Genomic DNA, 142,551 nt, shown 5'->3' with positions numbered 1-142,551 from the left:
GTGACTAGGTGGGTAGCAGAATACTTGTCAGAATATGGGGGGTTCATCTTTAGAGAACTGTTTTCGGTATGAGGGCCGATGCCCAGCCCCCTGGGGTTCTTAGTGAGTGAATGGTTGAAGGGTCTGGAAACTGACTTTTGAATTTGTCACCAGCTGTGTGAGCTTGGGTGAGTCGTGCACTCTTTCCAAGCCTCTGCTTTCTCATCTGTAAGAAGGAGATAATTCTAGTAGTGCTGACAGCTGATCCTGCTCCCGCTGGTCTCTGCAGCAGGCATTATACCGGTCAGGGGCAGCCGTGGGACTCCAGACGTTCACCAGACATCTGACCACCACCAACGTTAAGCGGGGGATCCACCAGGACCCAAGGGACCCCTGGGCACCCTGGGCCCGGTGTAGGCTTTTATGCAATGCGAGTTCTTTTCGTGGCCTCATTCTTTGCTGCACAAATACCTCCTGGACTCCTCCCCAGTGCGGCCTCAAGGACAGACCAAGTGTTTGCTCTTCCCCGCTAACTGCAATTTACCTCATTTGCATGCAGCTTTTTCATTCTAATTCCCTGAACCAAGGCTGGCAGCGTTGCCAGGGCAACTGAGAGCAGGGCTGGCTCCCTCCCTCCCTGGCTGTCTGGGAGACCACAGTATCCCTTGGCACCCCCAGAGGGTAAACCAATCTGCAGTTTCCTCTGCTCATTTTGTCTGTTTGTCCCGGGGTCTTGGTAATCTTTGCAACCCCCAGACTCACTGGGTTTGTCCTGGTTGACTTGGGCTTGTGCATCCCTCCTCTGATGCGGTGAACCCCATTCTCTTTTTTTTTTTTTTTTTTTTTTTGAGATCGTTTCGCTCTTGTTGCCCAGGCTGTAGTGCAATGGCATGATCTCGGCTCACCACAACCTCCATCTCCCGGATTCAAGCTATTCTCCTGCCTCAGCCTTCTGAATAGCTGGGATTACAGGCATGCACCACCATGCCTGGCTGATTTTTTGTATTTTTAGTAGAGATGGGGTTTCTCCATGTTGGGCAGGCTGGCCTCGAACTCCTGACCTCAGGTGATCCACCTGCCTCAGCCTCTCAAAGTGCTGGGATTACAGGTGTGAGCCACCGCACCCAGCTGAACCCCATTCTTATCAATACTGCTCCCCTCAGCTGGGCCGCCTCTGGGGTTCTTGTGATGCTAAAAGAGATGATGTGTGCGCCTCTCTTAATCCCCAGGCGTGATTATAGCTGTCACCTGTCTGGTGCTCCACCCGGCCCACGTGGGGGTCTGGGGTCCTGATACAGGATCCACATTTGTTGGATAGCCCACTTTGTTGATTGCACTTCCCTGCGGTAGTGGCTCAGCTCACCTCTCCCCCTCTCCCCTCTTCCAGCCACCAGCACCATTTCCTTGGACACTGCAAGCACGTTTTCCCGCTTCATCCCCCTGCTTCCTCTCATCCCCCTGCTTCCTCTCTTGAAAACATTTTTATTTAATTTAATTAATCGGCCGGGCGCGATGGCTCAAGCCTGTAATCCCAGCACTTTGGGAGGCCGAGACGGGCGGATCACAAGGTCAGGAGATCGAGACCATCCTGGCTAACACGGTGAAACCCCGTCTCTACTAAAAAATACAAAAACCTAGCCGGGTGAGGTGGCGGGCGTCTGTAGTCCCAGCTACTCGGGAGGCTGAGGCAGGAGAATGGCGTGAACCCGGGAGGCGGAGCTTGCAGTGAGCTGAGATCCGGCCACTGCACTCCAGTCTGGGCGACAAAGCGAGACTCTGTCTCAACAACAACAACAACAAAAATTTAATTAATCTATTTATTTATTTATTTTTGAGATGGAGTCTTGCTCTGTCGCCCAGGCTGGAGCGCAATGGTGCGATCTCGGCTCACTGCAACCTCTGCCTCCCAGTTTCAACTTATTCTCCTGCCTCAGCCTCCCAAGCAGCTGGGATTACAGGCTCCCGCCACCACGCCCGGCTAATTTTTTGTATTTTTAGTAGAGACGGGGTTTCGCCATGTTAGCCAGGCTGGTTTCTAACTCCTGACCTCAAGTGATCCAGCCGCCTCGGCCTCCCAAAGTGCTAGGATGACAGGCGTGAGCCACCACACCTGGCCGAAAACATTTTTAAAATGGGAACCTCAGGTGTATCTATTGAAGTACGGCTCATGACAGCCCTGGGCTGCTGACACTTGCTGCTGGAGGAGCCAATGGAGGGATGTGAGGCCCTCACCACGTTCACATCCCACCGCCTAGTTCACAGCTTAATGTGGACAACTGGCGAGCAAGGGCAAGGACAAAGCAACGTCAACAAGCCCATACATCATCCTCCAGCTGCTCGGGGCCACGCTTCTCCCTATAGCTACTAAGTAGCCCATATGGCTTAATTTTCCCGGCAGAGCCTTCAGAAGTGGTGGGGATATGCGGTGAGATTAACAGTGCATGGACGGGAAGGAGATAATTCGTGAGAGGACTGCTGTGAGGTCACACCTTCCTGGCTAGCCAAGCTACTGTGGGCTGCCTGACAGTGGCCTTGGGGGCTTCCCCAGAATATCTGCGTGGTCCCCGACTTCTGGGGAGAGAGGGGGTGATGGCAGGGGGTAGGCAGGGAGGGGGCGGGGACGGCAGGGGGTGGGCAGAGAGGACAGCCCTTACAATAATGGTTTATGTATGTGACAACTGCTACCTTGAAAGGTGGCCCTTCAAAAAGCTGACCTCATGAACACTTTGGGGAGGTATTTAAACAAGGAAGGACTGTAATTACTGCCACAACATGATTGCCACAAATCTGTTTTGCTAAAGTGAGCTTTTTACCTTCTCATCTTCCTCGAGTGGCTCCCGGCACACTCGGAGGTTCATTCTGGTGAGGCAAAGGGACAGTCACCCAACAAGGCAGTGTTCCCATCACGTGCATTGGGAACTGCCAGAGTTTCTGGAAATATTTTACAGACATGATCATCCGCCTCTCTGCAGAACCCTCATTGATTTGTTATACCCCATTTCATTAGAGGTTTGGGGGTTGGTTTTATGCAGTCCCAGGAAAGGAATTCCAAGGTGACACCCACCCAGCATAAGCAAAGACCAGTGCCACCCCCTTGCGTTGAAATCCACGTGGCCCTTGTGCTGCAGATAAATGAGCTGTGGCAGGAGAGCCCACGGCAGTGGAAAAACACAGCACAGATGTGGCCTTGACCTCTGCCTGTCAGCAAGCCTGGGGCTGTACAGGGTTTTACAGCTTTACATTTCAAAATGGTTTTTTTGTTTGTTTGTTTGAAATGGACTCTCGCTCTGTGGCCCAGGCTGGAGTGCAGTGGCACAATCTCGGCTCACTGTAACCTCCACCCACTGGGGTCAAGCGATTCTCCTGCTTCAGCCTCCCAAGTAGCTGGGACTACAGGCATATGCCAACAGGCCCAGCTAATTTTTTGTGTGTTTTTAGTAGAGACAGGGTTTCACTGTGTTAGCCAGGATGGTCTCCATCTCCTGATCTCATGATCTGCCCGCCTCGGCCTCCCAAAGTGCTGAGATTACAGGCGTGAGTCACCACACCTGGCCTCAAAATCTTAAGCAATTGTTTTCAACACCATTAGTGATTATGCATTTTTGTGGTTTGGCTTGTTTTTTCCCCTGTTTACACCTCCACCCTAAGTCAAGAGGCCTGAGCTTCACCCAGACCTGGGTCAGGATCCAGAGCTCCCTTAGTGCAGCCAGGCCTGGGCCTCCATTTCCTCATTTGTCAAATAGAAAATTTAAAAAACAGGCCGGGCGCAGTGGCTCACACCTGTAATCCCAGTGCTTTGGGAGGCCAAGGCAGGTGGGATCACCTGAGGTCAGGAGTTCGAGACCAGCCTGGCCAACATGGCAAAACCCCGTCTCTACTAAAAATACAAAAATTAACTGGGTGTGGTGGCACATGCCTGTGATCTCAGCTACTTGGGAGGCTGAGCTAGGAGAATCGGTTGAACCTGGGAGGTAGAGTTCGCAGTGAGCTGAGATCGTGCCACTGTGCTCCAGCCTGGGAGATAGAGTGAGACTCCATCTTAAATAAATAAATAAATAATATAAATAAATAATAAATAAATAAAATACAAATAATTCTTACTCTGAAGGAATCAAAACCAGTTGTGATGACAGGACTTCACCCAACCACCACAGGGTGAATTTGGCTAAAGCACTCTAACATGAACAGGGTTTTGTCCTGAGCTTCTCAGAAATGAGACCCAGCCCCTACCCAACACATCAATCCCTCAACTCTAGTAACCTCTAGACTTCATTACCTGGTGGCCGCGTCCTCCCTCCCTCGTCTCACTTTAGAGCGAGGTGGGCGTGTCACGGAAGGGGCATTTCTCCCATGTGTGTGCCATCCTGGAGCCTGGTAACCTTTGCCAAAGATGACTCAGGTAAACGTGTTATCAAGCTGAGCCGCCAGTTACCTGCAGTGACGCAGCCAGTACAGCCATGCCAGGTCTCCAACTCTGCTCACCCACACAGCTCCCAGAAACTTCCCCAGCTTGTCTCTACCGGAATCGGGATGGAAGGGAGCCACGGCTGGCTTAGCCCCTCTCAGAGCAGAAAGAGGAAACTTCTGAAAAGAAGATGGGGGCTGGGGGAGGACACCAATCAGCACGGACAAGTAAGTACTCAGTGCCAGGTGCCCACGTGGCCAGGAACAAAACAGATGTGCCTGTGCCTTATAAAGGAGGCAACACAGGTTACAAAAATAACAAGATGCATTATACGATTACAAAGTATAGGCCTGGCGTGGTGGCTCACACCTGTAATCTCAGCACTTTGGGAGGCTAAGGCAGGTGGATCACCTGAAGTCAGGAGTTCGAGACCAACCTGGCCAACATGGTGAAACCTCGTCTCTACTAAAAACACAAACATTAGCCAGGCATGGTGGCAGGCTCCTGTAATCCCAGCTACTTGGGAGGCTGTGGCAGGAGAATCGCTCAAACCCGTGAGGTGGAGGTTTCGGTGAGGTGAGGGCAGTCATTGCTCTCCAGCCTGGACAAAAAGAGCAAAACTCCGTCTTGAAAAATATTAAATAAATAAATAAAATATGGTAAGTTCTAGAAAGAAAACAAATGAACAGGAATGATAAAAGGTTATCAAGAGGACCTGATTTAAACTGGGGAGGGGTGAAGATGGACAACTGTAACAGGAGCATTTACACTGAGACCTGCAGGAGTGGGACCTGGCCGATGAACAGGGCAAGGACAAGCATCTCAGCCGAAGGAGAAGCACAGATGACTCCAATGTGGGAAAGAGTTTGCAGTGTCTTAGAAACGGAAAAGGGGCCAACATAGCTAAAATATTGCGAGCAAGGGGGAGAGTGGTTTGATACTATTATTTCATGTAAATAAAGATAAAATCTTTAATAAGGCTGCCATGTGGGGAGCCTACCTTGGTTCCCCACAAGGTAGTTGGGAACCGGAAACCCATTCCACTTTTAAAACCTTGCTCGAGGCTGGGCACAGTGGCTCACACCTGTAACCCTAGCATTTTGGGAGGCTGACATGGGTGGATCACAAGGTCAGGAGTTCGAGACCAGCCTGGCCAACATGGTGAAACCCTGTCCCTACTAGAAATACAAAAATTAGGTGGACGTGGTGGTGCATGCCTGTAATCCCAGCTACTCAGTGGGGCTGAAGCAGGAGAATCGCTTGAACCTGGGAGGCGGAGGTTGCAGTGAACCAGGATCACACGGCTGTGCTGCAGCCTAGGGGAGAGAGTAAGACTCTGTCCCCCCCAAAAAACAAAACAAAACAAAAACAAAAACAAAAACAAAAACTTGCTCAGTTGAGACTGACTTGGATTTGAATCCTGACCTGGCTGCTACGAGAATGTAGCTTAATTCTTAGAACTTTGGTCCCCTGCCTGTCCAGTGGAGCTGTTGCCTCAGAGGATGGGGCTCTGGGTGGAGTGAGAAAAAGTGTGGGATGTGCCCATTGTGGTGTCAGGCACAGGGCAGGCTCTCATTAAATGGGAGCTGCTGTCCTTGTTCCAGATGTCACTTCCACTCTCAACTTGGGCCCCTGTGTTCACGGTGAAAGGGGCAGAGCTGCACCTGCCTCTCCCCGCGGTGCTTCTCAGCTTGCTCAGAACCTGGGTGAGGGAAGACGGTATGATTTTTTTTAGGACCTTTTGGAAACCCGCACCAAGAAAACAAGCAGAGGGTGTGTGGCCTCTCCCTTCTGCTCCTCATCGAGGGGAGGGACCGAATGGAGAAAATGGAAAGAAAGGTATTTTTAAGGGCATGCGTAAATGCTTTACAAACGATGCTGTGTGCTTGTTTGGGCAGCACGTATCCTAAAATTGGAATGACACATGGAAGGCGGCACAGCCCCCAAGAGTGACATGCAAATTGGTGAAACATTTCACATTTTTGGAATCCAGGAGATGACAGAATAACATCTTTAAATTGCTGAAAGAAAAAAACCAAACAAACTGGCCAACCTTTTGGAGGAGATATTCTTCAGAAATGAAGCATAAACAAAAATGTCTCCAAACGAAAGCTAAGAAAATTCATCACCAGCAGCTCCACCTCCAAGAAACCCCAGAGCCAGTTCTTTGGGCTGAAGGAAAGGGACCCCCAGTGGAAGCCTCAAACTGCAGGAAGGAATGAAAAACGCAGAAAATGGGAAATATTGGATGAATATACAAAAATGTTAGCTACGTAAGGTAAAAATAAAGGAGTAAATGCTACAATGCCTATCAATGGTGTCAGGGTGGGAGAGGAACAATGGAACCATGGAACGTTTACCAAAATAGACCATATGCCAGGCCTAGAGCAAGTCTCAACAGATTTCCAAGGGCTGAAATCACATAAGAGTGTGTTCTCTGACCATAGTGCAATTAAACAAGAAATTAATAACAGAAAGATAATTGGAGAATCCCCAAGTGTTTGGAAATTAAGCAACATACTTCTCAATAACCTGTGGGTCAGAGAAGAAATCGCAATGGAAATTAGGAAGTACCTTGAACTGAGTGATAATAAATAAACATTGAAACTTGTGGGAAGTGGCTAACAAGTGCTTTAGTGGAGAGTTTTAGCTTCAAATGCATGTATTAGAAAATATTGGCCGGGCGCGACGGCTCACGCCTGTAATCCCAGCACTTTGGGAGGCTGAGGCAAGTGGATCACGAGGTCAGGAGATCGAGACCATCCTGGCTAACACGGTGAAACCCCATCTCTACTAAAAATACAAAAAATAAGCCGGGCGTGTTGGCGGGCGCCTGTAGTCCCAGCTACTCGGGAGGCTGAGGAAGGAGAATGGTGTGAACCTGGGAGGCGGAGCTTGCAATGAGCCAAGATCGCGCCACTGCACTCCAGCCTGGGCGACAGAGCAAGACTCCATCTAAAAAAATAAAATAAAATAAGAAAATAAGAAGGTTGAAAATCAATGATCTGAGCTTCTGTCTCATAAAACTAAAAAAATAAAAACCCCCAAACAGTAAATTAAACCTAAAGAAAGTGAAAGGTAGCAAAGACTTGGAACCAACCCAAATGTCCATTAGTCATAGACTGGATTAAGAAAATGTGGCACATATACACCATGGAATACTATGCAGCCATAAAAAAGGATGAATTCATGTCCTTTGCAGGGACATGTATGAAGCTGGAAACCATCATTCTCAGCAAACTATCACAAGGACAGAAAACCAAACACCACATGTTCTCACTCATAGGTGGGAATTGAACAATGAGAACACTTGGACACAGGGCAGTGAACATCACACAGTGGGGCCTGTCAGGGGGTGGGGGACTGGGGGAGGGATAGCATTAGGAGAAATACCTAATGTAAATGATGAGTTGATGGGTGCAGCAAACCAACATAGCACATGTATACCTATGTATCAAACCTGCACATTGTGCACATGTACCCTAGAACTTAAGGTATAATAATAAGAAAACAGAAGAAAGTGAAAGAAAGAATATAATCAAGACAGGAGTAGAAATTAATAAATTAATTGGGAGCAATAGAGAAAATAAAGCCCAGGTAGGTGTTTGAAAAGATTAATAAAAGATTAATAAAACGGACAGGATCGGGTGCAGTGGCTCATGCCTGTAATCCCAACACTTTGGGAGGCCAAGGTAGGAGGTTCACTTGACCCAAGGAATTTGACATCATCCTAGGCAACATAATGAGACTCCATCTCTACAAAAAAAAAAAAAAAAAAAAGCTGGGCATGGCAGTGGATGCCTGTATTCCCAGCTACTTGGGAGGCTTAGATGGGAGAATAACTTGAGCCCAGGAGGTTGAGGCTGCAGTGAACGGCGATCACACTGTTAGAGGACCTTTGGGGTGTTAATTTCTGGCCAGAAACCTCTGTGGTCATGGCGTCTTTGGCTGAGTTCTTGTCCTGCATCCAGGAAGAATGAGGTACACAGACAAATGAAGGATGAATAAGATAAAGATGAGCTTTACTGAGTGTTAAAACAGTCCAGAGGAGACCCACAGGGGGTAGCTCCTCTCTGTAGGCAGATCATTGAGTGTTCCATTCTCAGCAGAGAGGAGGCCCTGGAGAGGGTCCTCTGACCATTCTCTACCCTGTTCTGGCTGAGCCCAGGGCTTTTATGGACCTCAGAGGGGAGGAAGTGCATGCCAATTGGTCAATGGATGGCCATGGGTGGGCCCAAAAGAGGCACCTGAGTCCCCATTGTGGTCTGCGGGGCTGATAGCCTGGCCTCCAGCCTTCAGGCTCTCCTCAGCCTGAAGGTGGGGCCTTACTGGGGACCCGTCTGCTCCTACCCAGTAATCTGTCTGCCTCCCACTGCCATTCATAGCCCCAGGGCTTGGCCCCAACCCCATTCCAAGAACAGAGTGGGTACTGGAGCAAGAGAAGCCAGACAGTGAGAGCAGACACCCTGAAGCCAGCAGGGATGGGGTGGGGGCCTCTCCTGGGCCCTCGAGGGTGCAGGCTGCAGATACACCCAGGTCCTGCACCTGGGAGGGTGGCTGCAGAGGCACCTGGGGAGCTCCCGCCCCAACTCAGAAGGGGCAGGGCTCCCACTGGCTCCATGGAGTGTGCAGCCCCAGCCATGCCTCCCTGCTGCAGTTGGCATGATGGCAGCAGCCACTATCAACACCACTGCATGGCAGCCTGGGTGACAGAGCAAGACTTTTGTCTCGAAAATAAAATATAATAAAATAGACAATTCCATCAATACTGACCAAGGGGAAAAAAAACAGGAAAAAACTCAGATTTTTTTTCATTCTAATACCAGAAATAAAAAGAGGCCATCACTCTGGTAGAGCCTAATGATACTGTAAATGTAACAAGAGGATATTAAAAACAATTTTGTGCCAATAAAAGTGAAAACCTAGATGAAATGGAAATGTTCTTTAAAAACTACAATTTAGCGGCTGGGCACGGTGGCTCACGCCTGTAATCCCAGCACTTTGGGAGGCCGAGGCGGGCGGATCACCTGAAGTCAGGAGTTCGAGACCAGCCTGACCAACATGGAGAAACTCCATCTCTACTAAAAATACAAAATTGGCCAGGTGTGGTGGCACATGCCTGTAATCCCAGCTACCCAGGAAGCTGAGGCAGGAGAATCGCTTGAACTCAGGAGGTGGAGGTTGGAGGTGGCAGTGAGTCAAGATCATGCCATTGCATCCAACCTGGGCAACAAGAGCAAAACTTCGTCTCAAAAAAAAAAAAACCCTACAATTTAGCAAAATCCAAATAATCCTCTACTGTTAAAAACAATTAAATCTGTAATTTAAGCCCTCTCACAAAGAAAATCCCAGACTCAGGTGGTTTCACTGGTAATTTTCCAAACATTTAAGAAATAATACTGATCTTATACAAACTCAGAAATAGAACACAGGAAATAAAAAAAGAACACCTCCCAACTCATTTTATGAGGCCAGAAAAATTCTGATATTATAGCTGGGCACAAATCTTACAATAAGAGAAATTTACAGACTTACATGGTTTGGCTGTGTCCCCACCCAAATTTCATCTTGAATTGTAATCCAAATTGTGATCCCCATGTGTCAAGGGAGGACCTGGTGGGAGGTGATTGGATAATGAAGCGATTTTCCCCCATGCTGTTCTCATGATGGTAAGCGAGTTCTCATGAGATCTGATTGTTTGATGAGTGTCTGACACTTCCCCCTTCGCTCTCTCTCCTGCCGCCTTGTAAAGAAGGTACGTGCTTCTCCTTTGCCTTCTGCCATGACTGTAAGTTCCCTGAGGCCTCCTCAGCCTGCTGACCTGTGAGTCAATTAAACCTCTTTCCTTTATAAATTACCCAGTCTCAGGTAGTGTTTTTATAGCAGTGTGAGAATGGACTAATACACAGACTCATATCTGTCATGAATATAGATGAAAGATTCTAAATAAAACGTTAGTAAATCAAATCCAGAGATATATTAAAAAGATAATACCTCAAGACCAAGTAGAGCTTATTCCAGAAATACAAAGTGGATTTAACATTTGAAAAAAAATCAATGTAATTTTCCATAATAACAGAATAAAGGAGAAATATCACATGATCATGCCCTTTGATGCAAAAAAAATTTGATAAAATTCAACACTTGTTCATGATAAAAACTCTCTGACAATTAAGAATACATTTTTAAAGGAACTTCTTTAATCTGATAAGGAGTATATATTTTTAAAAACCCTATTGTTAACATAAATGCAACTATTGAGCACTTTCTTCTTGTCAGCCATGATCACCACTTTGGCTCAACCTGGTACTGGAGGTCCTGGCCAGTGCAATAAGGCAAGAAAAAGAAAAAGGCATGAAGATTGGAAAGGAAAAAGGTAAAACTGCTTTTGTTTTCTGATGACATAACTGTATAGATAGGAAATCCAAAAAAGTCTATAAACTATTAGAATTAATAAATTTAGCAAGGCCACTAGATAAAATATTAACATACAAAATTAAGTTTGTTTCTATATACTAGCAACAAACAACTAGAAAACAAAATTAAAGACAATTTACAATAGCATGAAAATATAAATAGCTAGGAATAAATCTTTTGAAAGATATGTAAGACCTCCACTTAAAACTACAAAACATTTCTAAGAGAGATTAAAGAAGACCTAGATAAGGTCAGGAGCAGTGGCTCATACCTGTAATCCTAGTGCTTTAAGAGGCCAAGGTGGGAGGATCACTTGAGGCCAAGAGTTTGAGACCAGCCTGGGCAACATAGAGAGAGTTCAAATCTACAAAAAACTAAAAAACTAGTCAAGCACTATGGCATGTAGCTATACTCAGAGCTACTCAGGAGGCTAAGATGGGATGCTTGCCCAAACTCGGGAGTTTGAAATTACAGTGAGCTCTGATCACACCACTGCACTCCATCCTGGGCAACAGGGTAAGACTCTGTCTCTAAAAAAAAAAAAAAAAGGCCAGGCATGGTGGCTCATGCCTGTAATCCCCAACTTTCAAGGCCAAGGTGGGCAGATCATGAGGTCAGGAGTTTGAGACCAGCCTGGCCAATATTGTAAAACCCTGTCTCTACTAAAAACACAAAAATTAGTTGGGCATGGTGGTGCATGCCTGTAGTCCCAGCTACTCGGGAGGCTGAGGCAGAAGAATCGCTTGAGCCCGGGAGGCAGAGATTGCAGTGGGCCAAGATCGCACCACTGCACTACAGCCTGCACGACAGAGCAAGAGTCAGTCTCAAAAAAAAAAAAAAAAAGAAAAGAAAGAAAAAAGAAAAAACCTAGATAAATGGAGAGATAGATCACATTTATGAATTGAAAGTCTCAATGTTGTTGTTATGTCAATCTCCTAAGTCGATCTATAGATTCAATATTGTAGTAAATTGCCTCAGCATTCTTTTTTTTTTTTTTTTTTTTTTTTGAGACAGGGTCTCACTCTGTCCCCCAGCTGCAGTGGCATGATCACTACAGTTTCGACCTCCTGGGCTCAGGTGATCCTCCCGCCTCAGCCTTGTAGATAGCTAGGACTGCATGCGCTCCACCACACCTGGCTCATTTTTGTATATTTTTGTAGAGATGGAGTTTTGCCATATTGCCTAGGCTGATCTTGAACTCCTGGGCTCAAGCGATCCACCTGCCTTGGCCTCCCAAAGTTCTGGGATTGGATTACAGGTGTGAGCCATTGCACCCAGCCTCAGCATTCATTTTGAATATAGGCTTAGCTTTCTCATACCAGAAACAGGGCTTGGTCAGCCTTGACATAATTTCCTGTTCTTCATCTCCTCCCAGTTCCTCAAGATGGTCAATCCAGATTGTCTGCCTTACATTACCACCTCCCGGGGACTCCATTCCCAAGGGACAGTTGGATACAACCCACTGGACTTGCCTTAAAGGTCCCCACCTTCTCAGGGACTGTGTTGGTCTATGCAGCAGTGACCCTTTCTCAGTCACAGGGCGACCCTATGCCCTCATGCATCCCCTAAACCCCCCAGTGGAAATCCTGCTTGGGTAACGACCTGGATTCCAAACAAGGCTTTATAAAGTCCGAAGGTCTCTCTCGCTCTCTCTCCACCCCCCACCACCTGCTGGTTGAGCTCCCTGCCATCTCCAGACTTTCCCTGGTTCCTTGCGGAGGGGAGGCCCCCCTTCTCTGTGGACCTGGGCTGATAAACTGCTTCTGTTATTTCATGTGTTCTGTTGTGCTGTGTCTCCTGTGGCCCACCTGACCAACGCACCCAGACCTAACTCTCTCCTGGCCAGGGCTCTTTCAGGGAGTGTCTGTCTTGGTGGAAATAAACTGGACTTAGGTCCAACAAGAGCCACAGGGCATCTGCCAGGGTAAACGAGTTTCCTGTGAGAGGGACACCTGGTCACAGTCAGACACTGAGGCATCAGACTGTCCGTCGGGATGAAGAAGGATCCCTGAGAGATGCATGTGACACCCACAGCCACCTGCCCTTGCACTCTGTCAGGGCAGGGCTAGAGTTCATAGCCCCTCTGTAAACTGGGAGCCACCCTATGAGCAAATTAGAGGAAAATACAACAGACGTCATCTCAGTCACAATCCCAGCGGTGCTTTTGTAATGGATATTGACAAACAGATTTATACAGCATCGCAAACAACCTAGCAGAATAGGCAGAACAGTTTTGAAGAACGAAGTTGGAAGGCTTATTCTTCTAGATATCAAGACCTACTATAAAGCAACCCTAATTAAGCAAAGGTAATTAAACAGTGTGATATTGGTATGAGAATGGACATATAGGCCATAAGATAGAATCAAGGGTTCAGAAACAGACCCACACATAGATGGCTATGTAACTAACAATAAAGTTACCTGAGCAAGTTAGCAGAGAAGAGGATGGTCTTGTCAAAAAATGACGCCGAATTGGATATCCATGTGGAAAAAAATGAATCTTGGCCCCTACCCCAAGTTATGCACAAATTTTAATTCAAGATGACCTATATTAATGTAAAAGGTAAAATAATAAAGCTTCTAGAAAAAATATAATATCTTCATGACATTGAGATAAGGCAAAGATTTATTAAACAGGACACAAAAATCATTAACCCAAAGATTAGTGATTAAGATTGATACACTAGACTTGATCAACATTAAGAACTTCTGCCTGGGCACAGTGGTTCATGCCTGTAATCCCAGCACTTTGGGAGGCCAAGACTGGCGGATCACGAGGTCAGGAGATGGAGACCATCCTGGCTAACACAGTGAAACCCCGTCTCTACTAAAAAATACAAAAAACTAGCTGGGTGAGGTGGCGGGTGCCTGTAGTCCCAGCTACTCGGGAGGCTGAGGCAGGAGAACGGGATAAACCCGGGAGGCGGAGCTTGCAGTGAGCGGAGAATTGGCCACCGCACTCCAGCCTGGGCGACAGAGCGAGACTCCGTCTCAAAAAAATAAATACATACATACATACATACATACATACATACATAAAACAAATAAATAAATAAATAGAACAGATGCTGTCTCAAAAACAAACCAAAAAAAACCCCTAAAACTAAGACCCAAGTATAGAAATCACGTTTTAAAGAAATTTCATAGCAAAAAAAAAAAAAAAAAAAAAACAAGAAAAACAAGCTTTCTATGAGGTTGAACCTCTCAGCTGCAGTCTCAGTGGGCTCCTGTGCAGTGGAATGCCCTGCTGTCTGTGCCGTTGCCCTGCACAAGGGCCATGGGGAGCTGACGCCTGCAGCTGCTCTTCCCTTCACTCTCTAAGCAAGCAATAAACCAAGGCCAAAGAGGACTCCTTGCCCCTGTACTGCTGGTTCCGCCAGCCACTGGCCTCACCTTGCCTCATGCTTGACAGTTCTTTTTTTCTTTTTTTCTGGATGGAGTTTCACTCTTTTGCCCAGGCTGGAGTGTAGTGGCATGATCTTGGCTCACTGCAACCTCAGCCTTCCGGTTTCAAGCGATTCTCCTGCCTCAGCCTCCCAAGCAGTTGGGATTACAGGCACCCGATTAATTTTTGTATTTTTAGTAGAAACTAATTTTTGTATTTTTAGTAGAGACAGGGTTTCGCCATGTTGGCCAGGCTGGTCTCAAACTCCTAACCTTAAGCGATTCGCCCGCCTCAGCCACCTAAAGTGCTGGGATTACAGGCGTGAGCTGCCGCGCACGGCCATGCTTGACAGTTCTTATGCATGAAGTGGATTGTTCATATTCCAAAAGAAAAGGAGAGGCTAAGCCAGGGGACTGGCACTGGCTACGTGCTAACTGGTACTGAACGCTGCGGTAAGCACATACATGTCACTGAGTTTACTTGCCACAGATTTGCCTTTACTTATCCTGGATTGTGATCACTTTCCATCTCCATACTGCTTCACTGGCTTCATTATCATCGCTGCTGGTTTTGGGGTCATGGCCTGCCATCCAGCAGAGACTAGATGGGCAGAACACCCAGGCCACGTCCTTAGAAACTGGCCCTTCGGTCTCTGCAGGATGCCAGCCAGCCCAGTTCTCAGAAGGAGACAGAGATCATTGAACCTTCGAGGCTCCTTTCTCCATGAATGGAGGGAAGTACAGAACTGTTCCGAACGGGCAGGATGGTGTCTGGAGTTTTGTTACCAAAACGGACAGGACTGTATTTTTCACCGTAGGCTGAAGGGGAGGAGGATGGCGGAAGGTGACTAAGCATCACCGAGGCCTTACCAGGTCTCGGGTACCATGCTAGGCGCTTCCACCAGCGCTGCCACCGTATCCGTCTCAGAGAGGCTCAAGAGCTCGCCCCCACCACGCAGCTTGTCAGTAGCAGAACTGGACTCCAATCCAGGCCATTCTGGCTCCCCAGTCCGAGTTCTTCCCACCACTGTGCTTCGGCCGGAAATGTGCATCACTATTGTTAGATCCGGTTGCCAAGGAAACGGTGTCTCTGCCCTGCATCAGGCTGGCCACAGTCACCTCCTGTTCAGGAGGCAGCCCACAGACCCACCGAGTCAGGCACCAGCCAATGGGCGGGCCTGGCCTCTGTCCACCTCTGTCCACAACTGTGCTGTTTCTGGCTCTGAGGGCCCCTGAGCCCGGGAAAAACAACAGCAAGTCCGCATGGGGTCCTGACCAGATGAAATCTCCCACTTTGCCTCCTCTGTCACCAGCCACAGCTACGCGGCGGGCGCACCGTCATGCAGCAGCCACTCTTCCTGTTTTCCTCCTTCCCCAGAGAAGGATTGCTTCTTTTTCCTTTCTTCCATGCCCCTGTATTCTAATGGTAGCTCCCTCCCCCAGTGGTTGACAAGCACAATTGTGGCTGATGATATAATATGACTAATAATGGGGAAGCCGTGTGAATACCCAGAGGCCAAAGAGAAAATAAAACAGCGATGACAGTCGCTGCTACATTTACGGTATTTCTTTCCACCGAGGCCTGTGGGCTAGCCGCCGCTGGCGCAGGGACGGGTCACGAGTTGTTGCTAGCAATAGGCTGCCTCCTGCTGTTGCACGAGCGATCTCACCTCCTGCTCTGGGACAGGAGTTTGTTCGCTCATCAAATTACAGCAGGCTTGTGCCGGCTGCAGCTGATAGCCGGGCAGCATTTGCACTCTGGGCACCTCCTGGGAGAAGCCTGGAACGCGATTCACTTCAGTAGGAAGGGAGATAGATGAAAACCTGGAAGCTGCGACAGGAGCCCTCTACTGAGAAAAAGAAATTGCAGAAATCGGCCTAGGGCAACTTTCCGTAAGACAGAGGTTTTACAATGTTCATTTTCAGGTGTTTCTTTTTTCTTTTTCTTTTTTTTGTTTTTTTGTTTTTTTGAGACAGAGTCTTGTTCTGTTGCCCCGGCTGGCGTGCAGTGGCGTTATCTCGGCTCATGCAATGCCCCCCTCCTGGGTTCAAGCGATTCTCCTGCCTCAGCCTCCCATGTAGCTGGGACTACAGGTGCCTGCCACCACGCCAGTCTAATTTTTGTTTTAGTGGAGAGGGGGTTTCACCATGTTGGTCAGGCTGGTTTCGAACTCCTGACCTCAGGTGATCCTCCAACCTCGGCCTCCCAAAGTGCTGGGATTACAGGTGTGAGCCACCTCATCCAGACTTTTTAAAAAAATTTTTAAACATTTTTCATTGTGGTAAAATATACATAAGATAAAATTGACCATTTTAATCATCTTTGAGCAAATAATTCAGTTCATTCATACCGTGGTACAGCCTTCACCACCCTTCACCTCCAGAACTTTTCTCATTTCCCCTAAATCCCCATTAAATGTCAGCTCTCCATCCCCCTCGCCCCAGGCCCTGGCACCCACCATTCTATGAATGCGTCCTGTCTCTATGAATTTGACTCCTCTAGGTTCCTCATCTGAGTGGAATCATATAGTGTTTGTCCTTTTGTGACTTAGACTCTTATTTTACTGAGCACAATGTCCTCAATGTTCATCCGTCTTGTGGTCTGTGTCTGAATTTCCTTCCTTTTTATGGCTGAATGATATTCCATGGTATGAACAGACCACATTTTGGGTTTGTTTGTTTTTTTGTCTTTTTTTGAGATGGAATCTCATTCCGTCACCCACGCTGGAGTGCAATGGCGCGATCTCGGCCCATTGTAGCCTCTGCCTCCCGGGGTTCAAGCGATTCCCCTGCCTCAGCCTCCCAAGTAGCTGGAATTACAGGTGCATACTACCATGCCTGGCTAATTTTTGTATTTTTAGTAGAGATGGGGTTTCACCATGTTGCCCAGGCTGATCTCGAACTCCTGATCTCAAGTGATCCACCCGCCTCGGCCTCCCAAAGTGCTGGGATTACAGGCGAGAGTCACCATGCCAGGCCTGGTTTTGTGTTTTTTTGAAACAGGGTCTTGCTCTGTTGCCCAGGCTGGAGTGCAGTGGCGTGATCTCTGCTCACTGCAACCTCTCACTCCCCAGGCTCAAGTGGTCCTCCCACCGCAGTTTTTGAGACTCTATCTCAAAAAATAAATAAATAAATAAAAGTCAGATAGGGTATATTCAATTGGGTATTAAATTTAGATTTGATGTTTTTAAAAAAAGAAACAAAAAATAAATAAATTTAGATTTGAGCTTCCCAGCAGCCAAAGTGAAAAGGGATACTTTGATTCTTAGGATTCTAAAAGCGTAGGTGGCTTCTATTAAAGTTAGTCAAGTTAAATTATGGCCAGCTTCATTGGACCCTGCTTCTAGAATTCATTTCTCTTATGAAATTGAAACCAGCTTTGTCTTCTTTGTCTTAAACAGTTTGGTACATTGAGAGAAAACTAAGAAAATACAAATGATGAAACCAAAATGTAATTCAGTAAATTTGCAATAAACAGTGAAAGAAACTTGCTTTTACTGGACCTGAAAGACCCCATGCCAGACTTCATGTTGTCCTGCTGGTGAGTCCCATAATCACCACCGTGTCTCATTCATCACTGTATCTCTGGGCCTAACTCTGTGCCTGGGTTATAGGAGACATGCCAAAAAAATTTTATTTTTTAAAAAAAGGAGAGTGAGGTGACATTTACTGAGAACTCACAAAGGCACATGCCTGGGAAAGGAAGAGAAGAACTGGAACAGATATTTTCTGAGCTTCTCTTCCGGACCATGCATCATGCCCACGTCTTATAGTCACCATCTTGCTTCATACTCCCCAAATTCCTACAAGGTAGTAATTATTAGGCTCACTTTTCGGATGAGCAAACTGATACAGATGAAAAAACTCTTTGGGAGGATCTTGAAAGAGTTGGGAAAACGTGCTAGACATGGGGTTTGGTCCTACCAGGAGTAAGCGAGGAAAGGGCTCTTTCCCCAGGGAGTTAATATCAGACTTGCCCCCTCTGGAATATTGGGAATGGCCTCCTCGGCTAAGTTGATCCAGTGTGTTCATGCCAAGCCCTTCCTAGGCCTTGTGTCCATGCCTGGTGGCTTAGTTATTGTTGTGCTGTTGTTTTTATTTCATGCATATTTTATTTTTTAATTTTACTTCATGCATACAGGGATTTGCATGTCATAAATGTTCAATAGAGATTCACCAAGTTGAACTGAATGTTGTTTGCAGGGAGGAAGGATTGGCTCCACAGTGTCAGAGTTCATCGAGACCTTAAACCAAAGGTAGCCTCTTTCTGCTTGTCGTGGAAAGAGCATAGGAGGCCAGAGGGTAAGAAACAGCTTGGCGGTGTCCTACTCTGGGGGAGTTTCTTCATTTCTGAGGCTCACGTTTGTCCTCTGCAAAATGGTAGTAATGATCTCGACCTGGCAGTGTTGTTTGGAGCTGGTGAAGGTCAAGTTGCTGCTGTTTCTCTAACGAAGGTCATCCTCGTCCAGTTGGAAGTGTCCACTCTGTCACCTAGGCTGAAGTGCAGTAGCAAGATCTCGGCTAATTACAACCTCTGCCTCCCGGGTTCAAGCGATTCTCCTGCCTCAGCCTCCTGAGTAGCTGGGACTACAGGCATGTGCCACCATGCCTGGCTAATTGTTGTATTTTTAGTAGAGACGAGGTTTCACCATGTTGGCCAGACTGGTCTTGAACTCCTGATCTCAGGTGATCTGCCCGCCTCGGCCTCCCAAAGTGCTGGGATTAGAGGAGTGAGCCACAGCACCCGGCCAGAAGTGTCCTTTCTTTTTAATGTCTATTAGAAATAGGCTGTGCTTCTACCTCTGCGCTCCGTGTGCCTGTCTCCTCTTACCCCTACCCCACTCCTACCATGCCTCTCACTGAACACCCAAGGTACCCTTTCCCCAGGGTGTTAGCCCACCAAGCTGGGCCTCACATCCAGCTGCGAAGAGCACCGAAAGTTCTCTGTGCCATGATGAGCTGGCATTGGTCTCACTGTCGTATGACAAACAGGAAAGCTAGCAGGAAAGCCACAGACCGACCTAGTAAGCTTTCTCGTGTTACCCTAGGTTAGTCATCACTGCCAAGTTTTTGTGGCACAGAAAGAAAAAAATAAGCCCCCTCTTAACCCCGTGGAACTGAAGAAGCCTGGAATGTGGAGAATGCCCAGTCCTCCTAAATCCCAATTGGAATAATTATGCTGGAATAGATTTCTTCTTGTTCACCCAAAACACTGACGTTCTCAACAGTAAGTCACAATCAGCACAGGCCAGAGCGGATTCCCCCCGACCTCAATGCCATTAGCATTCGGTCCCGGGATACCAAAGGCTTTCTCTGCTGGGATCTGGGTCTGGGGGCTGAGGTGCTCAAGTTTCCAGGGCGATGCTTCTGGAAGGGTTTTACCAGTTTCTAATACCGAAGGCTCAGGGGAAGCAATTTCAACTGGGGGCCTTTCTAATCTAGGGAGACAATGGAGAAATAGTTTCTTGTGTGCAAAGCCACTCTTCACACTGGGGCGGGCTCTGCTCCCTAGAGCAAGAATTAAACACCTGCTGTGTACACACAGGAAAGGATGTTCAAGGAAGTGCTTTCTGGGGAATCTGAAGATTTCTCCCCAGATCTGTCTGACTTTGCCTGCAAGGAGTGCAGAAAAGGCTGTTGCCTTTTAGGAATGATCAGGAACACTCTGCTCCACTGGCTGACTTGAATAACCCACCCTCAAAGGAGCAGGAACCAGGACAAGGTGGCCAGGGCATGGGACTCAGAGAGCTACAGTCTCATGTGACAATAAAATGTCAGGTTCAAAGTGGTTGGCTCATGTTGCTGTCATATTTGGCTCTGCTAACTGTGTAGATTTCCCATGTAGGATGTTAGGACTTGACTGTTACCTTACCCCACCGAGGACTTCAGCAGGGGCATTCAGTGGACATGTCTGCTGTGACATTTCAATAGCTTCTGGGTCCAGCCAACCCCTTCTTCCTCAGCCTAGTTCTGTGACCTTGTGCCCTCTGCCACTCCCCTATTCTTAGCGTCACAAGGGGCACCCACCTCTTCCCCCCTCCCAGAGCCCCCTCCCCCACCTCCCACTCCTGTCTGTCCCGCATTTTTTTTTTTTTTTTTTTTTGAGACAGAGTCTAGTTCTGTCATCCAGACTGGAGTGCACGGGCGCGATCTTGGCTCACTGCAAACTCCACCTCTCAGGTTCAAGCAATTCTCCTGCCTCAGCCTCCTGAGTAGCTGGGATTACAGGCACCCACCATCTCACCTGGCTAATTTTTGTATTTTTTTAGTAGAGACGGGGTTTCACCATGTTGGCCAGGTTGATCTTGAACCCCTGACCTCAGGTGATCCTTCCGCCTCGGTTTCCCAAAGTGCTGGGATTACAGGCGTGAGCTACCATGCCCGGCCAGTTCTCTGCAGACACCATCTGGGTGTCCGACACTTCAATTCAATTCTGACGCTGGCCACCCAGAGTTAACACAGGCCCCAGAGGATATGAGCTCCGTCCTGCAAGACTGTCCCTACTTCAGATGTCAGTTGCAAGGATTGGGTGCTCAGGTTACCCACGCTTCCGTCTGACCTGGCTACACATCGGGGGTCCCCAGAACCCCTCCTCAGGTTTGGCAATTGGCTAAAATGGCTCACAGAACTCAGGGAAACACTTTAGTTGCACGTATAGGTTTATTGTAAAGGGCATTATTGATGAACAGGCAGACGAAGAGGCACACAAGGCGAGCTCTGGTAGGGCCCCGAGCACAGGAGCTTCTGTCCCCATGGAGAAGGAACCCAGAAAGAGACCAAATAGAAGTATATGTTTCTTATTATGTCACATAGCCACACCATGAGGTTGGTGCAGGAGCCCTTGGAGGATCTGAGGCCAAAAGGGCCTCCATCAGATCGGAGTTTGGGAAAAGTAACCTGGCAGCCTAGGGGAGGACTGGACAGAGTGGGGAGGACAGAGGGGAACTGATTCACCACAGGGAGGGCGCAAAGTGAGTGAATGAATGAGTGAACCAATGAATGAACAAGATGGAATTGGTATCAGGAAGGAATGAGACCAGATGGTATCAGATAGTATCAGGGAGCAGAGACCAATGGGCCCAGTTTGTATACGGTCTTACCAACTAGATCAAGGAGGTAGGATCAACGGTGCTTTCCTCTAAAGAAGCACATTTCTGGCCAGGCGCGGTGGCTCACGCCTGTAACCCCAACACTTTGGGAGGCCAAGGTGGGTGGATCACTTGAGGTCAGGAGTTCAAGACCAGCCTAGCCAACATGGTGAAAACCCATCTCTACTAAAAATACAAAAATTAGCCAGGCATGGTGGGGGGTGCCTGCAATCCAAACTACACGGGAGGCTGAGGCAGAGAAAATCGTTTGAACCCACAGGAGGCAGAGATTTCAGTGAGCTGAGATCACACCACTGCACTCCAGCCTGGGCGACAGAGCGAGACCCCGTCTCAAAAAAGAAAAAGAAGAAGAAAGAAGAAGAAGAAAAAGAAGAAGAAGAAGAAGAAGAAGAAGAAGAAGAAGAAGAAGAAGAAGAAGAGGAGGAGGAGGAGGAAGAGGAGGAGGAGGAGGAGGAGGAGGAAGAGGAGGAGGAGGAGGAGGAGGAGGAAGAAAATTTCCAGGAAGAAGCAGGCTATGGAGATCAAGGCAGGCAAAGGACAGAATTTAGGATAGTGCATCAACTGGGTCCAGCCAGGAAGACACACATGTTTATCTCCTGCAGCATCAAAAACCACCCAGGAGACAGCTCAGTGGACCCTAGCAGTGGATTCTACATGTCTGCAGAAAATGAGCAGAAAACAAGCCAGAATTACAGCTATCTGCAGAGAGACTACATCCAGGAGGTCTGACGACTCAAAGTAATCACTGCAGTCTGACTTCTACCACTGACAGCCTTCCCATACATAATTTAAATGCGTAATTATAATACCATTGCTTAGTTAATGGACACCAATTCGTGCAGGAGCTGCCACAAACAGTAATAAACCAGCTGTGTTAGAAATGGATCACTTATCAGTGCGTGCCCAAGCCTCCTAATGCCTCATGATGTTTAATAATTAAATTGTGACACCCTTGAACCTGCAGCTGACACCATGGATCACAGTGGAATTCTCCAGATGGAACGCAGCCACACCTCGGCTTCCGTGCTGTGCGCTGCCACTGAGGACGCTCGATACCATCGAAGCCGTCAGATAGAGGCGGGTTATTTCCCTGTGCCCTGCACCTCCCTTCTGGCAAGTCCCCGGGAAGCAGTGGCCACAGATGAGCTGCTGCTCTCTTAAAGACTGAGATCAGGCCAGGTGCGGTGGCTCACGCCTGTAATCCCAGCACTTTGGGAGGCTGAGGTGGGTAGATCACCCGAGGTTGGGAGTTAGAGACCAGCCTGGCCAACATGACGAAATCCCGTCTCTACTAAAAAATACAAAAAATATTAGCTGGGTGTGGCAGTACGCACCTGTAATCCCAGCTACTTGGGAGGCTGAGGCACAAGAATCGCTTGAACCCAGGAGGAAGAGGTTGCAGTGAGCCGAGATTAAGCCACTGCACTCCAGCCTGGGTGACAGAGCAAGACTCCATATAAAAACAACAAAACAACACACAGATCAGGTGGCCGGGCATGGTGTCTCACACCTGTGAGGCTGAGGTGGGAGGATCGCTTGAGGCCAGGAGTTTAGGACTAGCCTGGACAACATAGTGAGACACTGTCTCTACACAAAATATAAATAAATAGATAGATAGATGATAGATAGATAGATAGATAGATAGATAGATAGATAGATAGATAGATAGACAGACTAAAGTAATAGTCACAGATCCACTATCTTGGGGGAGGAAAGACATTCACACAGAGAATCGCTGATAGTGAGACACTGTCTCTACACAAAATATAAATAAATAGATAGATAGATGATAGATAGATAGATAGATAGATAGATAGATAGATAGATAGATAGACAGACTAAAGTAATAGTCACAGATCCACTATCTTGGGGGAGGAAAGACATTCACACAGAGAATCGCTGATACATACTAGACTACACAGAGATAACCACAGCAGGTGGCACCGTAAGTTCTGCAGTGATGGGAGGACAGGGTCATTTCAGGAGATGAGACCGGCAACCTCGTGGGAGAAGATGGCCCTGAGCTGGGCATGGCAGAGGGGCTGAGGAGGAAGCGTACATGTGTATGTGTGTGTGGTGTGTGCACACGTGCACACCTGTGAGTGTGTGTGAGAGAATGTGTGTGTTGGGGATGATTACCGAAGCCTTCCTGGCACATAGTAGGTCTTTTTTTCCACAAACAGTAATGTGATTATTGGGAGTAATGGTGACTGTCACCGTGCTTCTCACAGGCCATATTTCAAAAGGTCGACGGTGGCTCCGTTTCTTCTCTGAGACTTCAAAAGTCCTTCGAGAGTGAGTTCCCGTCTCATTCCATGTCCAGAATGAAGACAGATGGCCTCTTGGCACCCATCTCTTTGGCATGAATGATGTGGGGAAACATGAATGGAAATGGGGAGCTGTTGCTGGCACCTGGAAGTCGTCTTGTCCGGATGGAGCCAAGTCACATGGAAGCGCCTCCAGTTATTCTTTATACATTCTTCTGAGGTTTCACTGCTTGTCCGCACAAGACTTTAATAAAATGTGGCATCTAACTGAATAAAGACTATCCTTTTGGGTGTGTGTGTGTCATGACAGTACTATTTATGGAGGACCTCCTATGTAGAAGTTCTTGCACTGTTTTACGTAATCATCCCCTTTCATCCTAACGATCACTCCTGTGAAGTATGTGTCCTTATTTTCATTTCATTGTAGAGAAAACCAAGGCTCTGAGACATTAAGCAACGTGCCCAAGGCCACACAGCTAGTAAGTGGCTGGGTTTGAACACAAGCCTACAAAACACGCAGTTTCTTATTTGTATTTATTATCTCATCATACTGTCATTTCTTCAAAATGCAACTCAATCTCATAAAATGTCGGTGGCAGAATCTAGGTGGAAGGTGCCCTGGTAGTCATGGTAAAATTCTTTCGACTCAGCTGTATATTTGAAAATTTCCATATTACAATATTAGGGGAAAAAATAACTTGATTTCCAGGTGTTTTTTCACCTGGACAAACTTGAGAACTTTGGAAAAGCTGGCTTCCCTCCTCGAGTTCTAGTTGGCTGTGTTGGCTGGGTGGGTCCTGGCACCCTCCACTCAACATCCACCTGCATATTAAAATGGGTCCTACTAGGACCCTGGGTGGCCCAGGCGCTTCTGACACATGCCACAGACTTCCTCTGTACAGTAGAATAGATTTCCTTTGGGAATTTAAAAAAAAAAAAAAACACCAGGAGTTTTCTGGTCGAATACCACTCTAGGAGACCTTCTGGAATTTTCCTTCCAAGTTTCTTCTACCAGATCAGCAAGAAGGATTCAACTTGGTGTCTCTGTGTGTTTGCTGTCTCATGCTGCTTATAAACTGCTTTGCCTTTAGCAATTCCCCTCAGTTATCTTGTTCTAAGGCTACCATTAAGAAGGAATCACTGTTGTGGAGGAACTCAGAGGCACCTCCAGCTCCCCTTAGCTGGTGCCTTAATGCCGCTGATGCTAGGCTCTGACAGTAATTACTTTGCAAGTATAATGAGATACTTATGGGTCCATCAGGTGCCCAACCCATAGCATGATATGAAATATGAAGAGTTAGGCTGGTGGGTAATTTACACAACTGTCTACCAAGTCTCTCCAGGATGATTAAGAAAAGGAAATGCCGGATTGAAAAGATGCCAAGCTTCCAGAGCACATTCATGTGGCTCAATTGACAGTGACAACCATTATCGTCATCACCATCATTGCTGCTTTTAACGGTTAATGACAAAAAGCCCTCACACACGAATGCAGCACTTTGCAATGCACAAAACCCTCTTGCACTCATGCTCTCCAGCGCTCCTCACTGCCATCTGGGAATCTCCACTTTGCAGATGGAGAAACTGAAGCTCAGACGATGGCAGGGACTCGCCCTGCTAGCCCTGCCGAGAGAGGTCTGCTTTTGCCTCCCTGATTCTGAATCAGATAGGGTCAGAACTTCTTTCTTCCCCTGGGCTCCTCAACCTGGCGCCCTCACCGCCCACTTGCGGGCCCCTCCTGCCCTCTTCCGCTGCAGACGGACACTGAGGCAGGGCTCTGATTGGACAGCTTGGATCATGTGCTCATTCAAGAGCCAATCAGCAGCAGGGGGCTTGGCTCGGCATTTGCCGTCCTCAGGGCAGCTGCCTTATTATTATTTTTTTTATTATTTTGAGACAGAGTCTCACTCCTGTGCCGAGGCTGGAGTGGATCTCAGCTCAATGCAACCTCCACCTCCTGGTTTCATGTGATTCTCCTGCCTCAGCTTCTCGAATAGCTGGGACTACAGGCACCCGCCACCATGCCCAGCTAATTTTTGTATTTTTAATAGAGAGGGGGTTTCACCATGTTGGCCAGGCTGGTCTCGAACTCCTGACCTCAGGTGATCCACCCGCCTTGGCCTCCCAAAGTGCTGGGGTTACAGGTGTGAGCCACCGTGCCTGGCCTGCCCTAGTTCCTATTGGGAGTATGGGAAACTCTTTTTCCAAAGCAGCTTGCACCTTGGTCTTCGCACCCCGCCCTACTGAAGAAGGCTCCCAGAAACCAACTTTGCTGAGCCCAGAATGGCCTGGCTCTGGCAGATTTGCCCCCAAGACTGCAAGTGGGTGGCAGCGCTCCCCCAACACCATGTCCCTTTCTGTTTCCTGCCCCTTGCCCTGAGGCTTCCTTCCATTCCTGCAGTCAGTTCCCAGCCCTACTTCCGTGCCAGGACCCCAATTCCCTAATTCCCTGGCACGAAGAGCTGCGTGGATGTTCCCTGCACTGGTCTTGTCCCCAGATGTGGCTCCTTGGACCATCCAGCCCCACACCCGGCCTCTTCTTTCTCACCAGCTGCAGCGGCCAAAAGGCTCCAGCAGGCCTTGTACCTGGTTGGCCCAGGCTTGGCTTTGATGGACCAGTGACCCAAATAAGTGACCTTGGAGAGGTCTTCCCAAAGGTGGCGGAGACCATGTTCTTGAAAGTTGGGAGTGGTGTTGGCTTGAGTGTGGGGCTGAGATCTCACCAGTGCTAGGGTCCAGGCTGTGAAATGAGGCATAGGATGAGAGAGGTTCTGAGCCACAAATGGGGTCCATACCTAAGAGGATGGGAGCAACCCAGGGAAGGATTTGGAGGAGAGGCATGTGTGGAAACAGAGCCTGGATGCTGAGTCCCTGGAGGTCAGAGTGGGCCCTGGGGCACTGGGAGCTCCTGGCCCCGCCACTGATGCCAATTGGGGTGTCAGTCTCCCAGTAAATTCAGTCTGTCCACATCTATTGCTGACACAGGGTTTAGAGAGGGCTCAAATTCAGATAGAATTTGAATTCCCTCTTTGTCTCTCAAATGTGTGAATTTTGGCAACCGAGTTCCTCTCTCTCTGAGCCCAGTTTGCCCATCTCAATATTGTGTGTGATCATACCAACCTCACTGGGCCACCAGGAGGAATGAGTGAAGCACCTCATGCCAGATGCCTGGCCCCGGCCTGTGTCTGGCAGGGACTCACGGCTGCTGAAGGGTCATTACTTCCCCCCAGGGATTTCTAGAGAGGATCAGGATGCCACGAAGGATGCTACTGGAAGCAAGTCACACAGAAGCCAGAGCCCTGGGCTTGCCTAGCAGCACTGGACATGGGGCAGGGAACGAACCTGAGCCGCACTTCTCAGAGGGTGGGCATGGTGTTGAAAACGATGTGTGTAGGAAGCTGGGCCCCGCCCCAGAACCTTGAGGGGCAGGAGGAGCATTGAGACATCCTTGGGTGGGGTGAGGCAGGGGGGCGGGAGGGGGGAAGATGTCCAATCCCTTAGCTGGTGGCAGACTCCTGAGCTGGCAGAGAGCCCTCTTCTTGAAAGACTGTCATGCACAGGCCATCAGGAGGATCACAAAGTTGTTTATTTCCCCACCTATAAGAAAAGATGGATGATGCAGAGTGCCGAGAAATCCCAGCCATTCCCCTGGTGAACGTACTGGAGCCCCACACGAGCCTAACAGGCTGCGTCTTTAGCAAGGGATTTTCCTCTATTTCAACAGAACTGCAATTTCCCTTCCAAGTGCTCCCCGCGGCATTCGGTCACGCTGCTTCTGGGGAGAATGTATCGTCCACTTCTGTGCTATTCTACAGCAGCCATGTCCTTAGAACACAGAAAATCTGATTGGCCAAAAAAAAAAAAAAAAAGTACCAAAATGTCAAATTTCATACAATCAGGGCAAGAATTGGTCTTCTTTTGGCATTTGGACTGGCTGCCCCCTAAAAAATGTTTTTCTTTCCTTGGCCCTTAGCAAGGCCCAGCCCAGAGGCAGAGAAAGGGGGCGACACTTAGCCTTTGCATTAAAAAATGAACAAGGTTTTCAACCAAACAGTTGAGCAGTTGGACTCATTTTTTAAACACCAAAAATACGTCAGATGGACTTACTCATCTGGCTCAGCTTAATACATATTGGCCTAATGCTACAAACAAATGCCTAACATTAAACAAGTCTGAGAGTACAAACAAGCACAGGCCACAGTCACTGGCAGCAATGATTTGGCCTGGAGGTGCACCCGTGGCTGTGATGCAGACCAGCCCTCAGAACCAGTACTCAGAGACGAAGATGTGGACGTTGACAACATTTCGGTGGGAGACCACGCCCCCGACCACATAGTTCATCTCCAGCTTCAGGATGGCATGAAATGGGCCCACGATGGGCCGTACCTGGCGCACAACACCTGCGGAGAGAGCAGAAGGTGTGCCGGAAGTTAGAAGGCACTGCAGCAATGTAGAGATCTGGGAAATGGTTTCCCTCAAGGAGTTTCAGAGCTAGAAGGGGGCTTAGACCTCGTGGAGCCCCATTCTGTGCCAGATGCTTGAGTCCCCTGAATAACATCCCCTTCCAAGTGGTCACTTCAGGCTCTGCTCCCGCCTGCAGGGACTGGTGAAAGTGAACTCACTACTTGCTAAGACAGCCTTTCCATCACGCACTGCCCAACCCGGAGGAAAGCTGTGGGTGTGGGCTTGGAAACTGGATGGCTCTGGGGTCAATGCCAGCTTCTGAGCCCAGGTTTTCTGCTCTACCACCATTTACCTGACAGGTGTTTTTTTGTCTGTTTTGTTTTGTTTTGTTTTTGCGACGGAGTTTTACTCTTCTTGCCCAGGCTGGAGTGCAGTGGCGCAATCTCGGCTCACCGCAACTGCCACCTCCTGAGTTCAAGCCATTCTCCTGCCTCAGTCTCCCGAGTAGCTGGGATGACAGGCATGCACCACCATGCCTGGCTAATTTTGTATTTTTAGTAGAGACAGGGTTTCTCCATGTTGGTCAGGCTAGTCTCAAACTCCTGACCTCAGGTGATCCACCCGCTTCGGCCTCCCAAAGTGCTGGGATTACAGACATGAGCCACCACACCCGGCCTACCTGACAGGTTTTAAGGGAGCCTAGAAAAGGGCCTAGCATGGAGTGAGTGCCTGACAGAAATCTTTCTCCCTCCTTCCAACCCACTGTGCCCAGTTCTGACCCCTGAGAAGAAACGAAGCAGGTATATCCTCTCCCCTAGGACATCTGAGGATTGCAGTGGGCCTTGCATCCTTCTGCAAGCAGAGAATTCCCAGTTCCCCATGGGACATGCCTCTGGACCCCCTGCTGTGCATGCCTCTGTGGAGGGTGACACCTGAGCTCACTGTTCAGTGTTTGTGATAACATGGAAGCAAGAAGTGGCTGGAGTAACAGAAGATCAGAGCAGCAGTGGAGTCCCCAGGGCAGTCAAAAGGAGGATAGGTGGTGGAGGGAGACTGGTATCAGTTCTGGGGAAACAGCTGGGGGTCACAGGGAGCTCTGCCTGTACCAGGGTAGGGACCAGACAAACACCATGGCCAAAGGACAGGGCACAGACAAAGCTCAGCCACGCCAGGGAGGAAGAGGAGCAACCCCAGGCATTCTGCAGATTCCAGGGGAGCAAGAGAGTGGGTGCCACAAATCTTCCCCAGCCTGGGCCTGCCATCTCCATGGCCCCCGGCCAGGCCTGGCTGGCACTGCCTTCCCTCTGCAGGGCACCCACAGGCTCACAGAGACTCTCCCATACTCTGTACGGGGTGAGAGTATGGGACAGTCTTCACTGCACTGTGGAGAGGCTGAGGCCCTTTTGAGGCCAAGGTTCCCCGGCAAGTCAATGGTGCCATGCCCCTGTGCTCCTGCACTGCACGATCCAGATGCCCAGCATCTGCCAAGGCATCAGCTCCAGCTGCGCAGGGCAGCCTTCCCGCCAGAGCAGAGTGCTCAGCAGATCCCCTTCGCATGCACACATGTGCTCAACAGGCGCTGGGACAGTTCCCAGGGTTCCAGACATCACGAACAGGATGCTGGCTTCAAAGCTGCTGGAAGATCTAGGATGAAAAGTACGCGCCATTCTCTGATGAAGGGTTTGCACTGTCCAGCGGGGGTGGAAATGGAGGTGGGGAGGGCTGGGGAGTCAGGACAGGTTTCTTGGAGAAGACTCCCCTTTTGCAGAGGAAGCTGCACAAGCCAAGGCTGCAGGCTGCTCCCCAGTGTCTGCGGCCAAACAGGCAGACCTACGGGTGCTGACATTTGTGAATGAACCGCCAAGGCCCCTTCTCTGTTCCACATGTTCTGACAGTAGGATTTGTCGAAAGTGGTGTGAAGGGTGCGGATGTGGGGTAACTACCTAACAACTGGTTCTCTGATCATACCATAGGCCAATTTCTATGGCCAATTTCAGGTACCACGTGGCATCACTGAAAGTGGACTCGTGGAGAGATGTGCACAAGCAGCTGTCCAGAGCTGGTGTGAGCGGTGTGAACCGGTGTGAGCTGGCTCTGAGACACCTGCTTGGATGCTCTGTGAAGAGCAAATATGGAGCCTACAGCTTCACAACCACACGTTGAGAAATAGCTACCGGCTGTTTGCCACAAACGGCTGATTCCAGGCTGGATTCCGCGAACAGTTCCTCTGCAGGCTTAGGAAACGTGCACGGGGACAGCCTATCTCCAGCTCTTGGTGCCCAGGACACAGCAAAGGTTCAGGGGAGAACTGAGAGGTCAGGAAGGCCTTCGGTACGAGCGGCTGGTTCCTGGTCGGGAACATAAGTTCACGCTCAGAAGGAGAATCTGAGCGCAACGTTCCCTCTTTCGCTCTCTGGGCTTATGTTTCAAAAGTGAAAGGCCCAGCAGCCGGGGTGGAATTTCAGGCTGTTCCCTAAGCAAACACGGGCTTTAGCTCCGATGGAGAGATAAGCGCAGGCTTCTGCAGGCTGTCAGCACCCTTGCTTTGCCTGCTACGCGGTGATGACATGGCAGCTTTGTCCTGCTTGAAAGCCCATGAACATCTTCAGCTCCCGGCAAAAGACGCGGACTTGTCACCACCCAGGGCTTGCCAGCAGGCCCTGGTGACCGGGTCGCTCCCGCCCGCCCCTCCCTGCGCTCGGTCTGCCCACCAGGGACAGTGTGCGCTCACGGGGCTGAACCCAAACACACCCCCGTGGATCCCCTATATGTCATATTTTTCTCTCCCCAGGCCTGAGGCCACCAATGGCACCCCCGCCGCCACAGTGACCTGCCAACTTCACTGGTTCTAGGCGCAGAGATGGTTCTTACCACCTTTCCTGGCATTCAGAGGTTTGGGGCTTGAAGGAGAAGGGCGAGAGGCTGGGTGAGCCTGTGAATCACTGTAGGGAGGAATGGCAGGCGCCGCCACAAACTACAGTCAGATACGTCTTTGTTTCAGCTGGGTGCGGTGGCTCACGCTTGTAATCCCAGCACTTTGGGAGGCTTAGGCAGGCAGATCACGAGCCCATGAGTTCGAGACTAGCCTGGGCAACGTGGCAAAACCCCGTTTCTACAAAAAATACAAAAATTAGCCAGGCATGGTGGTATGTGCTTGTAGTACCAGCTACTCAGGAGGCTGAGGTGGCAGGATTGTTTGAGCCCGGGAAGGTCAAGGTTGCAATGAGCCAAGATTGTGCCACTGCATTCTAGCCTGGGTGACAGAGCAAGACCCTGTCTCAAAAAAAAAGGGATCTGTTTCTGTTATTATTATATTTCTGTATATTATGTAGTTTCATATATAACTATTATACATATAAAACATATATTATAAAACACTAATATATTATTTAAAATATAAAGTATGTCAAATTTATGTAAATGTATTTTAAATAGTTTAAAGTGTATTTTACAAATTTATGTATAAATTTATATAATTATTATAAATTTATTTTAATAATATTAATAAATTTATAATAATTATAAATTATTTATAAATTATTTATAATAATTATAAATTATTTATAAATTATTTATAATAATTATAAATTATTTATAAATTATTTATAATAATTATAAATTATTTATAAATTATTTATAATAATTATAAATTATTTATAAATTATTTATAATTTATAATTATTTATAAATTATATAAATTATAAATTATATAAATTATAAATTAATTATAAATTATATAAATTAATTATAAATTATTTATAATTATTTATAAAAATAAATTTAATAATTATAAATTATTGTATTTACATATAAATACACTTATGTGTAAATATAATTATATATAATATCTATATTTATTCATATAAAATATGTTTATATTTACTCTAAAATTTATATATAAAATATAAACATGATAAAATATGTAATAATACCATATTATTATGTTGATATATGAATACATGTATCTTAAATGTCTATATTTAAATACAGCTTCCTGGCTGCATGTGGGATCGTTAATATTATCAGCAGGTCTGATGCACAGAGGGTCTGCGCACACGATGTGTGCCTGGCACTGGCTAAATAAGAACGTAGAGAAACCGAAGCTCTGTCCTCAGGGGTCAGTCTGGGACAGAGAAAGAAAGAAGAAAGTGCTCATGCAGTGAGCTCCATGTGGGACGGGGACCTGCCACAGACGTTCTAAATAGGCCCTTTGAGACCTGCAGGATACAAACTGAGCTGGCTCCGTGGTAGGACCCCAGATGGGTTATTTGACCTTCCTGAGTCTCAATTTCCTCTTCTGTGAACAGGGATTAAAAACAGCAACCTTTGGCCAGGCGTAGTGGCTCATGCCTGTAATCCCAGCACTTTGGGAGGCCAAGGCGGGCGGATCACAAAGTCAAGAGATCGAGACCATCCTGGCTAACACAGAGAAACCCCGTCTCTACTAAAAATACAAAAAATTAGCCGGGCGTGGTGGCACATGCCTGTAATCCCAGCTACTTGGGAGGCTGAGGCTGGAGAATCACTTGAATCCAGGAGGTGGAGCTTGCAGTGAGCTGAGATGGCGCCATTGCACTCCAGCCCGCGCAACAGAGCGAGACTCTGTCTCAAAAAAAAAAAAAAAAAAAATCTAGCAACCTTCAAAATCAGAAACAAATCAAACTCGATGTCATCCTTTTTCTCTCCACTGAGAAATGACGACTGGCTATCAAAAAGCATTGCAATATTTAAAGTGATCTGACTCCCAGTCAAAGCGTGGCTGAATTCTTAGAAACATACAGCAGGTGTTAAGTATTTCTCTTGGACTGATTTATGAGAGGGAAGCCCTGAACGTATAGAAAATGCTTGTCCCTAAATACATCGCACCAGGGTACTTCATGAGGTTTTAGTCTCTACAATGGCTGAAGACCGGAGCTCCAAGCTGATTGTAAACAGCTGCGTGGTGAAACAAGAACCATGAAAGGAAGCGCTAGGGAAAAGGGTGCTGCGCAGGGGAAGGGAGGCACTAGGCTGAATCACTGTTGGTCAGATTCGGGGCCTGGATTTTCTCAGGTTCTTTGCATTTAACAAGTTATTACGGTAGAACAAATAGGAATGCTGCGAGGGTCAAACAACAGACTGTACGGGTGCACACAGCGGGCACTCAAGGAAAGTGCACCCCTTCCTGCCCTTCCCAGATCCGCTTCTCTATCCCTCCCCTCTGACCTGAAGTCCACATTGCATCTCCCAGTCTGTGCACAACCCCACTCAACCCAGGACCCCCTTTCCCAGGCCATGCCCTATCGGTGGACCTGCCCACACTCTTCCAGCCTAGCCACATTTTCCTAGCCTTTGGTTTGGGGAACAGGTTTCCTCCATCCCCAGGCTAGTTCGAGCATGACTTACACCTCCTTGCCCTCACCTCGACTGAACCCAGGCCAGTGGCCAGAGAGGACTTCATGAAGGAGGACTTAAACAGTTCAGCTGGTCCTCAGTGCCTGACACATAATAGATGCCAAATAAATGTCTGCAGAATCTTTCTGATACCACTTTTATTCATAGCTTCCTAACCACCCATCAACCCATCCATCCACTCACCTATCCATCTATCCATCCATCTTCCCACCCACTCACCAATCCATCCACTCACCTACCCATGGATCCAACCATCCATCCATTCACCCACCCCTCAACCCATCTGTCCATCCACCCACTCATCCATCCATCTATCCACCCACTCATCAACCCAACCATCCACTCACCCATCCATTTATCCATCCATCCATCCATCCATCCATCCATCCATCTATCCATTCATCCATCTATCCATCCATCCATCCATTCATCCATCTATCCATTCACCCACCCATCAACCCAACCATCCACTCACCCATCCATCCATCCACCCATCTATCCATCCATTCATCCATCCATCCACCCACCCAACCATCCACTCACCCATCCATCTACCCATCCATCTATCCATTCACCCACTCATCAACCCAACCATCCATCCATCCATCTATCCACCAATCCGTCCACTCACCTACCCATGGATCCAACCATCCATCCATTCACCCACCCCTCAACCCATCTGTCCATCCACCCACTTGCCCACCCATGAATCCATCCACCCATCCATTAAAGGCTACCCACCCATGGATCCACCCATCCATCCATTAGAGACTACTCTGCATAGAAGAGCTTTAAACAGGAAGCTTTAAATTGGGTTTTGAGGAATAAATCGGAGTCAACGAAGCAGGAAGGACATGTGCAAAGCCCCAAAATATGAAGGTTCAGGCCAGTTCTGGGAACAGTATCAATCTTGGGGAGAGGCAGGCAGATGAAGCTGAGCCATGTGCCTCATCTGGTGCGGGACTGCCCCAGGACCTCACTTTGTCAGTCTCAGAGAACCAAGTAACTGGGTCATCTCCTGGCTGCCTCCCCATCACCAATTCTATACCACTGTTCTTTCAGAACCATCACCAACTTCTCTATCACAGGAGGCAAGGGAAGGAGGAAGAAGTAGCAAGGAACACTCACTGCCCATATGCAGCATCGCAAACGTGAGAGAGCTGCCACCAGGGGCCCAGTTCCATCTATCCATTTGATCCTACAGACTCTGCTTTGCCATGTCTCATGTGCCAGACACTGGGACCAGCTGGACTGCTTCATAGAAGTCTTCATAGAAGTCTTCTCTGGGTCCCCTGTGTCACCTGGCACCTGGTCTCTTTCCGCTACAACACTGCATCTGCTTACTGCAGGGGATGCTCACAGCCCGCCTGCCTGTTCAGGGATAGCGTCAGCTCATTTCTGCCCCACCAACCCCGTGGCCTTCTGCCACGATCGCATTGTAAGATGACGGCAGCAGAAGAAGAAAAGAGAGTGAAGGAAGAAGGAGGAAGGAAGATCAGTCCCTGAAGCCTCACAATCTAGGAACGAAGGCAACACTTTGTCCTGAAGGAAAGGGGAGCCACTGGAGGCTCCAGGCGAGAGCTGTGTCGTTGGAAGGACCACCCCAGCAGTAAAAGGCGGGACAAAGAGGTGCATTTTCATCACGCCTGGCTTGTCTGTCTTACCTGCAGGGGTGTTTGCCTCCCACCTTTCCGAAGCCCCAGAAAGAAAAAAAGGCCACGGTGCTGAGTTCAATTGTGTTAATCTTCCAAATCCTCATCCCTGGCATTTCTGCTTCAGGTCTCAGACGCTGCTGGTATCCCTTGGCGTGTCTGTGCCTCTTAAAGATATAATTAAGCAGTTTTTTTTCCCCCGTTGAAAAATGTAGGTCCCCTCGGGCGCTTCACTTTCATGTCTTGGCTCTGCTTTGTAAGTTGCAGCTGATGTGCTGGGGATCCAGGATCCTGAACACGAAATGCTTAGGTCCAGTGAGGAGACCTTCGCTGCCTCTTGGGCTCTGTGGTCCACATTCTCTGCCCCATCTGGAAGGCATCTTTCAGCTCTGCTATTTGACGTTGCACTTGATTGCCTCTCCATTGTTTGAAATGATGAAAGTCAGTGGCGGCGGGGTGGGGTGGGGGGCGGTGTCTCTCTGCCTGAGTCCCATATCTCTGACTTTAGACACTGGTCTATAAACAGACCTAGAGTTACAGCCTCGAGTTCCTAGGTGGCTCTGCACTGACCAGCTGTGTGACCTTGTGCAAGTCATCTTCCCTTCTAAAGTACAGCCTCCAACATGAGGCTTGTGATTCTAGCTGACAAAGTGTAATGGAGTGTACAGGGCTGTCAAAGAACATTTTAGCAAACGAGATGATGAATCAAGAGACGGTACAATATCTCATACCAGTGGAAATTAACTGTGGCCACCATGTGGGGCCAGCCATGAGCAGAAAGGAAGGGAAGTGTAGGGCTATGTGGACAAGGTGCTGGAACAGAGAGGCCAGGAGCTCCGAGGAGACCCAAGCAGGCTTGCCCATCACAAGCACCATGGGCAACCGTGGTGCAAACAGTCACCAGGCCTCAGTAATTCACCCCAAGAGGCTCCACAGTTCCTGCAGGCGAGGATGAGCAGCATAGACCAACGGCAAAGAGGAAACGTTGAGAACACGTGGTGCCAGGCCTGTCATCCCAGCACTTTGGAAGGCCAAGGAGGGTAGATCATCTGAGGTCAGGAGTTCGAGACCAGCCTGGCCAACATGGCAAAACCCTGTCGCTAAGTAGCTGGGCATGGTGGTGAGCGCCTATAATCCCAGCTTCTCGGGAGGATGAGGCAGGAGAATCACCTGAACATGGGAGGTAGAGGTTGCAGTGAGCCAAGATCGCACCACTGCACTCCAGCCTGGGTGACTGAGCGAGATTCTGTCTCAAAAAAGAAAAAAAAAAAAAAAAAAAAAAACCATGTGGAAATACTGTCAGCACTCACAAAGCCACCAACTAGAGTGTGGATGGGCTGGAAAGAGGCCACACAGCAGGGGACATGGGAGGAGACAGAGAGACCCTACGTGCCCACAGCCGCATTCAGCCCCCATCGCAGTTAGTGATGAGACACGGTCGCCCTCCTTTTCCTGGGGAGAAAAATGAGTCTCTACGGGTAGCACCTTCCAGATCACGGAGCAAACAGGCCACAGGTTTCTGTCCGGCTGGGACTGACCTTAGAGCCCAGATCTTCCCATCCCACTGTATCTCCTTCCTCCTATCTGCAAAATGACGTGCAGGACACTTCCTGACTGTACTGCCCTTAGCAGAGTTGTAAACACACGGCAAAAACAGCAGAAAGCAATTAGAGAGAATTGTATCAGGAGCTGGTGGTGTAGTCGAAACCTGGTCTTCTCTGCTTGCCTGAGAAACGCTGTAAAAGCGGGGAAGCAAGGGGGACAGGTGTCCGGGCTGCATATTTAAAATACCAAGTGTCAGTCAACATGTCTCAGCAAAACTCATCATCCGTATTTCTTGATTGTTATAAATGTGCTCCTTCCGCAGGTCTCCCGTGAGCTACATCAGACAGTTTGGAGGGGACAGCTGCAGGTAGCTGAAAGAAAGACACAGCTCCCAGGGTGCAGCTTTCCCCTCGGGGAGAAATATGAAGGGAAATGTCAGCTTTGGACTAAAGCTCTTCAGCCTTCGCCTGTGACGTGGGAGCTAACATTTCTGCAGTGCTTCGTCATCACAGAGCTCGCTCACATCGACTGTCTCTCCCCTCATCGCAAACGCAGGCGGCGGGGGCCCACAGGGGAGAAAATCTGGCTCTGTGTGGTTACGTGAGTTGCTGACAATCACACAGCCAGCAAGCAGTAAACCAGAACTGGAGCCCAGGCCCTGGGCCACTGCCCCTTCCACCAAGCTCTGTGGCCTTGCCAAAGGGAGACAAGGTCTGGGAGAGTTCTGGAAGGATCTGCTGTCTGAGGCACCTCCTTTTAGGAGAAATGAACATGGGACTGAGACAAGAGGGATAAGAAAGCATTTCCCCTCCCTCTGTGTGTCTCCTGCGCCAACCTCAGCCTCCATCCACCTACTTGCTGGGTGGGGTCCTCCTGGGCCCCAGACCCAAACTTGTCAGTCCACTCCAATCTCTGCAGACGCCTCTCCCAGACGGACAATTCAAACCCAAGCACACCGAACACTGACCCACGCTCCTCCCCTAAACCCACTTCCCTTCCTCCCCTACCCCCACCCTCCTGGCAGCTACCCCCAAGCCAAGAACTTGGAGTCGCCCTTGACAGGCCCCTTGCTCCCATCCCTCAGGTTAAACCATCACTGAGGCCAATGGATTCTATTCTCAAAGGTCTCCAGACTCTCCTTCCTTCTCTCCCCACAACCCCGCCCGGCCTTAGTTCCGGCCTCATCGCATCTACCTGAATACGTGTACCACCTTCATTTTCACCCCTCCCATGCCCCTTCCCACCGTGCTCAGAGCCAGGAGGCAAATCCAACCATGGGGCCCGCTGTGGCTCTGCAGGGGGCTCTTCTCACCCTCCACCCTACCCCCACCCGGGCTCACAGCAGGTGAGACGCACCTTGCTGAGGCCCATGGCCCTGTCCAGCCCCGCTCTCAGCACACTGCCCCAGCCACACTGAATCCCTCACAATCCCCCAAGGTGAGGGGGCCACGAAGGGCAGGATGAGTTCAAGTCTTGCCAACTTGACTCAAAGACCTGGGCACACCAGAGGGGCCAAGTCCTGCCCTCTGCCTTCCGGGAGTGAAGGCTACTCTGCCTCCTTCTACAGACACAATGAGGGTCTGGAGGAAGGGAGGGGAAGACAGGCCTGCCTGGCGGGCAGCCCTTGAGTGCAGAGAGGGGGTCCTGAGCCCCACACCTGCAAGTCAGAGCAGAGCCCTCTCTTCTCTATTTATCTGACAAGCACAGAGCGCTTGCTGTGGGTGGTTGCAGCATTGGGTGCTGGGGTTACCAACATCGCCCGGCCCTGGTCTGGCTCTTCACGGGCTCTCAGCCGCTGGGAGAGCAGGCACAGGGGATTGGGGCCACAGAGGCTGATAAAGGTAAGCAAAGCTCCTTTGGGAGAGCTTCAGAGAAATACGCACCCCAAATCAGGTACTGGTGCTCACGGAAGCTTCCCCAAGGGGTTAACCTTGAACTGACTTTGAAGAACGAGGTGCCCAGCAAGGAAAAGGTGGTGGGAGGGTGCTCTGTGGGGAGGGTGGAGAGACACGAGGCAGCTTGGTGCTCTCAGTTTCCCTGAGCAGATGAGTAAAGGAGGGAGGGCGAGGGGAGAGGCTGAGGAGAGGGGCAAGCCAGCCATGCCCCTTCTCTCTCCTGGGGCCATGGGAGCTACTGCTGGAGTTCAGCAAGGAGGGGACAGGTGAGGTTGGTGGAGAACCATCACTTTCTTCTCCTTTTCTCCTGAGAGGCCCCATGAATGAGCCAATTCAGGACAGAAAGGGGCCCCCTGCTGCAGGGCCACGGCGCAGAGTCCCCCCAGGCTGGAGCAAGGCCATGTCCTCAATGTCCCTTTTCCAGGCTGTCATCCCAGAGGCTCGCAAATCTTCAGAAAGATGACTGTCTGCACTGCCACAGACTGAACACTGATGGTACACCTACGCTATGGACCATGCTCCACGTTGTCAGGATGCAGAGGCGACAGCTGAGATTTCAGGACCGGGTCAGGCCTCACAGAGTAGAACTCTGCCCTCTCCGAGGTTGCTGGGGAAAGTCATGACAGCAGGAACCCCACAGAGTCCCAACACGATGTGCACATTCCTAAGTCATGTCACCTGAGCCTGGAAGCTCCTGTGTGCCTCAGTTTCCTCATCTGGAAAATGGGGACAATGATCTACAGGATTGCTATGAGGAGCAAATTATATATATACACACATACATGCCCAGAAGGGTGCCTGGCACACCACAAGGGCCACACAGGCTTTGCTGTTAATTGAAGGACTGTGATAGCTGGGGTTCTAGCCTTGGCCACAGACGGAACGTTCCTAGCAGAGTCCGCCTGGAAACACCTGACATCCGCCCCACCCCCACCCTGCCCTGTGCTGGCTGGGTAATGGCAGGCACTGAGGTCCTTTCACAGATTTAAAGACAGTCAGGAAAGATAGTCAGGAGAGGCCGTCAAAAGATTCATACCATCATCATTCTTGTTTTTTTTTTTTTTTTTTTTTTTGCTAATTTTGCACAACATGCCTTTACTGCTGTTTGGCTAAAACATTTCATTTTTTAAAAAGAATAATTTATGAATGTGCCCAGTGATATTAAAAGCTTTTCAGAAGGTGCAGACCAGCAGCCTAAGAGGGTCACAAATCATTCCTGTGGGAGGCTCTGGAGACTAAGAGGCTGTTCCCAGCTCCTTTTAACCCCTTGGTGACTCTGGAAGTCAGCAGGTGTGTGGGATCCTGCGGCCAGTGATGGGCACCTGCCGGGGGCTGGGTTGGGGTGACCCCAATGGGTGCATCTGTCCTGTGTGTGTAAGAAACAAGGACAAACAGGGTAACAAGAGGGCAGCCTTGCATGAATGAACCCCTGGAGGCTCTTCCGTCCAGGAATTGTTCGGTGGAATCGAAAGTCAAGCAGAAAAACTCCCAGTGCCACAACTGCTGGTGTTTCCCTGTTTACAACACCCCTCCCCCGGCACAAGCACGGCAGACTTTCTAGAAGGAGTTCCCCAGCCACGGCCACTCTGGCGCTCTGCCATTCCCTCTGCCCGGAGCCCTCTTCCTCCAGATCTCTGTATGGGCCACTTCCTCAACTCCTGAGTCTTTGACAAATGTCACTGACCACCAGATTTAAAGCTGTACCGCCATGCTGCACCCCGCCTCCCCATCCCCTTCCCCTGCTCTGCACAGCCCTCACTGCCATCTGACCGTGTATATATTACGCTTGTTTCTCATCTGCTCCTACCCTCTGGAATAAAAAGTGTATGAGGTAGGCATTCATGTCTGCCTTAGTCACTGCTGCATTCCTCAGAGCAGGGCCTGCCCCCAGGGATACACACATTACTCGTTGGGAGAATGAATATGAGGAGAGTTGCAAAAGGGGTTCATCCAGGGCCGCAGGAGCACAAAAGAAGGAGCTGCACACTCTGCATGTGGAGGGCATCCAAGAGGAGGTGACAGCTGACATGGGCTTTGAGGGATGAATAGGAGTTCACCAAGAGGAGAAGGAAGTGAATGTCATGGCTACAGTCCAGGAGAGGGGAGAGGCCATGGAATATTTGGGATCTGAGGCATGGGCTGGAGTGGCTGAAGCAGAGTGGAGGGAAGAGGAAGGAGTAAGATGCAAGTGGCTCTGCAGAGCCAGAGGGCCAGTGGGCGGATCCGGGTGCTTCTCTCCAGCCTGGAGCCCAGGCACCCCTGAGCGCTGAGCCCCCAGGGGTAAGCCCCACTCTAAGAGATGCAGCAGTAACCACAACTGGCAGACAAGCACAAATTCCCTACCTTGTACACTTTTTATTCTGGAGGGTAGGAGCAGGCGAGGGAGATGGGAAGCTCTGGGCTGAGGACATCTCTCTGGCCAGGCAGCAGGGATGGATGTGAAAAGTGGGGCTTAGAACACAGCAGTCACAGCAACACAGGCTGTGGGTATGGGAGTGGGTCCACGCCTTCCAGCACCAGGAACCAGTGGCCAGGCACATTTCGCTGTGATACGCACGCGGATTACGAGAAGGGAGATAATCTAGTCAGGCTCTGTGATGTGCTCGTGAATCTCACATCCCGGTGACGACATCTGGGAGGCGGGATACCTGCAGGTCTGAGAAGCAGCCCACATGCCTCGCAGGAGTCCCCCAGAAGCTTACAAGAGCAGCAGCACATCAAGGTCCCAGAATAGGGACCTCTGTCCCTGCACTGTCCCTAGACCCTGTCCACATGGCCTGGCCCAGCCCTGCCTACTGGCTCCCGATGCTGTGGTTGGCCTGATGTCACCCACCATCAGGCATCACTGGGACACCATCCTGCCTGGGCCCTTGGGCTGACTGCAGGGTGAGCGGATGCCACCCTTGCCCCACTCCGGGCCCTCCTCTACTCCTTCCGAAACACCTGCTTATCCCCCACCACCTTTCACCTGCCCAGCGTGCAGCCCTGTCTTCCCGCCCCTGATGGCTCAGGCATGTGTCCGTGGGGACCAAGCAGGCACAGGGGATGGAAATTCTCAGATGCCCGCCAGGTGCTAAGTCTTCCAGCCCAAACCTTGATGAGCACCACTGCCTTTGTGCAAGGCAGGTGTCTCAAGTTTGGCTTCCTTCCACCCTCCCGCTGGGGCCATGATGGTCCCGTCCAGGGTGACACTGCAGATGTGGAGCTGTGTCATCTCCCAACCTCTTTGGCTGCATCGTCTCACCTGAGCTGCACCAAAAAGGCCTGTAGAGAGGGGTGTAGCTGACCCCTGGGGGTTCAGCGGAGCAAGATGGCCCCCTCTCCCCACCACGCTGTCTCCTCCTGCAGGGGCGGCCATGGCAGGGGGTGCTGGGCAGGTTGTACCCCACCAACCCTTCCTAGCCAGGTCCTGGGCTGGAAAACCAATCAGGGGTGTGGAGTGCGGCACTCATGTGGACAGAGCGTCTCCTGGGGCTGAGGCCTAGAGCTCTGAATGAATGCTGTCCGTGTCACTGCAGGTCCAGCCCAGGCCGTCCGGGAGCCACCCACAGCAGGGAGGTTTCCGGGACTGGTCCCTGGGTCCCCCTGTGTGTCTCACTGAGGTAGGCTCAAAAGCAGAGGCTGTGCTCCATTCAACACAACCAAGCCCTCTGAGGAGTCTGGCCTGAGCCCAGGAGCTGCTGCGGGGACGGTCACTAGCTTCGTGACGGGGGTGACTTCTGAGAGTTTTGGTATCTAGGGAATTGGGGGTTGATAACCTCAAGGAGGGATAACAGCAGCTGTTTCAGAGGGGCTATGCGCAGTCGTGCAGGGCACGGGGCCTGATGCCCCAGAGCCCACCTCCGCTCCATGGGGTCACGACATAGGGAGCAGAAAAGGTGTGTGTTCTCCCTCCATCTCCCAGTCTCTGAGAGACCCTCCTCCCCATGCCCTTCACCTCCTGGAACCCTTGGCGACACCCCCAGCTCAAGATGGGGTCAGGCCGCAGCTGACCCCAGCCCGGAGGAGGCCGGGCCCGGCATCCTGGGAAAGAACTTGGCTGCCGGCCAGGGTGTGGCCCCCGGGGTGACAGGGCTGTGCCTCCCAGAAAAGAGAAAGCGCCTAATCCCTGGGATTTGCCGTGAAAGCCAGGACAGGGCAATCACTCATCGTCAGGCAGGGACGGCTGCGCTGTTGTTTTTAGGTGGAATTTCTGAATCTCATTTGTAATGTGTACTGATCCCGGGCCAAACTCTCCACATGGGTTGCAGGATGCGGTCAGCAGCGCACATTTAACCCCTTAAGAGGTAATAATTTTAACGAGGTGATCTGGGCCCTGCTGGCTGGGACACTGGATGGTCTCAAGCCTTGACTGAGGCCTTGCCTGGCCAGGGGGAGAGGTGCAGCTAGGTAGATATCTTCTTTCACAAGCCCTTGTACTGCGGCTGTTGCATACAGTTGAGCAGGTTGTGCGCTACAAATAGACTCACCGGTGAATGGTGCTCCCTAGGTTTTGCAGTGCACAACACATTCAACTGTACATAGCAGCCCTGCCACATACCACTTCTCTCTCCCTCTGAGACATGAACAGGGATGACACCCACTCCTAAACCACAAGCACTTTCAGCTGTGGGAACTCTGGCAGGATGCTATGGATGCTGGTGGGGAGCTTCTCAAAAGCAGGATGCGAAGTCGGGATGTAGATTTGTTCTCCAGTACCCAGTGCAGGGCCTGGCATGGAACAGTACCCCAGGATGTTCTTGTTGAATGAATATGATAATTCAAGGATGATAGGACTTGGGAGGCCTGCTTGCTGACCTGCTTCCGGCCAGGCCAGCCTCACCAGCCCAGGCCGTGAGATCTGCCTATTAAATAGGTCCTGGGCAGTTGGAGCCACTTTGGGCTGGACGGTCCTGGCCCTGTCCCATGATCCTTGCTCTGGCCTGTCGTCCCCTAAGGAGGCTCCGGGCTCCCACCAGTCCTCCAGTTCCAAACTGCTTCCTCCCAGCGGCTCACTTATCCTCCAGACTAGACCACTCTTATGTTAAAATAGGTACAAACATCAGTCCTTACTACCCTGCAAGGCAAATATTATCATGGCGATTTTACTGAGAAGAAAGCTGAGGCTCAGACAGGTTATGAAACTTGCCTAAAGTCACAAAGCCGGAAACAGAGAACAAAGCCGCAAGCCCAGGGCAGTCTGCCGCGGCCACACCGACTCAATCACGCTTTGCCTAAAAGGGGTCACCCAAGCCATTGCTATTTTTCAAATGGTAAACTTGAAATTGGGTAATAATCCTTATACACCCACAGATGGAATTTAAAATGCGATTTCCAAACATAAACCGTGGTAGCTCCCTTCAAGCGGGGGTGTGAGTGCTGCAGGAGCGTGTTGACACGCTGGCCAAACTCAGAGGCTCCCACGACCCAGCACAGACAATGCGGGAAAGCGGCTGTCAAGTTCACTTTCACGGAAAAGCCTGGGTGTCGTGCCGGCTTCTCATTCTACGTCGCCTCGGCATGCATTCTGAATATGCGTTTAACTCTCACACCAGAGCAGGGTTCAGTCACCCTTGCTACGGGTTCCAGTTCTCCACCTCCTCCCAGTTCCTCAAGGTGGCTGACCCAGATGACTGCCTTACACCACCACCTCCTGGGGGCCCCTGCCTTATGGGACAGCTAGATACAACCCAAAGACCCTCGCACCTACCCCGACGGTACAGGTCTATGCAGCAGTGACTCCCATCCGCCACCGCATGACCTCAGGAAACTCCTGCCTGCTCCAAGCCCCCCAGTTGGAATTCCTCACGGGAAACCCGCCTGGATAACACCCTGGACCCCAGTAAAGGCTTTGGTCCCACAGGTCTCTCTCTGTCTCTCTCTCTCATTCTCTCTTTCTCATGCTGCAGGCGCTTCCCCTTCCCACTGGCCCTGCAAGGGGTGCTCCCCACCTCTCTAGGCCCTGAGAGTAACAAGCTGCTTCTGTTACTTCCTGTGTTGATCGCGCTGTCTTCTCTGCGTCTCACCTGACTGGCACACCAAAACCCAGCTTCCTTCCTGATCAGGGCTAGAATGTACAGCCACTCTCAAGACAGACAGCAAGGCCAAATTAGGAAGAACTGATATTTACAAAACATTTAGGTTTCCATCAGTATTTACATCCTGTGCACCCACGGTGTGCCAGGCACTGCTGGGAGCTTTCACATACGTCGTTTCATCTGATTCCATTAATGAGATGCAGAGTCTCCAATGAGGGCATTTCCTTCCTAAATGTAATATAGGTGACCATGTCTAAGGTGAGCAGCTGGTCATCCACCCTTCAACCGTGTGGCCTTCATCGCTGCCACGCTGCTTGGCCGGCCTTGCCGCTCCCAGGAGCTGAGGACCCAAACCCTTCAGCTTCTCTGAGGAACCCTGCAGCAGCTGAGCCCTTAGAGCTGCCTGGGGGGCTGAGAGGCTGGGGGGACGACACAGAGCTGACTTAAGGACCTGCTTGGGAAGTGCAGCTCCAACTCGCTGGCTGTGGGGCCCTGGGCCAGCGCTTCCTTTTTTCTTACATAAATGGCGATGCCTGCCCCGGGTGGCTGTCCCCCAAGGCTGCTCAAGGATCTAACAGCATACGGTGCTTGTGAAGGGCCTCTGGGCACACGATGGGTGGACGTACAGGGAGGCACCAGGTGATTCCAAAGCAAAACTGCCAGCAATGTCTCCAAATACTGTCCCTGGGCCCGGGGTAGCCTTGAGCTGAGGACACAAGGTCTGGTCTTGATACTACAGGACTGTCCTTTCTGCAAGCCAGAGAGTATAAAACACCTCAGAGATCAAACCCTGTGCAAACGCACTCACCACTCACACGCACCCACCCACCCACAAACACACACACTCCACACCCAGCCACACATGCACTAAGTCACACCAGAGGGCTTGCCCAGAAGCAAGTGTGCAGAGTGCAGTAGGTCTGGATGGCTTCTAAGACGTGTAGGTTGTCATTAAAGCCCATTCCCAGCCGTGAAGCTCCTGCCCCAGCCTAGAAACAGCCTCCCTAAATTGCAGCCAACCCCAGCATCTATCTGCACGGGGTGTGGCTGTGGCTGTCACTGGGGAATCATTGAGGCTGGGAGGGGTCCTGGAAAGGAGGCAGGTCTGGCGGTCCCAGGGAGCAGCCTTGTGAGTCGCCTGTGTGACCAAGGACGAGTAGGCCCTCGGCAGGTAAAGAGCCGGAGAGAAACCCTCCAGGACCCCGCTATTCCGCAGAATGGTGACATCTGAACCTCATCTTTTGACTGCCTGGACATACAGGGAGGTCTTTCCTCATCAAGGACTGGCCAAGGACCCAAGACCCCATGGCCGGGAGCACTGGGACTGTGTAAAAGGAGGTGCTTCACTACTTATCCTCTATGGCTGGGACTCAGACTCAACCACTGCTGACATGCCAGCCAGTGTAGATACCAGCTGATATAGACCAGAATCAGGGCTTAACATAGGCCATGGGGATGGGGAGTCCCGGAGCTGGACAGTTCAGGTCTAAGCCCTATCCTCGAACACTTCCTGGCCGGGAGATCCTGGGGACTTAGCTCCTCCAGCCTCAGTCTTCTTACCTGCTGAGCGGGTACAACCTCAACCGCAACCTCAAGCTGCAGGAGGCCCGGCGGGTTAAATAAAGCAGCAGGATCTGGAAGCTCCATGGGCAGCACAAACCTCCCAGGGGACAGCACAGACCTCCCGTGGCTCCCACGGCCCCCAGGACAGCATCCACCAAGGCCGGGCCCTGCAGCCCCTTTCAGCCTCCCCTCGACCCTCCCTGTACCCTGGATGCTCCAGTAGCCCCAAACTGCATGCTGTGCCTTCCCTTCCCGGCTCCCTGCCTCTCGTCATGCTGTTCATGGGCCAGCCACAGACATGGCTGTGAGTTTGGGTGTCCCACTTGTCTGGCTCACTCCTCGGCCTCAAGACCCAGAACGTGTGTGACCTCTTCCAGGAAGCCTCCCCTGACTGCCCCACAGTCATGTCCATGTGACAGGAGGGGCTGGCCTGCAAAAAACTACAGACAACTCTGTAGCTGCCTGCAACCTGGTAGGCCCAAGGGTCAGGAGGTCCACGTGCAAAATGCATCCGTAGGCCAAAGAATTACTTCACCTGCAGGCCCTCTAGTGCCTCCTGGCACTGGCAGGATGTTAACAGAAATGTGGCCACAACCAAGCCTCATGGCACACAGATTTCCCGCCCTGGAGAAAGAGCGAGGGCGTTTTTGCAGGCCAGGCCCTCCTATCACACAGCCATGACCCCAGAGCAGTCAGGGGGGGCTTCTTGGAAGTGATCACACACATGCTGGGTCTTGAGGGTGAGTGGAGTGAGCCAGACACTCACGTGGCTGGCCTGAGAGTTCAAAGGAAGTGGAGATCTGGAGGCTGGAGGGGAGGTCTGAGGCTCAGACAGCAGCCACAGCCCAGGGGTCCGGGGATCCCGGGTTGCCCCGAGTTGCCTTTCTGTCTCATCCGCACACTGATGATACACAGCACGCCCCTGCTGCAGCCAGGGCTCCCCTATTAGTCATCACTCAGGAGATATTACCTGAAAGCTCTCTTCCCAGAGCACCCCGGATTACAGGCTACAGAGCTGAGAATGAATCCAGAGCCGGATAAGGAGGCTTTGTAGTGGCCTGAGAATCCCTGGGGCATTAATGGAGCATTTTTGCACAGGACGAAAACGCATTCTTCATCTTTCTTTTGACAGCCGGTTAAAGAGGAATGCAAGGGGGCTTTACAAAGACAGCGGCGTGGGCTCTGCTGCCGGCTCCTCGATCCCCGCCGAGAACGGGTCTTTCAAGGCTACATTAGAGGAAGACCCGGCCCTTGCAGGCTCTTAGTGGACTCGGGGCATTTCTCCCTCTTCTGTTACTTTGGGAGGACTGAACATGGTGAGTCCCGGGGGCCTGTGCACTGATTGTTTTTCTGGGACATCCAAACTCACAGCAACTTTGCCCACAACAGCACCAGTCAACCCTGGGCACCTGCTCTTTGGTGGGGGCGGGGGTGCGGTGTCTGGGGAAGACTGGGCTCCAGGCCCGTTCCGGCCCCAGCTTTGAGTGGCCTCGGGCAAGTCTCTTGCCCTCTCTGGCCCTCGCTCTCTCCTTTGTTAGAGGAGATAATCCCACCACGTCACGGGGTCCTGGCGATGATGAAACCCTGGCTCCTGGTCATCGCGGGTGCTCACTAAGTGTCCCTCCCTCACGTGCAAGGACACTCAGCTCAGTCCTCGCCTCCTCCAGGAAGCCCTCCTGATCCGGTGCCCAGTGTCCACACAGGGCATGGCCTAGAGCAGACAAGTGTTCAGCAAGCACCGTGAGTAGGCGGCGTTCCCTGCCGTGCGCTGCAGGCAGCACAGAGCTGCACGGGGCTTCCCAGGAGGCTCAAGAGCCTCCCACGCTCCCCTCAGGAGCAGCAGCCCTGGAAGCCGCTTTCCTCCTCTCCACCACCATCAAGAGTTTCTGTCTAAGTCACTGCTTGAAATCAGAACCGCACTGCTAAAAACAAGTCTGAAAACACCCCAGGCCCTGCGGTTTTTCAGTTGCACAGTCTCAGGCGGTCATTTAACTCAGCTCCCTCCTTTGCCCAAGGGAGACAATCATGACCCGTCGCTGGCAGTGTCTGTGAGGACTGGGGAATGCGGGGGTGAGGGTGCCCAGCAACGGTAAGGAGCCGGTGAGGTTTCAACCCCACATTTCCAGGGCTTCTTCAGGCTGGGCTCGAGTCCAACAGCGGAACCATCTATTGCCAGGTGGACAGGCCAGGAGCCATGTGCCGGGATGGCTGCCCCTAGGGACCAGGAAGCTCCTAGGACGTATGGAAGTTATTCTGGGCAGAAGAGGAGGGAGAAGGAAGTAGGGATATGGAAGCTCAGGGAAGAGATCCCAGACGGAGAAATAAGATCAGCGCAGTGGGGACAGAGACAGGAGCCAGCCAGCAACGCAGCCTACGTCCCAATACGCAGGGCTTGCCCCGCTAGTCTCAGTCCTCCACCTGAGATGACATGGGCACCAGGTCAACTCCAGGAGCCCAGCCAGGTGGGGCATCCTGCACACAGACCGAGGCATGGAAGAGGCAGGGGCCTCCCCAGCACACAGGGCTACAGGCACGACAATACCAAGGGCCAGGCTGGGGCCCTCCCTCACGCAGCCCCAGCCCGGAATTCCAAAGACCAGGGCACCCGTGACCAACTGTGCTGGGGGAAGCCACTGGGTCCTTGTGGCCTCATCCACATTCCGTTCCCAGAAGCTCGCTGCAGGGACAGTGCCTGCGATCATCTCTCACACCCTGGCACTCTGTTCCATTGCCCACTGTGTCCCTGATTCACTGTGAGAAGACTGGAAGCCCACTCGCCCTTCCGGGCCTCGGTTTCCCCTCCTACAGAAGAAGGAGTTGGAAGAGATGGTCTCTAGGAGCCTCCAGGCTCTGACATGCCAGGATTTTCTGCCCCAGTGGATGGGAAGCTGAGAAACAGACACTCCCAGGTTGTTTCTGTCTGGAGCAGATGCAGCCAGAGAAAGGCACTGGTGGGCACTGGTTCCAGGCCCAGCAGCTGCCCAACCTCTTGGCCTGGATCACCCCAGGAAGGATGTAGGTGGGAACTAAAGACGCAAAACTTGCCAGGAGACTTCCCCTGAGAGAGCCTCCACAGGCCGTCAAGGCCTGTCTCTCTGTGCATGCCTATTTTGACATCACATGTTGATGATCTGATATGGGGTGGCTTCTCCCTGCTGCTGAGATGCAAAGCCCACAGGGGCTACGTGGTATTTATCCCTCTCTGTATCTGCAAGGCTCAGCCCAGGGTCAGGCGCAGGCAGGGGCTCAGGAAGAGTTCAGAAATGGAAAGAATGAGGGAGTGAACTGGAAGGTCCTAGGATTCCACACTCCCATGTTCCAAGATCTGGAAATCACCTGAGGGCTGGGCCATGTCCCAGCCACACCTGCAGGCCCAGCATCAAGCACAGGGCTGGCCCCTTTGGGCCGGGGGGTGGCTGTGGGCCAGTGTCAGGGTGCATATTCCACCCAGCCAGTAGGGTAGGACGAACCCCTGATCCAACCTCCTCCTGCCTGCCCTCCTGCACAGGGTCCTGGAGGGCCCTCAAGGCTCTCTTCATCTAAACTCTCATTTCACAATGGGGGAAACTGAGGCCCAGAGTGGGGAGTGACTCAAGGGCAAGCAGCAAGTTTCACAACAGCCGATAACCGAACCATGTGCCTTCCCCTTGGAATCACGTGAGGGCTAATGCACCATTAATTGAAATTAACTAATTATTCCTGCTGCCAGTTAGCGCAGGAGGAGGCTGGCGTGGGGAGCCCCTCCAGTGACTCAGTCATGTTTACAACATGCAAACCCATTTAAAAGCTTGTAAAGGTGCTATAAATGGCTCTTTGGCAAGAGGGGAATAACGATTCCCTTTCTCCAGCTGCCGGTTTTAACAACCGTCACGGTTTGGCCGGCAAGGGCTGAGCTTCCAAGGTCCAACAGCGCCACCTGGAGGCCGCGCCCCCAAACGCTCTGCGCAGTGCGCACTGCACGGTCGCCGGCTCTGGTTAGGGCCTCCCGGAATCCAGCGCCTAAGGGACTATGAAGCCCACTCCTCTCAGTTCACAATGGGGAAACTGAGGCCCAGGGGAGGGCAGGGACTGTCCATCCATTGCTCAGCTGCTTTGAAAGTGTTCAGAGTATAAATCTAAGTCCAAAATGGCAGATGCCACCGTTTTCATTTCCCATGACTGTAAATCTTTTCAAATGTGACGGTTCGGGAGAGGGGCTGTGAATGACAGAAACAAGTGTGCGGAGTGGAGTGGGCCTGGATATTTTTTCGCATGAGTACGTTGTCATTAAAGCCCATTCCTAGCTAGGGAGGGCCCTGCCCCAGCCTGTAAACAACTTCCCCAGCCTGCATCCATCAACAGGACTTCCACAGTCCCCTCATGCCCCAGCCTCCCTTCCCGCTCCCCAAACACCGGATCTCCAGGGAGAAAGAGCAGTGAGTTCCCCGTTCCGATGGGCTGTGCACACAGAGTGGCCTTGGTCCTCTTACCAACTGATGCCTGGGGAGGGGACGACTACTGCTCAAGGCCACATGGTGAGTCTGGCTAGTTCCAAGGCTGAGAGACCAGAGCTCAGGTCCTCTGATTCCTACTTTGCTATCCCTCCCATTGCACCCCAAGAATGACAATCCTCTTAGCTCCCACTGACCGCGGGACTGTGCCAGTCCCAGGACAAGCGCTTTACTTGGGTGGTATCATTTGAAATTCATGGCTGTGAGAAGCAGAGCTCTCTGGAACCCATCCATTTTATAGGCAGGGAGACTGAGACCCAGAGGGGTCACCTAGAGAGCGGGTGGCACAGCTAGGGTGGGATCCCAGGCAGGAGCCCCCACTCTGGCCGTTCCTCCGGCTGAGACCGATTGGGAGCTGTGGTGGCCTCGGCTCTGGGCCCTGAAGGTTGGGTGGGCTTGGATCTGGGGAGGGGACTCAGATGGGAGTTGGGCTGGGCCAGAGAGGTTTGGGGGTGGACGGGGAGGGGTGCCTGGATAGAGCTGATATTCCCGGCCACTCACCCACGGTCATGCCGTCCATGTAGCGCTTGATGATGTCAAAGGAGTCCCGCAGGTTCCCTTCCATTATGTCAAAGATGATGTTAGCCTGGCTGGCAGGCTGCGGTGGCGTGATGGCCCGGAGGAAGATGATCTCTGCAGAGGCACAGCATGGAGAAGGGCTCAGCACAGCTGGCCCCAGCCCCAGTCCCAGTAACTCCGCCCCAGGAACTTGCCCTCAGGGAATGAAGACCTAACCCAGGGCCCTTTCATGAGGCAAATTCAATGAAGCCAGAGATCCCCCGTGCGGGGAGGGTGGAGGGGGTCTGGACCTTCCTATATCATAGACTATCCCTGTTTTATCGAGGTGGAAACTGAGAGATTTTGGATCTTCCTTGGGGAAACAGAGCTAATCAGAGGCAGGGCTGGTGAGAAGTCATCAGTCACTGTGAATATTCATGAAGGTGGGGGCCAGAGGAGGGAAGCGAGTGGGGGGACAGAGGGAGAGAGCAGGAAGGCCAGAGGAGTGGGCCCCTCTCCCATCTATAGTGCTGCGGGTCAGGGGGCCACCGCTCAGGGTGGCCTGGGCTCTCTGGGGGGTGCGTCCATCTCCCAGATCAGACAGTGAGGCAGGGCAGCCCCAGCTCTGGGCTGTCTGGGGGGAGTCCTCTCTGTGGGCCTCAGTTTCCTCACCCTGTAAGGTGAGGAAGGAAGCCAGCGGGGATCCACTAAAGGTCCTTTCAGCACTTAGGGTCAGGGTCTGGATTTCCTGGGCCCGAGATGCTAACAGGTGTCCCAACGGCACTCAGCTCCCTGCGATAACGAACACTCAGATCGGGGCTGGCCCGAGAGGCCACAAAACCAGCCACTGGGGATTTGGGAAGGATTTGTATGTGGTTTGGTGAAACCCCATCATTTTGCAAAAGGCAAATACCAGTTAGTTATTTTCTCTGACCCAAGTCTGTGCCACCCCGTGGCGATTCAGTGCCGTTCCTTTTCGGGAGGGGCAAGCCTGGGGGGCTGGGACTGGGGACCGCTCCTTGGGCAACCACGTGCTGGGGGAGCCTCTCCTCCCCCATCCCCCACTGCATGGTTGTGTCATGGTGTAAACACCGGTGTCCTCACGGCTGGCTCCGTTGTATGCCTCCCCTGAGAGGGTAGGAGGACCCCTTCTTATCACCATGTCCCCAGAGCCTGACGCAGAGGGGCTCCGTCCACAGCTGCTGAATGAACTCATCATGGCAAACTTCTCTACAGGCCAGGGATGGGGACTCCCTAGAGGGCGGGGATGGCTGGGGACCAGGCACACGGGCAGCACAGCCCGAAAGCGAGGTGAACAGGGCAGTGCTCCATCCATAGCCCTCTGCCAGGCTTAGGAGCACGCAGCCCTGGCCCTGCTCCAGAGAAACGGTGCACTGATGGCAGGCTACACAACATGTCTACACTGCATGCCAGGAGCTTCCCAGAGAGCCAGGCCAGGGTGTGGGAGCACTGACTGCGTTACACCTGAGCTTCCTGCTTCCAGTCAGGCCCCTCCAGTTCACCTGGCCCTGGGTCAACAGGATGATGTTTCTATATGCAAACCTCACCCACTGCAACCTTCCGATAGTTCCCCCAAGCCTGGGGGTTGAAGGCCCAACTCCAATTTTAGCCTCCTGTTTATCCTTCCAGCCCACCTCCTGCCAAGCCTCTACCACTCCAGCAGGAAACCTTGGCTGAGTTCCTCAAACGCCCACACTGTCCCCCATACCTCCAGACCCTTCTGGCCACGTCCTGCTCCACTGGGCACCCTCCTTTCCCCTTCTCCCCCTTTCACTCGAATACCTCACCACCCAGGACCCAGCCTGGCCGTCACTCCTCCGGGAGGAGGCCCTCCCTGATTCTCCAGTGCTGGTCACAGAATCAGCGCTTAATGGCTCGCTGCAGAACAACTGTGACCCACAACAAAGACCCCTGAAAGGAGAGCTGAGAAGAGGCATTTAGAGAGCGGAGAAGGGGCCAACAAATGCTGCCGTGCCGGTGGGTGCAGGCAGCGGGGGGCGATGCACAGACGCAAAGAAAGTTCTGCATTTCAAAGCTCGGGCCACGTCTTACAAAGAATGGCTCCTGTAGGCCAAGCCCTCAGCTGAAGCCGAGGGGGGCCCTAGGGGGCCCTGGGACCCCCAGGCCCATTCCACTCACCTTCAGGGCGGGTGAACTCGCGGAAGGTGGGCAGCGAGATGACGGTGTGGGAGATGGTGTGCACGGGGTCGAACACGCACGTGACATCGTTGGGGCGGCAGGACTTGATGCAGCGGACCGTGTCTGTCTTCTCTTGTTGGAGCCTGAGGGGAACCACAGCACACGAGGCTGAGGGGGAAGCTGGGACAGCAGCTCCTACAGGGGCCGAGGTCCAGAGAGGAGGGGCAGGTGGCCAGGCCAGGGGCATCTGTCCCAGAGACAGCTCTGTCAGAGAATGACAGTGGTCTCTGCAGCCTGGCTGCACTGTGCGGAGGCTTCGTGGCCCTTCCTGCAAACTGGAGCGGGACCTAAATGCCAGAAACACCCTCTGGCTTCCGTGGGCCCTGGCGGAGAAGCACAGCTCGGGAATTTGTCAGCTGCACGAACTGAGCATCAATAGCCACAACCGCAAAATAGAGTCACAGGTTCACTTGCCCAACAAATATGTTTTGAGTGCCAGGCGCCAGGTGCTAGGGACAGCAAAGTGAACAAGGGACACATGGTCCCGCCTTCTCAGAGCCCACAGTGAGGCTGGGCAGCAGGGTAATAAACGAAGGAGCAGACAGCGTCAAGCATGGTGCCCAGCACAGGAAAGTCGATTCCACATCACCAGGCGATGGGGAGGCAGAAGAGGCTAAAGTCTCAGAGGTCTGGGTTCCAGCTACTGTGCTAGATAGATTTTTAAAACCTCTTGATCATAAAATAAAACGCGGATACAAAATTACACAAAACGAAAGTATAGTTTAACGAGTTATTATAAGGCAAACGCCTTTATAATGACCACCCAGGTCAAGAAAGAGAACTTGGCCAGCCACCAAAGGCCCCACGACTGCCAGACAGAGCTCAACTCCTCCTGCTTCCCAAAAGTGACCCCTAGCCTGAGTCCCACGGCAGTCCCCTACCTGGGTTTCTTTATAGTTTTCTCACATAAGCGTGCATCTCTAGACACAGTCATTCAGACTTCTCCATCAACAAGTTTTTGCTCTGCCTTTTAAGTCCATTTTAATCTACAGGTTTCTTCTCCATTCCTTTATTTATTTATTTATTTATTTATTTATTTATTTATTTATGACGGAGTTTTACTCTTGTTGCCCGGGCTGAAGTACAGTGGCTCAATCTTGGCTCACCGCAACCTCCACCTCCTGGGTTCAAGCAATTCTCCTGCCTCAGCCTCCCAAGTAACTGGGATTACAGGCATGTGCCATCATGCCTGGCTAATTTTTTGTATTTAGTAGAGATGGGGTTTCACCATGTTGGTCGGGCTGGTCTTGAACTCCTGACCTCAGGTGACCCACCCGCCTTGGCCTCCCAAAGTTTTGGGATTACAGGCATGAGCCACCGTGCCCAGCCTCCTTTATTTTCCATACAACTTATCTATTAAAGAACCTGAAGAATTTGAGCTGTTGCGTCCTACAGGCTGGACTTTGTTGATTGCATCCTCATGGTGCAGTTCAGTGTGGTCCTCTGTCCCCTGGATTTCCTGGACATTGGCAGCCGAATCCAGAGTCCTGATTCCACGCAGGCCCAGTCCCTTTTGGCAAGATGGTAGGTGGTAGTGTGTCTTCAGTGAGAGCCACACAGTGACTGGCTGCCTGTCTGTGAGGACAGCATCTACTGATGCTCAAGGCTTATGCCCACTGATTCATCAAGGATTGCAAAATGCTGATAGTCTGGTTCTACCATTTCATTTCCATTTATTAGCTGGAATACTCCTGTAAAGAGATGCTTCCCTTCATGTGCTATTGTGATTTTTTTTTTTTTTTTTTGAGATGGAGTCTCGCTCTGTCGCCCAGGCTAGAGTGCTGTGGTGTAATCTCCGCTTACTGCAACCTCCTCCTCCCAGGTTCAGGCGATTCTCCTGCCTCAGCCTCCTGAGTAGCTGGGACTACAGGCACACTCCACCACGCCCAGCTAATATTTGTATTTTTAGTAGAGATAGGGTTTCACCATGCTGGTCAGGCTAGTCTCGAGCTCCTGATGTTGTGATCTGCCCACCTCGGCCTCCCAAAGTGCTGAGATTATAGGTGTGAGCCATAGCGCCCGGCCTGTTTTTGTTTTTAGTGAGAAATGGCTTATCAAGATCACAGTCTGGTTACTAGGGAGGCTCAGTGCTAGGGGGTTGGTCATTGTTTCTAGACCTCTTCAGTGGACATTTAAAAAAATAATATACACAATATACAAGAGTTCATACTGATATTCAATTCAAAATAAGCACCATATGGTTTTTAATTAATCTCTTCTGTATTACAAAGGCATATTCTTTCTTCCACATCAGAATCCTGGTCCTCAAGGACATAGAGTATTCCATCATTATCCCACATTACCTCCACAGTAGTCTCAGGATGACCATTCTAAAGCTACCATGACTAACATAATTATTGAAAATAATTTTTGATATACTCTCCCTATTCAGCTCAGAGTTTAAAAAAAATGTGCTATGTCTACATTGACTGAGTTATCCAGTAATTCATACTATACTCTTTTCCTTATAACACTCATTTAGCTGTAGTTTTAGAAGTAACTGAAAGTTTAATGCTTGCATGGCCATAATAGTTTGTGCTCTTTGTACATGAAAGTCAGTTTTGCTAGGTATAAAATTCTGGCCTTACCTTTTCTTGAGTGTCCTTAATATGTTATTTATTTTATTTTAGCATAAAGTGTTGCTGTCAAAGAGTCTAATGAGAACATATTTTTTTTCCCTTGTAAGTCACTTACTGTTTTTGTTTAAATGTTCATAGTTTATTTTTCCCTCCTCTTCTTTCTTTCTTTTTGCTTTTTTTTTTTTTTTCTGAGACTCTTGTTGCCCAGGTTGGAATGCAGTGGCGTGATCTCGGCTCCCTGCAACCTCTGCCTCCCAGGTTTAAGCAATTCTCCTGCCTCAGCCTCCTGAGCAGCTGAGATTACAGATGTGTACCACCATGCTAATTTTTTGTATTTTTACTAGATACTGGTTTTCACCATGTTGGTCAAGCTGGTTTCGAACTCCTGACCTTGTGATCTGCCCACCTTGGCCCCTAAAGTGTTGTGATTACAGGCTTGAACCACCACACCTGGCCCTCCTCCTTTTCTTTAAAGTACAATAATTACACAAGAATGTGTCTTGGTGTTGGTTGTTCTTGTCGATAGTCTCAGGTGTGCTATATGTTTTCTCAATGTGAAATTTCAAATCTCTTTTTTAATTTATGGGAAATTTCTTTGAGATCATTTACAGTACTTTCCCCCATGGATTCAGCTTCTTCTGCAGGGAGTCCTATTATCTAAATGTCAGATCTTCTTATAGATTTTGAATATTTGTTACTTTTTCTTCAAGCTTTTCATCTCTTGTTATTTCTCCCTTGATTTTTAAAAATTTTGGCCTTTTCAACTTATATTTATCTGTTTATTCACTTTTGTGTTCCGTCTAGTTTAGTATTTACACCTAAAATGTTTAACTTTTTGTTCCTTTGGTCTATTACTTTATTTCTCAGTTTTCTTCTAATTCTGACTCAATTTTTCTTTTTTTTTTTTTCTTTTTTTTGAGACAGAGTCTTGCTCTGTCACCCAGGCCGGAGGACAGTGGCATAATCTTGGCTCACTGCAACCTCCGCCTCCCGGGTTCAAGTGATTCTCCTGCCTCAGCCTCCTGAGTAGCTGGGATTACAGGCACCTGCCAAACCATGCCTGACTAATTTTTGTATTTTTAGTAGAGACAGGGTTTCACCGTGTTGGCCAGGGTGGTCTCGAACTCCTGACCTCAGGTGATCCACCTGCCTCAGCCTCCCAAAGTGCCAGGATTACAGGTGTGAGCCACCGCACCCGGCCCCATTTTTCTTCTATGTTTTGTTTATTTTCTTAACACTTTTGGTTTCTTTCAAGATAGAATATTAGAATTTTCATTTAGTCTGGGCATGTCTTTCTGGTGTACTTTCATTACCCAGAGGGATATCATTCTGTCTCTTATTCTCTTTTTTGCTTATAATAGCTGTGCATTTGTTTGCTATACAACAGACTGTGTGGCTTAACCAACAGAAATGGATTGTCTCATGGTTCTGGAGGCTGAAAGTCCAAGATCAAGGTGTTGGCAGGTTTGGTTCCTTCTGAGGCCTCTCTCCTTGGTTTGTAGAAGTCTGACTTCTTACTGTGTCCTCCTCACATGGTCTTCCCTCTGTGCATGACTGTGTTCTAATCTCTTCTTCTTCTTCTTCTCTTTTTTTTTTTTTTTTTTTGAGACAGAGTCTTGCCCTGTCACCCAAGCTGGAGTGCAGTGGCATGATCTCAGCTCACTGCAACCTCCGCCTCCCAGGTTCAAGCGATTCTGCTGCCTCAGCCTCCCGAGTAGCTGGGATTACAGGCACCTGCCACCATGCTCAGCTAATTTTTGTATTCTTAGTAGAGAGGCGGTTTCACCACGTGGGCCAGGCTGCTCTCGAACTCTCGACTTTGTGATCCACCCAGCTCGGCCTCCCAAAGTGCTGAGATTACAGGTGTGAGCCACCACATCCGGCCCCTAATCTCTTCTTATAAGAACTCTTGTTGTACTGGATTAGGGCCCATTCATATGATCTCACTTTTACCTTAATTACCTTGTTGAACGTGACCACATTTGGAGATAGGGACTTTAGAGGTATTAGGGATTAGGAATTCAACATATGAATTTGGGGGGGACACAATTCAGCCACTAACACTTTGCACTGGTGTCATGGTTTGCATTATGTCCTTCCAAGAAAGATGGCAAAGTTCCATCCCCAGTACCTCAGAATGTAACCTTATTGGGAACTAGTCATTGAAGATATAATTAGTTAAGATGAGGTCACACTGGAGTAGGGTGGGCCCCTGATCCAAGATGACCGATATCCTTACAAGAAGAGGGCTATGTGATGACAAAGACACACAAGATCATGTGATGACAAACGCAGAGATTGCAGCAATGTGGCTGCAAGCCAAGGAACACCAATGATTTACCAAAAAACCTCCAGGAGCTGGGACAAGTCATGCTCCTACAGGAGCACTCTCCTACAGAAGAGGCATTCCCCTACAGAAGGAGCACTCCCCTACAGAAGGAGCATTCCTCACCAGAAGAGGCATTCCCCCGGTGGTTTCAGAGGAAGTGCAGCCCTGCTGACATCTTGATTTTGGACTTCTGGCCTCCAGAACCACAAAATGATACATTTCTATTATTTTAAGCCACCCAGTCTATGGTACTTTGTTATAGAAACTCATCCATGGAATTTGAACTTGATGCTTTTGGGTTGATCCTCTTTAGAGGAAATTAGTTTCCCTGGAATTTGGGAGAGAGTTTCATTCACAGTTATCTTCCTGACTTTGCAGAGCTCACCTCCTGACATTCTTCCACATTTACCTGGCCCTTCTCTTCCCACAATGGTCTCTTTCCTACACAAGTTCTGTTCCATTTCCAGCAGTCTCTCCCTCGACCTTAGGGGGAGCTGTGGTGGCAAACATTCAAAAGCTTCAAAGAGTGAGCCTGCGCCAGCCCCTCCCTCCCTCCCACTGGCTCTGTGCACACTCTGGCCCCTGGAGTGAGCAAAACGCCCCCCAGTTTCAGCTGCTGTTCCCTCAAAGCGCCTAGTGCACTGTCTGAGGATACCTGTTGATTATTTTGGGGTTCTGCCACTGTTTTTTCCTGCACAGATGCCAAAGTCATGCAGGTGGGCCTGAACAGTAAACCTTGTTTAGTTGTAAATATTTTCCATGGAGGTTTATTTTCCTATCTAGTTCTCTGGGCGTTTTTTGGTTGGGATCCAGAGAACTTCAGAAATAATGCATCAGCATCTTTCCAGAGTCTCTATGCTACACGTTTTGCATATCTTTTTTTTTGAGACGAAGTCTCGCTCTATCGCCTAGGCTGGAGTGTGGTGGCACAATCTCGGCTTACTGGAATCTCCGTGTCCCAGGTTCAAGCAATTCTTCTGCCTCAGCCTCCTGAGTACCTGAGATTACAGGTGTGTGCCACCATGCCTGGCTAATTTTCGTATTTTTAGTAAAGACAGGGTTTCATCATGTTCACCAGGCTGGTCTCAAACTCCCAACCTTCAGTGATCTGCCTGTCTTGGCCTCCCAAAGTGCTGGGATTACAGGCATGAGCCACTGCGCCTGGCCCATTTTGCATATCTTATTTCATTGCAGCCTCACAGCCCTTTCCTCCTTACCACACTGCCTCCTCTAGCTAGTAAGATATCCTGTTCTGGGTTTGGGAATGGCAGAGCGGGCTCTGTGAGATGGGGCTAGAGCAACAGTCTCATTCATTCCAGGGATGCTGCCTCTCCCCAGCATTTGCTACAGTGCAGGACAGGGGTTCAGAGCACAGATCCCAGCCCAGGTTGCCTGCGTTCGAATCCCAGCCCCACTGGATACCAGCCATGGAACTTTGGGCAAGTTCCTTCACCTTTCTGTGCCTTCCTGTCCTCCCTGTGGAATGGGGATATTAACAGTGCTTGCCTCCCTAGGCTGCTGTGAGGAATAAACGAATTACGTGCTTGGAACAGCACCTGTCTCATGGTCAGCACTATAGCTGTTGGAGTTGTTATTATTATCATTACAACTAAAATCACTCTTATTACTGTCTTTTCTCCTCAGGAGCTTGATTTACTAGTGACACAGCCAGGAAAGCACAGGTCTAGGAATCAAAAGTGATGTCAGTTCCACATGTGACCTTGGATCCCTCTAAACCCTCTGAATCTTCATCCCCGTTTCAATGAAGAGCTACACGAGCACCCAGTTGCCTTCCAATGAATGAAGAAACCCACATTCACACTTACGGAGTGCCTACTCTGTATCAGGCGCTGCCTGCTGGATTATTTCAGGCCATCTTCAAAATCAACCATGAGGTGGGCCTTGAGGCTCTGAAAGGCTGACCGACGTATCCAGGGTCACAGAACTAGCAAATGGCAAGACGGAAATTCAACCTCCTGCTCTTATTTTGCTTTTCCTGCACGGTGTCCTCTCTCAGCAGCATGAGCTGGGAACATGGCTAAGGAGCCCCAAGGAGCTGCGGGACAGGGGTGAGCACTCAGGCCATTCAGCGGTCACTCCCACGGTGCGCTCAGGCACACACACAAACCTCGGTGGGGTCCCAAAATGCAACAGGACCCCTCAGGAGGCAGGGAGTTCCACCCACACAGGAGAGCCCCTCAGTGGGAATGTTGCAAAGGAGCTTCTGGAAGGGAGGAGCCACAGGAAGCCGTGGAGGGTCACTGGGTGGCCTCCAAAGCTCCTGAGAGGTTCCCCTCACCTCTTCACATTCCCACGCACATGAAGGCAAAGGTGTTCCTTCCGGCCTGAGTGATCCGGCCCATGACAAATGGATGACTGAATAGGACAAGAACCCCTGCTGTGGCTTGCTGGCTAAACAGAGGAGACCATTTTTATTTATTTATTTATTTTTGAGACAGAGTCTCACTCTTGTTGCCCAGGCTGGTGTGCAACAGTCCAATCTCGGCTCACTGCAATCTCTGCCTCCTGGGCTCAAGCGACTCTCCTGCCTCAGCCTCCCGAGTAGCTGGGATTACAGGCACTCGCCACCATACCCAGCTAATTTTTGTATTTTTAGTAGAGACGGGGTTTCTCCATGTTGGCCAGGCTGGTCTCAAACTCCTGACCTCAGGTGATCTGCCCGCCTCGGCCTCCCAAAGTGCTGGGATTACAGGCGTGAGCCACCGCACCCGGCCGAGGAGAAGATATTTGAACTAAGCCTTAAAAATGCTATCCATCCATCCATCCATCCATCCATCCATCCATCCATCCATCGGTCTGTCCATCCATCCATCCATCCATCCATCCACCCACCCACCCACCCACCCATCCATCCATCCATCCATCCATCCATCCATCCATCCATCCATCCATCCATCGGTCTGTCCATCCATCCATCCATCCATCCATCCATCCATCCATCCATCCACCCATCCATCCATCCATCGGTCTGTCCATCCATCCATCCACCCACGTTTATTCAGATGTTTACTGAGCTCCTTCTTCAGGCCAAACACTGTAAAGTTGCAGAGAATACAGAAATTAACCAGACACAATCCCCGCCTTCAAAGAGCCCGTCTAGAGGGGATGTTAAGAAACAGCCACAACACAATGGGGTAAATGCTCTGACGGAGGAGCCCGGGGCCAGGGGAGCTCAGGCTAACTGCATTGAGGAGGTCACTTCCGAGCCAAGTCTGCAAGGAGAATGGCAGTCCCCGAGCCGAGTCTGCAAGGAGAATGGCAGTCTTCAGGAGAACAGCATGGCACATGCTGAAGCCACAAGAAGGCAGATTCAGGGAAGCGCAAACCCCCCCGTGGGGCCAGGGCACAAGCACATGGATGAGCTGGAGCGGGGCAGGTGCAGCTCAAAGGGTGGGCAGAGGCCAGATCAGGCCAGGCCTCCCATGCCATTCCAAGGAGGCTATGCTTCATCTGCTAGGAAAAGACAACCACGGAAGGTTCTAAGGAAGATCAGACCATCGTAACCAGACTGGTCCTTCAGAGAGGCTCCTGGACTGCATCTTGGAGAATGCGTACTAGAATATGGGAGACTCGAGGCTGGTGCAGACCAGGCATGATCAGAGAGAGGGCCGGGAGACAAAGTGGCGAGGGCCACGGGGAAAAGGGCTCGTGCTCCCATGGCACAATCACAGCTGCCTCAGCACAAGGTGTGGGGCTGTCTGTCCAGGTCCATCTTCCTCACTAGGCATCAAGGTGGGCATCCCCCAATCCCTGCTTCCATAGAAGAACCCTGCGGTCCTCTTTACTTGACCCCGCTGGGGTGTCTGCCTTCCCCACTTGGATTTCTGCCTGGAGACGGTGTAAGCACAGTGTCACAGCCACAGAAATGCTAGTGACATAAGCCAGGGCTGGCAGAGTCATCTGTTCCCTGGACAGACATTGACAGAGCACCTTCGGCACGTCAGATGTTTTGCAAGGAGCTGGGAACACCGCACTGAATGAGACAGACCTGGTCCCTGCCTTCACAGGGCCTTCTGGAAGGTGGGGAAGACAAACGTGAAACGCAAGTCAACAGGAACCGCAGCCTGTCACAAGCACCACGAAAGAAAGGGGTCATGAGAACGACGGACAGAGAAAACAGAAGCCAGGGTGGCAGCGAAGGCCTCTCTGAGGAAGGCACATGAGCTTAAGCAACATTCAGGCCAAGGGTGCAAAGCACGGGCCAGGAGCCCGAGGCAGCAGAGCTTGCAGCATGGCTCAAGGGACGTGGGCAAGGACAGAACAAGTTAAGACCAGGCTGGAGATTGCATGCAAGGACTAAATTAGGCACGGCCTTCAGACATCTTAAGGATCTGGAGGCCTTAACCCAAATGGTAAGGAAGCCAGGAACGGTTTTAGGCAGAGGCTAAAAGATCATTCCAGCTGCAAAGCAAAGAATGAGCTGTAGGGGAGGTGAATGGACGCTGGGAGCAGCAGAGGCGGAGAGGTAACTGGCTTGGCTGGACCATGATGGAGGAGACGGAGGGAGGAAGGGTTGGTTAAGGCCCTCAGTGGAGGTATTGTGGCAGAATGCAACAGCCAGATCTGTGGAGTCAGTAAACCAGGGCTCGGATACCAGCTGTGTAATCTTGGGCAAATCACTTGCCCTCTCTGAGTCTCCATGAGGACGGCCACTTGCCTGGTAGGACTGGTGTAAGGGCCTTTGGAGGGTCCTGTGAGCACCACACGTATTGTGTGGTCCTTTGCCTCCCCCGGCACAGGGCCAGCATTCTCAGTGGGCGCAAACAACTTCACCGAGGCAAGAGCTGCATCCTAGAAGCCACAACCGCATTCCGTGTTTCTGCACTGCAGATTTGGGCTTCTGAAGATCAAGACAAACAGAACACGAGGCTTGAATCTCAGGAGAGAGCTTTCTTGTCTCAGTGAAACGCTCACCTCCGGGGATACAGCAGAGAACCGGGCAGGGGCCAGCAGACCCGCTTCCTCGACCTAGCGTGGCCACAGCAGGTCAAGCAGCCTTGGCCAACCCTTCCCCTTCTCTCTGGGCCTCAGTTTCCACATCTGTAAAATGAGAGGGGACTGTGCTCAGCAATCTGAGGGCCCTTCTCCACCACCACCTTTATTCTTTGGGTTCAACACAAATGAAGATGAGTTAACACATGTGAAATGATGTGCCCGGCCCGGCCTCCCTGTCAGTACAGACAGTGGGCTCTGTGAACAGGGACCCCCGAGTACACACCCGCTAATGGGGAGCACTCCCCTCGGGGGTACCAGGCGGCGGCCAGTGCCCAGCTCACCCCCAGGTAACAAGCGGCACAGACTCCCAACCATGCCAAATAAAACCAAGGCACGCGAGGCTCACTGTGTGGGACGCTTGCTAAGACTTTATTAACGCCCCGGAGGGCAGGGTTAGGAAAGCAACAGGAGGGAGACCCCGCGACGCGAAGCGAGTGCTCAGAGCTCTGCAGACACAAAGATGAAAAGCTTGGCCACAAAGGAGCTGACGGTGCCGTGGCGATAGAGATCCATCTTGACGGTCAGGAGCAAGTCCCTGGGCTCGGGGACAGGCTTGGTGAGGGCCACCACCCCGCTGTGGGGGCTCACCTTCCGGGTGGTGAAAAAGCCCTCCTCATTGCCGCCGGTGATGGCCAGCTGCATGCTGTCCCCGGGGACAGCACTGGAGGGGCCCATGCGGAAAACCACCGCGGGCGCTTGGATGTTGGTGGGGAAAGAGAGGTGGTAGTAGGTTATTCTCAGAGGCAGCTTGGAGCACTCCCGATTCTCATGGCAAGGCAAGCGCTCACAGCGGCTGCAAGAAAAGTGGGCAGAGAGACAAGAAGAGGGTTAGGGCCGGTCCAGCAAGCGGAGAAACGGCAGAGCGCAGGGATGCGGGGCTGGCAGGCGGGGCCTCCCGCCGCCCCTCTGGCTGATTCAGCCAACACGAAGGGCGCCCCTCACTCACCTGCGGGAGGCGCTGTGGACCTCCAGGCTGCTGATTCAGGCACTAGCCTCTTCCAACACCGTCTGGGGCACTGGGTGGCTGGGAGACCAAGGGCTGTGCCCGGAGTGAGGTGCGTCCCCTCCTCACTGGCAGAGCCCCACCCCACGGACACTCCACAGGCACACCTTTGCCCTTCCCAGGCCCTCACCCAGGCAGTGGCCAGGGCTACACAGGGATCTTGGGTGGGTCTCGGAGGTGACCCGTGAAATGACTCTCTGCCACTAGCAAACAGAGCTGCTGCCGTTTACCAAGTGCTCAGCTTTTCCTCACCACATACTCTCTAGTGTGATCACTGCCACTACACCATGACAGTGGCTTCGGTGACATTTTTCACATGAAGACACTGAGGCTCAGACAGAATGTGGCCTTCCCACTTCCCAAGGTCACAAAGTGAGTGAGGGAGCCATATCTATGCTCAGCCAGTGAGGTCGGCTCCCAGTTTCCTGTCACTAAGCCCTTGTGTTCCAGGCCAGTACCTCTGGGTCCATAGGGCCAGTTCAGGGCTTGGATTGGAAATGGGGACAGATCCCAACTTCCTGCAATAGAAAGAGAGACAGGTCCTAACTTTCTGGGTGGAGACAGGGGTGGGTCCTAACTTCCTGCAGTGGAGACGGGTCCTGTGATGGTTAATACGGAGTGTCAACTTGATTGAATTGAAGGATACAAAGTATTGATCCTGGGTGTGTCTGTGAAGGTGTTGCCAAAAGACAGTTACATTTGAGTCAGTGGGCTGGGAAAGGCAGACCCACCCTCAATCTGGGTGGGCACCAACTAATCAGCTACCAGTACAGCTACGGCACAAGCAGGCAGAAAAATGTGAAAAGAGAGACTGGCCTAGCCTCCCAGCCTACATCTTTCTCCCGTGCTGGATGCTTCCCGCCCTCGAACATCAGACTCCAAGTTCTTCAGTTTTGGGACTCGGACTGGCTCTCCTTGCTCCTCAGCCTTCAGATGGTCTATTGTGGGACTTTGTGATCATGTGAGTTAATGCTTAATAAACTCCCCTTTATATATACGAATTCCATTAGTTCCATCCCTCTAGAGAACCCTAACTACTACAGATGTGGGTACCAGGAGTAGTTCTAGAGGAACAGAATATTAAAGATGGAGTTCTTTCATTGGTTTTGGGGTTTCTGGAGTTGGCTGGTTAACGATTAGACCCAAAAATGCTAAGGACTCTACTTCTAATAGTATGGAGAACACTGATAGTCCTTGGCATGAACTGTTTAGAAAGTTACGCAAAATAAATGCATTTGAAACTCCTGATTCATCGCTCATGAGAGGCAAGTTTAGTGACTCTATACATAATACTTTTGATCATATGTGGAGAACCAAGGAACTTAATGAAGCTAGTTGTTTGCTCCTAAGTTCAGTGGACAAAGTGATGAAGGAAAATGATGAACTCAGGGATTCTATCTCCCGGCTTCAGAAGCAGATACTGAGCTTCAAATCTGCTAAGATTGCCCTGAGTGAGAGTCTTATCTCCCGTAGAGGAAGAGCTGAAATTGTGGGAAAACAGACACCAGCTCTTATCATGCGAGTGGCTGATCTGCAATGAAAGATGCATGCACAGCCTCGCCAGGTGTCTACTGTTAGAGTAAGGGCACTGATTGGAAAAGAATGGAACTCTGCAACTTGGAATGGGGACGTGTCGGAGGAGCCAGATGAAGCTAGGGACACTGAGTCTGTAAACTCTGATGAACCTTTTTTGCCAGAAGAAATAGCTTAACAGCTTCCCCATCCCCAGTAGTGGCAATATCCCCTCCCCTACCCATCAGCCTTTCCACTTTTGTCCTAGAAGATAAACCCTGCTGCCTGAGGCAACAGTGATGGCCTCCTGTGAGGCAGTTGCCAGGGAAGATAATGTTGATTCTCCTCAGGAGCCACCCCTAACACCCCCGTTTGCCTCTAGACATATAACTAGACTAAAGTTGTGGTGGGCCGCTAGAGATGAGGTTGAGAGTGTGACCCATGAGGCAGTGAGCTACACTCAAAAAGAACTGCTTGAGTTTTCTAATTTATAGAAACAAAAATCTGGAGAACGGGCATGAGAATGGATAGTAAGGGTGTTGGAGAATGGTGGAAGGAACATAGCACTGGATCAGGCTGAATTTACTGACTTAGGCCCACTAAGCAGGGACTCTGCATTTAATGTTGCAACTCAGGGAGTTTAAAAAGGTTCTAACAGTTTATTTGCTTGTTTAGCAGAAATATGGATGAAGAGATGGCCCACTGTGAGCGAGCTGGAAATGCCTGGCCTCTTCCTTGGTTTAATGTAGAGGAAGGGATCCAAAGACTTAGGGAGATTGGGATGGTGGAGTGGATTAGTCACTTTAGACCTACTCATCCAAGCTGGGAGGGTCCAGAAGATATACCCTTGACCAATGCCTTTCAAAATAGATTTGTGAAGGCAGCACCTGCATCTTTGAAGAGTCCTGTAATTGCTCTTCTTTGTATGTCAGATCTAACAGTGGGAACCGCAGTCACTCAACTACAAAATTTAAATACAATGGAAATAATTGGATCCTGAGGTGGCAGTGGCCAAGTGGTAGCACTCAACCGTCAAAGGCAAGGTGGGTGTAGTTACTGTAATGGACAGCAGAGGCAAAGCGGCAATTGGAATAGTCTGACTCATGTAGAGCTCTGGCATTGGCTAATTAATCACAGTGTTCCTAGAAGTGAAATTGATAGGAAGCCTACTGCATTCCTACTTGATTTGTATAAGCAGAAAACTTCTAGGTCACATGGACAAAAGACTAATTTGAATTATAAAAACAGAGAATCATGGCCCCTCAATTTCCAGACTTGAACCAGTTTACAGACCCAAAACCCCTTAAATGAAGGGGAGGCCGGGTCCCCTTGAGGAAGGACCCCACTACATTACCAACAATTTATGCAGTGAATCTTTCTCCCATCTTTCCCCAAAGAGACCTCCAGCCTTTTACCAGAGTAACTGTGCACTGGGGAAAGGGAAATGATCAGACATTTAGGGGAATACTGGACAGTCTCTGAGCTGACGTTGATTCCAGAGGACTCAAAACGTCATCGTGGCCCTCCAGTTAAATAGGGGCTTAAGGAGGTCAGGTAATTAATGGAGTTTTAGCTCAGGTCTGACTTACAGGGGGTTCCTGGACCCATCCTGTGGTCAATTCCCCAGTGCCAGAATGCAAAATTGGCACAGACATACTTAGCAGCTGGCAGAACCCCCACACTGGCTCCCTGACTGGTAGGGTGAGGGCTTTTATGGTTGGAAAAGCCAAATAGAAGCCATGAGAGCTACCTCTACCTAGAAAAACAATAAATCAAAAACAATATTGCATCCCTGGAGGGACTGAGGAGATTAGTGTCACCATCAAAAACTTGAAAGACTCAGGGGTGCTGTGATTCCCACCACATCCCCATTCAACTCTCCCATTTGGCCTGTGCAGAAGACAGATGGATCTTGGTGAATGGCAGTGGATTATCGTTAAGCTTAGCCAAGTGGTGACTCCAATTGCAGCTGCTATACCAGATGTGGTTTCCTTGCTTGAGCAAATTACCACATCTCTTGGTACCTGGTATGCAGCCACTGACTTGGCAAATGCATTTTTCTCCATTCCTGTTCCAAGGCCCACCAGAAGCAATTTGTCTTCAGCTGGCAAGACCAGCAATATACCTTCACAGTCGTACCTCAGGGGTGTATCAACTCTCTGGCTTTGTGTCATAATCTTATTCATGTCATAATCTTATTCAGAGAGACCTTGATCGCATTTTGCTTCTGCAAGATATCACGCTGGTCCATTAAAATTGGTGGCATTATGCTGATTGGTTCCAGTGAGTGAGAAGTAGCAAACACACTGGACTTACTGGTGAGACATTGGCATGCCAGAGGATGAAAAATAAATCCGATAATAAAATTCAGGGACCTTCTACCTCAGTAAAATTTCTAAGGGTCCAGTGGTTTGGGGCCTGTTGAGATATTCCTTCTAAGGTGAAGGATAAGTTGCTGCATTTGGCCCCCACTACAACCAAGACACAACGCCTAGTGAGCCTATTTCGATTTTGGAGGCAACACATTCCTCATTTGAGTATTACTCCAGCCCATTTATCAAGTGACCTGAAAGGCTGCCAGTTTTGAGTGGGGTCCAGAACAGGAGAAGGCTCTGCAACAGGTCCAGGCTGCTGTGCAAGCTGCTCTGCCACTTGGGCCATATGATCCAGCAGATCCAATGTTGCTTGAGGTGTCAGTGGCAGGCAAGGATGCTGTCTGCAGCCTTTGGCAGGCCCCCATAGGTGAATCACAGTGGAGGTCTCTAGGCTTTCAGAGCAAGGCCCTGTCACCTTCTGCAGATAACTACTCTCCTTTCGAGAGACAGCTCTTGGCCTATTACTGGGCCTTGGTGGAAACTGAATGTTTGACTCTGGGTCATCAAGTCACCATGTGACCTGAACTGCCCATCATGAACTGGGTGCTTTCTACCCATCTAGCCATAAAGTTGGTCATGCACAGCAGCATTCCATCATCAAATGGAAGTGGTATATATGTGATCGGGCTTGAGCAGGTCTTGAAGGCACAAGTTAAGTTACATGAGGAAGTGGCTCAAATGCCCATGGTCTCCACTCCTGCCAACTTGCCTTCTGTCCTCCATCCTGCACAGATGGCCTCATGCAGAGTTCCCAATGATCAGCTGACAGAGGAAGGGAAGACTAGGGCCTGGTTCACAGATGATTCTGCACGATATGCTTGCACCACTCAAAAGTGGACAGCTGCAGCACTACAGCCCCTTTCTAGGACATCCCTGAAGGACAGTGGCAAAGGGAAATCTTTCCAGTGGGCAGAACTTCAAGCAATGCACCTGGCTGTGCACTTTGCATGGAAGGAGAAATGACCACATGTGCGATTATATACTGATTCATGGGCTGTGGCCAATGGTTTGGCTGGATGGTCAGAGACTTGGAAGAAGCATGATTGGAAAATTGGTGACAACGAAATTTGGGGAAGAGGTATGTGGATAGACCTCTTTTGAGTCAAAAACTGTGAAGATATTTGTATCACATGAAAGTGCTCACTATATCACTTAAAAGTGCCCAGCAGAGGAGGATTTTAATAAGCAAGTGGACAGGATGATTCGTTCTGTGGACACCACTCAGCTTCTTTCCCCAGCCACCCCCGTCATTGCCCAGTGGGCCCATGAATGAAGTGGCCATGGTGGCAGGGATGGAGGTTATGCATGGGGCTCAGCAACATGGACTTCCACTCACCAAGGCTGACCTGGATATGGCCACTGCTGAGGGCCCAATCTGCTAGCAACAGAGACCAACACTGAGCCCTCGATATGGCACCATTCCTCGAGGTGATCAGCCAGCTACCTGGTGGCAGGTTGATTTTATTGGACCTCTTCCATCATGGAAAGGGCAGAGGTTTGTCCTCACTGGAATACATATTTACTCTGGATATGGGTTTGCCTATCCTGCACACAATGCTTCTGCCAAGACTACCATCCGTGGGTTCACGGAATGCAAGCACTCACTTTACGGCTAAAGAGGTACGGCAGTGGGCTCATGCTCACAGAATTCACTGGTTTTACCATGTTGCCCATTGTCTTGAAACAGCAGATTGATAGAACGGTGGAATGGCCTTTTGAAGTCACAATTACAATGCCAACTAGGTGACAGTACTTTGCAGGGCTGGGGCAAAGTTCTCCAGAAGGCCATGTATGCTCTGAATCAGCATCCAATATATGACACTGTTTCTTCCATAGCCAGGATTCACAGGTCCAGGAATCCAAGGGTGGAAATGGAAGTGGCACCACTCATCATCACCCCTAGTGATCCACTAGCAAAATTTTTTCTTCCTATTCCTGCAACATTACGTTCTGCTGGCCTAGAGGTCTTAGTTTCAGAGGTCTTAGCTGCCACTAGGAGACACAACAATGATTCCATTAAACTGGAAGTTAAGATTGCCCCCTGGACACTTTGGGCTCCTCCTACCTTTAAGTCAACAGGTTAAGAAGGGAGTTACAGTGTTGGCTGGGGTGACTGACTCAGACTATCAAGATGAAATCAGTCTACTACTCCATAATGAAGATAAGTTAGAGTATGCAAGAACACAGGAGATCCATTAGGGCATCTCTTAGTATTACCATGCCCTGTGATTAAGGTCAATGGGAAACTACAATAGCCCAATCCAGGCAGGACTACAAATGACCCAGACCCTTTAGGAATGAAGGTCTGGGTCACTCCACCAGGAAAAAAACCGCGATATGCCAAGGTGCTTGCTGAAGGCAAAGAAATACAGAATGGGTAGTAGAAGAAGGTAGTCATCAATACCAGCTAAGACCCATGTGACCAGTTGCAGAAACGAGGGCTGTAATTGTCATGAGTATTTCCTCCTTCTTTTGTTAAAAGCATGGCCAGGCGCTGTGGCTCATGCCTGTGATCCCAGCACTTTGGGAGGCCGAGGTGGGCGGATCACTTCAGGTCAGGAGCTCGAGACCAGCCTGACCAACATGATGAAACCTCGTCTCTACTTAAAATAGAAAAATTAGCTGGGTGTGGTGGCACACACCTGTAATCTCAGCTACTCAGGAGGCTGAGGCGGGAGAATCACTTGAACTTGGGAGGCGGAGGTTGTAGTGAGACAAAATCACACCACCACACTTTAGCCTAGGCAACGGAGGGAGACTCTGTCTCAACAAACAAACAAACAAACAAAAAACAAACAAAAATGTTTGTGCATGTATACACTTGTACTAACAAAAATGTCTTCATTTTATTTCCTTTCTCCTTTATCAAGTGACATAAGATTTACTGAATTCACATCAGCATTTAAATATCGTTAACTTTATATAATAGTATTTAGGTTGGGGATTGGTGAGTTTCTGGTTGTACGAAGGATAGTTGTGTTATGTTAGGCATAATTATGACCTTATTATTGTCTTTATTTGAAGATTTTATATGATCTCAGGAGATGTGCATGGGTTCAAGTTGACAAGGGGTGGACTTGTGATGGTTAACACTGAGTGTCAACTTGATTGGATTGAAGGATACAAAGTATTGATCCTAGGTGTTTCTGTGAGGGTGTTGCCAAAAAAGATTCACATTTGAGTCAGTGGGCTGAGAAAGGCAGATTCATCCTTAATCTGGGTGGGCACCAACTAATCAGCTACCAGCACGACTACAGCATAAGCAGGCAGAAAAACGTGAAAAGAGAGACTGGCCTAGCCTCCCAGCCTACATCTTTCTCCCGTGCTGGATGCTTCCTGCCCTCAAACATCAGACTCATTTCTCTTCATTTTTAGGACTCAGACTGCTCTCCTTGCTCCCAGCCTGGAGATGGCCTATTGTGGGACCTTGTGATCATGTGAGTTAGTACTTAATAAACTCCCCTTTGTATATATAATGGAATATACATATATATGTATATATGAATATACATGTACTATATATATACACACACACACTAGGAGTTTCTGTGCTGGTTCCTTCTGGACAAAGAACAGGGCCTGGGGCACCTGCTATGTGCTTAGCAAATGACTAATGCACATATAATACATATATATACACATATACACACGTATATATATACACGTATATATAATATATCTAATATATATATTATATATACATGTGTATGTATATATGTGTGTATATATGGATATATATGGATATATATGTGTATATATGTGTGTATATATATAATGGAATATACGTATATACACACATATATACGTATATTCCATTAGTTCTGTCCCTCTAGAGAACCCTAAATAGTACAGGTCCAAACTTCTTGCGGTAGAGACAGAGACGGGTCCCAACCTCCTGTGATGGAGACAGGGACAGGTTCCAACCTCCTGGGGTGGAGATGGGGATGGGTCCTAACTTCCTTCGGTGGAGACGGGGACGGGTCTTAACTTCCTGTATAGGATGAGCACAGATTCCAACTTCCTGTTACAGATTCTAACTTCCTGTGACAGGATGAAGATAGGTATTATCTTCCTGCTACAGGATAGTAACAAGTTCTAATTTCTTGTCACAAGATGGGACAGGGGTCGTCTCCTGTGTCCTGAACTCCTGGCCCATCACACTCTGAAGGTGGCTGCCTTAAGAAGCAGGGCCCAGGTGCAGAGCCCCAGAGGACCTGGCCCAGGTGCTCCAGGAAGTCCCGCCATCTGGGCTGTGTCTGGATTCTGCAGTCAGGAGCATCCTCTCGTCCTGGCTTTCCATCACATCTCCCTTTTGGCTTTTTAAGTTTCTGTGTCTCGTGCTGGGTTACTTGGACTTGCTTGAGGCATTTATTGAGACTGTCTCCTTTTACCTCCTCTTTCCAGGTTTTTCGGGACTGACAGGAGGCCTTGCATTTACTTGGCTAATGACCATTCCAAGCTCTTAGAAAGGACTGGCCTGGGAGTCAGGGGCACTGAAGGGGGAGCCCTGCCTGGGAGGGGCCCAAAGCAGAGGCAGGAAAGAAGGTAGGCACGGGTGCTGCTGGTGGCAGCCTGCCCCAGAGATGCCCAGGTCCAGGCCAAACAGGAGTGCTCCAGGTGATCTGAGAGCTCTTCCCCAGGGGGGCCTCTGAGGAGCTGCGACCGAAGCGTCCATGAACTGGGGGAGGAGCATGGGACCCGTGAACTGTGCTTCCGGTTGCAGGTGAACCGTACTCGCTCCTGCCACTGTCTCCCATCGTCCTCCCGCTCTACTGGCGGGAAGACAGATGCCCAGTGAGGACACAGAACTTGCTCATGGCTCCATGGTGTGTAGTAAGGGGCAGGCTTGGCTTTCAAAGTCAGCCTGTCTTACTTCAAAGCTTTTACACACACAGTGTACACGCACAGGCACACGCACACACACACACACACGCGCACGCGCACACACCCCAGCAGCTTTGGGACCAGCCTGGATGAGGCTGATCAGCAGGTGGCGCTAGAGTCGCCCTGGTGGGATTTCAGCTTCCCTGCGTCTCTCAGCAGGGCCGGTACTAATCAGGGGTGGGGTTTTGTTTTGCCACAGGGAAGCGTTCAGCCAGCACGCCGGAGGAAAGCAATGGGAGGAAAGCAATGGGAGGTGTGCGTGATGTTCTGGTGCAGCTCACGCCGTCATCACACACAGCGAGCTGGTCACTCCTCCCTGGAGGCTCCCCCTCCAACCCCACACAGTCATTCCTCAGAGCACCCCAAAACCTTCTCTACACTAGGAGTTTCTGGGCTGGCTCCTTCTGGACAAGAACAGGGCCTGGGGCACCTGCTATGTGCTTAGCAAATGACTAATGCACAAAAATAAACACGTCCTTGATTTTCCTGGTTAAGTCCTGGCTTCAATGATCCTACTTCACTCTACTCAAACTTAATAAAACACCAGAAACATAACTATCTGGCAAACTGCCTGTCAGACTGGGAACGGCCCAAAAATCCCTTTTAGCCAGTGTGTCGAGGTCAGGGACGGGCTGTCATCACTGAATCTATTACAGAGCTGGGCACAGGCGAGCCCGTCCCGTCCCCGCCTGCCATGCAGGCCCTGGTTTCCAGACATGTCCCCTCAGCAGGCCACGCATCCTGGGCCATGTCATGTGTTAGAGAACAGTGTGCTCCAACTTGCCAGTTCAACATATTTGACCCTAACACCCCAAGCTCTGTGGAGATGATCCTAAGCCACCACGCACCAGAGAGAAAAGGCCATCTAGGCCCCCTCCTTCTCCTGGGAGGCACAGCAGTTCTGGCCACCCCAGGTGCTTGTGGACATCCCTGCCGGAATTTTCGTGACTTTCACATGCTCGTCGTCCGGGAGACAAGCCCCAGAACTGGCCAAGGCAGGGGGGCCATCGACGGCTCTATCTCCGCCACCGTCACCGTGTTACACCCTCAGGCCCACAGCTGTTCACTCACGTCCCATTCCCAAGAAGCGGCAACCAAGGCCACCCGGCTTTGCTCCAGCTTTCTAGACCACAGGTCATCAGGGGCCAGCCCCACTGAGGGGATAAAGAGGATGTGTCCGGCCCCATCAAAGGCTGTGGGACAGCTTTGCACACTTCCTCCTGCGGGCAGGAGGGAATTGTATGGGGAGGACTGTAACAGCTTGGTCCTGTCCACAAGGCCGAGCCCTGTGGTTTGCGGCCCAGCTTCCTGGGTCATGCTCCAGTTACCAGCCCTCGGCCTCCAGGATGTTCCCCAGATGGAAGCCGTGTGACTGGAGAGAGAGAGAAAGCCGCAGAAGCGGACTCTGCAGTCCTGTCTGTCAAGGCTCCCGAGTGAGGCAGTCTTGCTGAGTTGTTAACCACAGAAGCGCTGGCCACAGATCCCTCCTCAATATGGCTCTTTTAGATTTTAAAAATTGCTTTCTGAAGTTTAGATGAAAAAACGCTTTAAGAAGTTTGGGTTTTTGATGAGCAGGAAAAGGGGCTGTAAAATACAAAACTCCAGTCTGAGGGGTTAGCAGTGCTGAGCGGCCGTGGCCCCTCCTTGCTATCAACCCTGGGAGTCCAAAGGCTGGAACAAGCCAGGCGCCCGGCAGGTCAGTCCCTTACTACACAGCACACAGGGCCCAGGTTTCAGGCTGAACTCCCCATTTCACCACGCGTGTCCATACTCCCGCCCCTTCTGCCTGATTCGATTCCCCTTCCACCTTCATGCCGGCATGGCCCACTCCAGACAGCCCCCTGCCCACCCTCACACCCAGCCACGTCGGGGCCCCTCCTCCCTCTTAGCGCATGCTCCAAAGGCCGAGCCAGTGCGGGGACAAAGGCCTTTGTGGACTCACTGTCTACCCAGGTGCCTGCACACAGTAGGTCCAGGAAGAAATGACTTTCTCCAGCACTGAGGGGTGGCAGAGGCTTCCACAGCCAACATGAGGGGTGGAGCTGGGTTCTGCCGATTTCAGCCATGACCTTAGCAGACATGGCCAACCTGCCCACCCTCGGGCTTAGAAGGCGCCAGGGCCCCTGTGCAGGGCAGCCTCCTCCTCGTCAAAAGGTGGTTTCATGACTGTGTGCAAGCTAGAAATCGAGGTCACAACCACAGCCAGCCTCCTGGAATCCTCAAGCCCAGGCACTGACAAAGGCTGGGGAGAGAGTGAACTTACAATGACAGACGGCTGCACAGCCTCCAGCTGAGGCCATGGAACTTTCTTAATGGCTCAGAGAAGCACTGTCACTGCCTGCCAGGCTGTTGCATAACCATGAGCTCTTCAGGATGCTACAGACTTGCAAACCCAGTTTTGGGGCAGCTTTTTCCTAACCCAAGCTCAGGAAGGAAACAAGATGTTGGGTTTTCAAGCAGACAGAAACCCATGCTGGGAAACAGCAGATCAGGGAAGCGGCCGGGCCAGCCAACGGGCCATCCCAATGCCAGGAAGAATATGGAGGGCTGCCAGGGACAACGGGGCCGCTCGGTGACCCAGAAGTCTTGCTATGCCATGAGCCAGGGCAGCTGCCCCTCGGGTCAGGCGGTGAACACTACCACTGACCCTCAGGTGGTGGGGGCAGCTGGCCAAGAACCCAAGGCAGGCTGAAGGTCAAGAGGCCAAGGCCTGGGAAACGGCTGGCTGCCTGCACTGCACACTAAGAGTGCTGGGGGAGGTCACAAGTCCACAGTCCTGAGATCTGTCCCAGCGTGGAGCTTTTCCTGAAGCAACTGACAGTAGCACTAAATGAGACTTGACGAATACAATTACGGGTAAGGGGGATAGGAAGTGGGAACCGTGGTCTCAAGTGGACGCCGTGATGGCCTAGGAGTGAGTGAGCTTACAAAGACATAGGGGCACGCAGCCCCCCGTTTAGGATCTGGAATCTTTGATGCTGTTCCCACAGTCACCAGGCTGGATGAATTCTGGCTTTCAGGGAGGCACCTAACAACAATGTCCAACAAGTCACATCGGCTCCCTGACTTTGGACTGACATGGAGACACTGTTACCTACGCATCTGAGTCAGAGCACGTTCTGACATCTGCATGTTACAGATGAGAAAACCGAGGCCCAGAGAGCTTGCCCAAGGCTCCACCTAGGAAAACAGAGGGCTGTGGTTTCTGCCTGGTTCTGTGCACAGCCTTGGCCTGAAAGCATGACTATAGACCCCAGGTTCATTTGCAGTTACTCCTTTGACTTTCTGAGACCAGTGTCACTAGCATTTAGAGGCTTGAGGGCCAGGGATCAGGTGAGTGCCCTGTGTCCCTCATGGGAGGACACTGAGGTCACAGCCTGATAACCCATCCACCCGGGAGCTGGGTCACCAGGAAGGCCAACACAGACAGACGATGGCATGGTCCAGATGACTTACGTGGCTGCGGAGCGGCGATAGTTCTCAGGGCACTCGAAGACCAGGCAGCGGAAGCCGCCCTGGATGTTGAAGCAGGTCTCATTGATGGAGCAGTTGTGGATGCCAGTCACACACTCATCAATGTCTGCAAGAGACCCCCACAGCAGCACAATGAAGGCAGAGGCTGCAGGAGCCATCCCCATCTGGACACGGAGGAGCCCAGGCCTCCCATCAACTAGGGTTAGGGGTGGCGATCAGGCCATCCACGCCCTCCACTGGCTGATCTTCAGAGCAGTGTCCTGTGCCAGTTCTTACATTTATAGGATATCTACATTTATAGAGTGTTAACTTATCATTTGCAATCCATGGAGGGAGTGTGACAATGGTAAAAGTAAACACTGCATGACGGGTCCTGGGAGTGCCTCGCAAGGCAGGATAACTCACTGAATCCTCCTAAGAACTCAATGAGGCAGATACTGTTATGATCCTCATTTTATGAGGAGCTCACAGAGCTTTAGAGACCTGCCCGAGGTTACATATTTTATAAATGTCAGAGCCGAGCTTTGAACCCAGGCGGGCTGGTGCCAGAGTCCATGCACTAACCACCCAGGGCCTCTCTGTGGCTCCCAAGCCACAGCACCCTTACCCGAGGTGTGACTCAACCTCTAAGGAGAAAAGGGCAGGAGCTGCTAGCTCCACACAACAATGAGAAAAACAGGCTTCGAGGGATCATACGTCTTGCCCTGTATGATGGGGTTGGTGGCTGTTCAGGGGGGACTGGAACCACCAGGACTGGGACTCCTGAGATGGGGCCTGGGGCACCACACCAAGAGGCCCCTGGAGATGGGTGAGCAGCCCAATCCCCACAGACTCTGGAGCAGCCAAACAGCGGGGCTCAGGGGCTGTCACCAGCCCTGGGAGACGTCCATTAAGAGGTGCCAAATGCCTGAGCATCGGTGGCAAAGACAACACTCCCCAGCCTCAAAGGCCCGGCTCAGGAATGTGTTTACGCTGAGTCTGGGCAGGACCCCAGGCTGCGGTGAGGGAGCCTGGCCAGGAGAAAAGTCATTTGCTCCGTCAGAAATGCAGACACAACCGGGCTCAGGCCCGGGGCAAGCGGAAGGGGCCTCCCAGGAAACACCGCAGCTCCTGTCTGCCTTTCATCAAAGTCACCCACCTTCCTCATGACCAGAAGCTACATCTGTGGGACCCAGGAGGCTTCTGGAGCCCCAGGATCCACAGCCCTGTGTGGGGCTCCCGAGGCACTGGCTGGACAGCCCCACCTCCATGACTCAGCTTCTGGGCCCAGCGTGTACACTGGGGATCACACGCTCACAAACACCCACTCAGCACCCGCTGTCAGTGACTGAATGGATGGTCGTCGGATGGCTTTGGGTGGCACACACAGCCCCCTAGAGCGTTCATAAAATGGGGGCTGAATGCAGAACCAATGCCACTGGCCCCCATCACTTAGTCCATGCTGGAGCTGACCCACAGTCATGAGTGTCCCTGGGCCATCCCACACCAGGCCACACCATCCCCTGGCCTGGACTGCTTCCTCCCTGGTGGGCATCTTCCTAAAGAACTCTGTTCCAGCCTTTTAGGGGCTGCTGAGGAGAGCATAGGAGGGCTCAAGTGTTCCTGCCGGATGCAGCCGTCATGGGGCTCAGACAACCCAGAGGACAAGTATGCTGGGGCCTGGGTGTGGGAGACCAGGGTGCTGCAGACCCCAGGACACCCCTTGGATGGTGGGAGGGCCTCCTTTTCCTGAATGCATCTGTGCTGTGGCCCTTGGGTTGGGGAAGTACAGCCCCCGAGCCCGGCCTCAGCCCCACCACACTGCAGAGCCCTAAGCACAGCATGAGGGACGCCAGGGCATTCCGCCTGCTCACCTTGGCAGTTGCGGCCGTTGGGGGCCAGCCTGTAGCCAGACGAGGGGCAGCTGCACTGGAAGCTCCCAGGGATGTTGATGCAGCGGTAGGAGCAGATGTGGCCCCCGGTGGGCAGGGCACACTCGTCGATGTCTGCAACGGCAAAGCCCACCTCAGCCTCAGTGTCCTGGCACCTGGCCATGGCTGCTGGCCACGCTACATTGCCCTGGGGGCTGCACTGGGGCCCGGGAGGGCAGCAGCATGGGACAAGCTGAAGACAAGAAGCCTTAGAGACCATCATGCTCAGAGAGGCGATGGGACTAGCCTAGGGTCACACAGCAAGTTCATGGTGTGAAGTATGCATGTGGCGGGTAGGGGGAAACATGGACCGCAGTTCCACAATAAGAAACACAGCTCAGCTGGGCGCACTGGCTCAGGCCTGGAATCCCAACACTGTGGGAGGCTGAGGCAGGAGGATTACTTGAGCCCAGGAGTTCGAGATCAGCCTCGGCAACAAAGTGAGACCCTGTCTCTACAAAAAATCAAAAAAATTAGCCAAGCATACTGGTGCATGCCTGTGGGCCCAGCTACTCAAGGAGGCAGAGCTGGGAGGATTGCTTGATCCCAGAAGATGGAGGCTGCAGTGAGCTGTATTTGTACCACTGCCCTCCAACCTGAGTGACAGCTGTCTCTGTCTCAAAAACAAACAAGCAAACAAAATATACACACACCTTACACACGAAAACGGTAATCATCATAATTGCCCTTAATTGCCCATAATTGCTATCATCTGGTTTAATCCTCCAATGATCTGGTGAGGCTGGAGTTAATCCCCATGTTACAGACGAAGAGTTAGAGCTCTGAGTCAGGGATACAGGTGGTCCGTGAGACCTCCCCTACCTCTCGGCCACACACCACCACCAAGCTCTGAGATGTGCAGCCCAAGGTCCCAGGGCACATCGCAATCACCACCATGCACATTATTAAACAACAAGTCAGGAGTGGTTTGCTGCCTTCCCACCCTCATGCTTAAGGATGGGAAAAGTATATTAGAATTTCAGTTGGGGGCCGGGCCCGGTGGCTCATGCCTGTAATCCCAGCAATTTGGAAGGCTGAAGCAAGAGGATCACTTGAGCCAAGGAGTTCGAGACCAGCCTGGGCAACACGGCAAGACCCCGTCTCTAATTTTTAAAAAATAAAAAAAATCAGCCAGGCGTGGTGGTGTACGCCTATGGTCCCAACTACTTGGGAGGCTGAGGTGGGAGGATCACTTGAACCCGGGAAGCTGAGGCTGCAGTGAGCAGTGATTGCACCATATCACTCCAGCCTGGGTAACAGAGCAATACCCCATCTCAAAAAAAAAAAAAAAAAAAAAAATCTCAGTTGGAGGGAAAACAGCAAACCACCCACTAGCCTCCAAGGGTGGACATGGAAGGTTTGCCAGGTGACGAAATCCCAGCTGGCTCTTCCCGTGGATTTGAAAGTCAGAGGCCGTGCTGCTGTGTCATGGCGGGTGTCATGGCGGATATCATGTCAAAGGCCACAGGTGGTTTTCCCCCTCAGCAAGCAGGGGCGTCCGCACCTTCACAGGTGACTCCGTCCACATCACTGAGCTGGTAGCCCCGCCGGCAGTAACACTGGTAGGAACCGTAGACGTTGGCACACTCCTGGCTACACGGGCTGCTGCTGCATTCATTGATGTCTGAAATACAAAGCGAGGGTCACTGCTCAGAGCGACATCACATGTCCCTGCCTCCACAGCAGCCCTCAGGGTCAGTGAACAGAAAACCTCCTCTCCACCTCCCTCAGGTTAACACACTCGGAGAGGCGGAGGTCCTGGGGTGTGTGGCCGAGGGAGAGGTGTCATCACTGGTGACTCCAGACCCTCCCTCCCTGCCCCTGCCTGCTTTGACCACACCTTCTCCTGTCAGGACGGCAGCTATAGCCTCCAGCCTCAGCCCCTGGAAGCCAGCCCCCACCTGGCTGCCAGAGTCCATTCTAGTCCTCAAATGGAAATCTGATCCTGTGCTCCTCACTTCACCTCCAAGATGGCATCCTACACAGATGACGGCACTCAAGGAACGCCTCAGCCATCCAGCCCATACCCCAGTACTCCTCATACTCCAATGCACAGAACTCACTGGGCCACCCAGCAACTCTGAACTACTGCTCAACTGTCCCCTTTACCTAGAGCAGAGGTCAGCGAACCACAGTCCATGGGCCAAATTTGTCCCAACACTTGTTTTTATAAATAAAGTTTTATTAGAACACAGCCAGGCCAGGCATGGTGGCTCATGCCTGTAATCCCAGTACTTTGGGAGGCCAAGGCGGGTGGATCACAAGGTCAGGGGTTCAAGACCAGCCTGGCCAGCATGGTGAAACCCCGTCTCCACTAAAAATACAAGAATTAGCTGGGCATGGTGGCACGTGCCTGTAGTCACAGCTTCTTGGGAGGCTGAGGCAGAAGAATTGCTTGAACCGGGAGGCAGAAGTTGCAGTGAGCCAAGATATACCACTGCACTCCAGCCTGAGTGACAGAGAGAGACTCCGTCTCAAAATAATAATAATAAAAAAATAAAGAATACAGCCAGATTAATTTTTTTTTTTTTTTTTTGAGACAGAGTCTCTGTTGCCCAGGCTTGAGTGCAGTAGCTCAATCTCAGCTCACTGCAATCTCCACCTCTGGGAGCCCACTATCCACTAACGTGGATACGAATTCACGCAACTCTCCCACCTCAGCCTCCTGAGTAGCTAGGGGATTACAGGCATCCGCCACCATGCCCAGCTAATTTTTGTATTTTTAGTAGACACGGGGTTTCACGATGTTGGTCATGCTGGTCTCGAACTCCTGACCTCAAGTGATCTGCCTGTGTCGGCCTCCCAAAGTGCTGGGATTACAGGTGTGAGCCACTGCACCCTGCCACACTCATTCTTTTACCATGGTCCTCTGGCCCCTTCTCTGCTACCACAGCAGAGTTGAGCGGTTGCAACCGAGATTGTGGCTGGAAAAGCCTTAAATCTGTGGCTGTCAGAGAACGTCCAATAGCCTTCCAGCCCGTGTTTCATCTCGGTGGCCCCCACACACCAGACCTGGCCTCCACCTGCCCAGTGGGGTCTCTCATCCCCCACTAGAGACACTCCCCAGTGCAGGACCTAGTTCTCACTACACACCCGCGGCAGGTGCTTAACACATGGTTAGTAAGGTCACGTGGCAAGGCTGGCCAGGCCCTGGTTCTGTGTCCACAATATTGTCCACTAATGTGGATATGAATGCCCACTTTTCAGTAATTTACGAGTGACTAGAGGAAGCACAAGCCAGGAATCCCACTACTTCTACTAAATAATAATAAAGCCAGCAGCCTCCACACTGCCAGCTCTTCATCCTGTGCTCAGCCCTGCGATAAGCTCTTCACATGCGTAATCTCGTTTCATCCTCACAACCCCCTATGGGGTTGGTCCTACTATGCCCATTTTACAGATGAGCACACCAAGGCCCAGAAAGACTGAGTTACCTCTTCAAGGCCATAGAAATGGCAGAAGTGAGGTTTGAACACAAGCCTGAGAGACTCAACTCGTGAATCTTGTTCCTTGTCCATACACATTCTTGTGAACTAATCCCAGGACCCCCTCACACCGTCCATCCTCCGATTGAAGAATTATGCACACCACAACTTACCCTGGCGTATCTAACCCCTGTGACCATCTCATCACGAAAGAAAATTCTCATGGCAGAATTTTAGGACCTGCCACGTTTGAGTCAGGCTACAGAAGCCGTCCTCTGGGTCAGTGCACCGCACTCAACAGGGTGTCATGGGCAATGTGGACAATTGTCGAGGGCCGTCCAAAGCTCTCAGTGTCTGCTCAGCTCAGAACCTAATCCCTGCATAAGACACGACATCTGCCAAGCACCTAGTATGTGCCAGGCCTTGGGCTGACAGGCTGTTCATGTGACCTTCCCATCAGCCCAGGAGGTGTTATCTGAGAACCACAAGACTGTTGGCAAGAACAACTTTGTCCAACCCCCACATACCAAGAGACTTGACCCAACTTCAGCATGGCTGCCACTGGCCTAAGACCACGTACCCAGGATGCAGACCCAGCCCCCATGGCATGCCTGCCTGAGAAAGATCAATGCTGCCAAAAGAATTTTCTCTTGGTTCCAGCCCAAACCTGACTACAGGCGCTGACCTCCATTTTCCTTAGAAGCATCTACTTTAGAAAAACTTGCAAATGTAAATGGTTTCTCTGTCCCTTTGAGATGTGCAACCCAGAAGTGTCTTTCTCGAAGGCTGGGGACGAGACTGGGGAATGTCGGCATCGGGAAGGCCAGGGTGCTTCTCCCTGTCTCTGTCGGAAGGGAAAGCCTAACTCCAATAAGAAGTTAGAGGCAGGCCGGGCACGGTGGCTCACGCCTGTAATCCCAGCACTTTGGGAGGCCGAGACGGGTGGATCACGAGGTCAGGAGATCGAGACCATCCTGGCTAACACGGTGAAACCCCGTCTCTACTAAAAATACAAAAAAAAAAAAATTAGCCGGGCATGGTGGCGGGCACCTGTAGTCCCAGCTACACGGGAGGCTGAGGCAGGAGAATGGCGTGAACCCGGGGGGCGGAGCTTGCAGTGAGCCGAGATTGTACCGCTGCACTCCAGCCTGGGCAACAGAGCAAGACTCCATCTCAAAAAAAAAAAAAAAAAAAAAAGTTAGAGGTAGGTTGGGTGCGGTGGCCCATGCCTGTAATCCCAGCACTTTGAGAGGCTGAGGCAGGTGGATTACGTGAGGTCAGGAGTTCGAGACTAGCCTGGCCAACATGGTAAAACCCCGTCTCTACTAAAAATACAAAAATTAGCCAGGTGCGATGGCGGGCACCTGTAATCCCAGCTACTCGGGAGGCTGAGGCAGGAGAATTGCTTGAACCCGGGAGGCGGAAGTCGCAGTGAGCCGAGATCGTGCCACTGCACTCCAGCCTGGGTGACAGAACAAGACTCCATCTCAAAAAAAAAAAGAAGTTTGAGGCAGGTGCCCTAATCAGTGACCCATGCCCTAAGGACCTCAGTACTTCCTCTCACGGCTCATTTACAAAGCCTCCCTCCTTTTGTTTGCGTGACTTGAGATCAATGGACACAGAGGCCTCTCTCCCCTAGGCAGCATCTGATTAAAATCCGCACACAGTCTTTGTGCAAAACAAGTGTCCAGTTTTCGCTGCTCTTTCAAACATCAACCCCTCTCCCCTGTGAGGACATGGAGGCAGGGAGAGGTTGGGCATAACCAAGGCCCTGTGACTGGTGGGTCTCATGCTCCAAGCCCCACAATCCTAGCCACATCCCACATGGCCTCTGCCGCAGCCTGTGAACCCTGACACGGCCTCGGAGGGCGGATGTCATCAGGAGACATCGGGCTGGCAGGCGGGCAGTCCCCTCTGATGAACAATATTTTACAGGCACTTCCCCTGCTAACATGTCACTTAACACGTGCTGGGGAAACCAAGGCAGACCTGCTCCAAACGGGGCTGCAGGAAAACAGTGGCTTCCCCAGGAGGAAGCTGACGTGGCGGAAGTGAGTGGACGGGGCCCCAGCCTCACCTTCACACGACCTGCCGTCTACAGAGAGCCGGAAGCCCACGGAACAGCTGCAGACGTAGGAGCCCAGCGTGTTCTCGCACTTGTGGCCACAAAGGCGCCCGGGATAGCGCTGGCACTCGTTGACATCTGAAAGTGAGGGGTGGGTCAGCTCAGGGCAATGTCCAACACAGTGGCGCCACATTCCACCCTCCTAACAAGGTCAGCTCATGTCCTTTGTCCTCCACCTCCTCCAGCCTCCTTTCTTTCTTTTTCTTCATCTTTGAGACAGAGTCTCACTCTATCTCCCAGGCTGGAGTGCAGTGGCACGATCTCGGCTCACTGCAACCTCCGCCTCCCAGTTCAAGTGATTCTCCTGCCTCAGCCTCCCAAGTAGCTGGGATTACAAGTGCAGGCTACCACGCCCAGCTAATTTTTGTATTTTTTATAGAGACGGGGTTTCACCATGTTGGCCAGGCTGGATTCAAACTCCTGACCTCAAGTGATCCGCCCACCTTAGCCTCCCAAAGTGCTGGGATTACAGGCACGAGCCACCACGCCCGGCCTCCAGCCTCATTTCTCACACAAGGAATGTAAAGTGACTTGTCTCAAGCACGCAGGAAGTCAGTGGGAGAGCCGGGACTGCCGCGGTGTGCCTGCCCGCCGGGCGAGCCTTGTGCTCCTTCCGCGGCAGCACAGCTGATCTTGTGCCCTCCTGCCAGTCCTCCTCCCCAGGGCCCACAGGAGGGTCTGTCAGGATCTAGCAAAGTGCTTGCTTTGGGGGAGTGGGGTGGCAGCTGCTAGGCTTCCCTGGGCACCTAGGTTTGGTGACAGCAGGCACTGGCTGGATAGGACCTGACCCCACTCCTGGTCAACTTTTCCCCTCACTGCCCTGGGCTAAAGGCACACTCCAGCTCCGGTGGCTCTGCAGCTCAGCGGTGAACCTCCAGGAAATCACTGACGCTGCCCGCATGTGTAGACCTGGCTCAACAGCACTTGGAGGTCCTGGGTCGAGCAGAACCCCTTTCTACAGGTGGGGAGCAAGCTCACATACAGGGGGCTGTGCCACGGGCCGCCCGGCTGGGCAGCAGCACAGCTGAGGCTAGAATGGGGTCTCCTGACTCAGGGTCTTCTCTTGGGGTCTGTCTGCACTTGGGATTATCTGAGATGAGGATCAGACCACATCGCTCGAGATGCCACAGAATGTGTCCCTGGTGCCACGTGGCCGGGTTCCCCCAAGGCCTGTGGGCCCCCCACGCACCCACACACATCCTGCTGATGCCGTCAAAATAGTAACCCGTCTTGCACTCGCAGCGGAAACTTCCGGGAGAGTTCACACAGCGGTGCCCCCTCCCACAGGGCTCGGCAGGTGGTGCGCACTCGTCCACATCTTGCAAAGGAGAAAGAAAGCCATGATGAAAACCTTTAGTTTGGGTTTTTTCCCCCCAAGATGATCAGAAAGGAAAGCAAGAAACGAGCACATGGAAACGGGCATTCCATTTCAACTCGACTTCACAGAGCACCTAATGTGTGCGAGTCCCAGACTGTGGAGACAGCTGACCCAGAGGCAGCCCTACCTGGCTGGCAGGCCAGGAACCCAGAGAGACACTGAAGAAGTGTCCTGGGGATTATGTGAGGAAGGCTCCTTCTCTGGCAGGATCTAGGCAGGCTGGGTGCCCTGGATCCAAAGGAACGTAGGAGCAGGTGGGCAGAGGGAATGACGTAAGAGCAAACACCCACACAGAGAGGAAAGGACAGTGCTTGTGTGGCGAGTGGCAGGACCCACACTGCCTGAATTACAAGGTTTGTGGAATTGGCCCAGCTCTAGGGGACTGGACAGTAAGCAGAGGCATCTGTCCTTTGTCACCAGTGGGGAGCTGATGGAGTTGTAAACAGGATGGGGTGAGAGAGCTTTGGGCTCAGGACAAGCTGGACAAGGTTGAGGCAGTAGATGGGCTGGTGTTCTACTGCACCAGTCCAGGCAAGACAATGAAGCCCCATGCTTGGGAATTGACAATGGGATGGATGGGCTGATAGAAACGGCTTTGCTTTGGGGATCAACTTTCTGCTTCCAGAGAAGGGAGGGTGTGTGCTGGAAGCAGACAGGAAAGTGGATTTCAGATTTGGCTTCTTAATACCAACCAACACAGCGAGTTCCCTCCTCGTTGAGATGGTAGCCACGGCCACAGTTGGGCACGTTCTTCTGGCACGTGTAGGAGCCCTCCGTATTGATGCATGTATGCCCGGTAGGGCACGGGGCACTGATACTCAAACACTCATTGATATCTACGGCGGGAAAAGACAGAGACCACGTGGTTAAACCTGGAGGGTGTCCCAGAACCCAAAAACTGGATCTCCAAAGACATTCCCCTTCCCACCTCTTTGCAAAACCACAAATGGAGGGGCTCAACCCCCTCACCCTGGACCACACAGCCGTCTCCCAACTGGCTCCCAAATTCTATCACTGCACACTGCCTCAAACACCACCTCTCTGGGCCTTCTTCCTGTCCCTAAATCTCCAGCACCTCCACCGTTCGCTGTGCCAAATCGGGACCTGCCTGCCTGGCTTTTCCTGCATTCACCTACTCCACACACTGGGCAAGGTGTTAAGGAGACAGGTGATCGTCCACGTGGTGCCAGCAACTCTGGCTCCCAGCGAGGCTCTAGGCCCCCCCTAATGACTGGGCTTCACAGGGCCTATGCTGACCCAGGCCCACCCGGGAGGTGCCATGGCTCCGAGCTCACTGCATGGCAATCTCCTTCCTTGAGTGGACATACCTCTGACATGAGGACCGTAGGGCATTTATCTCTGATGACATACAATGAGCAAGTGTGAACCCGTGAATGGTCCAGGAGGACCATGCCACACATGGATTCCCTCCTTCTGCTCAAATTCGGAGGAAGAATGCACAGATTGCACTTCTTGAGAGAGGGAGTGGAAAAGGACCTCAGTGTCTAAACATCACCTTGGAGAACCTTGCTAAGACACTTACAAAGCATCTGGGGCCGGGGGACAAAGAGAGGGAGTGATGGTAGAAGACCCCTGAGCATAAGTCAGAAAGGAGGACAGCTGTACCCCTCTCCCTGCCAGCCAAGTCCACCCTCCTCAGTCAAATGAGTCCATCTTCGCATTGACCATGCAGCAATTTACAGTTTACAAAAGCTTTTATATCCATTACTGCTCTCGAGCACCACAGCCAGCCTGCAAGTGAGGTGATGCCGGTATCACTATCATTACTGCCTGCGCTTTATAAACAGGAAACCAAGGTCCAGAGACTGAATGGGTGGAGTCAGGAGCCAAACAGGACCTAGGTCTAGAACCAGGATCTCCTGCTTTCCAGCTCCCTTAAATCAGTGGCCAGCAAATGATGGCCCTTGGTTCAAATCTGGCTTACACCTACTTTTGTAAATGAAGTTTTATTAGCGTGCAACCAGGCCCACTGTCTTACACATTGCTCAGGGCTGCTTTTACACTGCAACTGGCAGAGTCGAGTGGTTGCTACAGAGACTGAAGTTGTTATTTACCATCTAGCCCCTCTAGAGAAACAGCTGGGTGGCCCCTGCCCTGTAACATGAATAAATGCAGCGTTTAGCAGAGTGGTGGCTGCCTTCCCCCAGGTGCTGCAGGCTCCTCACTCAGACTGCATTCCCCAAACTCTGTTCCCCAGAACAACAGTGTCCCTCAGAACATCGTGTGCTCCACAGGGGTAAGACCTGGCTATCAATGAATGAATGAGTGAATGAATGAATGAATGAATGGGAATGAATAAACAGAGAGAAAATCAATGTAAAACATCGGTTGAGTTTGGGAACATGGCGCCCGATCTTTCCCTCTCAGGGATTCACATGGGAAAAGCCCAAGCTGCCAAGGTCCCTGTTCACTTGCTTCCCTACGTGCTTCCTAGATTCAGCGGAACCCCTTCCTGCCCCAGGACATGCCGACATCCCAGGCACAGGTCAGCCGGGGCATGTGGGAAGTCCTGGCCCATTCCCTCCTCCCCACTCAAGAAGAAAGGAAGAGGTCGGGGGTGGTGGCTTATGCCTGTAATCCCAGCACTTTGGGAGGCAGAGGGGTGGATCACCTGAGGTCAAGAGCTCAAGACCAACCTGGCCAACATGGCGAAACCCCATCTCTACTAAAAATACAGAAATCAGCCAGGCATGTTGGTGGGCGCCTGTAATCCCAGCTACTTGGGAGGCTGAGGCAGGAGAATCGCTTGAACCCAGAAGAGAGGAGGTTGCAGTGAGCCAAGATTGTGCTACTGCACGCCAGCCTGGGTGACAGAGCGAGACTGTCTCAAAAAAAAAAAAAAAAAAAAAAAAAGAGAAGAAGGAAGAGGAGGAGGGGGAGGGAAGGAGGGGAGGGGAGGAGGAGAGGAGGAGGAGGAAGAGAAAGGAAGACAGCAGCAGCAGGAAAGGATTCGAAGAAAAAGAGCAAAGAAAACCCAACAAAACCATGCTGGTCTCAAAGCCCTCAGTGACCCAACCTTAAGGTCCTAGAAAATTCTCCATGTATGATAGGGGCAGAGACCTCTGCTTCCTGGAACCCTGACCCACCCCTTGTGCTAGCTCTGCAGGAAGAGCTCTTCTGCTACAGGCAGGAGGCTCAGAGGGGCTCTTGGGATCCCAGGATGGTTCTCGGAGCTCTAGGAAGATGGATTCTGGCTACACAAGGGAATCGGCGCTTCCCACCATGGACCGTGCTATTCCTGGGTGAGGGAGCGGGTACCACGGGCAGAGGCGTGGGAGCAGAGGACCCAGGGTGCGTGCTGGGGGACCAGGACCTGACATAGAACCTTTCAGCCCTCTCCCAGACGGCCTGAAACTATCTTCTATCTTGACGTATTTCCTCGTTAGAAAGAAATATTTCTGCTGATGCAGTCGTTTTTTAAGAGAAACGTTTTTTAAGAGTCGTTTTTTTAACATAAAGGTGTTGACATGAAATGATTTCTAAGTACCCTGTCAAGAGGGGAAAAAAGCAAGTGACAGAACAGTCGGGTCCCATTTTCATTTAAAAAAAAAAAAAAAAAAGTGTCCAGGGAACAGAGCCCATAAGGGCTCACGGACTCTGCCAAGAGGCAGGCAGGATCGCGGGGGAGGAGCGTTTACTTCCTACACTTAGGTTTGGTTTTGTTTGCTGATTTGTACATCAAGACGCACATAATTTTTGAAATAAACAGAGATCTTTTAAAACAACGAATCCTGAGCTTGACTGCAAGGATTGAGAGTACATGAAAAGGGGAACCCCACCCCCATCCCGGCATCCCACGCTGAGGGGACCCTGAGGGAGATGAACATTTGGCTTTTGATGCCGTCACTGAGGACCCAGGGAGATGGCAAGGAACAGCTCAGGGCTGCCAGGCTGGCCTTCAGCCCACAGCCTGCTTGCCGGTCCTGGAAGGACAGTGAGGGGACGGCTCCCGAGCCTCAGCCCCTACACAGTGCTGCACCCTGTAGAGAGGAAAGTCAGGGCTAGGCTGAGACTTGCAAACGCTGCCTCGGGGCTGATTTTGCCATGAGTCAGGGTTTCCGTCTGCAGTCCACGCCAGCCTCCTCCGGACCCCCCTTTGGGCAGGCTGCATGTCTGAGCAGGACTATCCTCCCCGCTGGCCCTGGAGAGCCCATGGCTTCCCTACTCACCACCCCCTGCACTGAGAAACAACCATCCTTCCCTGCTGGCAGGGGACTGGCAAGGGGCCAACTGGCAGCCGAGCCACAGCCCCCAGCTCAGAAGTCTCCCCCAGGGAATGACAGGGAAGCTGTAACAGTGGAAGGCTGGGGCGGGTTTCAGATACGGCCCCTGTCCTAAGGGCTCACTATTCCACTTGTCTTTTTTTTTTTTTTTTTTTTTTTTGGTGAAACAGAGTCTTGCTCTGTTGTCCAGGCTGGAGTGCAGTGACGCGATCCTAGCTCACTGCAACCTCCGCCTCCTGGATTCAAGCAATTCTCCTGCCTCAGCCTCCTGAGTAGCTGGGATTACAAGACGCCCACCACCACGTCCGGCTAATTTTTATATTTTTAGTAGAGACGGGTTTCACCATATTGGTCAGGCTGGTATCAAACTCCTGACCTCAAGTGATCCACCCACCTTGGCCTCCCAAAGTGCTGGGATTACAGGCATGAGTCACCGCGCCCAGCCACATCCACTTGTCTTTAAATATCTCGGTGATTCAAAAAATGCAGTGGGGGAAGAGCTCTCTCTCCAAGCCACTATTTCAAATAAACAATCAATACAGATTTCTCTAAGAAAAAGTTGAGTGGCCGGGCGCGGTGGCTCAAGCCTGTAATCCCAGCACTTTGGGAGGCCGAGACGGGCGGATCACGAGGTCAGGAGATCGAGACCATCCTGGCCGACACGGTGAAACCCCGTCTCTACTAAAAAATACAGAAAACTAGCCGGGCGAGGTGGCAGGCGCCTGTAGTCCCAGCTACTCGGGAGGCTGAGGCAGGAGAATGGCGTGAACCCAGGAGGCGGAGCTTGCAGTGAGCTGAGATCCGGCCACTGCACTCCAGCCTGGGTGGCAGAGCGAGACTCCGTCTCAAAAAAGAAGAAAAAAAAAAAAAAAAAAAAAGAAAAAGTTGAAATAGAAGTAAGATAGAAATTTACACTCCCTTGCTCCGGGCAGGGAAGAGGTGATGTGGCCACCCCAGATGGAGCGGTTCTGACTAGTGATCTGTAGCTGGGATTCCTCATCTTTTCTTCTAAAAAGTCTCTCTGACCTCAAAGGCAGGACCCAGGAGCGTCTGCCAAGCAGAGGCCGAGGGAAAGCCGGTGGAGCGGGACTTAGGCGCTGACCGCAGTGGCCTAGCCAGGCAGTTAACCTGACAACGGCAGGGGAAAGCAAGAGTCACCTCCCGTCTTTCCAGAACTAGAAACCCAGGCCAGCCGGCTCCCCGCTCGCACCCCATGCCGCTCCTCTAGCGTAAGCGGTCTTTCCCAGGCCTCCTGCATTAACACTGAGTTCACATGAGAGTCTCTCTTTTCATATTAGGATTTCTCTGATATCAGCAGAGTTTCTTTTTTTTTTTTTGAGACGGAGTCTCACTCTGTCACCCAGGCTGGAGTGCAGTGGCATGATCTCACCTCACTGCAACCTCCGCCTACCGGGTTCAAGCAATTCTCCTGCCTCAGCCTTCTAAGCAGCTGGGATTACAGGTGCCCACCACTACGCCCAGCTAATTTTTGTATTTTTAGTAGAGACGGGGTTTCACTATGTTGGTCAGGCTGGTCTTGAACTCTTGACCTCAGGTGATCCGCCCGCCTCAGCCTCCCAAAGTGCTGGGATTGCAAGTGTGAGCCACCGCGCCCGGCCAGAGTTGCTTTTCTTATTGTGGTAAACTACATGTTTACCAAAGGAACTACATGTGAACTACAAATTTTACATGCCATCGTAACCCTTTTAAGTAGACGGTTCAGGGGCATCAGTGCATTCACACTGTTGTGCCACCATCTCCCCCATCCATCTCCAGAACTTTTTCATTTTTCTCAAACTGAAACTGCACCCATGAAACACTCACTGCCCAGCCGCTGGCACCTTCCATTCTACTTTCTGTCTCTATGATTCAAATACTAACACAGACTATTTTTTACTTTTATATTTTATTTTATTTTTGAGACAGGGTCTTGCTCTGTTGCCCAGACTGGAGTGCAGTAGCACGATCACAGCTCACTGCAGCCTCGACCTCCCTGCTCAAGGAATCCTCCCACCTCAGCCTATCAAGTAGCTGGGACTACAGGCGTATGCCACCACACCCAGCTAATCTTTTGTAGAGATGGGATCTCACCATATTGCCCAGGCTGGCCTCAAACACCTGGGCTCAAGCAATCCTCCTGCCCCGGCCTCCTAAAGTGCTAGGATTACAGGTGTGACCCACTGTGCCCAGCCAAGTATTTTTTAAAACAATTTTTTAATAGGCTAAATGCCTGTGGCAAGGAATCACCACTCGCCGAGTGCTTCCTGTGTATCAGTACTTCGCAAGGACTCGCCTAATCCTGGCCTCAAATCTATAAGCCAGATACTATGATTACTCCCATTTTATAGAGGAAAAAATTAAAGCTCAGAAGAAGTCATTTTCTTGGGTCACTCTGTTTAAAACCAGATGTCTCTAACTCCAAAACCCAAGCTCTTTCATCTAAACCCAGATCAGCCAACTGTGGCCCTTGGGCCAAACCCAGCCTGCTGCCTATTTTTGTAAATAAAGTTTTATTGGAACACAGCCACACCCATTTGTTTACAGACGGCCCTTGGCTGCTTTAGACTATAACAGCAGAGTTGAGTATCATGACGGAGACCATATGGCCCACAACGGCTAGGGTATTTGCTCTATTTGCTGTCCAGCCCTTTACACAAAAAGTTTGCCAACCCCTGTTCCGTACACCATGCGGCCCCTCAGATTCCAGAGGCCTGCCCCAAGGCTAGATCGCTGGCCCCTCCTGGAATAACCCACTAGTCCTGGCAGCACACGTCTTACCAATACAGTTGCCTAGAGCATCTTGTATAAAGCCACTCTTGCACTGTAGCTTGGGTCGGCAGCGGAAGGATCCCAGAGTATTCTGACAGATAAAATCGGGGAGGCAGTTATGAATACCACTCTCACACTCGTCAATATCTGGTACATCATAAAAAAAGGAAATTGTTAGCAAGAGTCCTGCCAGAAGCATCTTACAACACTTTAAAATCACAAGAAAGATTTTTCTAATGCTCATTACTCAGACTATAACCCAAAACATTCTAATAGGGAAATCATACACAAAAAGGACTTCACTGAGCCAAATCGTGCTCCAGTTGCTAAAGACTTAAAAAGCTGACTTCTTTCCCAAGGCTCTTATGAGGCAAACTGTCTGTTATAATAAATCACCCTGGCATTTTCCTGGCAGGTATATATATATGAGTATTCATTCAGGATAAGTGTATGTTTAGTTTAGATCATAAAGCAATTATCTTAGTGGCAACAAACACAGTCTCTATAAACATATTCATTCTGAAGCCTTCACAATATTCCAAATATTAACAAGGGTTACGGTCATGACCGGATGTGATGGGCTGCCCTTCCCTTGAAGTTCATGGCTGTCAAATGGTCACATGTGTATACTCAGCTGGCTTGGCCACTGGGCTCGGGGTCCAAACCACCCAGCTGGTGTGCGGGGGTGGGGAGGACAGAACTTGCTCTGTGGCCCTCAGATGTCAGAAGGGATGTGTGCTTTGAAGTTACTCTCATGATACAGTGAGTGACACTTTTACACAAGGGGATTTGTCCTTCTGAAAGGCTTGAAACCCTCTGCAAAAACTGTGTTCTAAACGATCCTCATCAGAGCCTCCCCATCTGCCAAATAACACCTAAGGCTTGGCGGGGAGGGCTGGCAGCCAGAAATGCCATGTGTTTATGCAGTGGAAGGGGATATGCTTTGAACTTCAAGGAAGCCTGGATTCGGATGGAAGGCAGCTGTTGTGCAAAAACAGTTGTGGGGTTTTTTGTTTGTTTGTTTTTTGCTTTTTTCTTTTTTTTTTTTTTTTTAGAAAGTACATGTAAGAACCTGAAATTCATCTCTGGTCTTGATTTTAAATAATCAGGCACTGAGCCTTTTTAGAAACCCAAATCTGCCATCATTGACTCCACACCGTAAGAACATAAATCTTTCCTAATAGCAGAACTAACCGGTACTGGTGCACTACTGTCAACTTTTTCAGTGTTCTGAACATTACTGGCAAGCACTTTCACTTTCCATCCCACCCATCCAGACACCCTGGTGGGTATAACCAGCTCCCTCCTGCAGATGAGCAGGCAGTGGCCCAGGCAGCCACACAGAGCGCAGGACTGCGGGAGCCCAGACCCCAGAGCTGCCCTTCCCACCGCACCGTATCTACACCCGGGAGACCAGGTCTGCGGACTCGGAGCGCGTGCTGTACCTTTGCAGCTATTGTCCTCGGTGAGCTCATAGCCAGTCCCGCAGCTGCTGTCCCGCTGGCAGCGGAAAGAGCCCACTGTATTGATGCAGGATTCTCCAAGCCGGCAGCTGTGGCTGCCCGTGATGCATTCATTGACATCTAGGAGAGACCGAGGCAGGGCAGGGGTGACCAGCAAGAACGACCCATCCTGATACATCCTCAGGAGGAATGTGCCGAAGCCGCGGTGGAAGTGGTTCCCTGCACCCTCACAAACTGAGCTGAGGCCCACCATGTGCACATCTAGGCTGTGGACCGCATGGAGCCGAAAGCAGTGATTTCTCTCCCAGGCTAACCTTCTTATCTACTGCTTTTTCTGAGAGTGGAGTTATGGGGTCCTCAAGAACCCCGTAAGTGGAGGCAGCAACTTCTCCATCTCCCCCATCTCACAGACTGAGGGATGTGCCCAAGGCCACTCAGCAGATCCTGGAACCAGAACCTGGTTAGGCCCCAAATCAGTCCTCTTTCCCAACCCCGGTGCTTATATTGCCTTGGAGGGGAGTCTTGGCAGGGGCCTCTGCACTGCAAACTCCAGGGTACGAGAAAGCGAGTCCTGGGCTGCTCTCCACCCCTGAATGGGGTCTGGGCTGTACAAGGTAGGCTCTGTTCAGCTCTCCAGCACAGGCTCCCAAGCACAGTGACCTGCCAGTCCTGCTGGCACCTGAGACAGAGACATTTACCTTCACAGGAGACACCATCAGAGAGCAGCTGGTAGCCCACGAAGCAGGAGCAGACCACCTCATCACCCGTGTCTCGGCACTGCTGCTTGCAGGGCCCGCCTCCTGGAAGGACAGCGTGTGTGAGCCAGGGCTGGACGCACCCCAGGCACTGCGTGGTTTCTAGCTCCGTTCAGGCTGGGTCACAGAAAACGCCTTCTGGGCACACGAACCCAGGAAGGCAGGCTGACCTGGCTGGAGCCCACCTGCAGCTCTCCTAGGAGACCCCCAGGATCTGGCTCTGGACACCCCCCAGGGGCTGCTGCTTCAGGTCCCAACCTCCCCATCTGGAAAAATCAGGTGGTGTGCAGAGTGCCCTTTGTAGGCTGGGGTAGACCTGGAAGGGGCGAGGCAGAGAAGAGCTCACCGCTGGCCACGGACATGGCGGGTGTGGGCTCCACGTGGAAGGTCAGGCCCCAACTAGGCCTCATGTACCTGCTCCTCACTGAACTCTCGAGCTGTCTCGCTGCTCCAAGCCCACTACCATGGCCTGAACTCCTGCAGCTGCCCAGCTGGCTGTGGCCACAGCCTCCTACCTGCATAGCCCAGTAGCACCCCACAACCTGTTCTTCCTACAGGGCGGCCAGAGTGATGCTCAGAGTGCAAATCTCATCAGGATAAGCCTCGACCAGGGAAAGATTCTACAAGACACACTTCTAACTGCTGCCAGTCTGCCTGCTTCTCGGGCCCCTCCCTCTGGCCCTCTAACCCCACCTCCTTCCCCGGACCACTGCCACCCAGAGCCCCGCTACAGTGGGTCCGTGCCCTTTACACGGTTTCAGGTCTCCCTGAGGACCCTTTCGGGGTTATTTTCCCAGTTAATCCCGCCTCCTCCTTGCAGACCAGCTCTCCCCTCCCCAGAAAGCTCTTCCCATAGCCCTGAGGCTGGCTGGGGCTCTCGGTCACTCCCCTCCTCCCTCTACCAGGTCCCTGGACCGACTATCAACGTGCACTGACTGCATCATTTGGGGATTAAACTGGCTCCTAATTAACACCCTCACCACAAGGCGAACCACTGAAAGAGCTTGTGGGGCAGATCTGCAGGTCTAGACATGCCGGAATGTTCCATGAAAGAAAAACACTTTTATCATATGAAAAACAAACCTGCAAGGCCCTTACTTAAATGTGCAAACATCTCCTTGTGAGGCAAATGAATATCACCAATGGTGACAGAACCGTGGCTGGGGCTCCAGGGGTACAAAGGCAAGGAACACTTACCCCCTCCTCTCCCCTGAGAGCCTGGGGGAGGCCCCTGTCACCTTCGCAAGGCCTGGGGACTCGGTAATGTGCAGGCTTTCCACACCAGCCCTCACCAGGGCCCCTCCTCGGTAAGCCCACCCTTCCCCTCCCCAGCCGGCCCCAGATCTGAAAGGGGGAAGGGAAGGAGGAGCTGGGAGTCCAGGACTCCTCAGGGCGGAAGTGGCTCACGGCTGGCTCCCAGCCAAAGGGCACTTTGCAGGGTAAACCGAAGCAAAACCTGGGTTCCAACTTCCAATGAGATCAGCATTGAGATTCCTTGGCTTTATTTTGGTTGGTTGGTTTGTTTTGAGACAAGGTCCAGCTCTGTCGCCCCGGCTGGAGTGCAAAGGTGCAGTCATAACTCACTGCAGCCTCAACCTCCTGGGCTCAAGGGATCCTCCTCCTGCCTTGGCTTCCCAAAGTACTAAATAATCAGGCACTGAGCCTTTTTAGAAACCCAAATCTGCCATCATTGACTCCACACCGTAAGAACATAAATCTTTCCTAATAGCAGAACTAACCGGTACTGGTGCACTACTGTCAACTTTTTCAGTGTTCTGAACATTACTGGCAAGCACTTTCACTTTCCATCCCACCCGTCCAGACACCAGGATTACAGGCCTGAGCCACCTAGCCGGCCCCTTGGGGTTTTGTTTAAATACCAACTCATGGGAGACGCTGGAGTCTCACCTCGGCAGCGGTCATTCAGGTATGGGTCCTCTTGTTCCTCCTGCACCTCAGTGATCTTATCTAAGGGGGAAAAAGACCAAGTCAAACATTTATCCAAACACCTATCTTATCTTAAAAGAAACTCCCAACATTCTCTCTTCTTGTCACTATCAGGCAGTAATGCCCATCTGAACATCTTACATAAACAGCTAAGTATTAACTTTATCCTCTTTAAGATAGAATTACACTTGTAAATGTATAATTGATCTCTGATCCATTATAGGCCAGGCGTGGTGGCTCATGCCTGTAATCCCAGCACTTTGGGACGCCAAGGCGGGCGGATCACCTGAGGTCAGGAGTTCAAGACCATCATGGCCAATCCGGTGAAACCCTGTCTCTACTAAAAATACAAAAATTAGCCGAGTGTGGTGCCATGTGCCTGTAATCTCAGGTACTCAGGAGGCTCAGGCAGAAGAATCGCTTGAACCCAGGAGTTGGAGGTTGCAGCAAGTCAAGATCACACCATTGCACTCCAGCCTGGCCGACAAGAGCGAGACTCCGTTTCAAAAAAAAGGGATAGGCCGGGCGCGGTGGCTCAAGCCTGTAATCCCAGCACTTTGGGAGGCCGAGACGGGCGGATCACGAAGCCAGGAGATCGAGAGACGATCCCGGCTAACACGGTGAAACCCCGTCTCTACTAAAAAATACAAAACAACTAGCCGGGCGAGGTGGCGGGCGCCTGTAGTCCCAGCTACTCGGGAGGCTGAGGCAGGAGAATGGCGTAAACCCGGGAGGCGGAGCTTGCAGTGAGCTGAGATCCGGCCACTGCACTCCAGCCTGGGTGACAGAGCAAGACTCCGTCTCAAAAAAAAAAAAAAAAAAAAAAAAAAGGGATCAATTATAACAGAAAGAGCACAGACACAAAGGCCTGTAATCATTGACTTCATGCTGGGTGCTGTTGCCATAGTCCAGATTACTCGACCAGCTCAGCAAATGCAGTCACAGCCTTGCTATAACAATTAACATGCGCCCTCCAAGTCTAAAGCGATGCACGCAGTAAAAACTTGTGTCTCCTGACTGATTCTAGCAAATGCTATTATGTGTTTGTAAAGGGTTACTCTCCATTTCGGTACTTATTTGTCACAGGCCAGCACCGGTCTGGGGACCTTCTGCATGGCCCCGAGGAAGCAAACAGTGGGTCCACGGCACAGGTAGCAGTAGGAGGAAGGTGCGGCTGTGAAGACAGGAAGCGCTCCCAGAGGAGGGAGCATGCGAGGAAAGTCTGGGGCAAGGACTGAAGCAGATAAAAGATGGAGAGATAAAGCAAACATCTGGAGCTGCAGAAAAGCCCAGAGATTGCTCACGCTGCAGACATAAATCAGTGAAAATCCGCCCCTGAGACGCAGGAGAAATCCTCCTCTAGCACGAAAAGTTTGGGTTTGTTTAAAGTGAAAATGTCATCTCTGATTTCAAAACCCAAGGAAAGGAAGGAGGCAGAATGTGGCCCCAATCCCACTTGATGACTGTGACATCTGAAATCATCTCAGTGGCATCCATGGGGCCCTGGACTTGAAAAGCTAAGAACAAGAAGTGAAAGATGACTCCCAGGTGACCCGGGTCCCCTGTGTCCCGGGACCCTACAGCCTAGACTTGAAAAGCTAAGAACGAGAAGTGAAAGCTTCCCTGCGTCACCTGGGATCCTACAGCCATCAGCTTGACTTAGAGACTACAGGTCTGAGAGTTCTTCCCTTTCACCCCTTCAGGCACCGCCCCATTGCTTTATTTATTTTATTGTATTTATTTTTTTGAGACTGAGTCTCGCTCTGTCACCCAGGCTGGAATGCAATGGTGCCATCTTGGCTCACTGCAACCTCCACCTCCCGGGTTCAAGCAATTCTCACTGCCTCAGCCTCCCAAGTAGCAGGGATTACAGGTGCCCGCCACCACGCCCAGCTAATTTTTGTATTTTTAGTAGAGACAGGGTTTATCCATGTTGGTTAGGCTGGTCTCGAACTCCTGACCTCAGGTGATTCGCCTGCCTCGGCCTCCCAAAGTGCTGGGATTATAGGCATGAGCCACTGTGCCCGTCTTGCACCTCTTTATTTCGTAAGAGAGTGGGGGGAAAACTGAGAGAGAAGAGGGAATGGCCTGAAAACCATACAGCAAGCTTGGCCCAGGCAGAGTCCTGCCTTCTTCCAGGTTAATTCTGTTACAGCACGAAACCATGGCGTAAGTGTGAGAGACTACTGGACAGCCACGAAGTCTCCTGAACCCTATAACTGAACCACACAGAAATGCAGGGCGAGGACACAGAACTGGGGTCACACAGCTGAGAGTGATCTTGAAGCTGCTCTTGGGGTCACATGCCCCTTTGCTGAGTAAGTGTCTATGATTTGACAGAGCATAGCCAGCTATTAGCCAGCGATGGCCCCCAGCTGCTCATTCATACGTCATCAGCTCCAGATGGAGAAGGCACTGGCCGGGAGGTGGAAGGCCAGGGTCTCCCTCCTCCACATGCTGGCCGTGTGATCTTGAGCATCAGACCCTCACCCAAAAAGTGAGAGCAAGGCCAGCCACCCATGCTGCCCCAGGCAGCTGAAGGGACAAGGGGAGATAGTGAGGGCAGACGCTTATGGGGCCAGGTGCTGCACTCAACCCTTGATACCTAATCTCACACTCCATCCTCCCAGTATCTGATGAAGTAGGACTGCAACTATCCCCACTTTCCAGATAAGGGGACCAAGGTGCACATTAGGACTGGGATGGGAACACGCATTTGTCTGATCCCGGACTCCACGCAAGCAGCGTCACTCCAGGACAGCGGCTCTCAGATAAGGTCACAAACATGAATGTCTCTGACAACTGGAGTCAGTCCATGAGGGGTTAAGGCAATGGTGACATGGATGCACATGTTACCTGTAACGGTTCATTTTAAGTGTCAATTTGGCTGGGGTATGGTCCCCAACTGTTTAGTCAAACACTAGCCTGGACACTGCTGTGAAGCTATTTTTTAGAGATTAATATTGGCCTGGCACAATGCTCACACCTGTAATCCTAGCACTTTGCGAGGCCAAGGCAGGTGGATCACCTGAGGTCAGGAGTTCCAGATCAACTTGGCCAACATGGTGAAACCCCGCCCCTACTAAAAATGCAAAAATTAGCCAGGCGTGGTGGTGCACACCTGTAATCCCAGCTACTCGGGAGGCTTAGGCACAAGAATCACTTGAACCCAGGAGGTGGAAGTTGCAGCGAGCCGAGATCACACCACTGCACTGTACTCCAGCCTGGGTGACAGAGCAAGACTCTGTCTCAAAAAAACAGAAGAGATTAATATGTAAGTCTGTTGATGCTGAGAAAAGCAGATCATCTTCATACTGTGGGTGGGCCTCACCCAATCAGCAGAAGGCCTTCAGACTGGCCTCCCCCGGGGAAGGCAGCATTCTGCCAGCACACTGCCTTTGAACTCCAGCTGCAAGGCCCCTCCTTCTCTGGGGCTCCAGCCTGCAGGCCTGCCCTGCAGATTTTGGACTTGCCAGACCCCACGATCACATGAGCCAAGTCCTTAAAATCTCTCTCTCTCTAATCTCGTTCTATATACATATCCTGGAGAACCTTAATACACTGCCCACAAGGGAAGGAAGGGGGAAACTTACCTGTTTCTTGGAGGCTCCTGACATCCAAGTCTCCAGTCTCCTGGCTCTTGACACAGCACGCCCGGAAGACCTGTCCACACTGGTAGCCGACCATGAGGCTGTACTCGCAGCTCTGGCCCTGGGCCTGGGCCGCCCTCCCCAGCAGACAGCAATGGCAGCACCTCTGCAAACACAGGTGGAGATCCCAGATGGAGGAGCGGGACAGACAGCCCAGTGGGGCCCATGAGAGGCTTCAGGGGATGCCTCTCTGAGCCCCTTGTCCACACAACCTGGAGAGTGGTGACCCAAGTCTGGCTTAGATACCACTTCTAAATGTCAGCAACAAATAGCAAAGCAAGCCGATCCCCCTACCCCAAACCATCTAGGCCCCAGTTTTGAAAGGAACCTTAAAGGGCCTGGCATCCACCTCCCCTCCCCACCCCAACACGCAATTGCACCCCTCAACATCCCTGCCCTGCCCAGCGACCACCTGGCTCTGCTCACACACCTCCAGGAGGAGGGAGCTTCTTATAGCACCGTGTACCAGCTCCAAAGTTCTGTTCCCTTTGCATGGTCTGAGGTTTCTCTACCATGCCCGGAAGAATGACACGCATGCATCTTGCCTCTCCGTTTTTGAGTTAGGGGGGTTCAGGCAGCAGGAATCGTACCGTGCATTTGAAAGCACAGGAACTTCAAGACGAGTCATCAAGCAAGGTCCAAGGACAGGGTGGCTCTCTGCCACCCGGACCCAGGTCCCCATAGTTACTTCCAAATCCCTGTGGCCTCACACCTGAGTCCCAGAAGCAACATTTGCCCTGACACATGAAAAGCCCTGCTTCAGTCTTTATTAAGTGGTTATCCTAAGAAGGAGCACAGAACTTTCCAAACAGTCCCCAGCAGGAGCCGGGAGGTGTCTGCCTCAGTTACGTGGCGTTGACGGGTCTTCCAGGCCGCGTATCCTACGCCCTCTGCTGCCAGAAAGTGTAGGGAGCATCCGTTACCTCGTCCATCTTTTGGGGTGTGAGTAATCCTTCCCGGAAACACAAATCGCTCATCTGTCAAAGCGATCTGTTCCCACTGCTGCTAGAATGTTCTGTGCTTTTTACACACCTCTCAAGTCTGGGGACATGGGCACAGCTGTGCGCCGGACAGACGGCATCCGCAAGGCCCAGCCTTGCATTGGGTGCCGGGGGTGGGGGCAGTCATTAAACGTCCAAAGTCCTGGTTCCCAGGCACTCCCACCCTCACCCCACCCAGCTCCCTCCTGGGCCAGAGCCCTGCCCTGTGAAAGCCCACACAGGCCAAGGTGGGCAGGGGGCTTGGGACCCCCAATTCCTCCACACAGAGGCCCTCCACAGCCCCGTCTATGTGGAGAATCCCCACAAAGGAGCTCCCACACCCCCTCCTGGAATCCAGACTTCATTCAGATTCTTGCTTCTTAAAATGATTCCAACACCTTCCTAAGCAGGAACGGGAAGCTTCTTCCAGGGAATGTATTTTCGTCATCTGGCGCCTCCAACAGGAGCCCAGCTTCCCAACCCGAGCTCCTCCAGGCCCAAGTTCCTCCTGGTGGGGTTTGTTTTCCTTGCTGGCGGGGTGGTGAGGGAGGGATGGTCTGGACACCTCGGGTTTACTGCCAGTGTTCAGACCGGGGGTGCGATCATGCACCTTTCCACCTCTTGCAAAAACGCAGCCCTTCCATGGCCATAGCGGTCCTGAGTGACCGTCCTGAGTGACCTGCTAGCACGTAGGGTCCTAGGAGCACTCAGGGAAGAGGACTCTGCCATTTATTCACAGCTTACCTTCAGGGTAGGATCCCGTCTGGGTCCCTGACAGGACTGCAGAGAGGCCATTTTGGAGGATGGGCCTCTCTGAACCTCAGTTTCCTCTTCTAGGGTGGTTATAGAGGTCAGATCTTATCAGAGGTCTTAGTGAGGGCCCATTTTTACCTCTGGACCCTGACTAGTCTGTGGGTAGAGAAGCCTGAGAGCCTCCTGGGTAGGTGAGGGTGCCTACCCCGAACTGAGAAGATGATTCTGAAAGCCCAAGAGGAGCCCTGCTTTGACTTCCGCGTCTGCCCAAAGCCTGGAGACAGGCAGTTCTCAGGGCAAGGCCAGATCACTTCACCCCCACCGCCTCGTGGGAGGCTCGGCCCAGGTGTCCACCGGGGTTTACGGCTACAGGGGAGGGGGAGAAATACTGGGGTTTTCCACCTCCCTCCTGCCCCTACACCCAGCTGCTCACAAAGAAAGGTGGCCTGAGGCAGGGAGCGCTGACGGACAGTGTCGCTCGGCTGGGAGGGCCTGGGTCTGCCGACTAGTGAGGACGGGCAGCGACCCCACACGGTCTTTGGCTCTCACCTTCACAAACGTGGCCTCCAGGCTAGCGTTGTCACCACGGGGCGCGGCACAGTGGTCCTGCTCGTTGGCCAGCCTGATGCCCGTGGCACAGTGCAGCTCCTCCAGCTGGCTGTGGCAGCACTGCTCCTGTACCATCCTGTGGGGGAGGGGTGGGCTGGGCCAAGGCTCTGTGGGCAGGGGCCCCAGGGTACGAGGTCCTCGGGGGTGGGGGTGCTCTCACCTTTGAGCCTCCCCTTCCCTGCTCCCACAGACACAGAGAGAAACACACAGCGCCCCAGTGTCACACAGAAGGAGCTCAATTAGCATTTAGTTAGAAAGGCTTGGCCGGGCACAGTGGTTCACACCTGTAATGCCAGCGCATTGACAAGATGAGGCGGGAAGACCAATTGAGCCCAGGAGTTTGGGACCAGTCTGGGCAACATGGTAAGACCCTGTTTTTTTCTTTCTTTCTCACTTGTTTTTTTGAGATGGAGTCTTGCTCTGTCGCCCAGGCTGGAGTGTAGTAGTGTGATCTCGGCTCACTGCAGCCTCTGCCTCTCAGGTTCAAGTGATTCTCCTGCCTCAGCCTCCCCAGTAGCTGGGACTACAGGCATGTGCCACCACACCTGGCTAATTTTTGTATTTTTGTAGAGACGGGGTTTCACTATGTTGGCCAGGCTGGTCTGGAACTCCTGACCTCAGGTGATTTACCCACCTCAGCCTCCCAAAGTGTTGGGATTACAGGGGTAAGCCACCGTGCCTGGCCTCTTTTTTAAAAAAAAGAAAGACAGAATGCAGCATGGTGTCTGGAGTCAGAGTCAGGAGGCCCAGTTTTGTCTCCAGAGCGGCCATGTCACTCCTCTGAGCACTAGGCTTCACCCGCAAAATGTTCCTGCTGATTTGAAAACCAAAAAGCGGCGGGGGGCTGACTCTGGGCCTGACCTTCCATCCCTTTATCAGGTCGAACTCTTCTCAGTGCTCATCCATATTCCAGGCTCAGAGCAAACAGCTTCTGAGAGTCCTGTGGGGTAGCCTGCCCAAGGCCCAGAGGGAGGGATGGGGGCTGCAATGGCACCTGGCTGCACAGCCCATGCCTCCCAGCCGTGCCGGGGCTCTGGGGAGAGGTCCTCGACCTGCCAAAATCAGCTTCTCTGACACAACCACAAGGCTGTGACAGCTAGGGGCTGGTGTGGGTGGGCTCCAAAGGCAATGAGCAGAAGAGGACTGTGTCACCGGAGAGTCACCCAACCCGTGCCTCCAGGAGAGAGGGTGGGGGCCTCCCCAGCTTCCCTGCACTGCCAACCAGGTCACCTCTGCACAAAAATGGCAGCTGCCAGCGCACCTTCCCCCAACCTTCCCTGGGGGACTGGAGGTCTGCACCCGGCTGCCCATGCGTCTCCAAAACTGCCTTTAGGCTCCGGGATGGAATTACCGAGCTGAGCTAGCCCACGTTTCACTCATGCTTTCGGTGGATTTGCAAATAACAGGCATTTCACGAAACTGCCAGAGCGAGCCACTAGACGTGCATGCATCCATTCAAAAAATCTTGGCTGGCCAGAAAATCACAAGTGTTGGTGAGGATGTGGAGACATTGGAACCCGTGCGCATTGCTGGTGGGAATGGAAAAGGGGCAGATGCCGTGAGGCACAGTTCCTCACAAAATTAAAAATAGAATAATCATAGGACCCAGCAATTCCATTTCTGGGTATATATCCAAAGAACTGAAGCAGGGTTTCAAACCGATACTTGCACACCCATGTTCACAGCAGTTTGTTGTTGTGTTTTGTTTTGTTTTGAGATGGAGTCTTGCTTTGTCGCCCAGGCTGGAGTGCAATGTTGCAATCTGGGCTCACTGCAACCTCCGCTTACTGGGTTCTAGTGATTCTCCTGCCTCAGCCTCACGAGTAGCTGGGATTACAGGCGCCCACCACCATGCCCAGCTCACTTTTTATATTTTTAGTAGAGATGAGATATTGCCATGTTGGCCAGGATGGTCTCAAACTCCTGACCTCAAGTGATCTGCCCACCCCAGCCTCCCAAAGTGCTGGGATTGTAGGCGTGAGCCACTGCGCCCGGCCTCACAGCAATATTATTTACAACGCCCAAAAGGTGGAAGCAATCAAGTGTCCCAGGCACCTCAGGGTGTCCAGCTGCCTCAGGCTCACCCCCAATCCCCCTGGCCTCTATCTCACGGCCCCCTCAGCCACCTGGTTACCCTTGTATCTGGTGCTTTCTCCTTGGGACTGGCTCTTGCTGGCTCCACTCCAGCCACCCCGATCCCCTTGCTGTGCTGCCCAGCACCTGCACACCCTCTCCTCTGGGCCGTTCCCTCAGCCTGGGATGCTCTTCCCACTTTCCAAACTGCCCACTCCCTTGCCCCATTCAGGTCCTGGCACAGTGAGGCCAACCCCATAGCTCTAAAATGGTAAACCCGCCATGCGGGTTACAAACCCCCCATCCCTCCCTGTTTCCCTCACGGCACACCCTGCCTTCCCGCAAACCATCAGACTGGCTTATGACTTCCTTTGCATTCGACATCCCCTGTAGAATGCCACCTACACGAGGTCAGGGGACTTTGCATATTTCGTTCACCGATTTATCCCCACTCACCAGAACGGAGCCTGGCACCTAGCAGGCCCTCAGTGAGATTTGCAAGATAAAGAAGGGGTTAGAGAAATGCTGGGCTGGAAAATGTCAGCTTGGGACCTGCTTTAGGTTTCATTGGGTGTGTTCAAATTCCTCCAAAAGACGCTGAAGGGCATGTGGGTTTAACCTAATCCAAGGTTTTAGGTGGATTTAGATCTGGATCCCAAGGAATGTCGGGCCTTGGTGGAGACCTAGAGTCAAGATGATACATGATGGGAAAACATCAAAGCTGCCATCTTCTGACCAGCGCAAACGTGTCCTTGTTGAAGCTGCAGGCTGCTTAACCCCTGCTTGGCCAGAGCCCATGGCTGCAGAGAGGTCGGCCTCTCCCTGCAGTCCTCTCTGAGCCTCTCACCCACTCGGGGAGCTGACACCCCCTCCTTTGGGCCCCGCGGACCCTCAGGGCCTCACACCCTCGACTCTTGCCCAGGAGGGCTGGCCTGGGCTCTCCTGCCCCTGGCTTTCATCCTGCCTCTTCCTGAGCATCAAGAGCCGATACAGCTTTGTCAAATGAACAAAAACTGATTTTACTTCAGCTGGTGAGCCTCACAGGACGCCACTTCAAAAGAAGAGAACTCGGCTGGGCGCAGTGGCTCACACTTGTAATCTCAGCACTTTGGGAGGCCGAGGCATCAGATCACTTGAGGTCAGGAGTTCGAGACCAGCCTGGCCAACATGGTGAAACCCCATCTCTACTAAAAATACCAAAATCAGCCAGGTGTGGTGGCGGGCGCCTGTAATCCCAGCTACTCAGGAGGCTGAGGCAGGAGGATCGCTTGAACCCAGGAGGCGGAGGTTGCAGGAAGCTGAGATTGCGCCACCGCACTCCAGCCTGGGCGACACGCCCAGACTCCATCTCAAAAAAAAAAAAAAAAAGGAACTGGCTAACACAACAGGCAAACCAGGTGTCAGTGACCCCTGTTTCTTGCATCTTTTAAATATCACTATTAAGAGGATTCTTGTAAATCAGATTTGATTCCTGATCTGCCCTATCCCTTCCCTGCCTTCACTAAAAATGATAATCTGTACAAAACTCATTAGAAAGTCCCTTCATTAGCATCACTGCACTGCTGGCCACGCCCTGCACCCAGAGCCCTTGCCTCACCCAGATAGGAGCTCTGACCTCCCTGGGTTGGGGAGGCTGGGGCAGGGTCCTGCTCACCTGGGGACCCCCACAGTCACATCAGTGCCTGCCTGCTGAACCCTTACGTGGGCTTCGTCTCACTGTGAGCTGGAGTCCAGGCGCGGCCTCTGATTGGCACAGGCTGCATGAGGTTTGGACCCCAATGAGAACAGGGTAAAGGGGAAGCATGCAGGAAGGGCTGGAGGGCAGCAGACAGCACCTGGGGCCACAGGGCAGTGACGTAGGCAGAGCAGGGTGGCTCAGTGGCTCACTGGAGGGGCAGCCTAGGACAGTATGCGGCCCCTGGTCTGTGTGTCCACTGGATGAGTCAAAGGGCCAGTCACTTGCATCCGGTGACCTTTGAGTGGTGTCCTAGGCATTAAGCCACATTTCAGGGACACTGTCATATGGAAACTCACGATACCCAGGAGTCTGGACTTGCACGCGCACTTAAAGAGAGAAGGAATGCCCTCTCAGCCATTCTGATGGTATTTCTTACATTTCAGGAAATCTAATGAATGTTTAAAATTTACAAGAAGGCAATGTGTTTGTCCTCTGGGACCCAAAGGAGATTAAAGATAACCCCAAAATTGGCCGGGTACGGTGGCTCACTCCCATAATCCCAGCACTTTAGGAGGCTGAGGCAGGAGGACCACCTGAGGTCAGGAGTTTGAGACCAGCCTGGCCAACATGGTGAAACTCTGTTTCTATTAAAAATACAAAAATTAGCCTGGTGTGGTAGTGCGTGCCTGTAATCTCAGATACTCGAGGGGCTGAGGCAGGAGAATCGCTTGAACCCAGGAGGCGGAGGTTGCAGTGAGCCAAGATCGACATACTGCACTCCAGCCTGGGTGACAGAGAAAGACTCTGTTTCACACAAAAAAGAAAAAAGATAACTCCCAAATTTATCAAAGACATTGGTGAGTAAAAGTCAGAATACATTTGATAGTAACTAAAATCCCCATTCACAAGCAAGGCCCAGAGAGTTGCTGAATCTGTGGCCTCAGTTTCTCTGTCTGCACATAGAGGGGTTACACGGGCTGATGCCTCATTTTCTTTTATTTCAGTAAGTATTAGTAACAGTGGCTCCCTATTATGGGCTAAACTGTGTCTTCCCAAATCCATCTGGTGAAGTCCTAACCCCCAGTATCTCAGAATGTGACTCTATTTGGAGACAGGGACTTTAAATGGGTGATACAGTTAAATGAGGTCGTTAGGGCAGGCTCTAAACCAATAGGACTGGTGTCCTTCGAGGAAGCGGTGAGTAGGACACAGACACACACAGAGGGAAGGCCGTATGAGGACAAACGGAGAAGAGGACATCTACAGGCCCAGAAGGGCCTCAGAAGGAACCCACCCTGCCGACACCTCGGTCTCAGGCTTCTGGCCTCCGGAACTACGAGGAGCCAGCGGTTGAGCCGCTCTGCCTCTTGTACTCTGCTCTGGCAGTCCTGGAAAACCAATACACCGCCGCGGTCTGGCTTTGTGGTGCTGGTTTCATAGACGATCTCTGATTTTTTTCTTTTGGTGGTGGGGGCATGGAATCTCACTCTTGTCACCCAGGCTGGAGTACAACGAACGGTCTTAGCTCACTGCAACCTCCGCCTCCCGGGTTCAAGTGATTCTCCTGCCTCAGCATCCCGAGTAGCTGGGATTACAGGCGCTCGCCACCATGCCCAGCTGATTTTTGTATTTTTAGTAGAGACGGGGTGTCACCACGTTGGTCAGGCTGGTGTGGAATTCCTGACATCAGGTGATCCACCCGCTTTGGTCTCCCAAAGAGATGGGATTACAGGGCTGAGCCACCGCGCCCAGGCGATCTCTGATCATTATAACAACCCCGAAAAGGAGGTATCATGGTGCCTCTGAGCTGGCTCAGGTCACCCAGCCAGAAACCCACCCAGGTTGGTCCACCTCCCCAGCCCTTGTCCTTCCCAGGGCCAGGCTGGTTGCTGTCCGTGCAGATGGTACACAGAATGCTCAGTGCTCATCACCCAGCCTCACTGCAGAAAGGCCAGCGGCCCCTACGACACTTCCAGCACTTCCTGCACCCGCTGCACGCCAGGATCACGGCTCCCACTCATCAGATGTCCCATAAATCCCGACTGCATGGTCTCCCAGTCAATTCAAGCCACGCGAGTTTCCTATTTTCCTTTGTTTGCTCTATAATGCTTTCGACTTTTCAAGAATTTCCTTCATCAGGATCTACGTTCTTCATCACGCGGGAAGGCAGCAGCCCACGCACACCGCAGCACAAACGCAAATCTCCGGGATGAGGCCGGCGAGCCGTCCCTGTGCATTCTTCCCGTGACAGCTCTCCAGCCTGCGCCCCTGGCTCCAAGCATCACGGCTGCTTAGACTCGGACTTGAGGCAGAGAAAACAAATGGATGGCAAATGCCGGCTGCTTCCACAGCCTCGCCTCCCAGGCGCGTACCCCGAGTTCAGATCCTCACATCATTGCTTACCAGCTGGACACCTGGGGAAAGCCTGGTCTCCTGCTCTGTCAAATGGGGTTCATAACAAAGTTCAATGAGATCATGTACATCAAAGGCTCCACATAAAGCAGGTGCTCCAGACACTTGCTGGGGTTTTCACTATTATTTTTATGATGATGACCAGCATGACCTAATCTCATCATTTATTCTTTTTTTTTTTTTTTTTTGAAATAGAGTTTCGCTCTTGTTGCCCAGCCTGACGTGCAGTGGAGCAATCTTAGCTCACTGCAACCTCCGCCTCCCAGGCGAGTCTCTGGCCTCGGCCTTCCAAGTAGCTGGGATTACAGGCACCCACCACCCACGCCTGTCTAATTTTTTTTGTAATTTTAGTAGAGACGGGGTTTCACCGTGTTGGCCAGGCTGGTCTCGAACTCCCGACCTCAGGTGGTCCACCCACCTCGGCCTCCCAAAGTGCTGGGATTACAGGCGTGAGCCACCGTGCCCGGCCTCTCATCATTTATTCTAAGCTTACATGGTCTCAGAATTTTCAGAGAGCTGGAGTCAATGTAGGGAGAGAAGACTAAAAACAGTCGATCCAGATGTTGGTTAGTGCGGAAGGTGAAAAACCGGCTGGTGAAACGCTTCACTCTGTGCCGGCTCCCCGGCATTCTGGGGGTCTGTAGGTGGTCCGTGTTTCCGTTCGCAAGGCTCTTTAGTCACATCATCTCCTCTGCTCCCCCACAACTGTCCCCCCTTTTTTTAAATCCATCCAGCCTGGATGGATCCGGGCCTGGTGTCCAACCTCTCCCGAGAGGTCTGGCACACACTGTCCTTTCCTCCCCCACTTTCCTCTAAAGGAACACTGTTCCAGTCAAACAGTGGCCACTGGCAAACGTACCTGCATTCTTTGGATTCCGTGGCATATGGCAGCGAGCAGTCCTTCTGATTAGTGGCCATTCGCTGTCCATCTGCACAGCAGGCCTCCAGGAGGACATCCGCATCCACTGTGCAGGGAAGAGAACAAGCTGAAGGTGGCTCACCACTCAACGGGCAGCGGGCCCCTCCCAGGTGCACCACCAGGACATGCACGTCCTTCTAACAACAGCATCAGGCTGGGGGCACATCCCTTAGTCACTCTGCAAACCAGTACTGAAAGCCCCACCAGGCCCCAGCTGGGAGCCCACACCCCACTCCTTCCTAGAAGAAAGGCCTGAATCCTCCCCTGTCTGAATCCAACTGGGACAGGGCTGCGGCTCAGCCCTGAGATCCAAGCACACATGATCCCTGCTCCAGTCACACGCTGTCACACGCTGGAGATGCCGATGCCGCCCCTGTCCAGCCGGGTCCCTGCCTTCACAGTCCAGCGGGCAAGAAAGCCCCTGCTGACAGAGGCAGGGCCACGCTGCCGGCCCGCCCAGCCCAGCAGGTCAGGGAACAGCCGACACCACTCTTTCCAGAGGAGAGACTGCAAACAGAGAGGGGGCTCAAAATGCAACGAGCTGAGTCAAGTAAGAGTTTCTCGAGCTGAGTCAAGTAAGAGTCTCTCGCCCAGGCTGGAGTGCAGTGGCGCGATCTCAGCTCACTGCAACCTCCACCTCCTAGGTTCAAGTGATTCTCCTGCCTCAGTCTCCTGAGTAGCTGGGATGACAGGTGCCCACCACCACACCCGGCTAATTTTTTGTATTTTTAGTACAGATGGGGTTTCACCATGTTGGCCAGGCTGGTCTCGAACTCCTGACCTTGGGTGATCCGCCCGCCTTGGCCTCCCAAAGTGCTGGGATTACAGGCGTGAGCCACCGCACCCAGCCTAAAAACCACCAATTCTAAACCAGCTTCTGTGACCCACATCTGTGTTTTCTCCTTTAATCTTGGGAGCAAAGGGGCAGGAGCCAGGACATAAGCCTCAAGCTACAGATGAGGAAACCAAGGCTGGTGATGGTTTCTGCCCTTGACCTACCACAAGACCCCCTCTTCTACAGAAACGGGGACCTGTGAGAAGACTGGTGAGGACAGGACTGGCAAAGCAGAGAGCACAGGTTCAGGAGGAACAGCAGTCTGGCCATCTTACCTCCCACTCACAAAAAGGGCAGATGAAAGGGTCACGCACCAAGCAGCGGGCCCACACCCTCAGAGCCAGACCACAGCCCAAATGAGCTGGGCGCGTAGGCCCTTGTGCCCCATGCCCCAGCCCAGGCTACAGCCCCAATGGGCACCCTCCCAGCCCCTCAGCTCACGGAAGGGAGACGACCCCATTGTGCCCCAAGGGAGGAGCAGCCAGGTGCCACGTGCCCACATATTTGGCCCTCAGTCTAAAAGACTCAAACGCCAGAAAGCATTAGCACCGACAGCCTCAGCTGCTGGGCAGAAGGTCACCTCTCGGCAGGACGTTACAAAACTGGGCTTTAAGAAGCACCACTTTTCCTTCCTAATGGCTTTCCAGACCCTAGAGGGTAAATCCCACTGGGCTTGGCAGCATTTCCGTTTCCGCACATACAACTGTGGGTGCTCTGCCTGAGCGCATGCTTCTTCCAGGCCGGGCCCTCGGGGTGGCCCGGAGGGAGGCTGCTGTCTGCTCGGTGAGGCGGCACCTTGCTAAACCACCCTGTCGGTCATCCACCACTGTAAGCACTTCTAGACTATGCGGCCTTCAGATGCTCCATCCCGATCTCAGCAGGGGAGGAGGAGAAACTTCCAGAAACATTCCAGAATGGATAGGGTCCGTGCACAAATGAGCTGGAGCTCAGCCAGGCCATTCCACACGGCCACGAGGAGGGGGTCTCACCTAGAACCATGCCCCCCAGTGACAACTTCTGGGCTTTCCCTTTTCCCCAGGGCTTCCAGGAAACTCAGAGCTGCTTTCTGCAGCGCAAGGTAGACCCACCCTTCTTACTCTCACCCGGCTCCCCCAGGCTGGCAGGAACAGCCCTGCAGTGGTGTGGGTAAGCGTGAAGGTCCGTCCCACAGCAAAGCCCAACAATGTCCATCAGCCTGACCACTCAGCCCATCCCCCACCTCAGGTGTCCCCTCTCCAACGATGGAACGTGAGATTCACCAGGAGCCAGAGATAACGTCAGATTGTCTGGAGTTGCGGGCCTCCCAGCACCAAAGCGTCATCCGGAGTGACAGCCACGTTATCATAGGGATAACCTTGAATGTTCCCATTCATTCATTCATTCATTCTTGCTCTAATTCATTAAGAAAAGCAAAAGCAGGCCGGGCGCGGTGGCTCAAGCCTGTAATCCCAGCACTTTGGGAGGCCGAGACGGGCGGATCACTAGGTCAGGAGATCGAGACCATCCTGGCGAACACGGTGAAACCCCGTCTCTACTAAAAAATACAAAACAACTAGCCGGGCGAGGCGGCGGGCGCCTGTAGTCCCAGCTACTCGGGAGGCTGAGGCAGGAGAATGGCGAGAACCCGGGAGGCGGAGCTTGCAGTGAGCTGAGATCCGGCCACTGCACTCCAGCCCGGGCAACAGAGCCAGACTCCGTCTCAAAAAAAAAAAAAAAAAAAAAAAAAAGGAAAAGCACTCACTAAGCCAATGACCTTATCTGTTACAGATGAGACAGGCCGTGGTGCACTCCTGGATGAACATGATGTGATCCAGCCATGTGTCCTGACAGCGAGGCTGCTTTCCCCTGTGCAGCCAAGCCCAGTTCCCATCTGTCCCCACTCCCTTCACCCCTTCTCTGGCCAGGCCCACTGAGCCCCCGCCTGCAGTTTCACCCTCATGTCTTCTGCAGCCTGTCTCCTGTCCTAGCCCACCTCCCATGCCCTGTCACCTTCTCCTGGCCTGCCCCCCCGCATGGCTCAGGTGCCCCTCTGCTCCCACATCACCCTGTGCCTGGCGCATGTCTCTCCATCCTCCAGCACCCTGCCTGCCTGCCCTACACTCATAGCCACAAATGTCTTGAGGGCAGGCTCTGTCTCCTGTCCTTGTATACCCCCAGCATCCATGCCAGCACGTGGCAGCCACAGAGTTGAGTGAAAAGAGTGTAAGCTTTGGAGCCAAACAGCCTTTGGCTCCAGCACTCTCTTGCTCTCTAACCCTGGGCAGGCGGCATCGTCTCTCTGAACCATAGCTTCCCCAGTGGGAGAACGGGGCTTGCACTATCTTCCCAGGGTTGCTGAGAAGAGGGATGCACTTTATAAAGTTCCAAGCACACAGAAAGCTCTCTGTAAACTGGCTGGAGGATTAAACCATCGAAGGGGACTGACTTATCGATGCTCATAAGAAATGGGGAAGACACAGCCGAGTGCTGGTGTGCGGAATCCCCCGCGGGTGAGCTGCGGCCCCGGAGCCTCCTTCGGACTCTGAGAAAGGAAAACACATGGGAGGGCAGGCTCCCATGGCCCTGGGAATTCTGCACCCAGAGCTGCAGAAATGGTTTGGAAATGCTTCCTGCTGGGGAGCCTGGGCACTGTGAACCTTAATCTCAGCAGGACCATGAAAATCAAATGTGAAGTCCTTCGGTCTTCCGGAAACTCGGAAGTTAGCTCCCATGTTCTGAGCAGCCCCAGAGCTGGAACTCTGCAAAGCAGAGCCATCTGGGGGCTGTGTCCGAGGGAAGCTGAGCTCACCCCATCATTAGCCAAGGGAGAGCTCCTGCACAGCCCCATCAGAGAGTCCACGACGAGCCGAGCAGGGTCCCTGGCCAGGCTGGATGGTGACGAGGCAGAGGCATGGGGAGGGGGCCTGAGAAGGGGACGATCATCCTCACTGTAACACTCACCAATCAACTGCCAGGCCCTGACCCACATGGGCCTACAGACAAGGCCACTCTCATTCACCGGTTCTCAACCCTCGACCCCTTCCATTCATTCTGCTATCATCCTGCCTGGGCTCCACATGGAATTAAGAACAGAGGAAGCTGAAAAGCGTCAAGTCACCAGTGACATGAACATAAATATTAAGGTGTCCCTGTTCCCACCCAGGCTGTGCTGCACCCACCACAAACCAGTGTGCGGCCAGCTCCTCACAGGGCTCAGTGGCCTCCACACCCTCCTGCCCACTGCTCTCACCCACGGGTCCTGGGCCCTGGGTTCTGGCATCAGGCTCAGTCCTGGCAGCCTCCAACACTGTTCTTTCTTGCTCCTCCTGAATTAAAACCGCCTTTGGGGGCCAGAGATGGTGTCTTCCTCCTCTCACTGTCCATGTCGCACCTGCCCATGCCCAGCACAAACATCATGGCTCAGTAAGCACCGGTTAAACAGAGCCAGGGGAAGGGGCCCCATCAGCAAGACCACTCTTGACATGCAAAGGCTGCTGGGGCAGGATCCTCTGCCCCACAAACAAGCCTCCTCCTCCTCCATCATCCCAGGGGATGGAGGCAGTGACCCCCAGGAAAATCCTTAGGGGTCAGAGCCCACCCACACAAAATACGGGGCTCGTTAGAATTTCGGCAAAGGCCAGGGATGAGCTGGGGGTCGGGGAGTGGCTGAGGCTACAGAACTGCGTTTCTTAGCCTTGGAGATATGCCTCGATTTCCCTGGTGGGCTCAGCACTGGTTACCTCCCACCCATTCGAGGAAAACTGAGCTTCAGGAAGAGGGGCCTGGCATCATGGCTCCAGATGCCAACAAAAGTACTATCAGCAGCAGGTTAAAGATGTGTGTAGCCCACACGAGAAAAGGTGTGTCATTAACTTGTGTTCCAAAACAGGGGCACCGACCTCTTTACAAGCTTACCGTGGGACAGGGTGGGAACAGTTTCCCTCAAGCACAAAACCAACCCCACTCCCATCCCTCAGACATATCCTTTCCAAGACACATTCTGATTAGAAAGGAAAAAAAGTTGTCTCTGTCCCCTTTTAAATAAACAAGCTTGGCCGGGTGCGGTGGCTCACGCCTGTAATCCCAACAGGTTGAGGTGGGTGGATCATGAGGTCAGGAGTTCGAGACCAGCCTGACCAACATGGTGAAATCCTGTTTCTACTAAAAATACAAAAATTAGCCAGGCATGGTGGTGCACGCCTGTAGTCTCAGCTACTTAGGAAGCTGAGGCAGAAGAATCACTTGAACCTGGGAAGCAGAGGTTGCAGTGAGCCAAGATCACACCACTGCACTCCAACCTGGGTAACAGAGCAAGACTCCGTCACAAAATAAAATAAACAAGCTTTACTCTGGTTATGAAAATCAAGGCCAGTAAGGCAGGTACAGTGACCCAGGACAAGAGTACCTATGAGGTCCCTAGAGGAGTTAAATCTGTACGGAATTTGTCAAAGACAGGAAGTAGAAGGATAGGTGCCAAAGGCTGGGGGAGGGAGGACGGAGAGTTAGTATTTAACAGTTTGGGAATGTGAAAAGTTCTGGAGATGGAGGGTGGTGATGACTGTACAATAATGTGACTGTGTTTAATACCATTGGACCGTACACTTAGAAATGGTTAAAATGGGCCGGGCGCAGTGGCTCATGCCTGTAATCCCAGCTACAATTAGCCGGGTTTGGTGGGGTGCGCTTGCAATCCCAGCTACTCAGGAGGCTGAGAGACAGGAGAATGACTGGAACCTGGGAGGTAAAGGATGCAGTGAGCAGGGATTATGCCACTGCACTCCAGCCTGGGCGACAGAGTGAGACTCTGTCTCAAAAAAAAAAAAAAAAAGGAAATGGTTAAAATGGCACATCCTATGTGACACATATTTTACCACAATAAAAAGTACATTTCTTAAGCAAAATAATTTAGTGTTTGTTGGCCATCTTGTAACATCCTGCATTATGAAAGCAATCAGATGTTTTGCCCATTGATTTACTTGCCTTCTTCAATCAATGTTGTTTTCATGCAGTAATCTGAACAGTGTCAAGTGAATTAATTTAATAGATTGTATTTCAGAATGCTCTGTACCGCAGTTTGACCATGTATGCAATGGTTTACATGGCAAGCTATGAAACTTCAAATGAGACTTAAAATGTTCAGTAAAAAACAGCTTGCAACTTTGCAACCAAAATAAAGATGACTTAACAACTTTAAAAGAACAACAACAACAAAAGGCCAGGCATCGCGGCTCAGGCCTGTGATCCCAGCACTTTGGAAGGCAGAGGTGGGAGGATGGCTTGAGCCCAGGAGTTCAAGGTTGCAGTGGGCCATGATTGCAACACTGCACTCCAGCCTGGGGGACAGGGGGAGACCCCATCTCAAAACAAACAAAAATCCTAAAAACAAGGATCTTAGCTACCCGGTGTGTCCTGTGAGGGTGGGGAGATGGGGGTGGGGAAGGGCCTGAGGTCCAGCCCCACCCTGGCTGTGCCTCCAGCATCCCTGCAGGCACTTCCAGTTGCTCATTTACCTGGGGATCGGGTCACCTGTGGATATCCAAACACCGGATGTCCTGAGCTTCACTGCCCCATCACACAGGCTGGGGACCATCTGAGGCCCACGGAGGCACCTCCCACCTCACTCTCCTACCCACCTGCTCATCAAGTGCTACCCCATGTGGTGCCTTCTCAGTGCCTGCCCAGGACCCTCAGCCAGGCTGGGGCGGGGGCAAAGAGGGGACTGGGGCTAAAAGATCCCCCACGCCAACTCCACACCTCATGGCTACCAAGAGTTCTGCAGGGGTCGACAGCATCCAACCAACTGCCTAATCAGTCAGACCCCCCACCTTCAGAAGGATGTAAAGTCAAGGCCATTTGTACACAAACCCTAGGGCATCCGAGCAGCCCTGGAACACTGTGAGTCAGGAGGGTAATGTTGGCCAAACGAAGCCACGCCTGCTTCTTCTATCCCCGACCACCGACAGCTGTGAGCAGGTCTGAGATCCAAAAATTACCTCTGACCAGTCCCACACTGGACACCCACCCAAGCCGAACAGGCACTCGCTGGAAACTCCACGCTGGGATGTGGGGGCTCAAGAGAGAAGCAGGGCCTCAGGGGACCTAGAATCTTCTCTCCCAGACCATTTCCTGTTGTTTCTCAGGAGTCTCAATCAACCAGTCTCAATCTGACCCTGCCTCTGACCACGTGAGTTAGATCCAAAGCATAATATTAGATATAAACCAAGAGCAAACTCTCTCAAAATCTTGTTAACCTTCAACTCGAACGTTCCCAGGGAAGGCAACACTGCAGGTTAAAACTGCTCAGCCTTGAATCTGGCTCCCTCCCTTACTAAGACTCAGGGTGCCTCATTTCCTTCATCTGTAAAAATGGGGGAAGAAGCCGGGAGCGCTGGCTCACGCGTGTAATCCCAGAGCTTTGGGAGGCCGAAGTGGGCAGTCATCACTTCAGGCCAGGAGTTCGAGACCAGCCTGGCCAACATGGTGAAACGCTGTCTCCACTAAAAATACAAAAATTAGCTGGCATGGTGGCAGGCGCCTGAAATCCCAGCTACTCAGGAGGCTGAGGCGAGAGAATCGCTTGAGCCCGGGAGGCAGAGGTTGCAGTAAGCCGAGATCGAACCACTGCACTCCATACTGGGTGAGAGTGAGACTGTCAAAAAAAAAAAAAAAAAAAGCCAGGCGTGGTGGCTCACACCTATAATCCCAGCTACTCGGGAGGCTGAGGCAGGAGAATCACTTGAACCCGGGAGGCAGAGGTTGCAGTGAGCTGCAACCTCCAGATCCAGAGGAGGCAGGAGGATCACCTGAGGTTGGGAATTTGAGACCAGCCTGACCAACATGGAGAAACCCCGTCTCTACTAAAAATACAAAATTAGCCAGGCGTGGTGACGTATGCCCGTAATCCCAGCTACTCGGGAGGCTGAGGTTGCAGTGAGCTGAGATTGTGCCATTGCACTCCAGCCTGGGCAACAAGAGTGAAACTCTGTCTCAAAAAAAAAAAGCATGGGGGAAGACTGATGAGACAATCCAGGAAAAGTGCTTACATCAGCGCACTGACCACAAGAAAAAACAGAAGCTTCACAATTAAACAAAGGGAAAAGTTACCGCGCCAGGATAGGGAGAACATTCTTTTTCAAAGGAACCACACACTCCTCCAGGCTGACACGGTGCCCAACGGCCAATACGCCACCACGTCCACCACCTCTCTTCAGGAGAGAGACATGCCTGCCAGAGTAACTGGATGGAGATGGCTCAGTTCACAGGCCTCAGATACCGTTTATTGCCTGGGACAGCTGCTAAAACTACATTTTTTCCAGGTGACTTAAGCGTCCATAAAGATTATGGTATAGATCAGTGGCATGCCCCAGGTTCCAAGGCATGCAGAGAAACAGGTCACATGGCCTGCAGGGACCATGCCCTAGACGCCTGGGAAGGATATGGCCACGTGCTCTTTCTAAGAATACAGATGCTCAGAGAGATTCTGTACCACTCCTTGGGTGGAAGCTTCCAGCACGTCAGCCTGCTAGCTGTAAACATCGCAGAAGCTTTGGGCAATGTCTGATCCCATTCCTGGAAGCCCGTGAGCCACTAGGATCTTAATACCCAGGTTGCTGACCATGCAGATTGTCACAGAGGGGAGACTGGGGGCTGGGAACCCAGAGGCCTGGAATCTGCTTCTGATCTCACGGCTGAGAGTTTTCCCACCTGGAGCAAGTCCGGGCCTCAGTTTTTTCATTTACAAACGGAATGGAGTTTGGGAATATGAAAAGTTCTGCAGATGGAGGGTAAATGGAGGAATGGAGGATTTCGCCTGCAGTTAAGGGCAGGCTTCCCAAATCCCACCCCGTGTACAGGCATTGCTCTGACAAAATTTCCACTGGGTTGCAACAAAATAGGGTGAAATCAAAGCAGGACCCAGGGACCTCTACAAAGCCTGCCCGATTCCATCTACAATGCTGTCTTTTATTGTGAGACCGTGTCCTTCCAAAATCCGGGGCATCAAAATGTTCCCTACCTCTATGAAGTGGTGACGATACGAGATGGTGGTTGATTAGGTGTCTATTTTTTTATTTTAATATCCTCATCGGGCAAACGAGGATATTTTAAAAGTTGCAAAGCTCCGTGAATAGCTGGGGATGAAGAAACGGCATGTGATGAGAAGCCAGCCTCAATTTCCTTGATTTCCTCTGCTCAAGCTCAAACACTCAGAGGCAGCTGAGGGCATCAGGAGTTTTGAAAAGTGAATGGGAGCTTGAGGCTTTGTTCCCTGTGCCTCCTGGACTCACCACCCAAAAGGATCATGCCCCCGCCCCACCTGCCCCATAGCGTTGTCTAAAGCTACAGCAAAGAGTTGGAGTGGCCTCCGTGGTGTCCAGAACCAAGGTACCAAAAAGCCTGAAATGCAACGAGATGTCAACCACAGAGACTCTGATGGAAAGTTCCAGCCAAACAGGACTGGGCGACTACTCCCAACCCCCACCTGCGCCCTGCCCCTCCAAGCCTGGGAAGCCAGCAGGGATCCAGCCAGATTGGCCTATGTCCCTGCATCCCTTACAGGTCCAGGATGAGGACAGACTTGTGTGCCCTCTCCAAGGCCACCTGGCCTCTGAAGGAGGAAGCAGGACAAACTGGAGCCTGCTCTTAGGGCTCCTGGCCCCATACTCAACACAAGACCTGCGTGTGTCCACTGCTGAGCCTGTTCCCAGCATCTGTCACTGAGATGACAGGGATCTTGGGTGGTGAACCAGCCGGGAGAAGGCAGCAAGAGGGGAGGAGCAGAAGGCACCTCTCTGGGAAAGTGAGAAGCATTCTCCCCACAGCTCCCTCCAGGCAGCTCTGGCCCAGGCAGCAACTTCCTACATCAGCCCAGTGTACAGAGGGGCACCCTCATCCTTCTGCAACATCCCACCCTGCTCCAAGGGCCTCCTGGGCTTCCAGGACGCATCTCCCCCGGTGTTCCTCTCGCTGCTCTGGCCACCTGTCATGCATCCTACGCACCTGGCATTTGGAACCTGGAGCGTCACAGGCTGGAGGGTCTCAGGACACTTGCTCTCCTCAGGCCAGCTTGTTCATGCCACACCGGCTCAAAGATCCCTTCCTCCAGGAAGTCCTCCCTAACTACCGCCAATGCACACACATATGCACATACACACGTATGCACATGGGACATATATGTTTTCTTTCTTGCATGGTCTCTTTGTACCCTGAGCTGCCCAGCACTTGGCACAAATAATTAACTCTGTACTTAGTGCCACGAGGCTAAGCCAGACAGTCTCATTCTGCATCCTACCCCCATGCCTGCCCTGAGCAGTCATTCAATAAACGTCTGTGAATGAATGAATGCACAAATGAGCTCACGTGATCCTAGCTATTCTATGAAAGGGGGCAAAGAGAGAATCACCGAGTTGCCCGAGGCCATGCAGCCTCTGCAAAGGCAGGCTTCAGATCCAGCTGTGACTCCAAAGCTCACACACACCCCACCATCACACTCCAAAGGAAATAGGCTTCCCCCTGAACTAGACTTAAAGATTCAAGTCTTCTAAAGGTGCGTGAGGCTGGCCGGGCGTGGTGGTTCACACCTGTAATCCCAGCACTTTGGGAGGCTGAGGTGGGCAGATCACGAGGTCAGGACCACCCTGGCCAACATACTGAAAACCCGTCTCTACTAAAAATACAAAAAATTAGCTGGGCATGATGGCGGGCGCCTGTAATCCCAGCTACTCAGGAGGCTGAGGCAGGAGGATTGCTTGAACCTGGGAGGCGGAGGTTGCAGTGAGCCGAGATCGCGCCCATGACTGTGCGAGATTCCATCTCAGAAAAAAAAAAAAAACAGATACATGAGGCTGTCCAGTGTGCTGGTGAGGGGTATGGCATCAGGGCCAAGCTGCCCAAGCTCGAATCCTGGTGCTGCCACTTAGCAGCTGTGCGCCCACGGGCTTGCTACCTGGACTCTCTGGGCCTCCATGTCCCCCCATTGATGAGGGGGACAATGACAGCACCTCCTTTGCAGGGCTAGGGTGAGGGCATAGCTAAGTAACACAGGTGAACTGGGGCAGGGGTGGGGCATGAAGGGGCGAGTCCCCATGCTGTGGGGAGACCACGCTGGGTGTACAGGTGTTGGGTTTCCATCCTCAACCCACCACACGCATCAATGGCTCTCAGGAATGGCACTGTGTGGGTCCACAGAGGAGTTCTAGGCCAAAACAAGAAGCCAGGCTTCATACCTAGGTAGCAAAACTCACAGGACCTTTTCACTCAGTGGGTGACGGGATCCAAAAGGAAAAATAGGGCCAGGCACAGTGGCTCACATCTGTAATCCCAACACTTTGGGAGGCCGAGACGGGTAGATCACTTGAGGTCAGGAGTTCGAGACCAGTCTGGCCAACATGGTGAAACTCCATCTCTACCAAAAATACAAAAATTAGCCAGATGTGGTGGCGCACGCCTGTAGTCCCAGCTACTCAGGAGGCTGAGGCAGGAGAATGGTTTGAATCCAGGAGGTGGAGGTTGCAGTGAGCCGAGATCACACCACTGCCCTCCAGTCTGGCCAGCAGAGTGAGACCCCATCTCAAAAATAATAATAAAAAAATAAAAACAGGTTCAAAACAACACTGGATCACCTATTTCGTAGGGCTGCTGAGAAGACGACATTCATTACTAAATGTAAAGCATTTCACCTATAATAATTACCCAGAGGACCTTCACATCTCATAGTGAAGGAAACAGAGGCAGAGAGTTTGTGGGTGTCATCGAGATCTCTTCAGGCACTTTCCGAATTGGGACCAACACACAGCTTCCTAACCCCCTTCTAAAGTTGGCTCCGCACAGTATAGTAACCCGCAAATAACCTGTAAGCAGCTAGGGTGACGGGCGTCCCGCTCCCTCCCACTCTAGCCTCTAGTTAGGACCACTGTGGGGTTAAAGGAGGTGGGGCACAGCCCAGCTTTAGGCCCAGCCCCAGCCCCGCTCCTCGCTGGGTGACTTGGGTGACTTGCGGCGATGACTTAGCCAGCCCTGAGCTCCCCTCCAGCCTGAGGGGGTCTCCGATCCCAGGGAAGTTGACACAATGGTTCCCCACTCCCACCCTGTTCAGTTATGGGGCCACATGTGAGATCATTACAAGGAAACTGGAACCATATGGGGCCTACAAAAGGATTCATTCATCAAATCGTTATGATTTGCTATTCTGCAAAAGGAAAATCTTGTTGTATAAAATATGCTGGCAAAATAACTACATGCCTTCTTAGAACTGTTCTAATAAACTTCACCTGAAAAGCAGCCCTGCCCAGGTGCCCAGTGCTCAGAGCCCAGCTTTAAAGTCTCACCAGGTCGGGGAAGCTGCTGGAGAAGTCGCTAGACAGCACAGTCCCCCCAGTGGTGAGGAGGGGGTGGAACTGGAAGGAGCTGGAAGGAACTGGAAGGAGCTGGAAGGAGCTGGAAGGAACTGGTGGAACTGGAAGGAACTGGAGGGGGTAGAAGGAGGGGGTTTCCCTGGAAGTCTCATGTTTTCTGTTCCTTCCAGGTCTTTGGCCCTGCCATTTCCCCTGCCAGGAACACCCTTTCCCCCATCCTCCCAGCCCCACCCACAGACTTAGCCACTGCCTTTTCCTCCTCAGGTTCCCAGTTTGCATGCCGCTTCCTCCAGGAAGTCTTCCCTGACTCTGCCAGTAGGGCTCAGTTCATTTTTCTGGATCTCCTAGGGAATGTGAGTTGCATGGGCGGTGGGGGGCGGGGGGCGGGACCAGGTATCTCTCCTTTCCTGCCATAGCCACAAGACATAGAGCAGTGTCTGGCACTGAGCTTTCCCTTTGTGAATGAATGACCGAACGGCTAAGAACACCACCTTTCCCGACACGGGTTTGGCACTGACAGCTGCCAGTCCTGTAGCCCCATGGGGCCTTCTTCTCAGCGCCTGGCTGGGAAATTCAGCAGTAGTAGAACATTCAGAGGCATCTGGGGGAGAATGATTCTGGGGTGTTGGCAGAATCGTGCTCTTCCCGTGCTCCCCTCACATCTAGCCCCATCTCCTCCAAAGAGCTTCCAGGGAGCCCCCAAGGCCTGCGAAAGCACCTGGTGCCAACACTTCCTAGGGAAGGGGACAACAGGAATAATGGCTAACATTAATAATAGAGCTGCTGGCCAGCACGGTGGCTCATGCCAGTAATCCCAGCACTTTGGGAGGCCGAGGCAGGTGGATCACCAGAGGTCAGGAGTTCGAGACCAGCCTGGCCAACATGGTGAAACGCTGTCTCCACTAAAAATACAAAAATTAGCTGGGCATGGTGGCGGGCGCCTGTAATCGCAGTTGCTGGGGAGGCTGAGGCAGGAGAATTGCTTGAACCCGGGAGGCAGAGGTCGCAGTGAGTCGAGATCATGGCATTGTACTCCAGCCTGGACGACAAGAGCGAAACTCTGTCTCAAAAATAAAATAATAATAATATAGCTGCCATGGTAGACACCATCCTAGGTTCTCTCTCTTAATCCTCAAGGCAACCGAAGAAGTAGGTTTTTGTTCTCTTCATTTTACAAATGAGAAAACCACCAAAGCATATCGTGGCTTTTTCTGATGCAAACTGATTTCTAGTCTCACAAGGCCTGTGGAGCCTCCAGCACCTGAACGTGAGTCAGCCGCGTGCCCCTCCTCCTGCCCCACACACCTGCAGGGGTGGCAAATGCAGCCCTGAGTTGGGGTCCCTCAGCAGGGCCAGGAGCGGGGCCCAGGAGCAGGGTGTGAGCTAGAGCTGTGGGTGGGTGTGGCAGGAGAGGCCCCAGAGCTGACCCCCAGGGCACAGAGTCTCATCTTCACGCACTGGGTGCCCTGAACCCCACCTCCTGACTGGAAAATTTCCAGGAGTGGCGGCACAGACCACATGTTTTCAAGCCAAGTCCTCCCTGGTCTTTGTTCTCCCTCCCAACTTTCTTTTAATCAGTTGGAAATGCTGCCCAGCCGCAGCCAGGGGCCAAGAAAGCTTTGGAGAAAACACAATCGTCTTTTCCTAACACCTCCTCCTCTCCTCTCCCTCCCACCCAGCTCTCAGTAAAGCCCAACGGGACGGACAGACACAGGACAGACAGGCGGCTCCTCTCGGCCCTTTGGCAAGAAAGATCAGCGCCCTTCTCCATTTAAGTGGCCGTCACCAAAGGAGTTTCTGCAGATCAGCTAACAGGCTCACCGTCTGCAGCCCCACAGCTCTCGGAGAGCAGGGGTGGTGCCACTTGTGTCCTTACATACAGGGCTCCGGGGGCCTCGCAGCTGCACACCGGGGCCAGGCAGTCTCTCAAAGCCCCTTCCCAAACCGTACCAGATTAAACCTGCTGAAACTCCAAGACACTTCTTCCCAAAAGAAACAAAAGGCCCACAGGACATCCAGCTGTTTTTATCCAACTGTGCAATTACGAGGCTTTTTGAAACCCTTCCACTTACAAACTTCTCTGTGGAAAAGGATCAGCGGCGCAGTGAGCCACTCCGGCCCGCAAGTCCTGGGGTGTTCGTTCAGTCACACACGCACAGGGAGAAACTGTTCGCAGACCGTAGACAGAAAAGAACAGTGAGAGAGAATGCAGAGACTCGCGGGCCGGGGAGAGTTTTACCATGCCTTCTCTCAGGCCCTCAGCTTCCTCATCTATACAATCAGGGGTCTCTGAGCCTCCTTCCTTTTCTAACAGGGGTCTCCGATGTCCCACCCGCCCACCACCCAGGGCCCCTCTGGCTTTTCCCTCCAGCTGGCAGCCACCCGGCCGCCTGCTGCTTGCTGGAATGCCCTCTTCCCACGCTCCCCTTGCATCAAGCTCCATCTCTTCTAAGGAGCCACCAGGGAGACCCCAGGGGCTGAGAAGGCTCCTGGTGCCAACACTGAGCTCTGCGCCTCCCCACACCGTCTCCAACCCCAGGAGGTGCCCAGGCCGTGCCCAGCACCGCCTGAACAATCAGAGCTCCACGGGGCTCTGCTGCAGCGAGTCCAGAAAGCCCTGTAGAGCTCAGCTCCCCGCCTCCCCTCCCCCTCCAGCCCCTTTCAACCCCCTTCCTGGAATCCCCCGGTGAGCGCTGATCGGGACAAGTGACCCTTTGACTAACAAAGGCGGTCACCAGAGGTTAAAAGGAACTCAACTAAACCAGGGATTAAGACTCAGGATTCCGAGGGTGGTCTGGGGCACTCCCCTGGACCGGGGCCCCCGGAGAAACAAAGACGCCAGGAGTGCTGGGCCTGGCTAGTGGCCCTGAGAAGCCATGGGTCAGCAGAGAGGTCACAGGTCATGGCTCTGCCACCCAGCAGCTGCTCTGATCACAGCACCTCGTGGTGGTCCCCCCAGGGACCAGGCCTTGAGGGTTAGCAGGGAGAAAAGCGCAGGCTGGGTGGGCACTGTCCCGGAACTGTCAGTCCCAGGGTTGAGGCCTAAGGTCTGGGCCATCGATCAGATCTGCTATTGGAAACTCCATCCCCCTTGCCACTGGTGGAAGTGACCTGTCCTCAGTCCCCGCTGAGCACCGCCCGGCAGAACCACTGCCTTGGGTCCTCTGTCCCAGAAGGGAGGCAGCGAGGAGGTGGCCAGGTCCGCAGCCCCTCGATCCTCCCAGCTATGGCCCCCAAAACCTCCAGGTTGCTCCCCGGCTTTCTCGTGTCTTCCTCTCCAGCCCCTATCCCAAGACTGCCAGTGTCTCCTGGGGAAATGACTGCTTCCCACCCCACAGGCTCAATTTTCACATCCGAAAGCTGGGTACAACAGCCCCTACCTGGGGGAGGAGGCGGGAAGCAGTGAGGAAAGATACCCGAGGGAGCTTCCAGCGCCAAGTGCAAGGCGCCCTGGGCTCGGTAACCCCCAGCCAGAGGCCCCCAGCCCAGCCAGCGCCCCTGAACCCCCAGGGCCCGGGGTGGGGCCCCCGGAGACGGCTGGATTTGCCAGGATTGGGGTAGAAGCGTGTGTTTGAGAGGTGGTGGAATCCGGTTTTGAAACAAGTCCCCAGGCCGGGGAGGAGATGAGGGCCGGAGCTGGCCGTGGGGGAGGGGAGGTTGTCGCCGGGGCCTCGGCGGTGACTGTCCGGGGGCGCCACGCAGGGCAGCGTACGGACTCCGAGTCCCCGTGGTTCCGAAACTCGCAGGGAGCGCGAGGCCGAGGGGGTGGGGACCCTAAGTGGGGTCGGCGGACCCGGGAAGCCCCTACCTCCGGCCGCCAGCAGCGCGAGGCCGCCGAGCAGCAGCAGCGGAAGCGGGACCCGGCGCGACGGCGCGGCGCGCTCCATGGGCGGCGGGCGGCGGGCGGCGGGCGGCGGCGGACAAAGGCGCGGGCGCGGTCCTGGGGCAGCGGCGCGGGCTCCACGCTCCGGCCGAGCCTCGGCAGCCAACGCTGGGCCAGGGCCGCGCCGTTCAATTATCCCGCCCGGGAGGAGGGCGCGGCGGAGGCGGGGCCGCGGGTCGCCTGGTCCTCCCTCCCCGGCGCCCCCTGCCGCGGCCCTCCGGGACCCTCCCTCCCCGCAACCCGGCTGCGAGGGGCGCGCGCCCACGACTGGGGGCGAGGGCCTGGACCCCAGACTTCCCCGGATGGGGCACAGAGGGGGAGCCTTCGGGCCGAATGCCCCCAGCCCTATCCCCCAACTCTCCGTGAAACCTGATCCCCTCCTCCCCCCACCCCCTCTCGATGGGCGGGCTCAGGATCAAAGGTTAGCCCCTCCCGACTCTGCGCGTAGGAGCGGGGACCTGGGCCTGAAGTAGAGACCCGGCTGCTGGGGGGACAGGGGTGGGCCCTACCGCCAAGCCCGCACCCTCGGCCCGGAGGCTGCAGGTCGGTGACCCCAGGCGTGTCCCGGGGTGGGACCCGGCTCTGCCCTCAGAGACAGGGACAGTTGGGCCAGGCCAACAGACAACCAAAATCCCAACGTGTGCTGGGCTCACCCGGGACACCAGAGCCTGAGGGAGAGACCTGGGAAGTCACCGAGGCTGCAGGGGGAGGCAGCTTTGGCGCTGGGCCTGCGGGAGCTGCTTCTTGTGGAATTCATGGCTGAGGGGGTTACTGAGGGTGAATTAGTCTTTGGAACCACAAGTAGATTTATTTTCCAAAGAAGAAAAATAAAATGGTGCAGGTGAAGATGCGGAGGAACGGGATGAGACGCATAGGAATGCCACCGAGCTCGAAGCGGTGTTCCTGTGAGTTCACGATGGACCCCCTTGAGCCACCAACGCCCCTCCCAGCCTTACACTCAGCAGAAACGCACACAATGTGTGCTCCAAAAGACAGAAAGACCTGTAGGAGAACGCCCATAGCCGCGCATTCATCATTCTTCCAGTTGAGAAGCCCAACGTCATCAAAACAGATGAATATCGTGGAGTATTCGGGGTTAGGAGCACGACAAACTGAACAGGAATGAATGATCCACACCTCACATAACGGGTAAATCTCACAGACATAAGTCAGAGTAATAGAGTCTGCCACAAAGGAACACTCTCTGCATGATTCAATTTACATAAAAGGCAAGAACAGGCCGGTGGTGGTGGCTCACACCTGTAATCCCAGCACTTTGGGAGGATGAAGTGGGGGATTGCCTGAGATCAGGAGTTGGAAACCAGCCTGGCCAACATGGTGAAACCCTGTCTCTACTAAAAAATAATAATAATAATACAAAAAAATTAGCCACGCATGGTGGTGCACACCTGTAGTCCCAGCTACTCGGGAAGCTGAGGCAGGAGAATCGCTTGAACCTAGGAGATGGAGGTTGCAATGAGCCAAGATCTCACCACTGCACTCCAGCCTGGGCGACAGAGTGAGACTCTGTCTCAAAAAAAAAAAAAAAAAAAAAAAAGGCAAGAACAAGTCAGAGGTCAGGAGAGTGAGGAGAGTGGTGACCCTGGAGTGGGAGCATGCTGGCCTTTCAGAGGCTGGTTAGGTTCAGCTTTTGCACTCTGGGTATTGGTTACAAGGTTGGGCTCAGTTTGTGAGAATGTATTGAGCTGTTCATTTATGGCATGTGCCCTTTTCTGAATACATGGTTTTTTGTTTTTGTTTTTGTTTTTGTTTTTGTTTTGAGATGGTGTTTTGCTCTTGTTGCCCAGGCTGGAGTGCAGTGGCAAGATCTCAGCCCACTGCAACTTCCACCTCCCGGGTTCAAGTGATTCTCCTGCCTCAGCCTCCCAAGTAGCTGGGACTACAGGCATGCACCACCACGCCCAGCTAATTTTGTATTTTAGTAGAGACGGGGTTTCTCCATGTTGGTCAGGCTGGTCTTGAACTCCCAGCCTCAGGCGATCCACCCGTCTTGTCCTCCCAAAGTGCTGGGATTACAGGCGTGAGTCACCGTGCCCGGCCACATGTTAAATTTTAAAATGAAAATCAAAAGGACAAGAACTCATCTCCCCACAGGGTGTCTTACAAGTCTGAAGTTTGCAGAGAGCCCAGGAAAGCTTACCAAGGGGACTGGCATGCTCACTGCTTCTGAGGTTAAGGAGGCCCCCCAGGAAGAGGTGACATGCGACTGGCCAGTGAAAGGTGAGCAGGGGTGGAAGGGTTTCCTTGGTGGTGCCAGCTTTCCTGATGTCTCTGCAAAGGTTTGGAGGCACCAGAGATCCTGGTTCGTTTTGACTTTGGATGGTGTGGGGTGTGGAAACACAGCACATCAGCAGATGGCCCAAAGGAGGCATTTCTGAGTTGGAACAGGTTGGGCACTCATTACTACTTTAGTATTAACTTAATTTGCTTAAGCCTTCAGAGACTAGGGATGCCCTGTAAGGAGTCTAGATGACTAAGAGAAGGTGGTGGAGGGGGAAGGGGGAGCCAGGGGACCTGGGGGATCCAGAAAGAAGAGTGGTAGAAACAGGCAGAGAGGTAGGAGGAAACCAGGAGAAGGCAATATCCAAGAAGGAATCAAAAAGTGATTCTGGGCCGGGCGCAGTGGCTCACACCTGTAATCCCAACACTCTGGAGGCTGAGGTGGGCGGATCACTTGAGGTCAGGAGTTCAAGACCAGCCTGGCCAATATGATGAAACCCCATCTCCACTAAAAATACAAAAATTAGCTGGGCGTGGTGGTGCGTGCCTGTAGTCCCAGCTACTCAGGAGACTGAGGCAGGAGAGTTGCTTGAACCCTGAAGGCGGGGGTTGCAGTGAGCCAAGATTGCACCACTACACTCCAGCCTGGGTGACACAGTGAGTCTCCACCTCAAAAAAAAAAAAAAAAAAGTGATTCTGGCTGGGACCACCCAGTGTGGCCCAGTGCTCAGTGAAGCCAGGACTGAGAAGTCCCAATGAGGTTGGAGCAGGTGGCCCCTGGTGATGTGATGACTGGGGCCCTTTCTGGGGATGGGGAAGGAGCGGCTGTGTTGTGGGTGGCCGAGAAGGGAGTGGGGATGAGGAAACAGTGACTCTCCTTCATTCAGCTAGGCACTGACACTGCCCCTAGGCAGGCAGAGGGACTGCTGGGAGGAGGAGGGCTGAGCCAAGCCTGCAATAGCTGGAGAAGGAGGCTGGAGCCAGGAGAGAAGACATGGAAACCTGTCCTCCCCAAGCCTTTCCCGAAGCTTCGAGAGTTTACTCCTGTTCTGAGGCGTGCCCCCAACCTTTTTTTTTTTTTTTTTTTTTTTTTGAGACGGAGTCTCGCTCTGTAGCCCAGGCTGGAGTGCAGTGGCCGGATCTCAGCTCACTGCAAGCTCCGCCTCCCGGGTTCACGCCATTCTCCGGCCTCAGCCTCCCGAGTAGCTGGGACTACAGGCGCCCGCCACCTCGCCCGGCTAGTTTTTTGTATTTCTTTAGTAGAGACGGGGTTTCACCGTGTTCGCCAGGATGGTCTCGATCTCCTGACCTCGTGATCCGCCCGTCTCGGCCTCCCAAAGTGCTGGGATTACAGGCTTGAGCCACCGCGCCCGGCCTTTTTTTTTTTTTTTTTTTGAGGCGAGTCTCACACTGTCACCCAGGCTAGAGTGCAATGGTGCGATCTCAGCTCACTGCAACCTCTGTCTGCCGGGTTCACACAATTCTCCTGCCTCAGCCTCCAGAGTAGCCGGGATTACAGGCACACACCATCACACCCAGCTAATTTTTCGTACTTTTAGTAGAGACGGGGTTTCACTGTGTTGGTTAAACTAGTCTCGAACTCCTGACCTTGTGATCTGCCCACCTCAGCCTCCCAAAGTGCTAGGATTACAGGCGTGAGCCACAGCGCCCGGCCGAGGAGCCCCCTTTTTAGGCGCTCACTCTGGTCCTCGTCCCAGGCCTGTCCTCCATGGCCTCTCCACATCCTCTTGTCCCTGTGGCTGGTGACTTTGAAAGTCAGGCACTGGGTGTCAGGAAAGTAGGCACCACCACGGACCCCTCTCCCCCAGGACCAGCTAGAGGTCCTGACAGCCTGGGACAGGCTCTGAGGCCGGACCACCTGGGTCCCAATCCAAGCTCGCTACTCTCTGGCTCTGTGGCATTGAGCATTTGACTTCTTGGTATCTTGTTTCCTCACCTGTCACGTGGGGCAAGGATTAGGACTTTGCACGGTCGTGAGAATTGAAGGAGATGCTGATTGCCATCACATGAGCCCCACAGAGAACACTCGGTAATTCAATCACTGTCAGCTGCTGTGCTGGTGGTGCTGGTGATGTGCCCTCAGGACCAGAGCAGGGAAGCACCAGTCCTGACCCCCTCCTCATTCACTGTCTGGCTCTGGGCAAGTCCCTTTCTGGGCCTCAGTTTCCCTATCTGCAAAATGCAGGAGGCGGACCAGGCTGCTTCTAAGCATGCTTCAGACCCCAGAATCCAGGCTGACTCTTGGCCCCCTTCTCCAGTTCTCAGCACATCCAGCTTCCAGAGGCCCACTGGAAGATCACAGGCCCGAGATTCTTGCAGTCCAGGTGAGCTACACCCAGGTGTTGGGAGAAGAATCTATCATGGGCACGGGCGTTCCTGCACATTCTTGCTGAGTATGCCCCAAATGCAAAGCCCTGGTCGCTCCGTACCCGTGTCTCAGGGTCATGTTTGCAACGAGCAACCTCAAAGGAGGAGGTACCATCTCCCTCTGGACAAGTTTGCCGTAAAAGCAGTAAATTCCCCAAACTCAGTGTTCTGCTGTGTAATGCAGCCCATCGTGTGTGCAGGCATCCATCATCCATGATGGGCCCTTGGCCTCGCCCACCCCACACTGACCCTAGGCCTTGGAAGACACAGGGAACTTGTGTGAACTCCATGCTGAAACTCCAGCTATTATTTTACTTCAACTATTAAAGTCCCTGTCTCTGACCCAGGAGTCTCAGAACTGGAGGTTGGCAGCACCTCTCTTTGAATGGAGGTCATCTGACTCCCTCTGTATCTCGGGTTCTGTTTTTCACTAAACATTACAGCATTGTAACATTTCCCTGTCTCATTAGAAATCTCCATTACATATCCAGTGAGTGGATATGTTTAAAAGTCACATGCACATTTACTTAACCACTCACTCTCCTATTAGGGGACATTTTGGTCATTTAAACTTTGCAGGGTTAGAAAGTATGCTGCCGTGAAACCTGTGTGCTCCAGGTTCTGCTGTACCTCTGTGGCTCCTAGCAGGGACGGCCTAGAAGAGTAAGTGCTGCACCAAGAAACTGACAAATTCACAATCCAGAGAGAGACACAGCAGCTGTGAGTCTGTCCACTTCCAGCCAGCGTTGTGTCACTTCATTGTTTAATCTGAGCTATTTCCACAGGGAAAAGAAAGTCTTCTTTCAAAGTATGTTTTTAATCATCAGAGAGGTTGAACCCTTCTCATATGCTTATTAGCCGTTTCTATTTCTCTCTTGATGGCTCCCTTTGTAACTTTTACTCGTTTATTTTTGTAATAGAATTATTTAGAACAGTGAAAATCTAGGAAAAAAACAGAGTTCAACAAAATAGCCCATTTATGGTATGTACAGTTGGATTCAACCCTATCGATATTTCATGATTCAGTGGGATATTTGTGCCATTGTTGAAAAGACAGAATAGGATACACAAATAGAAATATGGTATTTTTGAACTAATATTATGTGAAAAAATAGAAAACCAAATTGAGTGTGAGTGTGCAGTGAGGACTACATAAAAGCTGTATTCATGTGGCTAAAGACTAAAGGAAACTAAAAGAAAGTGGATGGTGTGTTTGACTAGTGAAAAATTTTTGTTGTTGATTTTTGTTTCAGGAAGCAATTGAGTCAGGGAGGAATAATTGTGCCAAAAACCTAGAGACATATATAGTCACTGCACTTCAATCTGACACTGAGTTTCTTGGCAACCAAAGCAAAATTCAAATCATGATCAAATTATGATTATACTGCTCTTGTTTCCTGACCAAAGACAGTCCACCATTAGGAGAGACATGGTTGTTTCTGGCATTAAATTATCATCATTTTTCTCCTGAGTCTTTTTTTTTTTTTTTTTGAGATGGAGTTTCGCTCTTGCCTAGTAGGCTGGAGTGCAATGGTGCAATCTCAGCTCACCACAGCCGCCACCTTCTAGGTTCAAGCAATTCTCCTGCCTCAGCCTCCTGAGTAGCTGGGATTACAGGTGTGCGCCACCAAGCCTGGCTAATTTTTGTATTTTTAGTAGAAATGGGGTTTCACCATGTTGGCCAGGCTGGTCTTGAACTCCTGATCTCGGGTTATCCACCCGCCTCGGCCTCCTAAAGTGCTGGAATTACAGGCGTGAGCCAGCTTGCCCGGCTCTCCTGAGTCTTTATGTAAGAGTCAAGAGACTTGATGAGCAGCAAATTTGCTTGTAGTTTGCAAAAAATGAAACTGGTCTTTGGAAAAGTTCCATTAGGGGATTTAGGGGCGAGGGAGGCCCCCCCACCCTTTGATCCCTGGGTCCTGGGCAAGATGACACACACCCCAAGGAATCTGCTCCAAGCAGGAAGTCATTCGTTATGTCCTGCTGTGACAGTCCAGCTTTTTTCCATCCCAGAGAAGCAGAACAACAGGTCACTCTCCCCTGATAACAAATAGCCCTCCGAATGTTTGAAAGATCATTATTGGCACGCGTGGACTGTTTTTCCCTGAGTCAGGATACAGACAGCTTTGACGCTTCCCAACCTCTGGAGCACAAGCCTCCATCGGTTTTTGCACGTGGTGCTGCTGCTGCTACGCCCCGTCTGCTCCCTCTCTTGGCTTTTAGAGAAGAGCAGCTGCCCTGGTCTCTGCTCACCCCTCCGGGCGCACCTCAGCCTCACGTCTCTTGCACACGTGCAGCAGCCCCCGGCCTTTGCAGGGCTCCTAGAGCACCCAAGCTCCAACCTCCCTTCCTTGCCTCTTTGCTCAACCAGGCTCCTTCCTGTCCTTCAAGTCTCAGCCAAGATGCCGCCTCTGCAGAGAGCCTTTCCTGCCCATCATCCTGAACAAGTCCCTGCACCTTGGTGCCCTACACCCAACCCCCTCTTTATGACACATACCCCCTTCGCATTCCTTTATTTCTTTGCTAATGTATCGATTTTCTTCCTCTGCCCATTAGTCTTTGGGCTCCCTGAGGGCAGGGACAGTGCCAGCCCCGTTTGCTGCTATGCCCTGGGTTACTGAGCGCATCTTTGATGCCCAGTACATTTTTGTTGGTGCATGAATGGAGAGGGCAATGCCTGGCAGCTGGCAATGCCATGTGTTTTGAGTCAGAGCCATGTGTGACAAGACAGCCACTGCTGAGATAGGCATTCTCTCCATATTACAGCAGGGGAGACTGGCTTAGAGAGGTGGCAGAGTCCCTGTACCCAGTGTGGCTTTCCAGATACACCTGTAATCCCAGCACTTTGGGAGGCTGAGGTGGGTGGATCACTTGAGGTCAGGAGTTTGACACCAGCCTGGACAATATAGTGAAACCCTGTGTCTACTAAAAATGCAAAAATATTAGCTGAGCATGGTTGCACATGCCTATAATCCCAGCTACTCAGGAGGCTGAGGTGGGAGGATCACTTGAACCCAAGAGGCGGAGGCTGCAGTGAGCCGAGATCATGCCACTGCACTCCAGCTTGGGCAACAGAGTGAGACTCTGTCTCAAAACAATAAAAAAAGCTTTTTGGAGGAGGGACCCGACACTGGCACTGTCACAGTCTACGGGATGAGTAGGAGTTAAACAGATTCAGGAGTAGGAGAAGTGGCCTCAGGGAGGGTGACAAACATCCCAGATAAGGAAGCAGCCTGTGTACAGGTCTAGAGGAAGGATGTTGGGTTAAGTAGAGGTGTAGTTCAGCAGAGGTTGGGGATAAGGGTGATCAGAGGAGGGGCTGAAAGGTGGGTGGGGCTGCCACAGGAAGGGTGGACAGTAGGGAGTGGTCCCATCCCAAAGGCTTCAAAGAGGGTTAAGAATTTAGGCCGGGTGCTGGGGTTCACACCACTTTGGGAGGCCAAGGCGGGCAGAACACGAGGTCAGGAGTTCAAGACCAGCCTGACCAACATGGTGAAACCCTGTCTGTATTAAAAATACAAAAAATTAATTTGGAGTGTTGGCACATGCCTGTATTCCCAGTTACTCGGGAGGCTGAGGCAGGAGAATCACTTGCACCAGAGAGGCGGAGGTTGCAGTGAGCCAAGATCACACCATTGCACTCCAGCCTGGATGACAGAGCGAGACACCATCTCAAAAAAAAAACGAAAGAAAAGAAATTTGGCAGAAGCCAGCTGCCCTCTCAGCTCCTGCTGGAGGCCCGTCTTGCACTTCTATCTAAGGATGTTAATTTCCATGTGTTGTACGCCCTAGCGTGTGCCAGGCCTTCGGTCTCATTTCACTTACACAGTCAGCCGTGAGAGACGCATGCTCTCCTGTCTCACAACAAGGGAGGCAGGATCATAAAGGAACCAGCCAGCTTCATGGGGACGCATGGCAGGGACAGGATGCAACCCAGGCATGCCTGGGACCTGAGCCATTTCTCACCACCACACCGTGCCCACACAGCACACTGCCAAATGATTGCTTAGTGTTAGGAGCTGAACTATGTCCCCCGCAAATTCATCTGTTAGAATCCTAACCCTAGTCCTTCAGCATGTGCCTGTATTTAGAGGCAGGGTCTCTGCAGAGGTATATGAGCGGGCCTTCCCTAGTCCAATAGGAAGAGGATTATAAGAAAAGGGGGTGAGGACACAGACACAGACACACACACACACACACACACACACACACACAGAGTAGACCATGTTATAATTTATTAGGAAATTAAGGTTTGTACTGCATGTTGCTGTGTGATTTCTATGTGAAGGGGCAACAGATTAAGGAGGTTATCTACACACTGTAGATGTTATCCCCCCTCAAGAGACTGCTCAGTTAGATTTCTTCCTAGGGCTTGTCTGAATAAATGCGGGCTATTTTTAACCCTTGGGACAGGACTATCTGGGTTGAAGTTATTGGTTCAAGATTTAGGTAGCTTTCTTGGGAGAAATAGGACTACTAGAGGGAAAGATGAACTCAGAGGTTGTGTAAATATGAAGCAGGCACCTATCCTGGAAAGTATATTTTTGGCCGAAAGGGGTGTGAGGTATTTAGATATTACCAGGGACTGGTGGAACAATGGCAATTGGTCCCTTAAATAATATAAAGATATATACATTTTTTCTTTTGGAGTCAGGGAGTGCCGCTTGTTCCCATTACCCAACAGGATTTGGAGGAGAGTTGCTCCGAAAAGCAGACTATTATAGAATCACTATGAGTCATTTCTTTAAAGAAAATGATAACTCCAAAATGTTTTAAATGCAAAAATCTTTATTTGCTGATAGAGGGGACACATAACTTTCCAAACAGGATGCAATAAAGACACCATGAGGCCAACTGAATCTGTCTCCTCTCCCCTCCTTTTCTTGTTGTTTATTAAAAGGTAAACAAAAATCTTTCATTATTTTTAAATATTATATGAAAGTCTTGTTTAAAAGAGAAAACCTGATTTCACCTTTGCATTACTGTATTACTAACATTAAATCCAATTATTAATAAAACCTTATCAACAAACCTATACAGTCTTAATTAGTTTGACCATAAGGTAACATTTCCATAAACCTCTTATAACTCTTTACAGTTTTCTGTTAAACAGATCAATTTCCTAAGAAAACTATTATTCAGACACATGGGCCCAGATTCCAGCTCTACATCGGTGTGCTTTTATTTCAATGTTCAACCTATGGAAAAACTAAATAATCCTTTTATATCTTAGCCAACTTCCTTATAGCCACAGAACTTTTTACAAGATTAGCCCTTTACAAACCCTTTTCAACTTGCTTAAACCTTCAGTTTTGTCTCATGACTCTTTTAGGTTAGGCCAATCCTTAAAACCCTCTGAGCTAGACAAGATTACATTCCCTTTAACACCAGGTCCCAACCTCCAGGCCAAGGACCAGTACTGGTCTGTGGCCTGTTAGAAACTGGGCAACACGCCGGGCGCGGTGGCTCACGCCTGTAATCCCAGCACTTTGGGAGGCCGAGGCGGGCGGATCACAAGGTCAGGAGATCGAGACCACGGTGAAACCCCGTCTCTACTAAAAAATACAAAAAATTAGCCGGGCGCGGTTGTGGGCGCCTGTAGTCCCAGCTACTCCGGAGGCTGAGGCAGGAGAATGGCGTGAACCCGGGAGGCGGAGCTTGCAGTGAGCCGAGATCGCGCCACTGCACTCCAGCCTGGGCGACAGAGCGAGACTCCGTCTCAAAAAAAAAAAAAAAAAAAAGAAACTGGGCAACACAGCAGGAGGTGAGTGGCGGGCAAGCGAGCATTACTGCCTGAGCCCTGCCTCTTGTGAGATCAGTGGCAGCGGCAGATTCACATAGGAGCCTGAGCCCTATCATGAACTCTGCATGCGGGGCATCTAGATTGTGCACTCCTTATGAGACTCTAACGCTTGATGATCTGAGGTGGAACAGTTTCATCCCCAAACCATTCCCCTAGCCCCCTGTCTATGGAAAAATGGTCTTCCACAAAACCAGTCCCTGGTGCCAAAAAGGTGAGGGGACCACTGCTTTAACAAAAACCATATTCCCATGCCTCCTTCTAACCTCCCACCCAAAACACATTCAACTTTCCTTCTCTAATTTGCACCTAAACTGTTCCTCCAGTAGTGATACATTTGGCTGTGTCACCACCCAAATCTCATCTTGAATTGTAGCTCCCATAATTCCCATGTGTTGTGAGAGGGGCCTGGTGGGAGATAACTGAATCATGGGAGCAGTTTCCCCCATACTGTTCTTGTGATAGTGAATAAGTCTCACAAGATCTGATGGTTTTAATAAGGGGTTTCCACTTTTCCTTGGCTCTCTTTCTCTCTTGCCTGCTGCCATGTGAGATGTGCCATTGCTCCTCCTTCACCTTCTGCCATGATTGTGAGGCCTCCCCAGCCATGTGGAACTGTGAGTCCAGTAAACCTCTTTCCTTTATAAATTACCCAATCTCGGGTATGTCTTTATTAGCAGCTTGAGAACAGACTAATACTTGTAGTCTCAAGTACATGCTACAGTGTTAACTCTTAGCAACTTTTATTTTTGGTGAAAAACCTGGTTAGCAAGCAGTTTTAACCATGTCAGGAATGCAGAGCTCAGGACAAGGATGGAGCTGCAGATCATGTCTGACTCTTCTCAGCCTAGCCAGGGAACCAGACTAACTCCATATTTCTCCAGGCCTTACCTAGAATCTAATGGCTGTAAACGGCCAGGCACGGTGGCTCACGCCTGGAATCCCAGCACTTTGGGAGGCCCAGGCAGGCGGATCATGAGGTCAGGAGATCGAGACCATCCTGGCTAACATGGTGAAACCTTATCTCTACTAAAAATACAAAAAAATTAGCCAGGCGTGGTGGTGGGTGCCTGTAGTCCCAGCTACTCGGGAGGCTGAGGCAGGAGACTGGCGTGAACCTAGGAGGTAGAGCTTGCAGTGAGCCGAGATCGCACGACTGCGCTGCAGCCTGAGTGACAGAGCAAGACTCTGTTTCAAAAAAAAAAAAAAAAAAAAAAAAAAGAATCTAATGGCCGTCAACAGACAAGTCAAACTATTATTATTAATAGAAGTTGCAGGGGCAGTTTATGGCCTTAAAGTATCTGGCAAACAGTACCTGACCTGCCAAATTTAGTTCAAATGTGTGAACTTTGAAGCCATTTTTGTTTTACTTTACCAACAATCTTCAGACTTTCTTTCTTTCTTCCTTTCTTTCCTTTCTTGCCTGCCTGCCTGCCTGCCTGCCTGCCTGCCTGCCTTCCTTCCTTCCTTCCTTCCTTCCTTCCTTCCTTCCTTCCTTCCTTCCTTCCTTCCTTCCTTTCTTTCGAGATGGAGTCTCACTCTGTTGCTCAGGTTGGAATGCAGTGGTGCAATCTCGGCTCACTGCAACCTCCACCTCCTGGGTTCAAGCGATTCTTCTGCCTCAGCCTCTTGAGTAGCTGGGACTACAGGAGCCCACCACAGTGCCTGGCTAATTTTTAAATTTTTAGTAGAGACAGGATTTCACCATGTTGGCCAGGCTGCTCTCAAACTGCTGACCTCAGGTGATCCACCCACCTCAGCCTCCCAAAGTGCTGGAATTACAGGTGTGAGCCACCACGCCAGCCCAGACTATCTTTATTTTTTAAAGATAAGAGTCATGTGACCTAAAAGGCATTAAAGTTTCTATTTTTCTGGGCCGGTCATGGTGGCTCACGCCTGTAATCCCAGCACTTTGGGAGGCCAAGGCGGGTGGATTGCCTGAGGTCAGGCGTTCAAGACCAGCCTGGCCAACATGGTGAAACCTTGTCTCTACTAAAAATATAAAAATGAGCCAGGTGTGGTGGCGGGCACCTGTAATCCCAGCTACTCAGGAGGCTGAGGCAGGAGAATTGCTTGAACCTGGGAGACGGAGGTTGCAGTAAGCTGAGATCACGCCACTGTACTCCAGCCTGGGTGAGAGAGCGAGACTTCGTCTCAAAGAAACAAAAGTTTCTATTTTTTTTTTTTTTTTTTTTGAGACGGAGTCTCGCTCTGTCACCCAGGCTGGAGTGCTGTGGCCGGATCTCAGCTCACTGCAAGCTCCGCCTCCCGGGTTCCCGCCATTCTCCTGCCTCAGCCTCCCGAGTAGCCGGGACTACAGGCGCCCGCCACCTCGCCCGGCTAGTTTTTTTTTTGTATTTTTTAGTAGAGACGGGGTTTCACCGTGTTAGACAGGATGGTCTCGATCTCCTGACCTCGTGATCCGCCCGTCTCGGCCTCCCAAAGTGCTGGGATTACAGGCTTGAGCCACCGCGCCCGGCCTAAGTTTCTATTTTTCTGACAATATGTTTAAGTGCTTATTTTTCTTTAAGCCAATTAGAGATCTTTTATATAGACATCACACATACAGCACATATAAATACACAGACAGAAATACAAGACAAAATTCCACCAACTGAGAAGTTTTTAGAGGGAAAACAGAGGCTTTCTAAACAATATCTGTATGCATACAGCCCAAATGTCAGCTTTAATTAAGTGGATTTCTGACTACAGAGCTCTCGAAAGAAAAATCCTTTTAAAATCTTTTAGCCAGGACAAATGGCCAATATTTCTGGCTTTTGAATATTTTACTAAAGGTAACCTCCTACCTGAAACTAACAAGTCTTAACTAACCCAATATCCTAAACACTGATGCACAAGGTGTCTCCAAAGAGACAGTAAGCAATTTACAGCATCTAGAATGATCCCAAACGTAACTCAGCGACAAGACAGGAAATCAGAAGCTGTCCATGGAAGGGGAAAAGAATCAATAAATGGCAAAAGTTCCACAAGTATCAAACCTCAAAGGACTCAATTCCAAAGCCAGGAATTTCCAGGTTACTGCTATGAAAAGGGCAAAGCCTTAGCAACTGACCTACAGCACAAGGTGACCGTTGTTGTTTTTTCCAGAAGGACTTTAGGGCATTTTCAAGCTTGCGAAAGATTTTAACTGCCCAAGAGAATTTTCTAAGACTAGTCATGTTATTGTTATGCATCCTTCTTTTAACTTAACCTTTTTCATTCAATGATGTACACAGTTCCAAGAGTGACTCAATCTAAAAGCCTAAGTCTAGATAGTAATTTTCCAGGTTTTTACCTTATATACGGTAAAAGGTATACATTTGCGGAAAGGGGTAGAGGAGCCATCTTTATGATAAGCAGCTCTTGAACGCAATAGGGAAATTTATAATTTTACTTGCCGCCTTCAGAGTTTCCCTTGGCTTTATTTTGTTGATGATGATGTTTGATTTGGAAGCCAGCCAGGGCAGAGAGACCCCCTCAGCTTAAGGCCATCAACAGCTGGGATTCTGTCCTGGGGACCCTTCAGTTCCTCAGGCAGTCCCATTTCCAATGGCTGGGCTTGTAGCAGAGTGGGCGAGCTGTGTGGGGTTTTTTTCCATGTGTCCCATTGGGGCAGTTTGCCTTCCAGTGGCCTGGCCTTCTGCACTGATGCCAGTTACCTGGAGGAGTGTCCTTGGGACAACCTGGAGCCAGGTTGGGGTTTGTAAAGCAGCCAACAGTTGAGCCTGCCTCTTGTCCCTGCGTTTTTCTTTCTCCTTAGCCCTGTCCTCCTTATTATGCTCTCCGTTATAAAAGACTGAGGAGGCTAATTTGAGGATTTCCTGCATAGGGGCCATGCTGTATTACACAAGAAAAGCAGGTGTTTCTTTTTGAGAGTCTGAGGGTTAAATTTGTCTGTGTTCTAGGATGCAACCCAGAGGAGAATCTGAAGGGATAGATGGGTTCTGTCCCTTGGTGGGGCTGGAAAAGGAGCTGCCAGGGAGTAACATCTGCTGGGACACGAATTGCACTTTGCTTTGGGGCTTAGCACTGAGGAAGAGGGTTCCACTCATGTCCACTGAGGGACTCGGGTACACCTTCTAAAGGGGTGTCCCACCTATTAGAAAGGACCTCTCAGCTCTGGTGCCTTGTCACGCAGAGTGATCAGCCCAGGTATGAGGAAAAAAGGGTAATGGATGAACTCAGCTTGGTGCCAGCCCAGGAGAGGGGGCAGGAATGTGGAAACTCTGAGGCCACGTGAGATCACCTGATTTGGAGATGTCCAGAGCAGGAGGTGTGACTGTCGTCATGGAAGAATTTAGAAAGAGAAAGAAGGGGTTTGAGTTCCCCAAAACATGTGTGTCAATTGCAACACACAGAGGGATCGGGGTCCTTTGACCAGAAAGGACGGGAGAGGCCCTTCCTCCCTTCTGTACAAGGCAGCCAAACCTGTTCACCCGCTGGCCTTCAGGCCATACCAGGGAGTGGCCCTGGCCAGTTGCAGTCAATCGCCAGAGGGATACTAGAGTTTGTCCACTGGGATACTAAAAAGGAAAGCAAACTCTGAACTCTCACCCAATCAAGCAGCAGCAGTCAGAGGCTTCCACGTGGACACCTTTCAGTCTCCCCACAGTGCAGCCTTGGCTACAGACTTTCAGTTGTGTTTGTGTTTAGACGCAGTCCATTGAGGGTCCTGAGTTGGGAAATAAAAGAAATAAAGAGAGGGGAGATGGTTCCCTGGAAGAAGAGAGAGTCCCCATACTGGCCACCAAAATGTTGCAAGTAGTCACTAGCTAGGGCCGGTGTCGCAGGCAGTAAGGACCGGTGTTGCAGGCAGTAAGGGAATTAATGAAGACAGTGGTAAGTAAAGAAAGGCAGATTTATGAGAGAAGGTATGAAAATACGTTGCAAGGTTGCAACGGGTAGTACAGCAGAGAAGGGGCTGTCTGCGAAGAGGCCGGGGCTGAAGGGAAGTTTCATGAAGTCCTGCTGGAGGGGGCTACCTGCAGACAGAGGTCATTGTGTTCACTGAAGTCATCGTGCCCTCAGGTTGTTTGTGATTAGCCATTTCTCAGAACAATTGTTCACTGTGCTTCCCCACCTAGAGCCCTCCCTGACCTAGGGCCCTTTCCTCCTGGTTGCTTATTTATCTTATGAGGGCTCCTTACAGGGCTGGTAGCCAGGCCATTTTGTTGGTCACCTGATGTAGCAGCAGCAGTGGGAAAGTGGGTTTCAGGGCCAGCACTAATGGCAAAGTGACCTGTGGCATCCGGCGTGGAGTGACAGTGGCATGGTGGTATGGTGGCCATGCCATCATCTGACTGACTTTATGGCCCTGTCTGTATTCCAGATGTCCCTGTATAAGCCCAGCTTCTAGGCTCAATCTGCAGTATTCCTGATGATTTTATGAGCTGCCAAATATCATGTCAACAAATTCTTCCTATTTCCAGCAGCCAGAGTGGGTTTCCATTATTTGCAACTAAGAGTCATGATTGGCTGGGCGCAGCAGCTCACACCTGTAATCCCAGCACTTTGGGAGGCTGAGGCAGGTGGATCACCTGAGGCTGAGAGTTCGAGACCAGCCTGATCAACATGGAGAAACCCCTGTCTCTACTAAAAATACAAAATTAGCCGGGTGTGGTGGCCCCTGCCTGTAATCCCAGCTACTCTGGAGGCTAAGGCAGGAGAATCACTTAAACCCTGGAGGTGGAGGTTGCGGTGAGCTGAGATTGTGCCATTGCACTCCCGTCTGGGCAACAAGAGTGAAATTTCATCTCAAAAAAAAAAAGAGTCATCATTGATACTAGGACTGTTACAGAAATAGAGGAGGGGTAGACACCCCCAAATATGGTGGACACTGAGAAGAGTGGCCCCAATTTCATTGCCTCTGGATGGAATAGCTGAACATGACTTTGGTTGCCTCTGGTAAGGAGAAAGTTAAGAACTTGGAAGGTGTGTGTGAGATGGTTGGGTTGAATTAAACCAAGGCGAGTTTGTACAAGGGTGTTTGTCTGGACTGCATAGCCAAGGGATGGAATGTGGTGGGCACCTTTTGGGACTCTTGCCCAGCCCATGACTTCCTTTTGTTTGAGAACTGCACCCTTCTCACTGACCACAGGGCTTCTCTTACATGACCCTCTGCGGCCCCTACCCCCATCCCTGGACCCAGCTAATCTGATTATTGGACTCTGTGAGATTCCTGACCATAGTGCACATTGTTCTAATGGACTTTAGGGAGTTGTAGAAATCCTGATACTTAGGCCATAGCCTGACCAATTAAGCCAGAATCTCCAGGGCTGGCTGTCAGGCATCCCCAGGTAATCTTGGGATGTGGGCAAGTTTGAGACCCCTGCTCTATAAAATCCTTCCATCAATCTCCCTTGACGTTTAAGGCAATGCCTCCTGTTCATGGCAAAGATATTTGACTGAAATAGCATCTTTTCTTTCTTTTTTTTTTTTTTGAGACAGAGTCTCACTCTGTCATCCAGGCTGGAGTGCAGTGGTGTGATCTTGGCTTACTGCAACCTCTGCCTCCCGGGTTCAAGCAGCTCTCCTGCCTCAGTCTCCTGAGTAGCTGGGATTACAGGTGCCTGA

At 51.6% G+C, this 142,551-nt stretch overlaps 1 protein-coding gene and 1 long non-coding RNA gene across 5 annotated transcripts; both read right to left on the bottom strand.

Moving 5' to 3' along the window:
* Nucleotides 1-10,486: 10,486 nt before the first annotated feature.
* On the bottom strand, nucleotides 10,487-15,832 carry LOC105464282 (uncharacterized). 3 transcript variants are annotated; one of them, XR_011614209.1, is made up of 4 exons: nucleotides 15,056-15,832; nucleotides 13,223-13,347; nucleotides 11,073-11,165; nucleotides 10,487-10,702 (listed from the first exon to the last, which is right to left on the bottom strand). It is a non-coding gene; the product is annotated as an uncharacterized lncRNA (long non-coding RNA). The 3 variants fall into 3 exon arrangements; XR_011614208.1 differs by having other exon boundaries at nucleotides 10,492-10,702; nucleotides 11,073-11,139; nucleotides 15,056-15,786; XR_976760.3 differs by lacking the exon at nucleotides 11,073-11,165 and having other exon boundaries at nucleotides 10,506-10,702; nucleotides 15,056-15,786.
* An 11,293-nt stretch (nucleotides 15,833-27,125) lies between these two features.
* LOC105464284 (fibulin 1) lies at nucleotides 27,126-125,657 on the bottom strand. Of its 2 annotated transcripts, XM_011712012.3 has the most exons (17): nucleotides 125,475-125,657; nucleotides 109,442-109,547; nucleotides 102,360-102,495; nucleotides 100,021-100,183; nucleotides 96,389-96,448; nucleotides 94,424-94,525; nucleotides 93,708-93,845; nucleotides 92,272-92,409; nucleotides 85,942-86,085; nucleotides 85,061-85,189; nucleotides 83,824-83,949; nucleotides 79,826-79,945; nucleotides 78,265-78,396; nucleotides 76,394-76,517; nucleotides 53,180-53,322; nucleotides 51,023-51,154; nucleotides 27,126-27,961 (listed from the first exon to the last, which is right to left on the bottom strand). In XM_011712012.3, exons 1-17 carry the CDS (start codon nucleotides 125,551-125,553, stop codon nucleotides 27,822-27,824), a joined length of 2,112 nt encoding a protein of 703 aa, XP_011710314.2. In that variant the 5' UTR covers nucleotides 125,554-125,657; the 3' UTR covers nucleotides 27,126-27,821. The 2 variants fall into 2 exon arrangements, with proteins under 2 accessions (XP_011710314.2, XP_011710315.2); XM_011712013.3 differs by lacking the exons at nucleotides 27,126-27,961; nucleotides 51,023-51,154; nucleotides 53,180-53,322 and adding an exon at nucleotides 63,506-63,956.
* Nucleotides 125,658-142,551: the final 16,894 nt, after the last annotated feature.

This window comes from Macaca nemestrina, chromosome 15, assembly GCF_043159975.1.
Source record: "Macaca nemestrina isolate mMacNem1 chromosome 15, mMacNem.hap1, whole genome shotgun sequence".
Classification (NCBI taxonomy): Eukaryota; Metazoa; Chordata; class Mammalia; order Primates; family Cercopithecidae; genus Macaca; species Macaca nemestrina.
Note: the sequence above shows the minus strand (reverse complement) of the source record. Positions and strands in the feature narration are given on the sequence as shown.

Bases quoted from the DNA above. Each gene is read 5' to 3' on its own strand.
- LOC105464284 (XM_011712012.3), bottom strand. From the start codon at position 125,553: ATGGAGCGCGCCGCGCCGTCGCGCCGGGTCCCGCTTCCGCTGCTGCTG. The intron at 96,449-100,020 runs GTAAGTTTCCCC...TTTCCCCCTTAG, and splicing joins CAGGAGCCTCCAAGAAACAG to ATAAGATCACTGAGGTGCAG. The intron at 51,155-53,179 runs GTGAGTGGAATG...GTGCCTCTGCAG, and splicing joins CGAGTTCACCCGCCCTGAAG to AGATCATCTTCCTCCGGGCC.